Here is a 141,113-nt window from a genome sequence, read left to right on the forward strand (position 1 = left end):
CAACAGCAGCTGTGTAAAGACCTGGAAGGAGGACTCTAGGCTCAGAGATCCTACCTAGCTTAGAAGGGTGGGATACAAAGCCAGACCAGGCCTCAGAGACTGGAAAGCACAACCCCCAGTCAGAGAAAGAGGCCATTTGCAAACAAGCAACTCTCAGAATATGCTAGGATGTATAGGTGTGTCCCCTCTGTGACAGAGAATGTAACAATGAGTTCAAGGTTGGGGCCGAGGCACTTGGGGGAAGGGACAGAGGGAGATTTTCACTGTATAACCTTCAAAATCTTTTGGATTCTGAGCCAGGTGAATATGTCACTTCTGAAAAACAAGTCTCTCAACTCTTTCTGAACTCTTTTGGGGTATCAACCATCTTCTAGGAACTGGGCAAACACTTTGATTTGTTCCAGTAGGGGTAGGCTGCAACTCAGCTAGCCCCTGGTGTCGTACCATGGCTAACCTCAGGCAGTCTGGCTCCTCTCCTGCTGATACACATCCTGGCTCTGTGCCTGCTGCTGGCCTCATGCTCCCAATGCAGGATGACACTGCAGCAGTGGCTCAGGTCCTGTCTGTAGATGCTGACTCCTGTGATCTCTCCACAGCCCATACCTACACTGTCATCCCTGGAAAGACTGATACTGGGCAAGCATAAGGGGGCGCATGCATCTGGAGTTTGTTTGCAGTGGCTGGAGGCCCTGGTGAGCCCATTCTCTCGCTCTCAAATAAATAAATATATTTTAAAAAATATATGTCAGATCATGCCAAACTTCTGCTTAAATCTTCCTGCACCTGGCAGTGTCATTGGAAGTCCAGAGTCTCCTGGAACCTTTTCCCATTTTTGGAACTGATGTATGTTTATGCCGCGGTTACCTGTCACGAGGCCTGCCTTGGCCTCCTGAAGCTGCTTTGCTCTGGGTGGCAGTGCAGTCAGTCACACAGCACGAAAGGTAACCGAATGGGTGATACCATCAGTTCTGCAGAAAGCAATTACTATTCCAAGAGGAAGGACGTGTGCCTGCATCATTGTCGTCAGCTGTGCCTCTGCCCCTCCTTGGAATCAGGCAGTCTCTTCCCCCCTAATTCCAGGAAGTTGGACATCAAGGAATCTGCCTGTGTCGACAGAGCTCAGCCCAAGTAAAGGCAGCAAGTATCCCTGAAGAGATGGTGGAATAAACAGGTGCAAGCAGGTGAGACTGGGTCCTTTGGTCTGTGAAGGAACCCACAGCTCCTCAGCTGAGCATGGGTAAGAGGCCTCGCAACAGAAAGCACAGCAGGTCTAGGACAGGGGCCTTACTCTAGGTTCAGAGCCCTTTGAGAATGTACACATTTTATAATCTTTGCACTTTTCTATCAAGTATCGATTACTTTTATTGAGTACAGAATCAGCAATCAAAACACACTGAAGGGGAAACGAAACCTTTATTGGCTTCTATTCAGTTACTTTTTCTTTTTTTTAATACTGAGGCACAAATTAAAACGTAGGGACAGGGAAAATCAAGGCACAAAGAGGATCTATCAGGGCTTCTAGAACTTACCACAGATGCCCAACAGTGGCCCTCTCTTTACATCAAGGCCTTGTGTAGGTGAGAAAGACTATTACATTCAGACAGGCCCAACCACCCAGGCCTGAATGGGAAGAGTATGTAGTAGAATTGGGATACGGGGTCAGGTTAGAATTTGCTGGTGTAGAGGGTCATAATCCACTTGGGCATGCGGAGGAAGCTGGGCAAGTAGGAGGCCAACCATCTCAGGCTGGAGACTTGAGAAAGAACAGAACTTATAGAAAGATAGTCTTGGACAGGGCGGCCTGGGAAAAAGAGAAGAACAGTTAGCCCTCACTTCTCATCTCATTCCTTAGACACCCAATGCTCAAAAAATGGAGGGAGCAGTACAAAATGTCAGCTAAGGACATTTCTTTGCAGGTAGAAGACCCTGGTGCACATCCACACCATACACATACACATACACACATAAAACCAAACCAAACCAAACCCTGCTTAGTCAGAACACTTACCATCTATATCCCGAAGGCCATACCGTCGAGCGAGGTCACAGGATGGCAGCACCTTTCCACTCAAGGTCAGGATATTGGGGTCTGTGGGTAAGCATGCGGTTGGAGATGGTGGACATGGGAGTAGTGCAGAGTGTTAAGCAAGGTCTGATAGCGTGGGCTCTGGGGCCCTGGAGACGTTTATTTTCTTCATCTTTTTCTTTCTTTTTTTTCTTTTGAGGTAGGGTCTCACTCTAGCCCAGACTGACCTGGACCTCACTCTGTAGCTCCAGGCTGACCTGGAACATCCTCTCCTACCTCAGCCTCCCAAGTGCTGGGATTAAAGGCATGCACCACCATGCCAGGCCAGAAAGGCTTTTTTAGATTCATATGAAGACTCTTGTCCACACCTCTCAGGAGCCAGTTTATGGGGCTCACAAACCTCAAACTAGGAATACTGATCCTTTGAGCTCCCAAGAGACACAGAAAAGACAAGCGCATTCTTCCTTCACCTCCCAAACCCAAACAAGGAGCTGGTTGCCAATACCCTGCAGATTTCCATGCCCTTACTTATTACCAGCTGCCCCAGTGTCTTCACCTGTTGCCAAAGCCACCACGCATTTGCCACTCATTTCTGTGGTTTCTGCTGATGAGAAAATTGACCTGAACTGGAAAATGGGTTGAGAAGTAAAGGATTAATTTCCAAGAACACTGCCCAAGCCTTCCCCACATTTAGCTTCTGCTACAGGAGAAGGCCTCAGACCTAATGCAGGACCATGTCTTAAAAGGCACCAGAGTTAACCTTCTTCATCTCAGGTGAACTCGTGCCCTAACCCCCAGGACTTGCTGTCTTTCCTAAGTGGAAGGGTCTGATAGAACTAGCTAGTGTCTGGATGGTCAAGACTAGTATCTGGGATTTGGAACTACATAGCCTTCTCAGTTATGACATGTAATATGCAACTAGTTTCTTTCCTTCCTTCCTTTTTTTCCATTTTTGGAGATCAAGCCCAAGGCCTGTAAATGCTGAGCACATGCTCTGTCCTTGAACTACAACTTTAGCCTAGATCAAGTTCTCACCTTCTTTGGGTTTCCGTTTTTCATTTTTTTTTTTTTTTTTCCAAGGTAGGGTTTTGTGCTAGCCCAGGCTGACCTGGAATTTACTATGTAGTCTCAGAATGGCCTTGAACTCACACAGATGCTCCTACCTCTGCCTCCCGAGTGCTGGGGTTAAAGGCAAGTGCCATCATGCTCGGCAGTTTTTCTATGTGTAAAGGAGCTAGTATCAGATGATTTACAAGATTAAAAGAAAAATGTGTATGCCTGTGCCTGCTCCAGTAAGCACCTGATATGTGGTAATGTTAACTCATGGTCTTGTCAGAGAATGGAGTGGCTGATTCCCATATTCTCCACTTCCCTCTCCCTTCCCTTGCCCACCCGCTTCAACACAGGGTCCTCAGGTTGCTCGTGCTTTGCCATGTACTCCTTCAGCAGTTCTGTCTGCACCATCCCTGGCCACAGAGATACATAGCTGACTCCGTGGTGCCGTAGCTGGTGGGCACAGTCAGCAGCCAGTCTGTCACACTGTGAAGGGACAGAAAGCAGAATGAGAGACAGAGGGCCTGACTATGTCACCTTCCTCTTCTGCCCTCCCCGAGTCCAATGAGGACATCCAGGCCCCTGACCTTCTCAGGAACCCTGAGGTCTCTGTGGCCCAGCTTTCTCCATTCATGCCTACTCTGGCAAATGGAGGGGAGCTCAAGAAAAGGAGCTGCCTGTGCATGGGGCAGAGGGAGAGGGAGGATCAGCCAGTCTGAACAGTGGGGACTGTACCTCCCAAATTATATCATCACTGACTTATACCTCCCCAAACTCTATGCTACTGGTCCTTACCGCAGCTTTGCCCACGCCATAGGGGACATTGAACATGTACTGCAGCCCCCCAAGGGAAGAGATGACCACGATGAGCCCCCGGCCAGCTGGTACCATCAGACGTGCTCCATACACAGAACATAAGTAGTGGCCTCTAGAAGGTAGGGTAGGGAAGTGGGAGGAATGAATGTGTTAATGCTGGTCCATGCTGCTTGCTCCATGTGCCCTCAGTGGCTGCTATCAGCAGAGGAAAGGCCTCAGTGGGGCAGCTGCAGACCTGGAGAATCAGGCAGGGTCCACATTCTGAGAGGAAAACTAGAAATGGAGCCAGTATGAATGTTCAATTGCTCCATGAGTGGCTAACAAGACAGGGCAATTTTAGATGACATAATGGAAGAAAGGCACTCTGTCATCTAAGTGATTGCAAACATAAAGTAGTTGAGGGGGAAGAAATTAAGAAATGCGTAAAGATCAGTTGGGCCTGGTGGCACATGCCTATATACAGCATGAAGGAGGTGGAAGCAGGAGGATCAGGAGTTTCAAGACTGTTTTTGGCTACAGTAAGAGTGAGGCCAGCCTGGGCTATATGAGACCTTGTCTCAAGAAGCCAAAGAAATGAAAGAAAAATGGTCTAAAGAACTGTAAAAATCAGCTGGTGTGGTGGTGCACTCCATTAATCCCAGCATTTGGGAGGCAGAGGTAGGAGGATTGCCATGAGTTCAAAGCCACCCTGAAACTACATAGTGAATTCCAGGTCAGCCTGGGCTAGAACAAGAACCTACCTCAAAAAAAAAAAAAATAAATAAATAAATAAATAAAATAAAAAAAAATAAAAAGAACTGTAGGCTGGAGGGATGGCTTAGTGGTTAAGGCATTTGCCTGGAAAGCCAAAGAACCCTGGTTTGATTCCCCAGGATCCACATAAGCCAGATGCTCAAGGTGGCGCATGCATCTGGAGTTCGTTTGCAGTGGCTGGAGGCCCTGGTGTGCCCATTTTTTCTGTCTCTGTCTTTCTCTCTCTCTGACTGTCTCAAATTAAAAAAAAAAAAAAAAAAAAAAAAAAGCCAGGCTTTAATTCCAGCACTTGGAAGGCAGAAGTAGGTGGATCACCATGAATTCAAGGCCACCCTAAATATACAAATATACATAGTGAATTCCAGGTCATCCTGAGCTACACTGAAACCCTACCTTGAAAAACTAAAACAAACAAACAAACAAAAACCCCAAAACAAAAACCAAAACAAAACCCTGCAAAAATCCAACCCTCACACTCTATGGGTATAGACCAATAAACTGAATGGAGAGATCTCAAAAGAAGAAATACAAGGCTGAACAGACGGCTTAGTGATTCAGGCACTTGCCTGCAAAGCCTAACAACCCAAGTTTGATTCTCCAGTGCCCATGTAAAGCCAGATGCACAAAACGGCATATGCATCTGGAGTATGCTTACAGTAGCTGGAGGTCCTGACATACCCATTCTGTCTGTCTCTCTTCTATCTCCCTGTGGTTGCAAATAAATAAATAAACAACCTTTTTTTTTTTAAAGAAAGAAAAAATACAAATACCAATAAATACTTGAAAAAAATGCTCAATATCTTTAGCCATAGAGAAAATGCAAATTAATACTGCTTTGAAGCCGGGCGTGGGGCGCACGCCTTTAATTCCAGCACTCGGGGAAGCAGAGGTAGGAGGATTGCCTTGAGTTCAAGGCCACCCTGAGACTCCATAGTGAATTCCAGGTCAGCCTGGGCTAGAGTGAGACCCTACCTCAAAAACAAACAAACAAACAAACAAACAAACAAACAAACAAACAAAAAACTGCTTTGAGATTCTATCTCATCCTAGTAAGAATGGCTATTGTCAAGAAAACAAATTACAACAAGTGGTGGCAAGGACGGAAGAGAAAGAGGAACCCTTAGATCCTACTAGTTGGACTGTTCCTGGCACAGCCACTATGGAAATCAGCAAGAAGGGTCTTCAAACAACGAAAACAGAACTAGCATAGGCCCCAACAAGAACACTATATCCAAAGGACTCACTGGGCATGTTGGCGCATGCCTTATTTGTTTATTTTTAAATTAAAAAAAAAAGTATTTATTTATTTGAGAGCCACAGAGAGAGAGAGAGAGAATGGGCACACCAGGGCCTCCAGCCACTGCAAATGAACTCCAGATGCATGTGCCACCTTGTGCATCTGACTTATGTGGGTCCTGGGGAATTGAGCCTTGAACTGGAGTCCTTAGGTTTCACAGGCAAGCGCTTAACTGCTAAGCCATCTCTCCAGTCCTGGTACGTGCCTTTTAATCTTAGCATTGTAAAGGCTGAGATAGGAGGATTTTTTTTTTTTTTTTGAAGTAAAGTTTCACTCCAGCCCAGGCTGACCTAGGTAGCCTTGAACTATGGCAATCCTCCTACCTCTGCCTCCCAAGTAATGGGATCAAAGGTGTGTACCACACCATGCCAGGCTAGGAGGATTGATTTGAGTTTCAGGCCAGACAGGGGCCACAAAGTGAGTTCCAGGTCAGCCTGGGCTAGAGTGGGACCCTGCTTCAGAAAGAAAGAAAGAGAAAGAAGAAATCAAAACAAACAAAAATCACACCCACCCATACCCACCCACCCCAAAGGACCATAAGTTAACACACTGTAGATAGAGATCCTTGCACATCCATATTTATTGCTGCACTAATCACAATAGCCTGGACATGAACCATCCTAGATGCCCATTAACTGATGAATGAATAATGAAAATGTACACAATAGTGCTGGTTCTATGGTGTAATGGTTAGCACTCTGGACTCTGAAAATGTACACAATGGAAGCTGGTGGCATAAACCTTTAATTCCAACACTTGGGAGTCAGAAGTATGAGGATCGCCATGAGTTGGAGGCCACTCTGAGACTACATAATGAATTCTAGGTCAGCGTGGGCTAGAGTGAGACCCTATCTTGACAAACTAAAAAAAAAGGTACACAATGGAATTTTATGCAGTCACAAAGAAAAAGTTAAATCATGACATTTTCAGGGAAATGGAAGAAAATAGAAATCATAATGTTAAAATAAGCCAGATTCAGAAAGACAAATATGGAGCCTGGTATGGTGATATGCACCTTTAGTCTCAGCACTAGTAAGATTGAGGTAAGAGGGTACATATAAATTCATGTCCAGCCTGGGCTAGAGTGAGATCCTGCCTCAAAAAATAATTTCTCAGCCAGGAATGGTGGCACACACCTTTAGTCCCAGCTCTTAGGGGGCACAGGTAGGAGGATCACTGTGAGTTTGAGGTCACCCTGAGACTACACAGTGAATTTCAGGTCAGCCTGGTAACAGTGGGACCCTATCTTGAAAAGCCAAAAAACAAAACAAAGACAAATAAACAACAAAAAAAGCCAAACCAAACCAAACAAAATCCAAAAACTTTTCTATCTCTCTCTGCTTACAAACAAATAAATAAAAATTAGAAAAAATATTGGTTATATACTTTCTCCCATATGTAGAACCTAGATTTAAAATTATACATGTATGTGTGCTTGTAGGTATGAAACTAGAAAACAGATCATGAGGGGAAGAAAAGATGTTAAGGGAGACAGGAAATTAGGTAATGCAATGCATGTAATAGGAAAGCAGAGGAGGAACTGAATGGGGAAAGAAAGGTAACCAGCTGAAGATATGAGGAGGTACTGGGAGGGCTGTGGGGAGTGGATGGGTGAAAACAAAGTACAACGATATGTACATATGTCACAATTAAACCCACTAGTTTGTACGCTAACCTAAATAATTAGCAAAAGTCAAAATATTAGGGCTGGAGAGATGGCTTAGCAGTTAAGGTGTTGAATGTAAAGCCAAAGGACCCAGGTTCAAGTCCCCAGGACCCACATAAGCCAGATGTACAACGTGGCACATGCATCTGAGAATGTCTGTGGTGGCAGGATGCACTGGTGCACCCATTCTCTCTCTCTACCTCTGTCTGCCTCTTTCTCTCTCAAACAAATAAAATAAATTTCTTCTTTAAAAATTAAAAACTGTGTAAACATGGAAAAACTAAAACCTAAAAGAACAAGTTCAGACAAAAGTGTTCAAAGACAAAAAGAACTGACATAAAAACATACAACCAGGGTCTCTCCCCTCTCCTGTCCTCTCATGGGAAGGAACTCTTGGTACTGTCTACTCTTTCCTTCTCTTAATCTAATAAACTATCTCTAAACCTTAGGGAAAAAAAAATCCATTCTATGTGAATTAATCCATAATTTGGGTTAATTTGAGCTGTATTTCAGTAAGACTTTTTGGAGGAATTGACAAAATAATGTAAAGATCAATGAAAAGAATAAACATATGAAGACAGCCTGGAAAATTCTGGAAAAAATATCTTGTAAATAAAAGGGATTTGCTGTCGCTACCCCACCATTACCTGAATTAAAATGTACAATAACATTAGGTAAGAGGTACAGTACTGATAACAGTACACAAATAAGTCAATGAAACAAAATAGCTAATAATAATAGTATAGAAGAGACATTTCAAATTAGCTGAGAAAATCTGATCATTCAGTAAGTGGACTTGGGGTAAATTACTAGTTATTTGGGTTTAAAAGGATGGATATTCTACCTCATTTATTATTTCTTTAATTCTTTGATAATTAACAAATTAAATATAAAGGGCTGGAGAGATGGCTTAGTGTTTAAGGCACTTACCTGGGAAACCTAAAAACCCATGTTTGACTCTCCAGCCACACAAAAGGTGAGGCAAGTGTAAGGTCGCACATGCCCACTAAGTGGCGTGAGCGTCTGGAGTTTGCAGTACCTGAGGCCCTGGGCTATTTTTTCCCTCTCTCTCTCTCTCTAAAAATAAAATAATTTTAAAAGTTAAAAAAAATTAGCTGGGTGTAGTGCCGCATGCCTTTAATCCCAGCACTCAGAAGGCAGAGGTAGGAGGATCACTGTGAGTTTGAGGCCACCCTGATACTCCATAGTAAATTCCAGATCAGCCTGGGCAAAAGTGAAACACTATCTTGAAAAACCAAAAAACAAACAAACAAAAAATTAAATTTAAAAATTTAATCATTTCTTTAATTTCTTTTTTTTTTTGTTTGTTTTATCTATTAGAGAAAGAGAGAGAGAGAGAATAGGCACATTAGGGCCTCTAGCCACTGCAAACGAACTCCAGATGCATGCACCACCATGTGCATCTGGCTTATGTGGATACTATGGAATTGAACCTGAGTCCTTAGGCTTCTCAAGTGTCTTAACTGCTAAGTCATCTCTCCAGCCCAGGACTTTTAATTCTTGTAATATGAATCCCTTGAAGCCTGTCTGGATACACACATGCCAATTTTTTTTTTTTTTTTTCGAGGTAGGGTCTCCCTTTAGCCCAGGCTGACCTGGAATTCATTACGTAATCTCAGGGTGGCCTCGAACTCATGGCGATCCTCCTACCTCTGCCTACCCATGTGCTGGGATAAGAGGGGTGCGCCACCATACCCAGCTCACACATGCCAATTTTTAAAATTAATTAATTACTTGTAAGCAGAGAGAGAGAGAGAATGGGCACACCAGCGCCTCTAGCCACTGCAAACAAACTCCAGACACACATGCCCCTTGTGAATTTGGCTTAGGTGGGTCCTGGGGACCCTGGGTCCTTTGGCTTCACAAGCAAATGCCTTAACCACTAAGCCATCTCTCTAGCCCACACATGCAAATTTTTGTATTTTCCTAATCTTGGTATAAAGGTAAACAATTCTATCACCAGGGGTTCGGGACAGCCTAGTTTTGTTAAAGGATGTATTACAGGAAAACCTAAGAGAATATGCCAAATGTTGGAGCATTCTGTGCACCTCTAAGCACCATCCTCCCAAGAGGAAAGAGCACCAAATGGTTTCTAAAGCTCAATGTAGTGGAGCATAACTGTAATCTTAGTGCTTGGGAGGCTAAGACAGCATGCTGGCTGTGAGTTCAAGGCCAACTTGGGGCTACAAAGTGAAAGAATAAATCAGGGAAAATATTTGTAAAACCAGATGCACAAAGTGGTGCGTGCATCTGGAGTTCATCTGCAGTGGCTAGAGGCCCAGGTGCACCCATTTATTCTCTCTCCTTGCAAATAAATAAATATAAAATATTTAAAACAATCCTGGGGGTCTTTTGGGGGAGAGAGAAAAAATAAATGAATATGGGCACGATAGCTCTCCTGTTGCTGCAAATAAACCTGCCATGTGCCAATTTGTGCATCTGGCTTTATATGGGTACAATGAGGAATTGAACCAGGACTGACAGCCTTTACAAGTAAGCACCTTTAGCCACTGAGCCATCTCCCCAGCCCTCTTTCTTTTAAGGCAAGGACTCACTTTCGCCAAGGCTGGTTGGCTTTGAACTCATTGTCATCCTTTTCCCTCAGATGGGATTAAAGGCATGGGTCATCATGCTGGGCTGGAGGAGTTGTATCCCCCCCTCCCCCAGGTAGGTTCTCGCTCTAGCCTAGGCTGACCTGGAATTCACTATGTAGTCTCAGAGTGGCCTTGAACTCACAGTGATCCTCCTACCTCTGCTTCCTGAGTGCTGGGATTAAAGGCATGGGCCACCATGCCTGGCTGGAGGAGAGTTTTATATCATTCATTAAATCTTTAAGAACCACATATTCTTTGAGTTACTAATTTTATTGCTATCCTTGAGTACTCTCCATTCAAGTGGTCCAGTGCCCCTTTGGCATGTTCAAATCTTTACTATTGATCTGCTCTTAATAAAATGTCTTGCTGCTTAATTGGGGAAAAACAAAACAAACAAACAAACAAAACAGAGCCAATTGTGGTGGTGCACTCCTTTAATCCCAGCACTCCAGAAGCTAATGTAGGAGGGTCACTATGTGTTTGAGGCCAGACTGGGTCTGCAGAGTGAGTTTCAGGTTAGCCTCTGCATTAGAGTGAGACTCTGCTTTGAAAGAGAGAGAGAAGGAAAAGAGGAAGGAAGGAAGGAAGGAAAAAAGGAAGGAAGGAAGGCGGCCCTAGTTGAGGGGAGCCTAGGCTCTCACAATGAAGTAAGAGAGACACACCTGAGCCCAACATTGTTGATATCATCCCAAATGGAGGCAGGGATTTCCCAGAATGATTTATTGATGGTGTTCAGGATCGCCTAGAAGATGTGGGAGGGTGAATGATTAGGTGATTTGATGGCAGGAAGGTGTGAAGGGCTGGATAATGAGACAACAAATAGGGATAAAGACTCAGGGGTTGATGAAGGGTCAGGAAGGTGCTGTTGGATCAAACTGAAAAGGGTACCTGGACCCCGGCATAGGCATTGTTAACCAACACATCCAGCCGCCCTTGCTGTTCCCGATCTACTTGCTCAAACAGGCTTCGAACTTCACTCTCCTGGCTTGAATCACACACCACTGGTACACACCGGCCCCCAAGGGATTGTGCCTGGAAAATAAAAGGAGGTGTGACTTCACAGTTGCACACTAATGGGATATAATTTGATTTCTCCTACTAAAATGAGCTTGGGAACTCCGAAGAAAATAGAGAACTCAAAGCCAGCAGCAGGGGCAACATGGCAGACAATACCCCCCTCTGGTGTTTGTTCTACGAATTCCAGGAACAGTAGGTTCTCACACCACCAAAGCAAGGTGGATTGGGATCTCAGGTTTGATAAGGTCTTACATATATAAGACAGTGTACTCTGAAAGTTCAGGGTAAAAGAAAAGGTATGGCATTTACTCTTAGAAACATGTAACTCTCATTTTCCTTGTCAGTAGTCATTTCCAAGTCACATGCTTTTTACCACTTACCTGAAACCCTTCTTCAGTCCTAGCCCACTTTCCCTCACTCTAATAACACTTTTGCTTGATAACTGAACAAACAAACAAACAAAAAATCAAAGCTATTAGCCTGTTGTGCCTCAAAAGCTACAAATGTGTCTCTATCCACCAACTTTTATTTATTTACTATTTTATATTATTTTTTCTTTTAAGTTTCCCCACCACTGGCTGCGTTTGTACAGAACCACATGTGCAACCAAGGGCCTCATTTTTGTATTTTCTGGTTTTTTATTTTTATTTTAAAGAAAGAGCAAGAGAAAGAGAGAGGGAAAGAGAATTGGCATGCCAGGGCCTCAGCCTCTGGAATTGAACGCTTGTGCCACCTAGTGGGCATGTATGACCTTGCGCTTGCCTCACCTTTATGCCTCTGGCTAATGTGGGAACTGGAGAGTAGAACCTGGGTCCTTAGGCTTCACAGGCAAGCACCTTAAACACTACGCCAGATCTCCAGCCCCTATTTTTATTTTATTTTGTTTTTCTGGTGTTTCAAGAGGTAGGGTTTCACTCTAACTTAGGCTGACCTGGAACTCATGGCGATCCTCCTACCTCTGCCTCCCAAGTGCTGGGATTAAAGTCATGCGCCACCACGCCCGGCTTCCAACTTTTATTTTTATTTGTTTACTAGAGACAAAAAAGAGACAGTGATAGACCATGAGTGAGAATGGGCGTGCCAGGGCCTCTAGCCACTGCAAACGAACTCCAGATGCATGCGCCACCATGTGCATTTGGCTTACGTGGGACCTGGAGAATGGAGCCTGTGTCCTTAGGCTTTTCAGGCAAGCGCCTTAACGGCTAAGCCATCTCTCCAGCCCTCCATACACCAACTTTAAAGGAAGAAGAGTACCTTATTACATGTGGAGAGCCCCTCGGGCCAACCCTAAAGATGGCGCCTGACGGAAAGTTCTATGCTTGGGACAAACAAGTCCATATTTGGAGGAGCTCGCCCTCACCGCTGCTCATTGGCTTTTGATGCTTGCCTGGAGAGATTGTTGACTGGAGAGGTTGCGTTGCCTGGGGTGATTGGGCAGAGTGAGTGCGGAGGAGATGAAGCTTGAAGTTGCCTGAATAAACTGCTGTAAGAACAACTGGTGGTTGTGTCTTCCTTGCTGGTCGAGGCGGACGCGACAATTACAGAATAATTCTCAGCGATTAAAGGCACTTGCTTGCAAAGCCTGATGGACTAGGTTCGATTTCCCAGTACCCACAAAAATACAGACACACAAAGTGGCACATGCTTATGAAGTTCATTTGCAGTGAGAGGCCTTGAAATGACCATTCTTATTCTTTCTCCTTGCAAAAAGATGGGGGTGGGAGTGCATTATGTTGATTCTCAGCTTCTCTAAGAAGACAACTGGATCTGTTTCTGTCCCTTCTAACATGTAGCCACCATGAGAGAGTACATTTCCACTTATGTTGACGAGGCTTATGTCTAGGTTAGCAACTCTTGCTAGGAGCTATACTTGTCTAGACAGATGGCCAGACAAGACCACAGGGGCTCCTACAGCATCTTTGTGAGACCAGCTCTGGCAGGCAAGTGCTCAGGACAGTGTTTGTAGACCTAGAACCCATTGCCATTGATGAAATCTAAACTGAAGCCTACCACCAGCTCTTTCTCTGAGCAGCTCATTACAGGCAAGGAAGGTGCTGCCAGGAACATTACACCATTGGAAAGGAGACCACTGACCATGTCTCAGATGGAATTCACAAGCTGTGTGACCAGTGCTCAGGTCTTTAGAGCTTCTTGGTTTTCTGAAGCTTCGGTGGAAGAACTGGCTCTGGGTTTACCTCCCTGCTGATGAAATGTCTTTCTGTTGATTATGGCAAGAAGCGCAAGTGGGAATTCTGTTTACCCACCCCCCCATCAGGTTTCTACAGTTCTGATTGAGCCCTGTAACTCCATGCTTACTTTCCACAGAACCCTGGAGCATGCTGTGCCTTCATGGTACACACTAAGACTGTCTATGACATATGTTGTTGAGATCTACACGAACCTTGACCACTCTATTAGCCAGGCTGTGTCCTCCATCACTGCCTCCCTCAGATGTGATGGAGCTCTATTTATTTGACAGAGCTCCAGAGCAACCTGGTGCGTGACCCCCTGTCTCCACTTCCCTCTGGCCATAAGCAGCTTTCTGTAGCAGCCATTCAGATGGTGAAATGGTACCTTTGCTGTGGTAAACACATGGCCTGCTGCCTGTTGTACTGTGGTGATGTAGTTCCCAAAGATGTCAACACTGCCATTTCCTCCATTAGTCCAAGTACAGCATTTAGTCTGTGGACTGGTATTCCACTGGCTTCAAGGTTGGCATTAATTACCATCTTCCCACTGTGGCTCCTGGTGGAGACTGGCCCTGTTATAGTAAGCAGTATGTCTGCTAAGTAACATGTCAGCCAATGCCAAGGCCTCATACCACAAGTTTGGCCTGATGTTTGCCAACTGTATCTTTGTTTACTGGCAGGTGGGTGAAGGAAGAGAGGAAGCAGAGCTTTTTGAGGCCCATGAAGACATGGCTGTGCTAGAGAACTATGAGGTTGGTATGTATTCTATTGAAGAGGCTGAGGAAGAGGATGAATACTAATTATGCATTCCTTTCATCCCAGCAGCATGTCATATTCTCAAAATTTGAATTTTAACATTAGCTGCCAGGCATTAAAGTTTTCTGATTGGATTATCTTCATCCAATCATGATCACACCCTTTCTGTGTATAACCACAAGATTTTAATATGATTTCTCAAAATCAAGGCTGAAAGGGGGATAAAACCCCACACAATTGTCTATTCACTATTTTAAGCTCTGAGTCCCACCCTACTACTCATTTGCCTGAACTACAGAATGTGTCCTAACTGTTCATTTGACCTCAGTCTTTTTGTCTTCATTCTTCATAACTCAGCCAGTATGAATTATCTAAAATACAACTTACAGGCTGGAGAGATGGCTCAGTGGTTAAGGTGTTTGCCTGCAAAGCCTAATCCAGGGTTCGAGTCCCTACTACCCACATAAGACCAGATGCACAAGGTAGTGCATATGTCTGGAATTTATTTGCAGTTGCTAGAGGCACTGGAACACCCACTCTCTTTCTCTCTCTCTTGTCTCTATTTGCCTCTTATTCTCTCAAATGTAAATAAATAAAGTATTTTAAAATACAATTTGCAAATGGACCAGAGGCATAAAAAAGTCCAAGGGGCTATTAAGTCCAAGTCGTGCTTCCAGAGTCACGTGTAACCCATCCTGAGTAACTGGCCTTTGAGGATTGACACAGGACAAGGTTGTCCTTAAGATGCCTACTGATCTGCCCAGAGTAAAGCTTAATGGAAAGAGCTTAAAGTGGCTCTGTTAGCAGTAATATGTTTGCTCAAAGATCCAGTGTCTTGACTGTGTTCAACTCCAGCTTGATTTAAGCGAGGTCTGAGGTGAGAACAATATGCATATGGATGGTTCAGTATCTTAAACTTAGTACTTGAGTGTAACCAAGGTGATTAGAAAGGAGCCAAGTCTTCCAAAACATGAAGACAGGAATTTTGAGATCCTGCAACCTAAGATACAATGTCATCTTTATTTTCCCAATAAAACAATTCCTCTTAAAAAAATACAACTTAGCCAGGCATGGTGGTGCACACCTTTAATCCCAGCACTCAGGAGGCAGAGATAGGAGAATCACAGTCAGTTTGAGGCCACCCTGAGACTACAGTGAATTCCAGAGTGAGACCCTACCTAGAAAAACCAAAATAATAAATAAAATACAATTTGTTTGAAGTCTTCTAACAGGATCACCTCTTAGAAAATAAAGTCTAAAGCAATTTAAATTATTTGTGTGTGTATATGTGTATGGGCAAACCAGGGCAGGCTTCCTGAGTGTTGGGATTATAGGCATTACAAGTCTGAACTCTGTATTTATTTATTTATTTAAGTCTGAACTCTTTACCAGGGTCATTTGGTGTTTTGTTTCAGTGCCATGATCAAACCCAGGACCTTGCTCATGATAAAGAAATGCTCTTCCACTAAGCAACATGCCCAACCCCTTACAATCAAAGTTCCACTCCTCTCTCTGGCTTCTTATTCACTACTCCTCCCTTGCATTATCTCACAAAGTTCATACTCTTTCACCATCTTCCCATTGTTTTCTCTATTTCTTGAAACTTCCTTTACTTAATTTCTTTAAAAATTTTTTTTTCTTTTTCTTTATATTTATTTATTTGAGAGAAAGAAAGAAGCAGAGAGAGGGAGAGAGAACGGGCATGATGCCAGAGCCTCCAGTCACTGCAAATGAACTCCAGAGGCATATACCCCCTTGTGCTCACGTGAACGCCTTAACTGCTAAGCCATCCCTCCAGCCCCCTTTTTTTCTTTTGAGGCTCTAGCCCAGGCTGGCCTCAAACTCACGACTTTCCTATTTCTGCCTCCCTGAGTGCTGGGATTAAAGGTGTGGGCCAGCATGAAGGCCTAATTCCTGTTTTTCAATGCAGTTCAAGAATCACTTTAGGCCCGCGTGGTAGTGCACGCCTTTAATCCCAGCACTCGGAAGGCAGAGGTAGGAGGATTGCCAAATGTAGTGGCGCACACTGTTAATCCCAGCACTGCGGAGACAAGAGGTAGGAGGTAAGTTCAAGGCCGCCCTGAGACTACATAGTGAATTCCAGGTCAGCCTCAGCTAGAGTGAGACCAACCAAAAACCAACCAACCAACCAAACAAAAGGAATCACCTCCTCCAGATTACTTTCCCCAACAACATTTTATTCATCTAGATGAACAACCCCCATTGTGCCTAGAGCATCTGTGCATATCTACATTGAAATGACTGGTTTCTAGATCTGATTTCCTGTTGGACTTTATCTTCTAAGAGCAGAGATTATATTTTATTACTATTGGTAACTCCAGTGGTTTGTCCAGTGCCTACCAAATCATAGGAACCAAATATCTATCTATATTTTTTCGTCGTAGGGTCTCACTGTGGCCCAGGCTGACCTGGAATTCACTATGTAGTCTCAGGTTGGCCTCGAACTCATGGTGATCCTCCTACCTCTGCCTCCCAAGTGCTGGGATTAAAGGCGTGCGCAGCCACGACCGGCTTCCAAATATTTTATTGAAATCTACTAGAGCTGTGAGTATGTAATGTTTGTTCAGTAACTCTTGCCTAAAACACTGGTAGTCGTAGGTTCAAAATTACTTCGTTGTAATTCCAAAGTGCTTGAAACTCTCGAAGTGACCCCCCCCCTCCGTAAAACTCTCTCGGTAGTGAGATTTATTTATTCTAAGTTTGTTTTGTTGGGGAATATTATGGTGTCAGCTGAGGGATCAAGTTAATTGGAAGGGCTGCTGGTCACTCACCTCCTGAGCTGTGGACCGAAGGGTGTCCAGGTGGCGGCCAGTAATGTAAACTGTGGCACCTGCTTGGCAGAGCTGCAAGGCAATTCCACGGCCAATCCCTCTGGAAGCGCCAGTCACCACACACACTTGGCCCTTCATGGAGGCTACCATGACTCACAGGAGAAAAGGAGCTATCTGTGGAGGCAAAGAGAGGCTTTGCGGGAATCTGCAGATTCTGTGGAGGCGAGGCCCCGGCACGGGTCAGGAGGAGGGCAGGCGGGAATCCTTCGAGGGGAGCGGTTTCACGAGAGGACGAGCAGCGCAGAAGCGCGGAGGGGCTCTCCGGCCCGCTTCCTCCGTCCGAGTGGAGCTAGCGGGGGGGGCGGGCGGCCACTGCCCGGGGCGCGTGCTCGCGACGTCCCGGACTCTGCGGAGCTCTGGTTCTGGTACGGCTCCCAGCGGAGCAGCGCCCGGGCCGGCCCCGCGCGGCGAGCTGGCGCGCTCTCCTGCGCCGACGCGCCTCCGCCCTCCCGCGACGCCGTGGGGCGACGGCAGGCGAGGCTCCGCGGCGCCCGCGCTCCCGAGCGCCGGGCGAGGACCCGGGGGCGGGCCCGGCCCGGAGAAGCCCCGCCTTGGAGGTGGGGGCTCGGGCCCCGCGGCGCCGGGTCGCGGGACTGTGACGTGTCCGCGCGTCGGAGCTCCTCGGGCCTGAGTCCCGCCGCCCGGCTCCGGGAGGCTCGGAGGCACGCATGGGGCTGGGCGCGCGCTCTCCTCGGCGGGCCGGGCGCCACGTCCGGGCCGGCGGCAGGCGGGGGCGCGCGGGCCGGGGCTCGGGGCGCCCGCCGCCGCCCCCGCGCCAGCCTCGCGAGCGGCCTGCCGACGCTCCCGCGCGCCTGAGCCCCGAGGCGCTGGGCTATTTCCGACGCGCGCTGTCCGCGCTGAGGGAGGCGCCGGAGGCTGGGGAAGAACGAGGTAGGGAGCGACTGAAGGGTGGCGCGAGCCGCGGAAACCCAGGCCAGGAAACTTTCCGGAGTCCTCAGGGGGTGGGGACTTAGTTTTATTATTTTGTCCCTCGGCTCCTTGGTTAAGTGATGGGACATAACCGTGTTCTTTTCTCGGTCGCATTAGACATTTCTTTCCTCGTTTTTCCAGAGTTGATGGTGCACAATATTTTGAAGGAAGTGGAGTCTCAAGCTCTAGCTTTGGCCACCAACAGGACTGGCAGTGAAATGCTACAGGAGTTGTTGGAGTTCAGTCCTTCGAAATCGCTATGCCGAGTATGGGCTGCTCTGCGCTCCGACTTGCGCTCCGTGGCCTGTCATCGATGTGGGGTGCATGTATTGCAAAGTGCTTTGCTGCAGTTGCCTCGATTGCTGGGAAGTCCTGCAGAGGAGGAGGAGGAAGAAGAAGATGGGAAGGATGGTCCCTCCGAGACCGTGGAGGAGCTAGTCCTGGGACTAGCTTCTGAACTGTGTGGTGATTTTCTTTTCTACTGTGGAAACACACATGGTAGCTTCGTGGTCAGAACTCTGTTGCAGGTGTTAGGAGGGACACTTCTGGAGTCTGAGAAAGCCAGGCCTCGTGGCTCCCAATCATTTGGTAAGTATTTCAAGAAGGATGTGGCTCTACTGAAGGAGAGTTTACGACGTTCAGAAGAGTAAATCATTTTATTTATTGGGGGGGGGGCGGCGGGAAGATGGAGAATGGATGCTCCAGTGCCTCCAGCCACTGCAAACGAACTCCAGATGCATGCGCCAGCCACCTTGCGCATCTAGCTTATGTGGATACCGGGGAGTCGGACCTGGGTCCTTAGGCTTCGAAGGCAAGCACCTTAACCATTAAGTCATCTCTCCAGCCCCAAAAGAATAAATTTTCATGGTGTAGTTTGGCCTTCAGGAATTAATTTTAAAAAGTGGTGCAGGGCTTAGAAGGCCAAAGATTAATGTTTGCAGACATCCAGAGGTAAGGATGCACATGTGTTTAGGAGACAGCTCTTAGCTTGTGGCGCAGGAAGGGTCCAGAAGGAGGAGGGGGAAAGAAGGTGGGAGAAGAAATATTTACTTAAACCAATGAATTTCAAACTTTTGCACTTGATTTAAACCAAAAGGCTGAGAAACAATGAACTTAATTTCCATCCCTCCCCCAAGGTAGTGTCTCACTGTAGCTCAGGCTGACCTGGAATTCACTATGTTGTCTCAGGGTGGCCTCAAACTCACGGCCATCTTCCAAACTCTGCCTCCTAAGTGCTGGGCCTAAAGGCCCCAGCATGCCCGGCTCAAACTTTGTAATTTTAATGTAGGGGAAGCTGGCCTCCAACCTCATTGCCTGTCAGAGCCTGGCCTTGGATGCTTTATCCTTCTGCCTCTGCCTCCAAAGTAGATGTGCGCTTGTGTCACCATGCCTGGTTATTTATTTAGTATTTAATTTTGAGACACCGTCTTATGTAGCCCCAGCTGGCCTGGGACTAATTTAACTCATGCTGGCCTCAAACTCACTACATATCTTTCTGCTTCAGTTTTTCAAATGCTGTAAGGTGTGTGTCATGTCACCGGACAAAGTCTCACTCAGTCTGTTTATGTATTCATATACACATGTTGGACTCAAGCAAAAGTTCAGGAAATAACATCTTTACTATATGCAGCCCACTTAGACATTTTCTTTTGTTTTTAATTCTCTATTTCTCTAAAAATATGCTAATTGAGACCACTAACTTAATTTCATGATGTAGTTACAGGATGTGACCTGTATTTTGAAAAGCACTGGAAAATAAGGCTAGAGAGTATAATGAACTCTGATTTTGGAATACCTTAAATACTTGACTGAAGAATTTGAAGTATCTTCTGTGAACCATAGGAGAGCTTGTTGAAGTAGAAAAATTGAGACAAGTGGCCGGGTGTGGTGGTGCATGTTTTTAATCCCAGCACTTGGGAGCCAGAGGTAGGAGGATTACCGAGAGTTTGAGGCCACCTTGAGACTACATAGTGAATTCCAGATCACCCTGAGCTAGAGTGAAAGAGACCCTACCTTGATAAATTTAAAAAAAAAAAAAAAAAAGGTAAATGTCATCTTGGGTTAGTCATCCATAAGAGACATTCAGTTGTATCCTATCCCTTCTGTATCTCTGAGCTGAACGCTTATTCATATAGTGAGTTTTCCTTTCTAGTGGTAGTTTGTAATTTCACTGCTGCTCATATTCTTGATCTTCCTTTAGAAGCACAAAGAGCCACAGCTCGGGAATGTAAGCCAACTGATTTTGAGGTCCCTGAATCCTTCTTGAATTGTATTCAGGACTTGAGCTCCTGTTTTCTAAAGAACATTGCTGGTAAGGAGGAGAAGTAGAAGGAGGGTGTAGGATATACTTTTCTGGAGATTTCCACTAACTAGGGCCCTTACATTAAGTCTTAGCCCTTTTCTCACTTCTGTCTGGATCATTGTCAAAGCATTGTATATGGCTTAAAAAAAATTGTATGACTGTGTGTGTAGGGTATGCATGGTGTGGTGTGGTATATGAATTTGTGTATGTGTGTAGGGTGTGTGTGTGTGTGTGTGTGTGTGTGTGTGGAGGCCAGAAGAGAATGCTTGGTATCCTCTGTTGCTCATCCATTTACTTCCTTAAGATAGGTTCTCTTCTCCTTAACCTGGCACTGCTGATTCCTGCCCCTCCTCCCTGAGTGAGCCCTGGTGATTCTCTGGTCTCCACCCCTGTGGACTGGGGTTACAGATGTGTGTGATCACATCCAGCTTTTTATGTGGGTTCTTGGGAGTCAAACTCAGATGATTTCACGACCCCATGCTTAAGCATCAAGTGCTTTTTTTTTTTTTTTAAATTTATTTATTTGCGAGCAGAGAGAGAGATAGAGAGAAGAGAGACAGACAGAGAGAGAATGGGCACGACAGGGCCTCTAGCCACTGCAAACGAACTCCAGACGCATGTGCCCCTTGTGCATCTGGCTTACGTGGGTCGTGGGGAATTGAACCTGGTTCCTTTGGCTTCACAGGCAAATGCCTTAACCTCTAAGCCCTCTCCAGCCCAAGTGCTTTTTTTTTAAAAAAATTATTTATTTGAGAGCAACAGACAGAGAAAGAGGCAGAAAAAGAGAGAGAGAGAAAGAGAGAGAATGGTGCACCAGGACCTCCAGTCACTGCAAACAAACTGCAGATGCACGAGCCTCGACCCAGGGTCCTTAGGCTTCATAGGCAAGCACTTAATGCTAAGCCATCTCTCCAGCCCCAGCGAGTGCTCTTACCTGTGCAGTCATCTCCGATGTTTGCATAACTTTGTGCATCTGGCTTTATGTGGATACTGGGGAATCGGACCTGGGTCACTAGGCTTTGCAGGCAAGTGCCTTAATCGCTGAGCCATCTTTCCAGCCCCTATATGGATATTTTTGTATACATAGTTCTCCTTTTTACTTAAGATTTGAGGTTGTGCCAGGTGTGGTGGCACATGCCTTTAATCCCAGCACTGAGGAGGCAGAGGTAGGAGGATTATGGTGAGTTTAAGGCCACCCTGAGACTACATAGTAAATTCCAGGTTAGCCTAGACCAGAGTGAGACCCTACTCGAAAAAACAAAAACAAAATTTGAGATTGTGCAGGTTTTCAGGTTTAGGACGAGCTGTTATTTCTGACTTCTCTCCACAGTGTTTATCACTGACAAGATCTCCAGCTTCTGTCTTCAAGTGGCCTTACAGGTGTTACACCACAAACTGCCTCAATTTTGTGCGCATCTCTGTAGTGCTGTGATTGGTTACCTGAGTACTTGCAATTCGTCAGCAGATGGCAGGTATGATCAGGGCTTTGAATCTGACCGTAGTTGGTGGGGCTGTGTGAAATGAGATGATTTACTACAACTGTGTTTTGGATGAAGTTCAGTTAGAATTTGCTGATCTCATTCTTCTCATCTCCAGTCCTCTACTACTATTTCTGCGGGATCAGACGAGCTCCAGACTCTTGGAACAAGTGCTGCTGGTATTGGAGCCCCCAAGGCTCCAATGCCTGTTTGAGGATCACTTCCAGGGTCAGCTGCAGACCTTGGCTGCACATCCCATTGCTAATTTCCCTTTGCAGCGCTTATTGAATGCAATCACTACCCCTGAGCTGGTGAGTTGGCAACCTGGCCTGGGTCTCCTTCTGCTATTTTGTTCATTGGGCCTTACTTTATTGTGTGCCTGTCTCCATATATCTGACAGTGTGCTGCCCATTGCTCCCCTTGTAAAGCTATTCCTTAGAGTTTTCTAGAGCTTAGGGTGAAGGTGCCCTTCTCCCAGAGATCTATTTTGGCTTTTCAGGAGTGACTGCCAGCAGGAGACTGGCTTAATTTGTTTGCAGCTTGAAGTTCGATGGCTCACCCAGATTCTGGACGCTTGCTCTAAATTCGTGTGAACACTAAAGTCATTGCCATAGCTTCTGTTTCCTTTGGCTGCTTAATACTGAGGTTGCCTTGACTGTAGTCTCTTGGATTGAGATTTTGAGTGGAAGGATAGGTTTAGTTAATTACAATTTTCCATCTTCTACAGAAGGGCTACTTAATCTCCTCTTTCTGTGGGGTGAGACCTCTACCACTTTTCTCTTGTTCTGGAGCTTCCCAGCCCAATCAAGTCCTGCTATCAGCACTGTTATTTATTTAGCTAAAAAAAAGAAAAAAAAGAAAAAAATATATTTGCAAGCAGAGAAAGGTAACAAAGAGACAGAGAGAATGGGTGTGCTAGGGCCTCCAGTTGCTGCAAACACACTCCAAGTGTATATATGCCACCTTTTTGGGCATCTGGCTCTATGTAGGTACTAGGGAATCAAACTTAGGACCTTAGGCTTTGTAGGCAAGTACCTCAACTGCTAAGCCATCTCTCCAGCCTTAGCAATGCTATTTTATTTTTCATTTGGGAGGGGGTGTGGACAGAGAAGACAGAGAGATAGAGAATTGGTGTGCCAGGGCCTCAGCCACTGAAATTAAATTCCAGACGCTTACAACACCTAGTGGGCATTGCTCTTGCCTCACTTTTGTGCATCTGGCTTACTTGGGATCTGGAGAATCAAACATGGGTTTGCAGGCAATTGCCTTAACCACTAAACCATCTCTCCAGCATTTTTTCTTTTCTTTTTTTTTTTTTTTTTTTTTGAGGTAGGGTTTTACTGTAGTCCAGGCTGACCTGGAATTCACTATGTAGTCTCAGGGTGGCCTCAAACTCATGGTGATCCTTCTACCTCTGCCTCCTGAGTGCTGGAATTAAAGGCATGCAACGTCATGCCCAGCAAGCCTTTTTTTTTTTTTTTTTTTTTAATCTTTCCAGGTAGGGTCTCGCTACAGCCTGGGCTGACCTGCAATTCACTATGTAGTCTCAGGATGGCCTTGAACTCCTGGAGATTGTCCTACCTCTGCAACCTGAGTGCTGGGATTAAAGGCATGCATTACGATGCCTGGCCAGCAATGTTTTTTTTTTTTTTTTTAAATCTAGCATGTATTGTTTTTCAATAAGAAGATTTTTCTGAGTAAGTTAACAAATAACCATGAATGGAATGCCAAAGATTCTTCAACCCTTGTTTCCCTTTAGCTTTCCCCTGTGTTTGAGGAGCTGAGCCCTGCCCTGGAAGCTATACTGGCTCAGGGCCACACAGGAGTCGTCGTTGCCCTCGTGGAGGCCTGCCGCAGAGTTGGGGTTCATCAAGCCCAGGTCTTACAGCTGTTGTTGGAGGTTAGTGGGCAGTACTTGCAACTTGTTCATGCCGCCAGTCCAATTCTATTTGTTATGATTTATCTAATATAAAGTCAGGTGCCTTTTCCATTAGGCAACCTAGTCCCATGTCTGATCTGGACCCAAGAGGTTTAATGTCAAAAAAGTTCATAGATATAGGTGTAGAGCTGTGGCAGTCTTCCATAATTCTAATATGCTTATGGCAAGGAGGGCGGCAGAGGCAGGAGTTTTTCATGGAAGCTTACAAAGGGAGTGGTGGAACACAGGGTTCATAGATACAGGGAAAAATGAGTCTAAGAACATCCCTGGAATGAAAAGTGTCTCCCAGAACTGAGAGGACTTTAAGTGATAAATCTATATTCACTCCCTGTTGTATGTCTAGAGGCTGGGGATATAACAAGCCAGGTCAGATCCTGCCCTCATGGAGCTTATTTATTTATTTATTTTTTTGAGGTAGAGTTTCACTCTAGTCCAAGCTGACATGGAATTCACTATGTAGTCTCAGGGTGGCCTTGAATTCACAGCGATCTTCCTACTTCTGCCTCCTGGGTGCTGGGATGCACTATCACACCTGGCTGGAGTTTGCTTACTTAGAGAGTTAGGCTTTTAACTTTTCTTGACTGTTTCCTTGTATAGAAAGTCAGTGTTAAGGATGTCATAACTCTCAGAATGAGCATGTTTTGTCTCCTCCCCACCCTCTCCAGGCATTCCATTGTGCAGAGCCCTCATCCCGACAAGTAGCCTGTGTGCCTCTCTTTGCCACTTTGATGGCTTATGAGGTGTACTATGAACTACTGGAGGAGGACGGCGCAGTGCCTGCGGAGCACCAGGTGAGGTAGGGGAGCCAAGCCAGTGACTAATTGGGGGTTAGGCCTCTTAGGGTTTCAGAAGCCCCTTGAATTAAGATGGTGAGATTTCTGATCTCATTCAAATCAAGGTAGCAGTACTTTGGGGGAAAAGTACATCTATCTGGTTGAGTCACCACTTCCTAATTTCCTGTCTCTGCTCCCAGGTGGAAACGGCCTCAGCCAGAGCTCTCGGGGAAGTAACAGTACTTGGGTCTCTACTGCTCCAGCATCTGCTATACTTCTCCAACCCAGGTCTTGTGCTTCGAAGTATGAGTGCCTTGTCAGGACCACAACTTGTAGCTCTGGCCCAGAGCCCTGCTGGCTCTCATGTACTTGATGCCATCCTGACTAGTCCCTCTGTGACACACAAGCAGCGTCGCCGTGTACTGAGGACCCTAAAGGTTAGGCTTCTGCTCCAGTCCCTCCATAGAGATAATGGGCTTCCTCAAGGACTGAACCTCAGAACTGAAGGCACAATATCTATAGTTCCTACATGGCTTTGACTATGCCTCTAATGTCTCCTGGAACTTTATTTCCAGTTTTTTTGTCTTTTTTAAAAAAAATTATTTATTTGAGAGTGACAGACAGAGAAACAGGCAGATAGAGAATGGGTACACCAGGGCCTCCAGCCACTACAAATGAACTCCAGATGCATGCATCACCTTGTGCATCTGGCTTACATGGGTCCCAGGGAGTTGAGCCTTGAACCAGGGTCCTTAGGCTTCACAGGCAAGCGTTTAACCGCTAAGCCATCTCTCCAGCCCTCAGTTTGTTTTTATGTACTTTACTATGATTTACCTTGCTTGTCTCAATGCAGGGACAATATGTGGCTCTGGCCTGTAGCCGCCATGGCAGCCGTGTACTAGATGCCATCTGGAGTGGAGCAGCTTTGGGGGCCCGGAAGGAAATTGCTGCTGAGTTGGGTAAGTATCAGTGACTCTTGTTACTATTTTCCAAACTTTCCCTTCCCCTATCCTAAATACTAGATGGCTGAGCAGATTATGGATGGGTCCTTAATCTATGTAGAATCTATCTTTGATCATGGGTGGCACTAAATATGAGTGGTTCTCTTTGCAGGGGAGCAGAGCCAGGAGCTGATAAAAGATCCTTTTGGCCACCATGTAGCTCGGAATGTGGCCCTGACTACCTTCCTGAAACGACGAGAGGCTTGGGAACAGCAGCAGAGTGCAGTGGCGAAGCGGAGGCGGGCACTGAACTCAATACTTGAAGCCTGAGGCTTTGGGACCTGGGAATGGATGCTGATGGGGAGGGTGAAAGGAAGTACCTGTACCACCCCTTCCTTGTGTGAAATGGAGACAAGAAATCTTACTGGATCAGATGTGACACACACCTGTAATCTCAGCACTCAAGAGGCTGAGGCAGGACTCAAGAATTCAGGGCCATGCTGGCCTATATAGCCTGACGCTCCATTTGTGACCCCCACCAAAGTCAAATTGTAAACATTTCTATTTTTTTTTTTTTTATTGGAAACATTTCTGGTTTTTTCTTTCTTTTTTTTTTTAGAAAGGTCTGAAGCAACAGAGATCTCAAGGTGGGATGAGAGAGGGTTGATCTTGGGGGTAGGAGGAGTTGGTAAGGATGTAGGTGTGGCAGCCATCAAGTAGACTCGGGATGGTGGAGGGCAGGTCTGTAAGTGGAAGGCAGGAAATGTGCTGCATTCTTCAGGAGGAGACCGGCTAGAGGAGAAAGGCAGGTGAGTGTGTAGGTTGCATTGTATGCAGGTTCCAAATCGTGGTGCTTTGGTCACAGCCCTCACATGTCTCTTGGAGCGAGTCTGGCACAGAAGCTTGGAGCTCTTTCTCAGTAGGAATGGAGGCCACTCTGCTGCTGCTGCCATTGCTCAGTCCCAACTACTATGTGGCGAAGAGTAGAGGAAATTCCTAGCAACATGTGACCCAGACCTTGCAGCAGTGAGGAGGTCCAGCGAAGGACCTCCCTGAAAGGCAGAACAAGGGGAAATCAGATGATTAGGGTACCCCAAGAGGACGCCCTGAGTTAGATTCAGGGGAGGGGTTAACAAGGGAGCACATTGAAATAATTGGGTATGGGAGATGGAATTTGGGAGACGATCCAACTTTTAAGGATGGGGTTGATGACATGTCATTTCTGACCTGAGGACTTTCTTGGGGCCAACTCCTTGGAAGTCACAACTCATGGAGTAGAGCCCGTAGAATGTGGCCTTGATGTTCAAGCTGCCAAAGAGGTCTCGAGGGTTTTGCTTATACACGTCAAAGGTGATGCGGGCGATGTCCTTGCTGTGCTTTGGCTTCTTTCGGCCCAGGCCATATGACAGCATCCCACTCTGTAGGGCACCTCCATCATTGCAGTGGCCCCTGACACCACTGACCCGATGAGGTCGGATCAGCCCCTCCTCCCTTGTATTTGATGTTCTTGAAGATTCCACAGATCTCCCAGTGCCTCTGCTCCCAAGATCATATAGAAGCTTGCAGAAACTAGAAAGGACTGTTACCTTAGGCAGCCTCTACACAGGCCTTACCCTGGGGTTCCAGCTCTGTCCCTGCTCCAGCACCATCAAGCATGTGTCGTCCTCCAACAGCTGGAAGAAGTCCTCAGTCTCCACAGCAGTCCCGTCCTCCTCCAGGACCAGCGTTAGCACTCCACTCAGCAGCAAGGTCTCCAGTGCCTGCCCAGCAGCAAGAAGCAGGAGGGAAGGGGCAGGTCTAACCTATGCCCACCTGCCCTTTAGTTTCACAGTATCACCTATGTGCCTTAGACACTGGTTGATATTCCCAGTTCTATTTCTTGCTCCTGTGCCATTCTTCTATTTTGGAGACACAATCTCACTTTGTAGCTCAGGCTAAACTAGTGATTGCTACATATCCAAGCTGGTTTCAAACTCCCATTAGGGTTGCTGTGAGTTTGAGGCTAGCCTGGTACTAACTAGAGTGAGTTCCAGGTGAACCAGGGCTAGTGAGACCCTACCTTAAAAAAAAAAAGCCCCCAAAGGCAGAAACTCATCCATTTCTACTGCTCTCCCTAGTACCCAGTACTTGAAAAACAACCAGATTTACCTAAATGCAGCAGACCTCACTGAGCTTACTTCCCCACCCCAACCCCCTCTCCTTGACCTCACCTGTTTCAGTTCTATCACACCTAGCTGTCAATATCCTTGTGTCCCTTGGCTGCTCTTGCTTTAGGAACCCAGGAACTGAGCTCGCTCACCTTATCTAGCAGTTCCTGGCGGGTGGCAGCTGTCAAACCCTTCCTGATTGTCCGCTTGTGATCACAGACTCGGAAAGGTCGCTGAGGTGGTGGGGCTGAGTTCCAGATCCTACGGCCAAACTCGGAGCTCGCAGTGGATACTGATCTGGGAGTTGGTTTGGAAGAAAAGGGCACAAGGGTTGGGAGGGTTGGGAAGGGCGTATAGTGGAGGTAGGAGGGTTAGGGTGGGAGGATTCTAGGTTTACAGATTAGCCAATGGAAGACCACGAAAGTGGGAAGGGGGAAGTGAAGGGAGCAGGAAAGGAAGCCAGTCTTAGGGGCTTAATGGTTTTTGCCTTGCCTGCCCATAACCCTCGAGTTGCAGTATAGAAAGGAGAGTTAGTAGTCACCTGAGTAGGCCACCGGGGCTCAAGGCAGAGAGGTACTCCATGGTAGAGGGTAATAGCGATACTTTGCTGATCCGGCTGTGCAATTGGTGTTCTGCAGCAGGAAGGTTATTTTCTGTGACAATGCTGGGATCTTAGCCCTGATGAGGTGGGAGATGAGTCAAGTCTGGACTCTGCCCCTTACCTCCCCCAGGAAAACAGGACAAAGTCCAAGGGGAGCGAAGGAGGAGGGGACTTGTGCTGTGTGGAAATTGGATCTCAGTGAAAGCCATGGGAGCTCCCTTGTGTGTGTCCCTGGAAAGACAATTTGTTGTGAGATTAAAGAGGAAATATTCATGAAAACAAATGATCATAAATGTTGGCGGGGATGTGGAAAAACAGGAACCCTTCTACACTGCTGGTGGGAATGCAATCTGGTCCAGCCATTGTGGAAAACAGTTTGGAGGTTCCTAAAACAGCTAAAGATTGATCTACCATATGACCCAGCTATAGCACTCCTAGGCATATATCCAAAGGACTCATCTCATTTCCTTAGAAGTACGTGCTCAACCATGTTTATTGCTGCTCAATTTATAATAGCTGGGAAATGGAACCAGCCTAGATGTCCCTCAACGGATGAGTGGATAATGAAGATGTGGCACATTTATACAATGGAGTTCTACTCAGCGGTAAAGAAAAATGAAGTTATGAAATTTGCAGAAAAATGGATGGACTTGGAAAGGATTATACTAAGTGAGGTAACCCAGGCCCAGAAAGCCAAGTGCCACATGTTCTCTCTCATATGTGGATCCTAGCTACAGATGATTGGGCTTCTGTGTGAGAAGGAAAATACTTGGTAGCAGAGGCCAGTAAGTTAAAAAGGAGACATAAAGGGAAGAGAAAGGGAGGATGATACTTAATAGGTTGATATTGTATATATGTAAGTACAATGATTGTAATGGGGAGGTAATATGATGGAGAATGTAATTTCAAAGGGGAAAGTGTGGGGATGGGGAGGGAGGGAATTACCATGGGATATTTTTTTATAATCATGGAAAATGTTAATAAAAATTTAAAAATTTAAAAATAAGTTTTATTTTTTAAAAAAGAGGAAATATACAATGGGTGTGGTGCACATCTTTAATCCTGGCACTCAGGGGGCAGAGGTAGAAGGATCTCTGTGAGGCCATCCTGGAACTACTTAGTGAATTCCAGGTTGGCCTGGACTAGAGTGAAGCCCTGCCTGGGGAGGTGGGGGAGTACCTATAGAGACTATGTGAAAGTATGGAGTGCCATGAGGCCGTGTGTAGTATCTTTCCACAGTCTCATGGCTGCATGTCAACAGATTTAGGCTTGGAGATGATGGAAGGATGGACCCTACTTTGTTCCCCTGATAAATATTTTATACATACATACATACATACATACATACATATATATATGTAATTTTCTTTTCATTATTTTTGTGGTAGGGTCTCATTCTCGCCCCAGGCTGACCTGGAATTCATTATTTAGTCTCAGGGTGGTCTTGAACTCACAGCACTCCTCCTACCTCTGCCTCCTGAGTGCTGAGATTAAAGGCAGCGTGTGCCACCATGCCTGGCCCCTGATAACATAACATTTGCCTCCACCTCCCAAATGCTGGTATTACAGGTCTGTACTGCACACCTAGCTACTGATGTTTTATCTGTGGAGAGAAATTTCTGGTTCCCAGTCTCAGAGAAGCTGCATTACATGTGACCTACACTGTTGTGTTGTCTCCTCTTGGAAAAGATATAATCAGCAGCTTTTGAGAAAGGTTGAATGGCAGGTGCCAATTTAGGATGGCAGGGGAGAGTTGGAGCTTGGGCCAGGCTTGAAGAAAATGAGAAGTGGGCCAAAGGATCTTGGGAACAGTGTGAGAAGAGGATGGATCCTGTCTGGGATCCTGGCCTTCCTGTGGAAAGGAGTTGGCTTAATATTTTTCTGGTTTCATTCCCCAGAATCACTGGCTTCTGTGACCATGGAGTTGTCATTCACCTTGATTACCTCTTTCAGTTTGTTAGTTAATGGACATGAAGGATATGTGACTCCAGCTCTGAGTTTACTCCATTGAATGATGGGAAGAACTGTCCTTTGTATCCAGACTTTAGGGTGTTTTATTTTGTTGCTGTTGTTTTTTGGTTTTTCAAGGTAGGGTCTCACTTTAGCTCTGGCTGACCTGGAATTAACTCTGTATTCTCAGTTTTGTTTTTTTTTCTTTTCTTTTTTAAGCTAGGTCTTATTGTAGCTCACTTTGTACTTCCAGGCTGGCCTCAAGCTCACAGCGATACTCCTACTTCTGCCTCCCAAGTGTTGGTATGTAAAGGAGAGCACCACCATACTTGGCAGTACTTCAGTGTTTTTTTCTTTTTTAAAAAATACTTTAGGGCTGGAGAGATGACTTAGCAGTTAAGTGCTTGCCTGTGAAGCCTAAGAACCCCGGTTCAAGGCTCCATTCCTCTGGACCCACGTTAGCCAGATGCACAAGAGGGCGCTCGCGTCTGGAGTTTGTTTGCAGTGGCTGGAGGCCCTGGCGCGCCCATTCTCTCTCTCTATCTGCCTCTTTCTCTCTCTGTCACTCTCAACTAAATAAAAATGATTAAAAAATTATAAAAAATACTTTATTTATTTGAAAGAGAAAGAGGGAAAATGGGCCTGCTAGGGTCTTTAGCCACTGCAAATGAACCCCAGACGTATGTTGCACCCTGTGCATCTGGCTTTACGTGGGTACTGGGGAATTGAAGCTGGGTCCTTAGGCTTTGCTGGCAAATACCTTAACTGCTAAGCTGTCTCTCCAGCTCTAGTACTTAATTTTTTGTTTGTTTGTTTGTTTTGTTTTGTTTTTTGGTTTTTTGAGGTAGGGTTTTGCTCTAGTCCAGGCTGACTTGGATATCACTATGTGGTCTCAGGGTGGCCTTGAACTCCTACCTCTGTTTCCCAAGTGCAGGGATTGAAGGCGTGTGCCACCACGCCCAGCTCTAGTTTTTAATACATTTATTTATTTGTGTGCGTGTATGGGCTTGTGTGCAGAGGTTAGAGTTGTCTGTGCCCCCCCTTCTTTTTTTTGAAAAATATTTATTTGGCAAAGAGAGAGAGAGAATGGGCATGCCAGGGCCTCTAGCCACTGCAAACAAACTGCACACACGTGTGCCCCCTTGTGCATCTGCTAACGTGGCTCTTGGGGACTTGAACCTGGTTCCTTTGGCTTTGCAGACAAACACCTTAAGCACTAAGCCATCTCTCCAGCCCAGCTTCCCCTTCTTTGAGACAGGGTCTCTTGTCATAGTAAATGAGTTTACTCTTAAACAGCTTTACATGAGTGCTAGGGAATTGAATCCTGGATGGCAGGCTATACAAGCAAGCACCTTTGACTATTGAACCATCTCTCCAGCCCAGACTTAGTTTTTTTTTTTTTTTTTTTTTTTGAGGTAGGGTCTCACTCTAGCCCAGGCTGACCTGGAATTCACTCTGTAGTCTCAGGGTGGCCTTAAATTCACAACAATCCTCCTGCCTCTGCCTCCTGAGTGCTGGGATTAAAGGGATGTGCCACCACACCCAAGAAGTTCATGGAATGGGCATGCCAGGGCCTCTAGCCACTGCAAATGAACTCCAGACACATGCGTCACCATGTGCATCTGGGACCTGGAGAATCGAACCAGGGTCCTTAGGCTTTGTAGGCATGCGCCTTAACTGCTAAGCCATCTCTCCATCCCATTTTTCTTTCTTTTTATTTAAAGTTTTGTTTATTTGCAACACAGAGAGAAAGACAGTGAGTATATATGGATGCACCTGGGTGGGCCTCTTGATGCATCTGGCTTTACTTGGATACTATGGCACTGAACTCAGCTGGTAGTGAAGGAGAGATAGAAGAAAGCTAGTTCTTTTTAAGGCAGTTTCAGTTGGAAGAGAGGCCAAGAGAGAACCGATGGCGTCCTTGGCATGAATGTCTGATTGAGACTCATTTATAGCAGTTGCAGGCCTTCCCACCCCAGCATGCTACCTAAATAGGTGGCTTTCACTACTCAGGTGGGCTGGCCCTGGAGCCCGCCCCTTTGAATCTACAATCCAATCAGGTCTTCCCCTGTATATACCTGAATACATTTTCAATACACTGTGTTAGGCTGTTCTCAGCTTTCCTTCGATGTCTGCTTGGATACATGTGAGTGGCTTCTCCTCTCACCCAGCCTGGCTGGGGTGGGGGTTGGCGAGCAGAATACTGCTTCTTGGTCTGGGTAGTTTTTTGGCTTGCTTCTGCTTTATACTATGGGGTAACTTCTCATTTCAATTACAATTATTCAATTCATGTATGATTTTCCTCTGATCTCTGAATCTACCACATGTGTATTACCCTTACACTCTAGATCTAGCATGTGGGTGCTTTCTTGAACTCTAGGCCTGTTACCTGTGTAATTTCTCCAAACTTGGGGCAATTATGGGTGCAACTCTCTTTACCACCCATTTCTGACTGCCTGGTACTCTCTCCTATTCTCAAATCACCACTGCTTTTAACTTTCTTCCATGGGGAAGCTCAAAATGGATGCTGTACCTTCCACACATTATTCTTCTAAATCTCTACACAGGTCTTATCTCCCACATGCTCATGGCTCTGGTCTCCCTTCTTCCCTAAAGACCTCCACTTCTCATGGGCCACTGCTGTGCCTTCCACAGGAATGTGTGTCTCTTACCTTCTGAGTGCTCGTGACTGCTCTAGGCCTTCCTCCTAGATCCCAATTTCCCTTAATAAACCCTGTGATTCCTTCCTACATAAACTTAAGAATTCATAATTTATCCTTCTTGAGCCTATTTTTATGAATTCTTTGTTGAAAGTAGGACAGGACCCAAAATTGGGATTCATAAATTGAACCCCAAATCCTGCATCAACAGGCTTTGCAAACAAGCAAGCACCTTTAACCACTGAGTCCTCTCCCCAGCCCTCAACTCTTTGTTGATATTTTCAAGATAGAAATTCTTCAAGATAGAATCTTACTCTAGTCCAGGTTGACCTGGCACTCACTCTGTAGTCCAGGCTGGCCTCAAATTCACAGCAATCCTATCCCTGCTGGAATGGGTCTGGGGTCACTCAGAGATTCACCAGTCCGACACAAATATGACAATAAACAGAGGCATTTATTTCTGGCCAGGACTACACTTTGAGCCAGGAACTCGACAGTGCAGCCCCCAATTACATCTGGTCAGGGTTTATGAGGACAAATTGATAAACAAGTCTATGAGATAACAGTCACAAGCCTAGTTACAAAGGCAAAGAAAAAAAAAGTTAGCTGTTATCTCATTCAAGCAGATGGCCTGGTATGATAACATTTGCAAGGTACCACATCCTGCATACCACAGGTAGCATTTCTTTATAACATTTCCTTATCCATCACATCTGCCTCCTGAGTGAGTTGTGAGCTGTGAGTTGGAGGCCAGCCTGGGATTACAGGGTGAGTTCCAGGATAGCCAGGCTACAGTGAGACCCTCCCTCAAAAAAAGAAGGGGAGGGCTGGAGAGATGGCTTAGCGGTTAAGTGCTTGCCTGTGAAGCCTAAGGACCCCGGTTCGAGGCTCGGTTCCCCAGGTCCCATGTTAGCCAGATGCACAAGGGGGCACACGCGTCTGGAGTTTGTTTGCAGAGGCTGGAAGCCCTGGCACGCCCATTCTCTCTCTCCCTCCATCTGTCTTTCTCTCTGTGTCTGTCGCTCTCAAATAAATAAATAAAAAATTTTTAAAAAAAAAGAAGGGGAAAAAAACCCACAACAGATATCTATACACTTATGTAGGTTATGGAATGGCTACAAAGGGTTAAAGAGTAAAAGACCAGAGAGGCCGGAAAACTAATAGAGATGCAGATAGTCTCCTTGGGGATGGAGTAGCATAAGGTACCCTGATGGGGGGGGGTACAGCTGGTGGTGCTGCTGCCTCCTGGCTGTTGCCCTGTCAGAGGTTCCACTCGGAGCTGCAGAAATACTAGACGTGGAGGCTGCAGCTGCAAAGGAAAGGACCAGGTCTGGGAAGATGGACTGTAGGTCGTGAAGGGCAGACAGACAAATGGCTATTCAAGTAGGCTACTTCAACAGCAAGAATACAGCTGAGCTCAACCACCTGGGACAGTTGGGAGTTCTTTACCAGTTGGTCCTTGAAACATACACACACACACTGCCATCACAGTGTTAGATGTCTACCTCTTTATGGAGCCCAAGTGAGGGAGTTTCATTCTTTCCTTACTCTAGCGTAGCCAGTAAGTACTTGGGCCTGGTTTTCCTGATTTGATTTTAATATACCCATGTGCTCCTAGTTCCAATGCATCTGATAAATGTATAGGGTGATACCTTTTCTATTCCCAGGAATAAGTCATTAGTCTGTGTAGCGTGGGTGGAGCTAGATAGATGGTATTATCATGTACCCATTCAAGGGCAGCCATCCTCCATCAAAATAGTCACATTTGCCAGGTAAGGTGGTGCAGAGGTAGGATCGCCATAAGTTTGAGGCCAGCCTGAGACTACAGACTGAATTCCAGGTTAGCCTGGGCTAGAGTGAGACCCTGCCTTGGAAAAACAAGACAAAACAAATAGTCAAATACTATTTGTAAAGTGTAATCTTTGGGCAATAGCCTGTACAACCTGATCTCAACAGTCCCTCACTTCCCCAGCTTTCTTTCTGTGCCTTCACAGCTCTGCCCCAGCCAGCTAGCTGTGTTTCCCTAGCAGCCTGAGCACAAAATACAGCCGTGAACATCATCAGCACTGTTAAAGTTCTTGCCCCAAACACTTAAACTATGGGCCTTGAACTCACAGCAATCTCCCTGTCTCAGCCTCCAGAGTACTGGGAGTTACATGTGTGTGTCACTATGTGTGTCTAGTACTTTTTTCTTTTCTTTTTTTCTTAAGGTAGGGTCTCATACCTCTGCCTTCCAAGTGCTGGGATTAAAGGTATGTACCACCACAGCCAACTAGTGCTTTTTTTTTGAATCCTAGCTGATTCCATTTTGGGTGATTTGGGGCATACCCTTGCAAGAACTCTTTTGCCATTCCACTGCTTTGAGGGTGACTTCAACTGTGAGCTTGGCCCACATAATCAGAAGAGTCAGAAGTCATGATAGCTCATACAAACAAGCATCAGGACATTAATGCCTTTAGTACAATCCTCAAACACAGGGTGTCCCTTAGTGTTCTGTCTCAAAGATTCTCATGCTCCCAGAGGAGTGCTATGACATGTTCGGAATGGTTCTCCTCTACCCTATCTGTGATGGTCTGATTCAGGTGGGCCCCATAAACTTCCAATGCTAGGTTCCCAGACAATGAAGACTGGGAATTAATGCTCCTGGAGGTGGTGTATTGTTGGGGGCGGGCTTATGGGTGTTATAGCCAGTCTCCCCTTGCCAGTGTTTGGCACACTCTCCTGTTGCTGTTGGCCACCTGATGTTGGCCAGGAGGTGATGTCCACCCTCTGCCCATTCCACCGTTTTTCCCTGCCATTATGGAACTTCCCTTTGAGTCTGTAGGCCAAGATGAACCTTTTTTTTTTTTTTTTCCACCAGCTGCTCTTGTTGGGGTGTTTTCTGATAGCAATGTGAATCTGACTGCAACGGTGAAGTTGGTACTCAGAGTGGCATTGCTGCCAGACACCTGACTGTGTGGCTTTGGCCTTTTGGAGCTGATTTTCAAGGGGAATGTAGAAGGATTTGAATCCTTGGCCTAAGAGATGTCTTGCAGTGCTATAAGTACAGCTTGATGGACTACTCTGGTCAGAGTTGAAAGACCTGGATGTAGTAAGAACTATGGACTGTGAGGTTTGGCTTATGAGGGTGATAAAGAGCTTTGCCTGGACTGGGCTAGAGGCAGTTTGTGAGGCTTGCTGTAATGCCCGTGTCCTGAGAATTTGTGCAGGGTTGCATTGCATAGAAATGGACTGGTGTGAGCAGAGGTTATATGGCATAGAAAAAAAAACAAAAACGAAATCTTTGGGTGAAACTGCCCATTCAGCTGCAATTGAGAGATTACAACCATTGAGATTGGGCCAGCTAACCTGCATTGGAATGATGGGAAGAATGCAATCTTTGAAGAGGTCTGAATGCTGAAGGAGTGCCCTGTTCTTCAGTCTGCTTTATTCCTCCCTGGATTTCAAGTTGGCACCCCACCTGGTATTCTGGAGTATAAGAAATGCAGGAAAGAGAGGGTCATTGATTTTGCAACATGGTCTTGTGTTTTGGAAATAGCCATGAGCAGCGTGAGGCAGGTTTGCTGGATGCCTGTATGGAGACCTCATGGGGCCATGAGGATGAACCGTGGCTTGCAGTGGAGACCCAATGGAGATGCTGGGACCATGGGATGGCTGCTAAGGAAACTGCCGGCCCCAGATGAAGGTTTTCAGGACTGTGAGTAGCCTAGCTGGTGGGGCAGAATTGGAACTCCAGAGACTTGCTGCTAATCAGAATTATTGGACTTGGAGACTTTCCTGTTGTTGTTGTCCACCCTCTGCTCATGCCGCTGTTTTCCCTGCCATCATAGAGCTTCCCCTCAAGTCTGTAAGCCAAAATATACTTTTTTTTCCCTGCCAGCTGCTCTTGTTGGTGTTTTCTGCCAGAAGTGTGAACTTTATTGTAACACTATCTTACCCTTATACCTATATGCATCATTGACGACAACACAGTGATACTGGAAGGGTGGAGGGCCTCAGGAAGGACCCAAAGCAAGAGAGAAAAGCTGAGAGAACAGGAAAAGTCAGAGTTGCAGGAAGCCGAAAACAGATGTGCTAGGAGACCCAGTTGAGTCACCCCTGTTGAGTGCAGGCCAGGGAGGCTAGAGAACACAATTCTTGCAGAAGGTGGGCTGGAAGGGTTGGGTCCAGAGGTGGGGGTTGAAATAAGAGCAGAACCTGGATCAGGCATCAGCCCAGTGCCCCTACTCCCCTCCACGGACAGGACACCTTCTCTGAACCCTTTCAGCTTCATCCTGTTTCCTAGGGAGGACAGCTCCCACATGCCTGGGCCTGTTAATGATGGGAAGGAGAAGGATGAGGGTGGGGCCCTTAAAAGGCCCAGGATGAGCACCATCTTGTCCCTCATTCTTGCTTCACCCTCAACAAATGTGACAGGCCCAGGACAGAAGGTACCTCATCCTCCGCTGCCTCACCTTTCAGCTTCCCCGGGCCTCTTGCAGGCCCTTCAGCCAGCTTCCTGCTGTGTAAGTAGATCTGTTCATTCAGTTTTATTCTCACCACCCTCCTTTGCCATAGGTAAAAGGAATGGGGTGGATGAAAACGGGATGGTGCCAGAGGGGTGGAAGTAGAGATAGTGACAACCTGCAGTGAGGACGGCTTTCACTAGTGCCTGGGTACCGCTGGGCTTTGTGAAGGAAGTGGAGGAGGTCAGCGGGCTGGGAGCTTTGTGTATCAGTTGGGGCCATGGCAGGCTGCAGAGAAGTCTGGGGAGGAACTTTCCCTTCTCACCTAGCATCAGAGGCGGTGCGGGCCTTTGTCCCACCCCTGAATGCCCTCCGTGGCCTCTTCCAGCCCTCCGTAGGAGGATGTCGGTGTGCTACCGTCCACCCGGGAACGAGACCCTGCTGAGCTGGAAGGCCTCGCGGGCCACGGGCACTGTCTTCCTACTGCTGGCTGCGCTGCTGGGATTGCCGGGCAACGGCTTCGTCGTGTGGAGCCTGGCGGGCTGGCGGTCCACCCGGGGCCGGCCGTTGGCGGCCACCCTGGTGCTGCACCTGGCGCTGGCCGACGGCGCGGTCCTGCTGCTCACGCCGTTCTTCGTGGCCTTCCTGGCCGGGCAGGCCTGGCCTCTGGGCCAGGCGGGCTGCAAGGCGGTGTACTACGTGTGCGCGCTCAGCATGTACGCCAGCGTGCTGCTCACCGGCCTGCTCAGCCTGCAGCGCTGCCTCGCCGTCGCGCGCCCCTTCCTGGCGCCCCGGCTGCGCAGCCCCGCGCTGGCCCGCCGCCTGCTGCTGGCCGTGTGGACCGCCGCGCTGCTGCTCGCCGCCCCGGCCGCCGTCTACCGCCACCTCTGGGGCGAGCGCGTGTGCCAGCTGTGCCACCCTTCGCCCGGGCACGCCGCCGCTCACCTGCTCCTGGAGACGCTCACCGCCTTCGTGCTTCCCTTCGGTCTGGTGCTCGGCTGCTACGGCGTGACGCTGGCGCGGCTGCAGGGCGCCCGCTGGGGCTCCGGGCGCCAGGGCACGCGCGTGGGGCGGCTGGTGGGCGCCATCGTGCTCGCCTTCGGCCTGCTCTGGGCGCCCTACCACGCGGTCAACGTCGTGCAGGCGCTGGCCGCCCTGGCTCCGCCCGAAGGGGCCTGGGCCCGGCTAGGCGGGGCGGGCCAGGCAGCAAGGGCTGGAACCACCGCCCTGGCCTTCTTCAGCTCCAGCGTCAACCCGGTGCTGTACGTCTTCACCGCCGGCGACCTGCTGCCTCAGGCGGGTCCCCGGTTCCTCTTGAGGCTCTTCGAGGGCTCTGGGGAGGCCCGAGGGGGCAGCCGCTCCAGGGAGGGCACCATGGAGCTGCGAACCACTCCGAGGCTAAAAGTAGTGGGGCAGGGCAAGGGCAACGGAGACCCTGGGGGAGGGATGGGAAAGGGCAGTCAGGAATGGGATCCTTGACACCAAACCCTACCTCCGCTCCTGTTCTTCCCTACCTTTCTCATTGTTCCTAGAACTCACATCTTGGGGTAATTGGGGACCCTTCTCTGTATAGTTAGATCTGGCTGGACAGGATTAATATACACCTAGTGCAAGCTGGGGTTTCATGACCATGACCTATGTTAAAAATGTGTCTGTACACGTTGGCATGGATTCTTGCTTACTTGTTGCCAGTAGCTACTGTTGTGAAATACACTGGGAGGCCACTAGCTGATGGCTGACGCGCTGATTTTGGCGCTCACCATGCCTGAGTTGTACTGAAGCCATCTCATTCTCCACTGGGCCAGGCTATGACTGGACAGTGCCAATCTTCAGTGGCATTCTGCCTTGCCTTCCACACTCTAGGTCTATCCCTAGAACTAATATGAAAATAAAGAGATATAGGGGAAGGAAAGGTTTTGGAGTTTGGACAAGATTTATTTTGGGGGGTCTATAAGACTGCCTGGAGGGAAAAATTAGATTTGCAAAGGGAAGGGGAGGGGGGAAGAAGAGGAGAGGATAGAGGCATGCACACGGAGAGTGGGTAGTGATGTAGGAGAGGAGAGACTGAGAGTCCAGGACTTACCTTCTCCTCTGACCCTCACCTCTCCCAAAACCTCCTGGCTTTCTAAGAAGCTCAGCCAGAAGTTTGCTATATTCTCTCTTTACAGGGTGCTTGCTATTCCGATCCCTCTCTAGTACTTTCCAGTCTCCTTCTGGGCCCCTCTTTTCTGCAAGATCTAAAACCTGATGCCATGGAATGAGAGTAGTTTGTGTGTTTGTTTTCAGGCAGAGTCTTACTCTAGCCCAGACCTTACTTTGTAGCCTAGGTTGGCATTGAACTCAGAGAAATCCTCTTACCTCGGCCTCCTGAGTGCTAGGATTACAGGTGTAAACCAACCTGGCTGGGGTTCTCTTTTTTAATGTGTGTATGCACCTGTGTGTGTTCACATAATTATGAGTACACATGTGTGTGTGGAGGCCAGAGAATAGCCTTGGATGCTGCTCCTTATGAACGCCATTCACCTTTTTTTTTTTTTTTTTGGCATGTGTGTTTATCTGTGTATTGGCACACATGTGCATACATGCAAAAGGAGGCCAGAGGTGGATGTTGGGTGTCTTTCTCAATTACTCTCCACTTTATTTTTCAAGGCAGGGTCTTCTGTAGCCCAGACTGACCTGGAATTCACTATGTAGTCTCAGGGTGGCCTCTAACTCACATAAGTCCTCCTGCCTCTGCCTCCTTGAGTGCTGGGGTTAAAAGTGTGTGCCACCACACCTGACTGAAACATGGTTTCTTGATGAATGTAAAATTCAGCAATTTTGCTAGCCAATGAAACACATAAATTCACTGTGTCTGACTCACCAGCACTAGGATTACAGTCATGTGCCACCACGCCCAGAATTTTTATGTTATTGCTGGGAGCTCTAAACTCAGGTCCACATGCTTTCATGGAAGCACTTTACCCACTGAGCCATTTCCCCAGCTCCACCCTCCACCTCTCTTTTTTTTTTTTTCCTGCCATTATGTATTCATCTAACATTTTCTTTTTGGTCTTTTTAAAAAATTTACTTTTTAAAAAAAAAATAAAAAAAAATTTACTTTTTATTGACAACTTCTATAATTATAGACAATAACCCCTATGAACATTATGACTACCCCAGCTGTAGATTTTCAGTATCAGGCATGTATTACCTCCCATGGAGTGGGCCTCCAGTCAAATTAGAGAGTGGTTGATTTCTTCCTTAACAGACATGTCACTATTGTACTCATTGGCTCATTTGGCCTGGTTGGCCAAATTTAAGGCTTGCAGTGCCCACTGTTGAGTATCTCCACAGGTGATTTCTCTCTCTCCCATTGAACTGCATGCAGTGTGGGTTTTTCCAGCTTTCTGTCAGCTGGTCTACATGGAGGGGTTTTCAGCTCAGTTCTAGCAAGATTTCTCAGTGACCTTGCAGCCCAAGTATATGGAGTCTTCAGCAATAGGTCTTACCATCTCTTCCTGGTGGGAAACCAATGGCCTCAGCAATTGCCTGTAATGTTCTTGGAACATAAGGGACCTCCCTGACCAACAACTTACTGGAAGGTATCCCATCCCTGGCACTGAAAATTTTCTAGTTAACAACTATGGCTTCTGGGTGTTCCATTATCCAAAAACGTAGGTTTCCATATGAATTATTCATACCCTCTTAGAGTTTGATTAGCCCTCCCTCCATCTTTCCTTTATACATTCTCTTCCCCTGACCTCACTCAGGCCCTTCTACCTCCATTAATACTTATATATATACAATACCATCCTCTTAAGTCCCTCCTCCCTCCCTTTCTATTCCTTTTATATACCCTTTCTAGCTTACCCTCTGTTACTGAGTTTTATTCCAACTCACATGGAAGTCCAATCATTTGTAGTGAGGATCCACATATGAGAGAGAACATGTGATGTTTGGGTTTCTGGGCCTGGGTTACCTCACTAGGAATAATCCTTTCCAGATCCATCCATTTCCCTGAAAATTTCATAATTTTATTTTTCTTCACCACTGGGTAGAACTCCATTGTATAAATGTGCCACATCTTAATTATCCACTCATTTGTGGATTGAGGGACATCTAGCCTGGTTCCATTTCCTAGCTATTGTGAATAGAGTGGCAATAAACATGGTTGAGCAAGTATCTTTAAGGTAGTGACATGAGTCCTTAGGATATATTCCTAGGAGTGGTATAGCTGGGTCATATGATAAGTCTATTTTTAGCTATTTTAACCTCCACACCGATTTCCACAATGGCTGGACCAGATTGCATTCTCAACAACAGTATAGAAAGGTTCCTCTTTTTTTGAATCCCCACCAGCATTTATTGTCATTTGTTTTAATGATGGTAGCCATTCTGACAGGGGTGAGGTGTAATCTCAAAGTAGTTTTAATTTGCATTTCCCTGATGGCTAGGGATGTAGAACATTGTTTTTAGATGGTTATATGCCATCTTTATTTCTTCTTTTAAGAACTCTCTATTTAGTTCCATAGCCCATTTAAATTTTTTTGTTTATTTTTATTTATTTATTTGAGAGTGACAGAGAGAGAGAGCAAGAGGCAGATAGAGAATGGGTATGCCAGGTCCTCCAGCCACTACTAACGAACTCCAGATGCATGTGCATCTGGCTTATATGGGTATTTGGGAATTGAGCCTTGAACCAAAGTCCTTAGGCTTCATTGGCAAGCACTTAACTGCTAAGCCATCTCTCCAGCCCCATAGCCCATTTTTTAATTGGGTTGTTTGATTTCTTATTATTTTGTTTCTTGAGGGTTTTTGTTTGTTTGTTTGTTTTTTTGAGGTAGGGTCTCACTCTAGCCCAGGCTTACCTGGAATTCACTATGGAGTCTCAGGGTGGCCTTGAACTCATGGTGATGCTCCTACCTCCGCCTCCTGAGTGCTGGGATTAAAGGTGTGGGCCATCACGCCTGGCTAGTTTCTTGTATATCCTGGATATTAATCATTTGTCAGATGGATAGCTGGCAAAGATTTTCTCCCATTCTGTAGGTTGGTTTTTTGCTTTATTCACAATGTCCTTTGCTGGACAAAAGCTTTGTAATTTCATGAGGTCCCAGTTATTGATCAGTGATTTTATTTCCTGAGCACCTGGGATAATATTCAGAAAGGGTTTCTTCTTCTTCTTCTTCTCTTCTTCCTCCCCTTCTTCCTCTTCTTCTTCTTCCTCCTCCTCCTCCTCCTCTTCTTCTTCTTCTTCTTCTTTTTTTTGAATTAAGGTCTCACTCTAGCTCAGGCTGACCTGAATTTCACTATGTAGTCTCAGGGTGGTCTTGAATGCATGGTGATCCTCCTACCTCTGCCTCCCGAGTGCTGGGATTAAAGGCATGTGCCACTATGCTGGGCTTCAGAAAGTTTTTTGCCTATACTATTGTGTTGAAGGGTTTCCCCTACTTTTTCCCCTAGTAGTTTCAGAGGTTTTGGGTCTGATATTAAGGTCTTTGATCCGTTTGGACTTAATTCTTGTGCACACAGAGAGATAAGGACCTATTTACATTCTTCTACAGATACATATCCAGTTTTCCCAGCGCCATTTGGTGAAGCAGCTGTCTTTTCTCCAGTTAATGGTTTTGGCATTTTTGTCCAGGATCAGGTAGATACCTGGACCAACATATTTGTTTTTGTGTCACTACCATGCTGTGTTTGTTACTATATCTCTATTAAAAAAAAACATATATATATATATATATATATATATATATATATATATATGGAGAGAGAAAGATTAAAATTAAAGGTTAAAATCAGGTATGGTGATACCACCAGCTTTATTTTTGTTGCTCAAAATTGTTTTAGATATTTGAGCTTTTTTATGCTTCCAAATGAATTTTTGGATTTTTTTTCTATTTCTGTGAAGAATGTCATTGGAATTTTGATGGGGATTGCATTAAACGTGTAGATTGCTTTTGGCAAGATTAACAGTATCACAATATCGATTCTTCCAATTCAAGAACAAGAGATGTATTTCCATTTCCTAGTGTCTTCTGCAATTTCTGTCTTGAGTGTTCTAAAGTTTTTATTGTAAAGATCCTTCACTTCCTTGGTTAGGTTTATTCCAAGGTACTTTATTTATTTATTTGTTTATTTATTTTGATGCAATTGTGAATGGGAGTGCTTCTCTGATTTCATCCTCTGTGTGTTTGTTGTTAACATATAGGAAGACTAATGACTTCTGTGTGTTTATTTTGTATCCTGCTACATTGCCATAAATGTTTATCAGCTCTAACAGTTTGCTGGTTGAATCTTTAGGGTCCTTTATGTATAGAATCATGTCATCAGAAAATAATGATAACTTGATCTCTTCCTTTCCAATTTGTATCCCTTTTATGTGTTTCTCTTGCCTTATTATTATGGCTAAAACTTCCAGTACTATATTAAATAAAAGTGGGGACAGTTGACTCCCTTGTCTTGTTTCTGATTTTGGTGGAAAATCTTCAAGTGTTTCTCCATTTAGTATTATGTTGGCTGTAGGTTTGTCATAAATAGCCTTAATTGTGTTGAGATATGGTCCTTATATTCCCAGTTTCTATAGGACTTTTATCATGAAGGAATGTTGGATTTTGTTGAATTATTTTTCTGTATCTAATTAGATGATCATATGATTTTTATCCTTCAGTCCATTTATATAGTGTATTACATTTATCGATTTGTGTATGTTGAACCATCCCTGTATCTCTGGGATAATGCCTACTTGGTCAGGGTGAATGATTTTTCTGACATATTCTTGTATTCTGTTTGCCAATAATTTGTTGGGAATTTTTGCATCTGTGTTTGAGGGAGATTGGTCTGTAATTTTTTTTTTGTTCTATCTTTCTCTGCTTTTGGTATCAGGCTGATGCTGGCTTTATAGAAGGAGTTTGGTAGGATTCCTTCCTTTTCTGTCTTATGGAAAAGTTTGAGTAGCATTGGTGTTAGTGCTTCCATGAAGTTCTGGTAAAATTCACCCGTGAATCCAACTGGGCCTGGGCTTTTTTTAGTTGGCAGATTTTTTTTTTTTTTTATAACTGCTTGGATCTTCATACTTGTTATAGGTTTATTTAAGTGGTTAAATCTCATCTGGATTTAATTTTGGTAGGTCATATAAATCAATCATCCATTGCTTTCAGATATTTTTGGGAGGGGGGATTTCCAAGGTAAGGTCTTACTCTGGCCTGGGCTGACCTAGATTTAACTATGTAGTTTCAGAGTGTCCTTGAACTCACAGTGATCTACCTACCTCTGTCTCCTGAGTGCTGTGATGAAAGGCGTGCACCAGCACACCTGGCTTCTTTCAGAATTTTTCAAAATTTAAAATTTTTTATTTTTCAAAACCTTTTTATTGACAACTTCTATAATTATAGACAATAAATTGTGATAATTTGCTTCCCACCCCCACTTTCCTCTTCACAAATCTACTCTCAATCATATACCTTCCCCCTCTCAATTAGTCTTATCTTTTATTTTATTTTATTTTATTTTTTTCTCAATTTTTATTGACATTTTCCATGATTATAAAAAATATCCCATGGTAATACCCTCCCTCCCCCCTTTCAGATTTTTAAACTTAGTGGAGGGCTAGGGAAATGGCTTAGTGGTTAAGACGTCTGCCTGTGAAGCCTAAGGACCATGGTTCAATTCCCCAGGACCCATGTAAGCCAGATGCACAAGGGAGCGCATGCATCTGGAGTTCATTTGCAGTGGTTGGAGGCCCTGGTGTGCCCTTTCTCTCTATCTCTTTCTCTCTCTCTTAAATAAATAAATAAGTAAATAATACATTTAAATTTAGTGGAGTATATGTTCTCATAGTATGTCCCTATGAGTTTTTGAATTTCTCTGGTATCTGTTGCGGTGGTGCCTTTTTCATTTCTAATTTATTTATTTATTTGAGAGTGACTGTTGCAGTCAGGTTCGCACTGCTGGTAGAAATCACCCAACCAAGAGCAGCTTCTGGGCAAAAGAGGTTTATTTTGGCTTATAGGCTTGAGGGGAAGCTCCACAATGGCAGGGGAAAACGATGGCATGAGTGGAGGGTGGACATCACCCCCTGGCCATCATAAAGTGGACAATAGCAACAGGAGACTGTGCCAAACACTGGCATGGGGAAACTGGCTATAACACCCTTAAGTCCATCCCCAACAATACACTAGCTCCAGGAGGTGTTAATTCTCAAATGTCCATCAGCTGGGGACTTAGCTTCAGAACACCTAAGTTTATGGGAGACACTTGAATCAAACACCACAGCAACAGACAGAAAGAGGCAGAGAGAGAGAATTAGAATGGGCACATCATGGCTTCTAGCCACTACAAACGAACTCCAGACTCATGTGCCCCCTTGTACATTTGGCTTATGTGGATACTGGGTAATTGAGCCTTGAACCGGGATCCTTAGGCTTCACAGACAAGTGCTTAACCACTAAGTCTTTTCTCCAGCCCTCATCCCTAATTTTATTAATTTGTGCCTCTTCTCTCTTTCTTTTGGTCAGATTTGCTAAGGGTTTATTAATCTTATTTATTGTTTCAAAGAACCAACTCTTTGTTTTATTGATTCTTTGGATTTTTTTGTTTCTATTTCCTTAATTTATGCCCTAATCTTTATTATATTTTTCCTTTCTACTGATTTGTGGTTTGCCTTGTACTTCTTTTTCCATAGCCTTAAGGTGAAGCATTAAGTTGTTTATTTGCAACCTTTCTAATTTCCTTTCCTTTTCTTTTCTTTTTGTTTTATTTTGAGGTAGGGTCTCACTGTAGCTCAGGCTGACCTGGAATTCACCATGTTGTCTCTGGTTGGCCTCGAACTCTTGGTGATCCTCCTACCTCAGCCTCCCGAGTGCTTGGATTAAAGACTTGTGCCACCACACTTGGCTTTTTAATTTCTTTTTTTCCCCCCACTTACTATAGTGTTTTATTGAGAAAAAAAAAAAAAGATTAGCACAAACTTGCTGTGTAAAATAAATGTTTTCCAAATACATTTCTATAGGTACATAATTCTTAGTAAAGAGCAATTATTTATTAGCAAAAGTGTCTGTTTAGGTTTGGGCAGCAAGACCTCCTGGTTCATGTTGCCATTTTCAGATGGCAGCTTGCCCTGAGTGACACAAAGGGATTAAACTAAGTGTGTAGAAATTTTTAAACAGCTTGCTCTAAGCAATGCCAGTGTCAAAATGACACAACCAACTGGCTGCATGGATGTATTCTACAGTCATGAACAATTTTGGGGGGAGAAACTTCACATAAAGAACCTCTGACCATTCACAATGTTGCAACAGTGAGGGAAAAGTGAGTAAAGTACACAATATTATTTTATGTTGTACATCTTTATAATAATTTATGAGTCTAATTTTATTACTAGTTTTTTTTCACATTAAAAAATTCCATCTCATCTTGAATCAAGCATTTTCTTCTGCTCAACTTCTGTTGCAGTAAAATGAAAATACCAAACTAGCATCTGCTCTTTCCATACCACTGTCTTCTTGTTCATTTCAGTGGTTATTTCTTAAACACTTAGGAGACTATGATGGCAGGAGGAAAGGCAACACAGGAGGAGTAAGCCAGAATATACACCAAATGTGCCTTCAACCATCTGCCTGCAGTGTAGATCTGAAATGCATTTCATTCGTTTAGGACTCATGAAGATATTTGTACTAGAAAATGAAGGAAATAATAATTGCTGAAAACAGATGAGATAGTCAACACATAAAAAGTGACCATTGATGGGCTGTCACTTCTAAATAAATAAATAAAAAAAAATAACAATAACAAAAAAAACATTGCTGTTTTCCTCTCAATAGAAAATGACTTAAAAAATGGAACAGTGCTGGGCGTGGTGGCGCACGCCTTTAATCCCAGCACTCGGGAGGCAGAGGTAGGAGGATCGCCATGAGTTCGAGGCTGCTCTGAGACGAGTGAATTCCAGGTCAGCCTGGGCTAGAGTGAGACCCTACCTTGAAAAACCAAAAAAAAGAAAAAAGAAAAAAGGAACAGTTTGAGGAGACCCTGGAAGACATTTGGGCTTCATGGGGATGAGATGTTGTGCAGGAGCACCACCTAATACCCAGTGACAAGTTCGGGTTCAGGGGCAAGCTACCCAAGGACTACAATTTCCTCTGCAGTTACAGAAAGTACATTGAAGTGCAGTATAAAATATAAAAGATTGGTTTCTTTAAAGGTTTCGTTTTAATTGTGTATAACCAGTTTGACTCTTATTACAATGTAAAGCTGGAGCTCATAGCTACTTTGACTTTTTCTACAGCACAGTATAACCATCATGGCATTAGAAAGTCCTTCTGGGGGCTGGAGAGATGGCTTAGTGGTTAAGCGCTTGCCTGTGAAGCCTAAGGACCCCGGTTCAAGGCTCGGTTCCCCAGGTCCCACGTTAGCCAGATGCACAAGGGGGTGCACGCATCTGGAGTTCGTTTGCAGTGGCTGGAAGCCCTGGCGCGCCCATTCTCTCTCTCTCCCTCTATCTGTCTTTCTCCCTGTGTCTGTCACTCTCTAATAAATAAATAAAAAATGAACAACAACAACAACAAAAAAAAATTTAAAAAAAAAAAAGAAAGTCCTTCTGGTGAGTTCTCTGCACAGAGTTTTGCAAAATGTCCTAGTACGAGGATCCATAAAGCTCTTAAAACTCAATCCCAAAACCCTGCTTAAAAAAGTTTCTTAAACCGGGCATGGTGACATATGCCTTTAATCCCAGCACTCAGGAGGCAGAGGTAGGAGGATCACCATGAATTCGAGGCTACCCTGAGACTACATAGTGACTGAGCTAGAGTAAGACTTTACCTCAAAAAAAAAAAAAAAGTTTCTTAAGGGGCTGGAGATGGCTAGCAGTTAAGACATTTGCCTTCAAAGCCAAAGGATCCTGGTTTGATTATCCAGGACCCACGTAAGCCGGGTGCTCAAGGGGGTGTATGCATCTGGAGCTCATTTGCAGTAGCTGGAGGCCCTGGTGTGCCCATTCTCTCCCTCTCTCTCCCCATGGCCTCTTTCTCAAAAATAAAAAAAGTTTCTTAAATATAAAAATGTATCTCATCCAATGAAGAAACAGTAATGAAGTAAAGCAGCACAACTGGTTTTAGGCACTTGCACAACTATAAAATTTAAGAAATGGGGCTGGAGAGATGCCATAGCGGTTGAGCACTTGCCTGTGAAGCCTAAGGACTCCATTTCGAGGCTTGATTCCCCAGGACCCACGTGAGCCAGATGCACAAGGGGGTGCACATGTCTGGAGTTTGTTTGCAGTGGGTGGAAGCCCTAGCGTGCCCCTTCTCTCTCTCGCTCTCTATTTGCCTCTTTCTGTCACCCTCAAATAAATAAATAAAAAATCTTTAAAAAAAATTTAAGAAATGTCTCCAACCAGTGTCTGAACAGCCTTCTCCATCACAGACACATGTTTAAAACACAGGATCATCCTCCATAAACATGAACGTTCTACATATAAATCAAACCTTCCAGTGAGTTGTTGGCCAGGGAGGTCTCTGATGCCCCCAAAGCATTATAGACCATTGCCAAGGCCCTTGGTTGCTTACGAGGAATCAATGGTAAGACCTTATTGCTGAAGACTCCACATACTTGAGCTACAAGGTCACTGAGAAATCCTGCTGGAACTGAGCTGAAGACTTCCATGTAGACCAGCTGACAGAAAGCTGGGGAAAGCCATTCTGCATGCAGTTCAATGAAAGAGAGAGAGAGAGAGAGAGAGAGAGAGAGAGAGAGAGAGAGAGAGAGATATCACCAGTGAAGATACTCAAAAGTGGACACTGCAAACCTTATATTTGGCCAGCCAGGCCAAATGAGCCAATGGGTGCAATAGTGGCATGTCTGTTATGGGGGAAACCAACTGCCCTCTAATTTGACTAGAGGACAGCTCCATGGGAGGGAATACATCCCTGATACTGAAAACCTACAACAGGGGTAGTCATGAGCCATAGGGGTGTAACGTCTGCTGCTGTCTGGCTAAATGTATATACTATGCTCACCAAACTGCCCAGTAAGCACTTCTCTTTTTCTTAATTAATTTATTTTCAAGCAGAGAGGGAGAGAAGAGAGACAGAGAGGATGAACATGCCAGGGCCTCTAGGCCCTGCAGATGATCTCCGGATACATGTGCATCTGGCTTTCCATGGGTACTGGGGACTTGAACCCAAGTTGTTAAGCATTGCAGGCAAGTAAGCACTTTTCTTAATGCTCATACCCATATATTAATGCTACTTTCACTTTTGGTAGAGAACCTTCTCTTTTCAGATGGAAGTGACATTAGGATGACTCAGAAGGTACCACAGTGCTGAGAAGAAGTGACAGAGGAGTGCTCAGCACTGCAATATCTCTATCACACCTTCCAAGGCTCAGGGTCCATTGCAGAAGAGGTGGCAGAAAGATTGTAAGAGCCAAAGGAAGGGTAGGATTCCTTACAATGTGCTCCTCCAGACACAAAATGGCCTGGCTATCCATGACCTCACAGTGCCTGACACTGTCTACACAAGACCTCATAATAGGAGGAAAAGATGATGACATTAAAATAAAAGAGAGACTGATTGAGAGGGGATATGATGGAGAGTGGAGTTTCAAAGGGGAAAGTGGGGGGAGGGAGGGAATTATTATGAGATATTGTTTGCAATCATGGAAGTTGTCAATAAAAAATAAATTAGTTTAAAAAAACAAAACATGGGCTGGAGAGATGGCTTAGCTGTTAAGCGCTTGCCTGTGAAGCCTAAGGACCCTGGTTCGAGGCTCGGTTCCCCAGGTCCCACGTTAGCCAGATGCACAAGGGGGCGCACGCATCTGGAGTTCGTTTGCAGAGGCTGGAAGCCCTGGCGCGCCCATTCTCTCTCTCTTCCTCTATCTGTCTTTCTCCCTGTGTCTGTCGCTCTCAAATAAATAAATAAAAAAAATTTAAAAAAAAGAAAAAAAAACAAAACAAAAGAAATAAATATAAATCAAGAGTGCTCACTAATGATTAGTCAGTTAAAGAAGCTAAATCAAAGAAATTTACTATCAACTATGCATGTGGAATAAGTCTTAGAAATAAATTCTAACATTAGTGGTTAAAGAGGAAGAAAATGAGTTTACCTCATAAAACATAAAGTGTAACATAGCAATGAAATACAAATGTTAAAAGTACTTCATACAAAAAAAAAATCAAAAATTTTAAAAAGTGAAATTCCCAAGCACTGTTACTCAAATTTAGAAGGGCACACTTCCAAGGACCTTAAGAAAACTTGAAGCTATAGCACTCATCTGGAATGTTTTGTTTTTATCCAAGTGTTTTCTTCCACAGATATGAAGATTCAAACATCACCTCACACATGATGCCCAAGGGTTCCACTGTCACTGTTGCCACCCTGTATTTGCATCTGCATCTGTGCCTACATCCTTGCCATCATCTCCTGCATGTGGTGGAGCTCAGCCCCCTTTTCCAATCAGATCTGATTGTTATTCATGTCCTCATTCTCAATTTCCCTGCCACCTCTCTTGAGTCTCTCAGAAGGGAAGTTTTCATAGTGAAGGTCCTGGGTCATTTCCTGGAGGTCCTGCATGTGAGTGATGAACATTGTTTTCAGCTTCAGAAAGTCATTGTCCTCTGGGTTCTCCACCTCCGCAAAACCCCATGGGTAGAGGTGACCTCTGGCCCTTTCCCCTTCAGCTTTAATCAACTGGTTGGATCCAACCACAGAGGATGGGATACTGGCCTTGAGTCTAGTCTCCTCTTTAAAATCTTCATCTTCATCTGATTCTGCATCAGGTAAATGATAGATTTTTATGTTTTGCTTTTCAATTTAATACAAAATCTTCCCCCCCCCCCCCGCCTCTTGGGTTCCTTGAGAGTAAGAGCATCAGCTTTCGCAATGACAGGCACAATATTCACCTTGTTGTGTATTGCTTTCATAAATGCAACATCGAAGGGCTTCAGTCCATGCCCCAAAGGCGAAATGCACCCTGTTATCAATGATGTGCCGCCTGTTCAATCCACTCTCATCGTGCAGGTATCATTCAAAATGCTTGTCAGTGTAGGAGATGATGGTCTTAAAACAATCCCTGCAGTTGATGGCATCCCCATAGCCAGGTGTGTCCACCACTGTAAGGCACAGCTTGACCCTCCCTCCCCTCTTCAGTCTCAACAGTTGAAGCCTCAATCTGGACAGTTCTTTTAGTTTTCCCTGTAGCTCCAAGTATAATTCTTTCTGGTTGGAGGTCAGTTAGGAATAGGCTGTTTATGAGAATTGATTTTCCTAGACCCTATTCACCAGCCACAATCACTTGTGAACTCAAAACCTTTTCTCAGATTTCCGGTGAACTTGATTGGGAAGGTTTGCAAATCCAACATACCCTGGAGTTTCTGGATTTATAAACTGAACTGCCTATTGCTCAAACATCTTCCTTGATTTTTCTTCTGTCTGCCAACCTGCCGCAGAATGGGAGTAGACCAACCACTATGCTGAGCTGCCCTCCCCACTTGCAGATTGACGTCATCATGCTGCCCACCCCATGCCAACTCTTTCCTGGCCTGCACAATTCTCTCCCCACTGCAGACTTGCAGTGTGCAGGTCCTAATTTCTTTTTCCTCAATTTTTATTAACATTTTCCATGATTATAAAAAATATCCCATAGGGGCTGGAGAGATGGCTTAGTGGTTAAGCGCTTGCCTGTGAAGCCTAAGGACTCCGGTTTGAGGCTTGATTCCCCAGGACCCACGTTAGCCAGATGCACAAGGGGGCGCACGCGTCTGGAGTTCATTTGCAGAGGCTGGAAGCCCTGGCGCGCCCATTCTCTCTCTCTATCTCCGCCTCTTTCTCTCTGCCTGTCGTTCTAAAATAAATAAAATAAAAACAAAAAAATATAAAAAATTTATTTAAAAAATCCCATGGTAATACCCTCCCCCCAACTTTCCCCTTTGAAATTCCATTCTCCATCATATCCCCTCCCCATCTCAATCATTCTACTTACATATATACAATACCAATCTATTAAGTACCCTCCTCCCTTTCTTTCTCTTCCCTTTATATCTCCTTTATAACTTACTGGCCTTTGCTACTGAGTTTTTTCCTTCTCATGCAGAAGCCCAATCACTAATTTCTTAATTAGGCACTTACAGCTGTAAATTTCCCACTTAGGACTGCCTTCATTATGTCCCAAAGGTTGTGCTATGTTGTGTTCTCATTATCATTTGAGTCTATGGAGTTTTGATTTTCTTCTTGATTTCTTCATTGACCCATTAATCATTTAGTAGTGTTTACTTTCCATGATTTTCTATATGCTCTATAGCTTTTCTTGCTATTGATTTGTAGTTTAATTCCATTGTGAGCAGAGAGAGTACAAGGAATTATTTCAATTTTCCTATATTTGTTAAGATTTGCTTTGTTTCCTAAAATATATGGTCTATTTTAGAGAATGTTTCTTGTGCTGCTGAAAAGAATGTGTATTCTGCAGCATTTGGTTGAAATGTTCTGTAGATATCTGTTACGTTCATTTGTTCTATGACCTCATTTAATCCAGAAGCATCTCTGTTTATTTTTTGCTGGGATGACTTGTCAGTTGATGAGAGTGGGGTGTTGAAGTCACCCACCTCAACTGTGTTGGGTGTTATTGGTGACCTTAGTTCTGATAGTGTTTGATGAAATTGGGCGCATATGTTTAGGATTATAATGTTCTCCTGTTAGAGTATTCCTTTAATCCATATAAAGTGACTTCCTTATCTTTCCTAACTAATGTTGGTCTGAAGTCTACCCTGTCAGATATTAGGATAGTGTCATCAGCTTGTTTTCTAGGCCAATTTGCTTGAAACACCATTTTCCAAACTTTTACCCTAAAAGAGTGTCCATCTTTTGTGGAAAGGTGAGTTTCTTGGAGGCAACAAGTTGAAGGATCCTGCTTTTTTTTTTTTAATTTTTTTTTGTTCATTGTTTATTTATTTATTTGAGAGCAACAGACACAGAGAGAAAGACAGATAGAGGGAGAGAGAGAGAATGGCATGCCAGGGCTTCCAGCCTCTGCAAACGAACTCCAGATGCATGTGCCCCCTCGTGCATCTGGCTAACGTGGGACCTGGGGAGCCGAGCCTCGAACCAGGGTCCTTAGGCTTCACAGGCAAGCGCTTAACCGCTAAGCCATCTCTCCAGCCCCTGCTTTTTTTTTTTTCTCACTCTACCTCACACTGACCTGGAGTTCACTATGTAGTTTTATGGTGGCCTTGAACTCATGGCGATCCTCCTATCTCTGCCTCCTGAGTGCTGGGATTAAAGGTGTGTGCCACCATGCCTGGCTAGGATCCTGCTTTTTAAAAAAATATTATTTATTTGCTGACAGAACGCTGGAAGAAGCCATTCTACAAGTAGTTCAATGGGAGAAAGCGATACTACCAGTGAAGATACTCAACAGTGGACACTGCAAGCCTTATAATTGGCCAGCCAGCCCAAATGAGCCAACGGGTGCAATAGTGGCAGGTCTGTTTTGGTGGAAACCAAATACCCTTCAATTGGACTGGAGGCCCACTCCATGGGGAGGAACACATCCCTGATACCGAAAGCTTAAAACAGGGGTAGTCATGAGCCCTAGGGGTGTAACATCTGCTGATGTCTGGAAAAATGTATATACTGCGCTTATCAAACTGCCCAGTAAGCACTTCTCTTAATATTTATACCCTTATATTAATGCTACTCTCACTTTGGGTAGAGGATCTTCCCTTTTTAAGATGGAAGTGACTTTGGGATGACTCAGAAGGTATCATAGTGCTGTAAAGAAGTGACTGGAGGGCTGGAGATATGGCTTGGCAGTTAAGCGCTTGCCTGTGAAGCCTAAGTACCCCGGTTCGAGGCTCGGTTCCCCAGGTCCCATGTTAGCCAGATGCACGAGGGGGCGCACGCATCTGGAGTTCGTTTGCAGAGGCTGGAAGCCCTGGCATGCCCATTCTCTCTCTCTCCCTCTATCTGTCTTTCTCTCTGTGTCTGTCGCTCTCAAATAAAAAATAAAATAAAATTAAAATTAAAAAAAAAAAGAAGAAGTAGTGACTGGAGTACTCGATCACACCTTCCAAGGCTCAGGGTCTAATGCGGAAGAGGTGGCAGAAAGAATGTAAGAGGCAAAGGAAGGGTAGGACTCCTTACAATATACTCCCTCCAGACATAAAATGGCCTGGATATCCATGACCTCATAGTGCCTGACACTACCTACACAAGACCATCATAAGAGGAAGAAAAGATCATGACATTAAAATAAAAGAGAGACTGAGATGGGGAGGGGATGTGATGGAGAATGGAATTTCAAAGGGAAAGTGGGGAGAGGGAGGGTATTACCATGGGATATTTTTTATAATCATGGAAAATGTTAATAAAAATTGAGAAAAAAATTATTCATTTGACAGAGAAAGAGGGTGACAGAGAGACAGAGAGAATGGGCATGCAAAGGCCTCCAGCCACTGCAAATGAACTCCAGATATGTGCGCCCCCTTGTGCATCTAGCTAACATGAGTCCTAGGGAATTGAACCTGGGTCCTTTGGCTTTGCAGGCAAATGCCTTAACCATTAAGCCATGCCTGCAGCCCAGATCCTGCTTTTTAACCCAGTCCGCAAACCTGTGTCTTTTGGTTGGGGCATTGAGCAGTTGATATTAAGAGTTATTATTGAAAGGTGTGTACTTATATTTTCCATTTTTTTTTTTTTGTTTTGTAGTTTCTCCAGTTTTACCTTTGCTCTCTTGTATTAACTAGTATTTGAGTATGGTTTGTTTTTTCCAGATTCCTTGTGTGTGCCGGCTTTTCTTTCTCTTCAGTATGGAGGATCCTTTCAATTATTTTCTGTGGCGCTTGTTTGGTTTTTGTATATTCCTTTAGTCTGCTTTTGTTGTGGAATGTCCTTATTACTTGGTTTATTTGAATGGATAGCTTTACAGGATAAAGTAATCCTGTTTGATAGTTGTTATCTTCCAGAATTTGGAATACATCATTCCAAGCCCTTCTGGCTTTTAAAGTTTGTGTTGAGTTATCTGCTGTAATCCTGATGGGCTTGCCTTTGTATGTGACTTGATTTTTCTCCCTGTAGCAGACAGCTTCAGGTTTGCTGAGATGAATTTCCAGACAGTTATGGAGGAAGGGATTTATTGAAGCTTACAGATCCAGGGGAAGTTCCATAATGGCAGAAGAAACTGGCCTGCTTTCATAGGACCAAACACACAGAGAGACACAAGCCTAAAAACCAAAAGCCACACAGCACAGCACACTTCAGGAACTCTAGCTATGCACACTTTACATATCTTTAGATTGAAATCACAAACCCATCACTACACCTTAAGATCCACCCAGTGACACCGCCTCCAGCCAGGTGGTTGCAGATGTAAACTACAAACTAATAAAACACTGAATATGTTGGGGGCCATCTATTCAAACTACCATACTCTCTAACTGCTTTCAGTATATTTTCTTTGATATTTGTGTTTTGTAGTTTAATTATAATATGATTGTATTAGTCAGGGTTCTCTAGAGGAACAGAACTGATAGAATGAATTGTACTAAAAGGGAATTTAGAAGCCAGCTGTGGTGGCACACGCCTTTAATCCTAGCACTCAGGAGGCAGAGGTAGGGGGATCATAGTGAGTTTGAGGCCACCCTGAGACTACATAGTGAATTCCAGGTCAGCCTGAGCTTGAGTGAGAACCTATCTCAAAAAACAACAAAAAAGGGAATTTATTGGATTATCTTACAGCAGTCCAACAATAGCAGGTTGCAGGCCTGAGAGTCAAGGAACCTGGTAGCTGCTCAGTCCAGGAGGCTGGATGCCTCAGCAGTCCCAATCTGGCACTGAAGGCCTGGAGGTATCCTGAAGAGATGCTGGTCTTCATTCTATGCTGGTCTTCATTCCATGCTGCTCTTCAGTTCACACTGGAAAGCACCAAGAAGCAAACAACAGGCAGCACCAGCAGCCAGGGAGAAGGGGATACTTTCCTCCCCAGAGCTTCTTTAGATACAGACCCTCCCCGCCCCCCCCCCTGCAAGAGGGACCACCCACTCTGAGGGAAGGGCTCACCCTGGGGGAAGGATTCATCCTTTATTTAATCCTTCCTAGAAGCAAACTCAGAGACTCACTTATGAAGAATGTCTGTGGATTCCTAAACAGATCAAGTTGACACAAACTTAACCATCACATGTCCTCCCCTTGTAAAACTTGAAACCAAACCATATCTCCTTACAGCATATTAAATTCCAAATGAAGACATTAACAAGGTCATAATTCTACTTAACGTCATATAACTATCCCTCATACAAATGTAAATACACACTGTCCCCCCACCCCCCGCCAAGACAAAGCGAAGTTCCTTGAGAAATGCTCAGTCTTTAATATAGTAAGTCAAATATAAATTCAACAGTGGTTAACTAGTGATATGATCTTAATCAGCATTAATTACCTAATAGAGAAATAGAGGAAAAACAAAAGCATCTTAATATTGGTGTGCATATGTACAAACACTCTTAACAAGGTAAGACAGAAACACTCATGGCCATTACAGTCCACATTTTTGTAACTGGTCACATGGCCTTATCTGGTATTTGTAACTGGCTTCTTCTACTACCCATTCTGTATTTCCTCCACCTTCAGCAATCACCTCAGCAGGTATTGGTTCTTTACCTGGAGGGGTGACCCATACCTTTATTCCTGAAGGATCTAGGTCATTTATTACATTGCCTTAATTGGGTTATTGTAGTTGTCCATTGACTTTGATAACCTGGCATGGTAACACTGAGAGACCGTAAAGGATCTCCTGTACTCCAGACATACACTTCCTTACCTCCATTGTGGAGGAGCAGTCCAATTTCTCCCTGGTAGTTTGGATCAGTCACCCCTGCTAACACTGTAACTCCTTTCTCAGCCTGTTCCCTCAAGGGCATCAGGATCCCAAAGTGGCCAGGGGGAAGTCTTAGCTTCCAGTTCAATGGTATGTGCTTAGTGTCTCCTGGCAAAAGTACTCCCCCCTCTGGCACCAAGACCTATAGGCCAATAGAGCATAAGGTTGTGGGAACAGGATGCAAAAATTTGGCTAATGGGTCACTTGGGGTGATAGTAAGTGGTACTATTCCCATTCCCACCCCTTGATTCCTGGACCCATGAATCTGGGCTATAGGAGAAACAGTACCATATATAGGACGCTGACTCAGATCATATACAGCTTGCTGGAGGACACTCCCCCAGCCCTTCAAGCTATTGCCACTTAGTTGGCACAGTAGATGTTTCTTTAAAAGGCCATTCCACTGTTCTATCAAGCCAGCTGCTTCAGGGTGGTGGGGTACATGGTAAGACCAGTGAATTCCATGACCATGAGCCCACTGCCATACTTCCTTGGCTTGAAGTGAGTTCCTTGGTCAGAAGCAATGCTGTGTAGAATACCATGATGGTGGATAAGGCATTCTGTAAGCCCACAGATGGTAGTTTTGGCAGAAGCATTACATACAAGAAAAGCAAATGCATACCCAGAATAAGTGTCTATTCCAGTGAGGATAAAACGCTGCTCTTTCCATGATGGAAAAGGCCCAATGTAGTCAACTTGCCACCAAGTTGCTGGCTGGTCACCCGAGGAATGCTACCATATTGGGGGCTCAGAGTTGGTCTCTGCTGCTGGCAGACTTGGCAGTTGGTAGCAGCCATAGCCAGGTCAGCCTTAGTTAGTGGAAATCCATGTTTTGGGGCCCATGCATAACCTGTATCCCTGCCAACATGGCCACTTTGTTCATGGGCTCATTGGGCAATAACAGGGGTGGCTGAGGAAAGAGGTTGAACACTGTCCACAGAATGGGCCAGCTTAGCTACTTGATTAATAAAGTCATCCTCTGATGAGGTCACCTTCTGATGAGAATTAACATGTATCTTTATATCTTTTGCCCATTCAGAGAGCTCTATCCACATACATGTTCCCCAAATGTCCTTCTCACCAATTTTCCAATTTGTGTTTCTGCCAAGTCCCAGACTATCCAGCCAAACCATTGGCCACAGCCCATGAGTCAGTGCATAACCACACATCTGGCCACTTTTTCTTCCAAGCAAAATGCACAACCACTGAGTGTGGTGGTGCATGCCTTTAATCCCAGCACTCAGGAGGCAGAGGTAGGAGGATTGCCGTGAGTTCGAGGCCACCCTGAGACTCCATAGTGAATTCCAGGTCAGCCTAGGCTAGAGTGAAACCCTACCTCAAAAAACCAAAAAAAGAAAAAAAGCACAACCATGTGTACTGCCCATAGTTCTGTAGATTGTGAAGATTTCCTTTCAGCACAGTCCTTCAAAGTTGTCCCAGAAAGAGGTTGTAGTGCAGCAGCTGTCTACTTCTGGGAGGTGCCCATATAACATGCTGAACCATCTGTAAACCATGCACTAGTCAGTCAATTGATCATAGGGCACACCCCATGATGCCATAGGTACATGCTTGGGAACAGAAGGCATTGTAATAAGAGTAGCAACCATAGGTATTTGGGCAATTTCCTCATGTAACTTACTTGTACCCACCAGGTCATAAAGTTGGACATGTACAGCAGCAGTCCATCATCAAGTGGAAGTGGTATATCCATGATCGGGCTCAAGCAGGACCTGGTGGGTCAGATAACACCCAGCTCATAATGGGCAGCTCAGGTTGCATAGTAACTTGATGGCCCATTGTCAAGCATTCACTTTCTACTAAGGCCCAATAGCAGGACATCATCAAAGGGAGATTGTCTACAGATGACAGAAGGATCTTGCTCCAGAATCTCAGGGGTCTCCACTGTGATTCACCTATGGGGCCTGCCAAAGGCTCCAAAATGGCATCCCTATGCACTAATTCATGGGCTGTGGCCAATGGTTTGGCCGGATGGTCCAGGACTTGGAAGGAACACAATTGGAAAATTGGTGAGAAGGATATTTGAGGAAGGAGTATGTGTATAGAGCTCTTTCAAGTACCACTGGATCCACTGAATCATATGGCCCAAGTGGCAGAGCAGCCTGCACAGCAGCCTGGACCTGTTGAAGAGCCTTCTCTTATTCTGGGCCCCACTGAAAACTAGTAGCTTTTTGAGTCACTTGGTATATGGGACGGAGTAAGATACCCAAATGAGGAATATGCTGTCTCTAAAATCCAAATAGGCCCACTAGACATTGTGCTTCTTGTTGGGAGCTATGAACCAAACTGCAGCCATGTTAACAGAAACTGCCATATAGCAAGTTAAGTTTCTACTTCCTCACCTAATATTCAACTACCAGAAACAATGGGATCATACACCTGGCTAAACACTCCCCCATCCTGCTGGTAGCTGATGAAGAAACAAAGGCATTGTGGTTTAGCCAGTAACTCTGTGATCTTTGCCCTAACTACGTCCCCTTCCCCCTACAACTCCTTGCCCTGACCACGTCCCCTTCCCCCTACAACCCTATATAAACCTACATGTAAAAATAAACTCTCGAGGCCATGACAAACACCTAGCATGGTCTCCTTCTTGTGTCTGTTTGCCTTTTTTCACCCAGGTTAGCTTCTCCTTGAGTTCTTGTTCAACTCCCCGCTGGCCGGGACAGCTTCTTTCTTAGTGGTAGGAGGAGCCAGGTTAAACAACTTATTCTTCATCTGAGAAGGACTATCTCTGCATGCCCCACACCACTGAACTCCTAGAAATTTCACTGAGGTGGAAGGTTCTTGAATTTTGGATGGATTTATTTCCTGTCCCCTGATGCACATATGCTGTACCAGCAACTCCAGAGTGGCTGCCACCTCCTGCTCATTTCATCCAATCAGCATAATGTCATTGATACAATAGGCCAACTTGATACCCTGTGGAAGGGACAGGTGATCAAGATCCCTGTGAACTAGGCTATGACACAGGACTGGAGAGTTAATATAACCTTGAGGTAAAACAATGAAAGTATACTGCTGACCTTGCCAGCTGAAGGCAAATTGCTTCTTGTGGTCCTTATGGACAGGTGTGGAGAAGAAGGCATTCACAAGTTTAGTAGCTGCATACCAGGTACCAGGAGACGTGTTAATCTGCTCAAGCAAAGAAATCATATCTGGTACAGCAGCTGCAGTTGGAGTCACCACCTGATTAAGTTTCCAATAATCCACTGTCATTTTCCAGAATCCATCTGTTTTCTGAACAGGCCAACAGGGGAGTTAGAGGGAAACGTGGTGGGAACCACCACCCCTGCATCCTTCAAGTCCTTTATAGTGGCATTAATTTCTGTATTTCCCCCAGGGATGTGATACTGTTTTTGGTTCACTATTTTTCCTGGTGAAGGGAGCCTCAATGGCTTCCATTTGGCTTTTCCAACCATAATAGCCCTCACTCCACAAGTCAGGGAACCAATGTGGGGGTTCTGCCAACTCCTAAGTATATCTATTCCAATTATGCATTCTTGGGACTGGGAAATAACCACAGGATGAGTTTGGGGACCCCCTAGATCCACTGTCAGTCTAATATTTGCAAAAACTCCATTGAATACCTGACCTCCATAAGCACCTATTATTTATTTATTTTGAGGTAGGGTCTCACTCTAGCTCAGGCTGACCTGGAATTCACTATGTAGTCTCAGGGTGGCCTCAAATTCATGCTGATCTTCCTCTACCTCTGCCTCCCAAGTGCTGGGATTAAAGGTGTGTGCCACCATGCCCAGCCATATGCACCTATTTTAACTGGAGGGCCATGGTACTGTTTGTGGTCTCCTGGAATCAATGTTAATTCAGAGCCAGTGTCTATTAGGTCCTGAAAGTCCTGATTATTTCATTTTCCCTAGTGTACCCTAGCAAAAGGCCACAGGTCCCTCTGAGAAAGGATAGGACTAAGCTTAATATTGAAACTTTTGGGGATTGTGGAAGGGTCCTTCCTCAAGGGTACCCAGCCACCCCTTCAATCAACGGGCTCAGGATCTGTAAACTGGCTCAAGTCTGGAAACTGGTTAAGAGGCCTTGATTCTCTGTTGCTATAACTCAAAGTGGCCTTTTGGCCCTTTGCTCTGGAACTTTTCTGCTTATACAGATAAAGCAGAAACTTAGCAGAATTTTTATCTATTTAACTTCTGGGAACACCATGATTAATTAGCCAGTAGCAAAGGTCTACCTGAGTCATACTGTTACAAGCAATGTTTTGCCTGTGCTGTCCATTACAGTAAACATGCTCCCCTTGCCTTTGGTGATTCAGTGCTGATACTTGGCCCTTGTTACCCTGAGATTCATTTAGACTCATTACATCTAAGTCACCTAATGCAAAACTGTGGCTCCCACTGTGATAGCTTCTTTATATATTATGACAACTGCTGGCAACTTGAAGTATGCTGGTGCTCCCCTTGCAAATGTGTTTCTTATAGTCTTAGTGATGGGCACATCTTCTGGATGTTCCCAATGTGGGAGCAAAGATGAGTTTACATGGCAAATCCATTCCAGCATCCCAAGTTCTCTGAGTCTTTTAATCCCTTCATCGACATTACACCAAGGGATATCATGTAGCTCGAGCTCACTCACAGTAGGCCATCTTTGGATCCATACTGCAGAAAACCAATCAAATAAACTCTTGATACCTCTTCCGACTGCGTGAGCTGCAGTGTTAAATCTAAAATCTCTGTTCAATAGGCCTATTTCAATAAATTCAGCCTAATCTTATGTTCCTTCTGCCATCAGCCCATACACTTAAAGTCCATTCCCACACATATTCCCCAAGCTTCTGCCTGTAGCCTGTACAATTTAGAAAGTTCCTGACATTCTTTAGGGGTGTACCTCACCTCCTCTTGAGTCACACTTTCTATCTCATGTTTAGGGGCATGCCTAGCCTTCTGCCTTTGTTATAGGCCTAGAGGCAAAGATGGGTGGGCACTAAGAAGCATCAGGACATTCTGCAAGGAGGGTCATTGCTGGTTCCTCAGACAAAGAGGGATTAACTCCCCCAGGTAGGAGTGGAGAGGGCGATACTTCAGGGTGTGGGGATGGGGATTCAACTGCTCCTAAAGGAGGGGAGGCCACATTCTCATGCAAAACCACTTCTTCAGAGCCTGAGAGTTCAATGTCCCCAGATTCTTCAGGGTCTTCCCACATATCCCCATCCCTAGTCATAGGATCCCAGTTTTTTCCAATCAGTGCCCTCACCTTAACTACTCATAGCCTGTGAGGCTGGGAATTGAGTTTATGTTGCAAATTAGTCAATCTTACAATGAGAGATTGGGTTTGGTTTTCTGCAATTTGAGCCCTGTTCTGGCTAGAGAGGAGACTCTCTTTCAGGGCACTCTTAGAAACCTTCAGATCATGTATGTGGGTCTTAAGCTTAGAAATTTCCTTTCTGAGCTTCTGCTTTTCTCCCAATAGTTTATCCAGAGATGCTTTAAGCAACCATCCAGCATCATCATCTGTCTTACTTTTCCACAAATACTCAAAAGTTCTAGATACAGACTCATTAAATTTCTTGTTGTTCATAAGATATGACTCATGATCACCAAATACATCTATCTCATGGAGTTTTTTAAGTAGTTCACACCATGTGCCCTCCTTATTACCAGTAAAAGTGCTCTCCTTGAGCAGGGCATGGTGGCGCATGCCTTTAATCCCACCACTCCAAGAGGCAGAGGTGGGAGGATCGCTATGAGTTCAAGGTCACCCTGAGACTACATAGTGAGTTCCAGATCAGCTTGGGCTAGAGCAGACCATATCTTGAAAAAACAAAAACAAAAAACAAACCAAACCAAACCAAACCAAACTAAAACAAAACAAAAAAACCTGAAAAAGAAGTGCTCTCCTTATTACCAGGAAAAGAGCTCTCCTTATTACCAATAGAGCCTTTAGTGGCACTGAAGTTGGGGAACCAACTCCAGAGAGCACCAAGCCCACTAGGGAAATCCTTCCTTACAATTCTGTTTCTTTAGAAGCATTCCTGGCACCACAATCTGTATTAGTCAGGGTTCTCTAGAGTAACAGAACCGATAGAATGAATTGTATTAAAAAGGAAGCCGGGCGTGGTGGCGCATGCCTTTAATCCCAGCACTCGGGAGGCAGAGGTAGGAGGATCGCTGTGAGTTCGAGGCCACCCTGAGACTCCATAGTGAATTCCAGGTCAGCCTGGGCTAGAATGAGACCCTACCTCGAAAAACCAAAAAAAAAAAAAAAAGGAATTTATTGGATTAGTTTACGGCAGTCCAACAATAGCAGTTTGCAGGCCTGACAGTCAAGGAACTGAGTAGCTGCTAGGTCCATGAGGCTGGATGCCTCAGCAGTCCCAATCCAGCACTGAAAGTCCTGGAGGCATCCAGGAGAGATTCTGCTCTTCAGTCCACGCTGGTTTTCAGTCCACACTGGAAAGTAGCAAGCAGTGAACAGCAAGCAGCACTGGCAGCTGGGGAAAGGGGGGGAGGGGGGAGAGGGGGAGGAGGGTAGGGGAAAGGAGGAAATACTTTCTTCACCAGAGCTTCTTTAGATAAAACCCCCTCCACCAGAGGTGTGGGTCCCTGAAGGTATCCAGGCAACCATGGAGAGCAAAGTCTTGATCAGCCATGAGTACAATGAAAGAACCATTTTCAGAGGCAGTCTTAGTGACCAGCTTATATATTTGTCAGGGAAATGGTTTTATAAGCAGTTAAGAGCAGGAGGAGGGTTCAAATGTTACTAGCCTATGCCTAGGGATGTTCATTCCAGCAATAGGGAGTCAGGTGATCTACATAGTGGTGGGAAGAGGTTCCCAGGGGGATGGGCTGTGTGAAGGCTGCTGGCTGATAAGCAGTTTCCTAGGCAACTGGCCAAAGGTCACAGGGCTATGAGTGAAGCCTAAATTTAGGTGTGCTGGGCTTGGAGAGGGAGTGGCCTCCTGTAGCCCAGGGGACCTTAGCTGTGCCTGGCAGCTCAGGTCCATCTCTTGAAGGCTCTAGCCTTTGTCTGGCTGTGCCCAACAGAGAGGGGATACTCACTCTGGGGGAAGGGCTCACCCTGGGGGAAGGATTCCTCCTTTAGTTAGTCCTTCCTAGAAGCAACCTCAGAGACCAACTTCTGAGGAATGTCTGTCTGTGGATTCCTAAGCAGATCAAGTTAACACAAACTTAACCATCACAATGATGGTGAGAGGTTCTTTCCTGACTTTGTCTGTTTGGTGTTGTATGGACTTTCTGTATATATATTTCCATCAATCTCTCTACTTAGGGACAATTTTCTTCTATGATTTTGCTGAAAATACCTGTTATGCCTCTGGAGTGAATTTCTTGTCCTTCTACTATGTCCTGAATTCTCTCTCTTTTGTCCAAGTAGGTTCTCAATCTAGCCCAGGCTGACCTGGAATTCACTATATAGTTTTGGGGTGGCCTTGAACTCATGGTGATCCTCCTACCTCAGCCTCCTGAGTGCTGGGATTAAAGGCATGAGCCACCACCACACATGGTCTTTATTTTTAAACTTTATTTTTTTTAAATTTTATTTCTTAGAGATAAAGAGAATGGGCATGTCAGGTCCCTCAGCCACTGCAAATGAACTCCAGACACATGTGCCACTTTATGCATCTGGCTAATGTGGATCCTGGGGAATCAAACCTGAGTCTTTTAGCTTTGCAGGCAAGTGCCTTAACTGCTAAGTCAACTCTCCAGCCTCCCTGAATTCTTTTTTTTTTTTTTAATTTTTTTGTTTATTTTTATTTATTTATTTGAGAGCAACAGACAGAGAGAGAAAGAGGCAGATAGAGAGAGAGAGGGCAGAGAATGGGCGCACCAGGGCCTCCAGCCACTGCAAACGAACTCCAGATGCGTGTGCCTCCTTGGGCATCTGGCTAACGTGGGACCTGGAGAATCGAGCCTTGAACCATGGTCCTTAGGCTTCACAGGCAAGTGCTTAACCACTAAGCCATCTCTCCAGCCCCAGCCTCCCTGAATTCTTATGTTTGATCTCTTCATAGTGTCCCGAATGCCTTGAAATTCTCATTCATGCCTTCCTATTAGTTTTTCCTTCTCGTTGTTGGATACTATTAGGTCTTCCAGCTGCTCTTCTAGTTTAGATATTATAACCTCTCCTTGATTCATTCTACTGGTGAGACTTTCTATAGAGATTTTTTTTTTTTTCTTATTGACAACTTCTATGATTGTAAACAATATCCCCCCCAACTTTCCCATTTGCAACACCACTCTCCATCATAGCCCCTCCCCCTCTCAATCAGTCTCTCTTTTATTTTGATGTCATTATCATTTCCTCCTATTATGATGGTCTTGTGTAGGTAGTGTCAGGCACTGTGAGTTCATGGATATTCAGGACATCTTGTGTCTGGAGGAGCAGATTGTAAGGAGGTCCTCTCACCCTTCCTTTGGCTCTTGCATTCTTTCTGCCACCTCTTCTGCAATGGACCCTGAGCCTTGGAATGTGTGATAGAGACATTTCAGTGCTGAGCACTCCTCTGTCACTTCTTCTCAGCACCATGGTGCCTTCTGAATCATCTCAAAGTCACAGCCATCTGAAAAGAGAAGGTTCTCTATCCAAAAGTGAGAGTAGTATTAATATATGGATATGAACATTAAGAGAAGTGGCTGGGTGTGGTGGCACATGCCTTTAGTCTCAGCACTTGGGAGGCAGAGGTAGGAGGATCACTGTGAATTCAAGGTCACCCTGAAAGTACATAGTTAGTTCCAGGTCAGCCTGGACCAGAGAGAAACCTTATCATGAAAAACAAAAACAAACAAATAAAAGTTCTTACTGGGCAGTTTGGTGAGCATAGTATATACATTTAGCCAGATAACAGCAGATGTTATACCCCTAGGCTCATGACTACCCTTGTTGTATGTTTTCACTATCAGGGATGTATTCCCTCTCAAGGAGCTGGCCTCCAGTCAAATTAGAGGGCGGTTGGTTTCCCCTGTAATGGACATGACACTATTGCACCTGTTGGCTCATTTGGCCTGGCTGGCCAGATATAAGGCTTGCAGTGTCCACTGTTGGGTATCTTCACTGGTGATTTCTCTCTCTCCCATTGAACTGCATGCAGTGTGGCTTTTTCCTGCTGTCAGCTGGTCTACATGGAGGAGGTTTTCAGCTCAGCTCCAGCTGGATTTCTTAGTGACTTTGCAGCCCAAGTATGTGGAGTCTTCAGCAATAGGGTCTTACCATCTATTCCTGGTGGGAAAACAAGGGCCTTGGTAATGGCCTATAATGTTTTGTCTATAGAGTTTTCTATTTGACTTACTCTGTTGTTTTTTTTTTAAGTTTTTTATTTATTTATTTGAGAGTGACAGAGAGAAAGAGGCAGATAGAGAGTGAGAGAGAATGGATGCGCCAGGGCTTCCAGCCACTGCAAACAAACTCCAGACGCATGCGCCCCCTTGTGCATCTGGCTAACGTGGGTCCTGGGGAATTGAGCCTCGAACCGGGGTCTTTAGGCTTCACAGGCAAGCGCTTAACCGCTACGCCATCTCTCCAGCCCGTCTGTTTTCCATTTCTAGTATTTCTGATAGTTTTTTTTTTATTATTTCTATTTCCTTACTCATGTTTTGTATTGACCTACAGATTTCATTAAGTTGGATTCCTGCATTTTCTTGGGATTCCTTCAGGAGTTGTTTTTCTTCTTTGATTCCTTTGAACATAGATATAATCATTTTGAAAAAATCTTTGTCAAGCATTTCATCTAAAGCAGTCTCTCTTGAAGTCATTTCTGATGGCTTTATAATTTTTGGTGGGATTGTGTCATCTTGATTTTTTGTGTTTCTTATATTATAATGTAGAGATTTTTGCATATTGAGTTAATTTGATAGTTGGTTTTCTTTTTTTATTAATTTTTTATTCAGTTTTATTTATTTATTTGAGGGGGGAGAGAGAGAGAGAGAGGGAGAGAGAGAGAGAGAGAGAGAGAGAGAAAGAGAGAGAGAGAGAGGGAGAGGGAGAGAACGGGCATGTCAGGGCCTCCAGCCACTGCAAACGAACTCCAGATGCATACGCCCCCTTGTGCATCTGGCTAATGTGGGTCCTGGGGAATCAAGCCTTGAACTGAGGTCTGTAGGTTTCACAGGCAAGTGCTTAACTGCTAAGTCATCTCTCCAGTCCTGATGATTGGTTTTATAATTACCTGCAGTGTTCTTAGCTGTATAAATCTGACTTTATATAGCTTCAGTATAGGAGTTTAAGGTGTCAGGTATAACTTTTTTTTAATCTTTATACAAGTCTATCTTTATTTGTAAAAAATAATATACAACTAAAGCTAATTTGATTTTTAAAATCAAAGTTCATTTAGTGATAGTGTCATTTTATAATAAAATTGTAGTAAAATACTGACATTTGGTAGTTTAAACAAAGTATTATTCATGTAAAAATCATGTTATAGCATGTAAAATTTAATTAGAAAATTCATGGTTCACAAAAGCACATATGTCATGTTGACAGCTTGAGAACGTCGTCAATCTGAAGACAGAAGAGACTTCAGCCGGGTTTGACAGTCAGGACCACGGCCTGTCCACACAGAGCCGCTCACACTTTCGTTAAGGTGCATCTGAAGCAGCAGCTCGGATGCCCATGAGTCAGTATCGCTGTGGAACCCAGTCTGCTGCCTTTACAGCATGCCATCCATCAGTTATCTCCCCAGAAATTTAAGACAGAGGCCGATGGAAACACCACCGACACTGACACACCCCTCACGGGACGGTTAAGAGTAGCTAGCAGCTTTCTTCTCCATTTTCACGGATTAAGATAAATCTGTACTTTACAGTTAAAATTTGTACAAAAGTCAAGCCCTGAAGTGTTTTTCCCCAAGAGAAAAGTTCTATATTAAAACTTTGTTAAAAAAAAAAAAGAGGTAGCGTGTAAAAGTACTTTTACTTACTAACACGTTGAGCCCCTGCGCCACCCCTAGTAGAAAGGAAAGGAGGCCTTGCACACCTGGCATTATCTTGCCTTTCAAGAGTCAAATATTGACGACTCTTGAGGGTAGAACTTGGAATGCCATTATCAGGTAGTGGTGCAGGAGGAAGAATGTGGAGACTGCAACAGGAGTACTGTGTCACGTGACACGCCCTCAGCTAGGTTTCGCGATCATGTGCTGGGCGGCAAGGTGCTCAGCACGGCAGAGGGCTGAGTCTAGTGGCGTTCACTCAACTGACGCTTCAATTCCGAGCCTACCATGTACAGAGAACGTCCTTCACGACGAGTCATTGGAATCTTCGTAGTTTTCATGGCACACGATGGTTACTAAAGGTATCCATGCCCTACCATAGGCTAATAAATAACTCTCCAAAAGCTCCCAGAGCCTGGGTCATGGGTCAGACTGCAGTGCTGTGGCCTCAGCAAGATGGAGGAAGCACTGTCCTTCCCTGACCCTCACTGGTGCACTGGAAAGCAGTAAACAGCCTCATAAGTGACCCTCCCAGCCGGAGGTGAGCAGTGCAGACGGGTCACCAAGTGTCAGCTGTGCTTCTAGAGATAATCATAAAGGACAACCCAGTAGTTCTAGTAAAAAGTGCACAAGTACATCCCGCATGTGCCTCTCTTAATCCAGGCATCTTTCCAGTCCACACGGCTCACACGAGCAACACAGGAATGATTTCCAGTGCATTGGACAAGAACAGGTTTTTTTTTTTTTTTGAGGTAGGGTTACACTCTGGCTCAGGCTGACCTGGGATTCACTATGTAGTCTCAGGGTGGCTTCAAACTCATGGTGATCCTTCTACCTCTGACTCCTGATTGCTGGGATTAAAGGCATGATGCACAATGGTGATCCACCATTCCTGGCCCAGGTGTAACTTTTATACTCCAAGAGAAACAGCAGAAGTGACCCTAGATGTTAGGTTTGCCTGCTATTTAAGTATTGTAATAGACTGGGTGAAATTGCTGGCAAATTCTAAAATTCAACTGAGAAATATAGACATTCAGTCTAAACCAGTACAGAGTATTTATACAAGTGTGGGGATTAAACTAAACAGATAATCTAGTAAAGCTAAAGTCCCTAAGGGTGTGTGTTGCCCCACACCCTTAATCCTGTCAACTAGGAGGTTAAGATTTCTAGTCTAAAACAGGTTCCAAGTTAGTCTGGGGCCAGTCAGTCTCTGCTCCCAGTTGTGATTTATGACAAAGACAAAGGCCCTAAAAATCAGGCAACATCAAAGGCAACAATAATCAAACCAAAATACAGCCTATTTGAGAAGAGTAAAGCCAACCAAGAATATATCATTCAAATGGACTATGCGACCTTTCTTGACATGGAAAGAGAGATTAGCACTTCCAGTGCAGGCCTATGTATCTGTCTTTGTTTAAGTAGGCCCTGTTACCTTTTGGGATGACTTCCAATTTCACCAACGCTGAGTGCCCACCTTGATCTCTCTCAGCGCTGGGTGGCTAGGGGTGAATGAGTTCTCTGGACGTTCATGGCCTGGCCAAGAAGGATGGGGGATGGGAGACTTTGCAGGGTGCCTGGAGTTGTACCAGAGCTGCTTGGCTAGTCCTGTTTATATTCTGCTTTAGCTGCTGCTCAGCTGGTCTTGGTTGTTTTCAGGGTTCTTGACTTCATGAGGAGGCTGATGTGAGTGGAATATCCCCTCACTTTGTTTTTGCTCCTGTTGCTCTGTGCCACTGGCCAGCAGATTTGAGGATTGGGGCTTTTGTCACCTTGGTGGGATTCTGGCTGGTTTCCTCCTTTCTGTGATACCTCGGTCTCTCCTACTTCTCTGCTGTGGTTGAAAATAACTTATACACCTTCACTTTTTAGTAGAAGAGTGTATTTTGCTGTGTTTCTGTTTATTTTCCTTCCTAAGCTGCTTTGGTGTGGATAGTATGCGCCATCTTATCTAGAAGTCCCACCCTCTACCTCTTTTGAGATAGGGTCTCTCTTTGATCTGGAGCTTGCCATTCAGGCTACACTGGCTAGTCACATGCCCCTGGGATCTGCCTGTGTCCACACCAGAACTGGGTTACAAGCAAATGCCATTGTGCCCAACGTTTTTCTATGGGTTCTGAGGATTGAACTCAGATTGTCATGCTTGCTTGCAATGATAGCACTTTTCCAGCTGAGCTATCTCCCCAGCCTTCAAATGGGAGTCTTCAGAGGACATCATATGTGCACACATGACCAGTTCATCCTGCTTGTCCCAGAATTTTCTGTTCTAGCCCTCCAAATTCTGTGTCCCAGCTCCATCAATTGATTCCTCAGCTAACTGAGGTGGTTGATCACTTGAGTGATTACCATGATTGGCACTCTGGGCTCTGCTTTAATGGCTTTTCACACTCTCTAGGCAGAGACCACCAAAGCACAGGAAATCCAGTCACTCTCAACTAAAGTCAGGGTGAGCTGTTAACGGGAATGGCACAAAGTGTGCTAGTGCTTGGTGGGGAAAGAAGGACTCTCCCTAGGGCTGGAGAGATGGCTCATTAAGGTGGTTGCCTGCAAAACTAATGACCAGAATTCACGTCCTCAGTACCCATGTAAAGTCAGATGCACAAAGTAGCACATGCATCTGGAATTTATTTGCAGTGGCTGGAAGCCCTGGAGTGCCATTCGGTCTGTCTGTCTCTCTTCTCTCTTTCTCTGCTTGAAAATAAATGAAAAGCGAGTTCCTGTTTTGACGAGACTCCTGGCTCGGTGGTTTTGTTCCTGGCCGTCGACACCCACCCTCCTCCTCAACCCCTTGGGAGGAACCAGCAGGCCTGTTCCTCCCCCAGAACTACCTGCCGGGGGGAACCCGCCATCAGGCGCCCAATGTGGGGCTACAGGAACCCGGCAGACTGGTGCCCTGTGTGAGGTATTCTCGTTGAGAAGGTCAATTGGTGTACATGTGCAGGCCTCATTTGTAACACAATGATGATAAAGACTCCACAGACATCATCTGTAACACAACAGTGATTAAGTATTCTCAGGCCTTGTCTATATAGAAATGATGATAATGTTACCCAGACCTCATCTGCAACATAATGATGATGAACTCAGCTCCACAGGTCTCATCCATTATGAAATGATGATCAAGGCTCCACAAGCCTCAACTGTAATGCAATGATGTTGATGTCTCCACTGGCCTCTTCTCTAAAACATTGATGATCATGATTCCTCAGGTCTCATCTATACTACAATGATGATCATGTCTCCCTAGGCCTCATCTGAAACACAAAGATGACAATGTCATCTCCCAAGTCCTCATCTATAAGACTGCTATGATCATGTATCCCCAGGACTCATATGTAACACAGTGATGATCATGTTCTCCAGACAACATCTGTAAATAATGATAATAAAGTCATCTCACAATACCATTTCTATAGCACAATGATGATCAAGTCTCACTAGGCCTCATCTCTAATACAGTGAAGATCAAGTCTCCTCAGCCTCATTTGTAAACTGATGGTCAAGAATTTCCAGGCCTCATCCATAACACAATGATGATCATGTCTCTGCAGGCCTCATTTGCAACCCAATGATGGTCATGTCTACCCAGTGCTAAACTGTAACACAGTGATGATCATGTCCTCCAGGTCACATCTATAAAATAATGATGATAAATTTGTGTCGCCATACCAGTTCTATAGCAAAATGATGGTCTGTAGCACAGTAATGATCATGCTACACAGGCCTCATCTGTATCAAAATGATGATCATGTCTTCTAGGCCTCATCTGTAACACATTGCTGTTCATGTCTCCACATGCCTTTTCTCTAAAATAATGATGACCACAGGGCATGGTTGCACACTCCTTTAATTCCAGTATTTGGGAGGCAGAGGTAGGAGGATTGCTGTGAGTTTGAGGCCAACCTGAGTTTATGTAGTTAATTCCAGGTCAGTCTGATGGAGACCCTGCCCCCAAAAAAAGAAAAAAGTGAAAAACAAAATAAAACACTGATGACCATGCCTCCCCAAGCCTTATCTATTACGCAGTCAAGATAATTACTATACAAGCCTTATCAGTAACAAAATGATGATCATGTCTCCCCAGTCCTCATTGGTAACCCAATGATGATGTCTCCCCAGGCCTCATCTTTAACACAGTGATGATCATGTCCCCCAGGCCACATCTGTAAAATAATGATGATAAAGTCATTTCACCCTACCACTTCTGTAGAAAAATGATGATCATGTCCTCCATCCCTCATTTCTTACATAATGAAGATCATGTCCCCCCAGACCTCATTTGTAACACAATTATGACCATGTTTCCCCAGGCCTCATCTGTCATACAATGAAGATAAAGTCTCCATAGACTTCATCTGTTACCCAACGGTGATCAAGTCTCCCTAGGCCTTGTATGTAGCATGATGATTATGGTACCATGCCTCATCTTCAACAAAATGATCATCAATTCATCCCCACAAGCCTCATCTGTAACACATTCATGTCTCCCCCAGCCTCTACTGTAAAACAGGTGTGCACACTCCTTTAATCCCAGCTCTCTGGAGGCAGAGGTAGGAGGATTGCTGTGAGTTCATGGACACCATGAGACTACTTAGTTAATTCCCTGTCAGCCTGTACCAGATTGAGACCAGACCATGGAAAAAATGGAAAGAAAAAGCAAACAAACAAACAAACAAACAAACAAAATAAAACACGTATGATCATGTCTCCCCAGGCCTCATCTGTAACACAGTCATGGCCATGACTTCTCAGGTTTTATCTCTAATACAATGAGGATGATGTCTCCCTAGACCTCATCTGTAACACAGTGATGCTCTTGTCTCCAAGGATACATCTATAGAACAATGATGATGTTGTTGTCTTACCATACCACTTCTGTAGCAAAATAATGATCAAGTCTCCCCAGGCCTCATCTGTAACAACATGATGGTCTTGTCCTCCAGGGCTCATCTCTAACCAAGTGAAGACCATGTCTCCTCAGCCTTATTTGTATAACCCAATGATGATGAAGTCTCCCCAGGCCTCATCTGTAACACAATGAAGACCATGGCTTCCCAGGCCTCATCTGTAACACAGTGGTGGTCCCTAGGCCACATCTGTAAAATAATGAGTATAAAGTTGACTAACTATACCACTTCTGTACCACAATGATAATCACGTCTCCCTAGGCCTCATCTGTAACAAAAAGATGATCAAGTCTTCCCGGTCCTCAACTATTAACACAATGATGATCGAGTCTCCCCAGACCTCAACACTTAACACATTGATGATCATGTCCCCCCAGGCCTCATCAGTAACAACATGATGGCCATGTATCCTTGGGCCTCCTCTGAAACACAAAGATGATCATGTCATCTCCTCAGGCCCTATCTGTACCCCAATGATGGCCATATCCACCCAGGCCTATTCTGTGACGAAATGATATTCATGTTTCCCCAGGACTCATCTGTAACACAGTGATGATCATGTCTCTTAGAGAACTGTCGTGATTTGATTCAGGTGTCCCCCATAAACTTAGGTATTCTGAATGCTAGGTTCCCCAGCTGATGGCAATTGGGAATGAAAGCATCTTGGAGGTGGTGTATTGGTGGAGGCAGACTTATGGTTGTTAAAGACAGCTCCCCCTAGCTAGTGTCTGGCACACTGTCCTGTCCCTGTTGTCCTCCTTATGTGGGCCAGGGAGCGATATCCACCCTCTGCACATGTCATCATTTCCCTGGCCATCGTGGAGCTTCTCCTCCAGTCTATAAGCCAAAATAAACCAATTTCCCCACAAAAAAGAAAATAAATGAGTAAAAAATATTAAAAAAGGACTCTCCCAAAGGAGATAGACTGGGGAGTCACTTGAGAGAGGGTGTAAGGACAACCCAGTTGTCTATCTGAAGAGATTCTAGATGACCCTGGAGCTCTGAGCTGGATTCTTTTCACAAATGTGGGCTTCTCCCTGTCCTAGTACCCTGAGGCAGTGGGTCCCCTAACTTCCTCTCACATATATTTGTCATCTTAACTCACTGTGTGTGGTTAGAAAGCCCTTCCTCAACTGCTTCAGTTCTTGCTGCGGTTCCAGCCCACTTTTCATCATATCCTTAGCTTGGCAGTTAATAGGTCAACTCGACTCTGTCTTTTCTCAACACAGAGCTGGTGGGGGCCTGAAAAGCACAAGGGACCTCCATTACCACCATTACTCTTTGCATCTTTCCTGAGAAGTGACATGGTTGAAAGGGATGCAGAAAAACTCACAGCAGATTAACAGAAGACAGTCTTATTCTCAGCTTCTACAGGGGATGTCAGAGAGAAGACACTATCTTTCTTTCTTTCACACAGGGAAGGGAGGGGGCACTTTTTGTTCACATGTTTTGTAATTTCTTTTAGCTTTTTACTGAAACTTCCATAAGTATACATAATGTACTATGATCATAATCTGCTCCCATCCTCATTTCCTCCTCCTAAATCCCCCTCCACAGAATCCCTTCTTTCCAGTTAGACTCTCTTCTATTTTGATGTCATCATTTTTTTCCCTCCTATGATAAAGGTCTTGTGTAGGTGGTGTATGCCACTGTGAGGTCACGTATATCAAGGCCACTTTGTGTCTGGAAGACAGCATTGAAAGCAGTCATCCCCTTACATTGGCTCTTACATTCTTTCTGCCCCCTCTTCTGCAGTGGTCCCTGAACCTAGGATGATGTGATAGAGACTTCTTAGTGCTGAACACTCCACTGTCACTTCTTCCCAGAACTATGGTGAATTTTGAGGAGAAGTGACACTTTGAAGGTTGTTACTTCTTTCACATTCCTGGAGGCAGGGCTGGCATGACTGCCTGTAGAATATTTCTACTCTTCATTTTCAACCCAACCTAGAAAGCCATTGTTTTCTCTTTCAAGGCTATAGAGACATAGGAAATAAGTGGTTCTAGTCTTCCTGTCCAGCACTCAGTTCGTAAATTCAAACTCAGTAAATACCATATGAGCAAGCACAAAGCAAGTAGGTAGGGGAAAGAATTGCTATTCTGTGATACTAAGGAGATCATGTAGACTTTGGCTTCTACTAAAAAGGATGGAGAGTTCATTTACTTGGGAGGGAGGAATGGAAGGTGCTGGAGATGGTCCTCTTCCTGTAACCATAACCAGGATCATGGCTTGACGTGAAGCTTATTAGTCTTGACCTTGGCTTTGTTATCTATATGCCATACTCTTTCTCCTTTTAAGAAATTTTGTTCCTGGTTCTCCAAGAAAACAGTATTCTTGCATGTTTACCCAATTATTCTTAGTTTCAGCTGGGGCCCTTTTGAAGTATGATGGGTGGTTCTCTCTTTAGGATCTGTGTCTATCTGAAAAAGAGAAGCAGATTCTCCAACAGAGAGTAAAGTTAGCACCAAGCAAATGTGATAATGATTGTCTTTTAGAGAGCGAGTTCATTTTTAGATATGGTTCTGACTTGTTCCCAACCCCAGCTATGGGTTCCATTCCACTGAGCAGATCAGTCAGCCAAACTGAGAGCAGGTGGTTTCCCACCATGGCTGTGTGCCACTATTGCACTTGTGTGAGCATCACATCAGGTTGTTTGCTGCTAAGTAAGTTAGACCATATGCTGCTTGGACAGCTATTGCTCTTTATCCCCCACTCGCTCATGTAGCACCTTCTGGCACTAGACGCACTGTCTGGGGACTGACTCTCTTCTAGCTTCCAGCCATGTTGCTCCATGATACATACCAACAGTGTATGGTGTCTTCAGCAGTACGGTCTTACCACTAACCTATGGTGGGTCCTCAAGCACTCTGACATAAATCTGTCTTCTTTTGGGAGACATTGTAGGTCTCTATGATCAAAAGTTCATTGTGTTCGAGGCCACCCTGAGACTCCTTAGTGAATTCCAGGTCAACCTGGGCTACAGTGAGACCCTACCTCAAAAACAAACAAACAAACAAACAAAGTTCATTGTGGATGATAACCACCTGCTGATGCCAGGAGTTCCACAATGGTGACGAGCACAACGGTGAAGGAGACAGAGAACAATCACCCCCACCAAACCAGATATCCAGAGACACAGAGGCCCCCAAGACCTCAGCACAAAAGCAGACCGAATATGAACCCAACATGGCTCAGGGAAATTTGCCGAAGAGGGGGCAGAAAGAATGTCAGAGCCACACGTTGGGTTATGACACGCAGAGATATTGCCTCCTACCCAGAACTAAAAGCTAACCCCACAATGCACGACCCATATACTCCAACAAGGAGGGTCTCTGTGGAGGGGGAAGGACAGGGAGGAGGCTAACAGTGGTACCATCTTGACTGTATTCACTGACTACGAAAAAAAAAAGAAAGAAATTTTGTTTGCATGCATGTATGCACACTTTTCTACATCAAGACCTCTTGCTGCTGCAAATGCTTGCATCACTTTTTGCATTTGGCTTATGTAGGTGGCATGGGAATTGAACCTAGGGCAGCAGGCTTTGCAAGCAAGTACCTTTAACTGCTGACCCATCTTCCCAGCTTGGTCTCTGTTCCTGAGACAGGGTTTTATATAACCTAGGCTGGCCTCGAATCCACTGTCCTCTTCACATCATGTTATTTAACCCACAACCAGGTCCAGAACATAGTCATAGCTTCAGTTTGCATTGCCCATTGATCTTGATATCTATATTATGTGCACAAACATTTTAATGTAAAATGCAGAGAAAAGATTTTTGGGCACCACCAGTCTCAAGCTGAGCCCATTTCCCTTCTCCTGTACATGTCCCTCCTTCTCCTATGACACAATCCATTACTTGGTTCAATTGTCAAGTCTAGTCCTGTAACTTGAAATTACACCCCAAACAACTGACTCCCTTCTCTCCTTGCCCCTTCCTGGGATCTTTTCATTTGGCTCTACCTCTAAGGAGACCTCCTCCTTTTTGGGCTGCTCTGGAACACAAAGGCTGACTGGGTGTGTGGAGTTTTCAGCCCCACCCTCAGGAAGATGCATCTTCTCCCTCCCCTGCTTTGTGGTACTTCCTCTCTGGCTGGTTTAGCTGACCGATCTAGACCTGGCTCCCAGCACTAGGGCAGATTCAAGAATTGACTACACCATCTTGCCCTGACCCTGGTCTTCCCATTGGTTTCCAATCGGTATCTGGAAAAACTTGTAAGTGCCCTAGGAATATGGATGATGATGATGATGTGTGTGGAGGGGGTATAGCTAGGAGAGAAGATTGAAAAGGATCTCCAAAGAAAGCCTGACCACTGGAAAAGGAGTTGGGGGGGGAGTATTCTCAAAGCCTGACTATTAACTTGGCCCCAGTTATTCCTGATGCATGCTGGTCATCTCTAGGGTGAGTGGACAGGTGACTGCAGGAAGTCAGTGGGGCTGAGAATGAATAAAGGCTTGGCAAAAGGCAGAGGAACTAGCCTTTCAAGTGGTGCAGCATTGGTGAGGAAAGTCTCCCTGTTTGGTTTTCATAAGGGAAGAAGGCTGCCACGGAGGTCTGGAAATGTACTTGCTGTATATTTTGCAACTGGGTCTATGGAGAGGAAAGGGGCCCCATGGCCCAGTTAGGAAACTACTCAAGCAGGTCCCCTTAAGAAAGTGCAGTTGGGGGCTGGAGAGATGGCTTAGTGGTTAAGCGCTTGCCTGTGAAGCCTAAGGACCCCGGTTCCAGGCTCAGTTCCCCAGGTCCCACGTTAGCCAGATGCACAAGGGGACGCACGCGTCTGGAGTTCGTTTGCAGTGGCTGGAAGCCCTGGCGCGCCCATTCTCTCTCTCTCCCTCTGTCTTTCTCTCTATGTCTGTCGCTCTCAAATAAATAAAATAAAAAATGAACAAAAAAAAATTAAAAAAAAAAAGAAAGTGCAGTTGGAAGTGATGGGGTGCCTCTGACACTTCTGATTTTGGGGACAGATCAGAGTACTCAGGCTAACTGTGCCCAGTATGCAGGGAATCCTTTGGCTCTGTACCCTCATGCATGTGTCCAATCTCACTCTCCAGGTTGTCTCGATGGCCACAAACACTACATCTCCTGCAGCATCTTCCTCTCGAGGTGGCATGTCCCTATCTCTGTTGCCTGTTGTCCTACTGTCTGTGGCGCTGGCAGTGGGGCTTCCTGGAAACAGCTTTGTGATCTGGAGCATCCTGAGAAGGCTGCAGAAGCGCTCGGTCACTGCCCTGCTGGTGCTGAACCTGGCGCTGGCGGACTTAGCTGTGCTGCTCACTGCTCCTTTTTTCCTACACTTTCTGGTCCAGGGCTCCTGGAGTTTTAAAGTGGCTGGCTGCCGCCTGTGCCACTATGTCTGTGGAGTCAGTATGTATGCCAGTGTCCTGCTTATCACTGTCATGAGTCTGGACCGCTCACTGGCAGTGGCTCGTCCCTTTGTGTCCCAGAAGGTGCGCACTAAGACGACTGCCCGATGGGTGCTCGTAGGCATCTGGGTGGTGGCCTTTCTGCTGGCCACACCGGTGCTCGTGTACCGCACAGTAAGGTTGCAAAGCGACAACAGGACTTTGGTCTGCTATTCGAAGTACCCCAGCGAAGGGCACAGGGCCTTCCATCTGCTTTTCGAAGCCATCACGGGCTTTCTGCTGCCCTTCCTGCTGGTGGTGGCCAGCTACTCCGACATCGGGCGCAGGCTGCAGGCCCGGCGCTTCCGCCGCAGTCGCCGCACCGGCCGCCTGGTGGCGCTCATCATCCTGGCCTTCGCGGCCTTCTGGCTGCCCTACCACGTGGTGAACCTGGTGGAGGCCGGCCGCGCGCTGGCGGGCTCCGCTCTAGAGGAGCCGGCCGGCCAGCGTCTGAAGCTGGCCCGTTTCGTGCTCATCGCGCTCGCCTTCCTGAGCAGCAGCGTGAACCCCGTGCTGTATGCGTGCGCCGGTGGCAGCCTGCTGCGCTCAGCCGGCCTGGGCTTCGTCGCCAAGCTGCTGGAGGCCACCGGCTCAGAAGCATCCAGCACTCGCCGCGGGGGCACCCTGGGGCACACTGCGAGGGACACCCCCGCTCCTCCCGAGCCTGGCCCCACCGAGAGCTTCATACCCTCCTCCAACCCTCTTGAGTGAAGTGAACTGCACCAGAACTGGTGAAAGGATGTTCTCTTGCCTCCTGCGCTGGCCTGACCTAATTCTGTACCCGGAATAGAATGAGCACTGGGGACTGCGCTGGGGCAGGAGGAGTGGGGGCTGGCCTGGGCAGAGAGGCAGCATGCTTTGACCTGGCTTCTGACTGTAGCTTTACAATTAAAACTAAACTCTGGGGGCTGAAAGATGGCTCAGCCATTAAAGGGTGCTTGTTTGCACTGGCCCTGATTCAAATCCCCAGCCATCCACATAAAGCCAGACCCACAAAGTGGCTCATGCATCTTGAATTTGTTTGCAGTGAGTAGCAAGAGACCCTAGTTCACTCATTCTCTCCCTGTCTCCCAAATAAATAAAATTATATTTTTTAAAAAACTGAACTCTGAAATCAAATGAGCCCTGTGAGGGAAATGTATACTGTGAGGAGAGATTGGGATGTTGATTACCATCCTGGTGGGGTTCCTCTCAATATTTCTTTAGTTCCTCATTACTTACAGTTTAAAAAAAATTTTTTTTGCTTATTTTTATTTATTTATTTGAGAGCAACAGACAGAGAGAGAAAGAGGGAGAGAGAGAGAGAGAGACGGGGGGGGGGGGGGGGGGAAAGAATGGGCGCGCCAGGGCCTCCAGCCACTGCAAAGAAACTCCAGACGCATGCGCCCCTTGTGCATCTAGCTAACATGGGTCCTGGGGAATCGAGCCTTGAACCAGGGTCCTTCACAGGCAAGCGTTTAACCACTAAGCCATCTCTCCAGCCCTACTTACAGTTTTGGAAGGGACACAAGGGTAGACATTTCCCTCCTGCCCAATTCTGAAATATGTGACCTACAGATTGCATTTAGACCCCTAAAAGAGATTCTTGATGAAGACCACCCGTGTGGGTTTATCACTCCACATGACTCAGGGGACCTTCTGAGACAACAGCATTCTTTTCTTTTTTTTTGAGGTAAGGTTTCACTCTAGCTCAGGCTGACCTAGAATTCACTATGTAGTCTCAGGGTGGCCTGGAACTCACAGCGATCCTCCTACTTTTGCCTCCCGAGTGCTGAGATTAAACGTGTGCACCACCACACCCGCCTTGAAAACAGCATTCTTGCGAAATGTTTTCCCAGAAGTCTATGATAAGTTTCCTCTTTTGGCATGACTACAGTTTCCTGCCAATGACTTTCATCCCTTTAGCAAAGTCCTAGGAGATTTCCTTCTTTCTCTCCATCCCCATAGGTTTCATTCAGGGAGACTCATATCATCAGATCTTATCTTCTAGAACTCTGCTTATTGATACCTACCATCCCTCAAAAGCCACCCGCAGGAAACAGAGTTTCCCAAAGTGAGAGGGATGAGCCATTACTGGTTAGGGGAACTGTTGTCTTAGAGAATCTTGGCCCCCACTTTGTTTGACAACATTTTAGGAAGATGGCCTGGGAAGAATTTTTTCCCTTGAGGGACGAGGAGAAGGTGATTCCCAGGTATATTTGCAGCTTCTGATACCAGTCAGCTTCAGACATCCCAGTCGCTTTATTGAGGATCTTAGAGGTTGAAGTGGGGTGGATTCTCAGCTTAGGGTGCTGAGGGAGGTCCAGTTCGTGTCAAATCTGTGTTTAGGAAGTAGGTGCAGAGTTGCCCTTTGCCTTTGACCTTGATGACTCCCCGGCTGTAGCATGTATAACCCAGGGACTGTAGGGCCCAGGCTGTTTCCTCTGTTACCTGCAATTTGAGAGGGCAAGGGAGAGTGGAACGGCCTTATTCTTTTCCTCTCCCTCATACCTCCAAAGCAGTTTCCTCACTTGGATCTTGCCAAGGACTCCTGTACTTTCCATGCGGCTGGCCACATTCACTGTATTACCCCAGATGTCATATTGTGGCTTCTGAGCCCCAATCACTCCAGCCACCACTGGTCCGTGGTTCAACCCTGACAAAGAAAGTGGTAAGAAGCCCTTATTGAGGGCACTTTGAAGAGGGAGAGAGGAAGAGGAAGCCAAAGAAATTGGGGAGATGGAAGAGTCAGAGGGACCTTGAAGAAAAGGGACTCTGGGGTTGCAGGAGTGTGGATTAAGGAAGAAAGGGGCAAGTCTCCTAGTTCCTGGCCCAGCGCCATCACACCCCATCTAAGGGAACAGTCTACAGAGGGGAATCTAGGGATTAGCTGGGGAGCGGCTAACAAAGGATATGGGGTGGGGAGAGGAAGTACCATCCTGTCACAACAAGAGATCCCTCACCCACACGCAGGCGGAAGTTGTTGAATGAGTGCTTGTTGATGACATCCAGCTTAGATCCCAGGGCCACTGCAAATTCTACCATGGTGCCAAGGTGGCTGCAGCTTCTTTCAGCATCCTGTTAATGGGGCCACCCACCAGGATGGACCATTGAGGGCATAAGAAAAAGTTCCAATTCTTTGCCCACCATTGAGAGCCCGCAGGAGGGCTGATAGGTAAGGGAGGGTTGTGGTACCTGTTGTGTGTCCTGTCCAGAGGTGGCATTTAAACCTGTGGCTGCCATGTAGGTGCTGCCAATAGTTTTGATCTTCTCCACCCCACTGAACTTGGGCTTGGAGAGAAGCTGTAGAGAGAAGAAGCTGTGTCCCTAGTTTCTCTTGTTCTCACCATCCTTTCTTCCAGAAGCCTTTTCCAGGCCTTTGAAAGTTAGAGGACCAGAGCATGAGATAAGAGATGGTGGCAGGAAGGAGAGGATTGACACTGGGCACTGCTGTTGAAAAGGGTAAAGCTGGCGCATCAGAGGAGAGGAAGTGCTAGAGGGGTTGAGGAGTAGGTTCAGCTTACTGGCTAGGAGAGTAAAGTTAAAGGAGGGTCTGCTAGGAAATTCAACAGTTCAGGATATAGGGTCTTAGCGACCCTTGGGGTTGTCACCTCATCAAAATCAGCAATGATCTCATTGAGTAGCCGTAGGCACTCTAGCCCCTCATGGTTGACATTGGATTCCGAGTAAAACTCCTTGAAGTCGGGGACCGAGGCGAAGAGGACACAAACACACTCATAAGACTGATGATAGAGGTCCTGTGGAGCAGTAAGAAGAGTGAGTTCTTAGTTCCTGACCCAGCAGCTTCATGCCCATCTAAGGGAGTGAGTCTCCAGAAGGGCCCAGGGTGAGCTGGGAAGCAGCTAATGAAGACCTTGGGAGTGGGAGAGGGCATATCACGTTGACCTTCCCCTTTTCTCCTTTTGCTGAGGACCTGGCTGGCCTGGAACCTGTGGTAATCCTGAGTGCTGGGATTCTGGGTAGCATGTATTACCACGCTTGACTTATTTCTTTTTCTTTGATTTTCTGAGGTAGGGTCTCATTCTAGACCAGGCTGACCTGGAATTTATTATGTAGTCTCAGGGTGGCCTCAAACTCTCGGTGATCCTTCTACCTTGCCTCCCAAGTGCTGGGATTAAAGGTGTGTGCCACCACACCCAGCATATTCCATATTTTCAAAGCTTTTTATTTCTTTCCTTTAAAAATTATTTATTTATTATGAGAGAAAGAGAGACAGAGACAAAGACAGGGAGAGAGAATAGGCACACCAGGGCCCACTGTAAATGAACTCCAGATGTGTGTGCCACCTTGTGCAACTGGCTTATGTGGGTACACAGGAATAGAACCTGAGTCCTTAGGCTTCACAGGTAAGCACCTTAACTGCTAAGCCTTCTCTCCAGCCCCTTCTTAGCTTAAAAAAATTTTTTTTTCATTTATTTTTATTTATTTATTTGAGAGCAACAGACAGAGAGAGAAAGAGGCAGATATAGAGAGAAAATGGGCATGTCAGGGCCTCCAGCCACTGCAAATGAACTCCAGATCTGTGTGCCCTCTTGTGCATCTGGCTAACGTGGGTCCTGGGGAATTGAGCCTCGAACTGGAGTCCTTAGGTTTCATAGGCAAGCGCTTAACCGCCAAGCCATTTCTCAAGCCCCGTTTTTAGCTTTTTGAGGCAGGGTTTCACTCTAGCCCATGCTGACCTGGAATTCACTATGTGGTTTTGGGGTGGCCTTGAACTCACAGTAGTCTTCCCAAGTGCTGGCATTACAGGTGTGTGCCACCATAACCAGCTCTTTTTTAAAAAGTATTTTATTATTTAACAGAGAGAGAGTGGGGGGGGGGGAGAGGAAGAGAGAGAGATATGGAGGGGGCATGCCAAGGCCTCTAGCTGCTGCAAACGAACTCCAAATGTGTGCAACCTCTTGTGCATCTGGCTAATGTGGGTCCTGGGGAATTGAACCTGGGTCCTTTGGCTTTGCAGGCAAACACCTTAACCCCTAAGCCATCCTTTCAGCGCCCCACCATTTTTTTAGACAAGGTTTCACTATGGTCTCACTGTCCACTCCCCTGCCACAGCCTCCTAAGTGCTGGGAGTACAAATTTAGGATAAATGAAAATGAAGGGACTCAGACAGTATTGGTACAAAAATATAGTGCAGATATGTGGGCAGTTTTCTGATGGTTTGACTACGGCAAGAGTCTTGAGGATCTAGAGCAGCAGTGTCCAACAGGAATTTCCGTGGTGCTGGAAGCACTACGTAGATACACTACTCGTGGTGGCGACTAGCCACATGAGTGCTTGAAATGTAGCTAGAGTTCAATTCTTATTTCAATTAAAATTTAAATTTGTGGCTGGAGTGATTAAGGCACTTGCCTACAAAGCCTAACAACCTTGGTTTGACTCCCCAGTACCCATGTAAAGCCAAATGCAAAATGCGGCGCATGCATCTGGAGTTCATTTGCTAGAGGCCCTGGCATACCTCTTCTCTCTCTCTCTCTTCTCTCTGTTTCTTTCTGCTTGCAAATAAATAAGTAAATAAATAATTTAAAAACTTAAGTTTCAATGTCCATATATGACTAATGGTATCACATTGAATAGTGCAGGGCTAGGTTGCCTTCAGACAACTCCTGTCAACATTTGACTAAACTTCTGAAAGGTATGGAGTATTCATGAATTGGAAAAGATGTTCCTTTTTATTTATTTATCTTGGTTGGAAAGGGAAACCTGACTTTCTACCTGATAGGCAAACTCTACCAATAAGCTGCATTCCCCAGTGCAAAAAAATGCTCTTCTAAATGAGAACTTGAAATGTAGAGATTCTGTGTGCACCAAAGACAAAGCCCATTATCTCATGAAAACAGTGGCTTCCCAGGGGCAAGGGTCTCCAGAGAGGATAGGATGGGCCAGGGTCCAAGACTTTCACCCAAAGTTAGTTTCAATGGTATCTGGGCCTCTGGGGTGGGGATTTGGGAGCCACCTCATTGCGCCGGTTCTGGCCAATGAACTGGGGGGCCACGTGTGCCGGGAGGACGTTCTCCAAGAGCAGCCGGGTCAGGTTTTCCATCATCTCCGTCTCCTCTCGCTCCTGCCTCAACTTCTTTTTCCACAGAAAGTCCAAGCGGCAGTAATACTCATTCTGGGGAGGATCAGGAGTGGACCATTTAGAGAAAGTGTGGGAGAACTCCCAACTTCACAATGCCAGAAAATAGCCCTACACCCAGCTTATGGCTAAGACTTGAGGTGCAACCTTAAGACTTGAAAACAGATTCAAGGTAGGGTACACAGAACTGTAATAGTTTTTCTTAACTATGGTTTTTCTCAGACTTGTGAGTAGGACAAAAAAAATATGACAAGGTCTTGAAGGACTTGGAGAGTTGAGAAGAAAAGGAGAAAGAGGCTCTTAGAAACTTCCAGTAGGCACACCATTTGAACTCAACCCTGGAGATGAGCAGGTCAAGTTACCGAGAAAGGTCCCTAGCCTCACTGTCCAGAGGGAGGCCCAAGCTACTTACTTGCCGAGCCAGGACCAGGAGAGTGAAGAAGAAGATGAAGAAGGAGATAGCTCCCATCAGTTTGGGCTCCTTCAGCACTCCTGGCCTGAAGACACAACCGCAGATGAGGGTTGTCTCTTACTCTGCCCCTTCCTGATGGCCTTCTCCCAGCCCCTGGTGCCCATGTTGTCTTCGTCCCCCTCTCCCTATGTCTTGTGGGTGGTTGACGTTGAGGTCAGCAAGGCAAAGGCAGCTGTACTGTGTCCTGTTTCATACACACCTGGAGTCCAAAGGGCCTCCATAAAGGCAGGCGATGAGGCAGTCCGAGAGCCAGGCGTGGGAGTGCAGGAAGAGGGAACAGGAGGCCACCAGCCACAGCAGGAGCAGCAGGAGCTTCAGTTCAAAGCTCATGTGCAGAAAGAGGGAGCAGGAAAGGAAACCCAGCACACAGCAGTGCATGGAGTACTGTGGGGCCAGGCAGGGTGGTTAGGAGTGGGCCCATCCCATGGAGAGCAGTAGGAGAACACTTAAGGGCTCCTTTTCTGTCCTCCAAGGGCCCGGGACCTAGCAGGGGATAGTAGAAACCATGCACACAGACACTAGATATGACTCATATCTGTTCCAGTCCACAGGATGGAATGTTCTTCAGCTTAAGAGGTGGGGAGGGGCAGTGAGGAAGGGTGTGTGGAAGGAGATGTAAGGCTGGGCAGTAATACTCACTGGGATGCTGATGAGAGGCAAGGACCCAGGCAGCTCCCAGGAGAGGTTGGAAGCCACAGAGGACACATTGGGAGCCAGAAAAGGGCAGTCTGGTGACACTGGTAAGAAAAACTGCAGAAAGAAATGAGTTGAGGAGGAGCTGGAGAGATGGCTTAGTGGTTAAGTCACTTACCTGTGAAGCCTAAGGAACCAGGTTCAATTTCCCAGTATCCACATAAGCCAGATTCACAAGGTGGCAAATGCGACTGGAATTTGTTTGCAGTGGCTAGAGGCCTTGGTGCACCACTCATTCTCTCTCTCTCTCTCTCTCTCTCTCTCTCTCTCTCTCTCTCTCTCTCTCTCTCTAGCTCTATATGCACCTTTCCCTCTCGCTCTCAAAAAAAAAAAAAAAAAAAAAGTTGAGGGACAGGCAGCTCTTTGGGCATAATGGAGGCTTCAGGTGGGGTTGAGCTGACCTAAGAATGAGCTACGGCCACACTCCTACAAGGGTAGTGTTTTGCTATTTCTAATTTGTAAGAGAGCCTCAGCTGGGTCCTCACTGGTAGGAAGGGTGGCAGGAGGGTGTCATAGGTACTAGGCTATCGTCAACCCAGAGGCAGCTCTTGCCAGCCTCTTAAACACTCTGGGATTTATCTTCCTCTGTGTTGCCTGGCTGGAGCTGATTCCTAGGTACTTTCCAGGATGGAATTCTAGGAGCAACCGTAAGTTCTGTAAAAATCAGCCACATAAGCTAAGTAATGTCTGTGTACAAAGAACAAAGCTGAGAAGAACACCCATCAAGGTGTTAACAATGACTGTGTCCAGATGGTAGGTTGGGGACAACTGTGTCTTTCTTTTTACACTTTACACTTCCAGCTTCCTATGCCCTAGTCCAGCTGTTATCTCAGATCCAAAGGCCCCCTTCAGTCCCTGGCAGGTTCAGCATGGTGATGGATAGGGTTCCCTTTGTCCTCACCAAAATGGCAATAGCCATGGTGAAGACCAGGAGGATGATGGCAGTGCCCAGGCCAACTCGCAGTCCTGGCCGTGTGGCCACCAGGCCAGACAATGCTGGCAGCCAGTGTAGCATCTTGGGACCTTTCTGGACACACTTCTGTGGAAGAAGTATAGGTGCCTTAGCTTTGGAGCTGGAGCCTGCTTCCGGTCATGTCATGGCCAGGGCTCCAGCTTGCCACTTCTTCCCTCCAGCCTTGCTTACCACCAGGCTCTCTGAGAAGCAGATGAAGAGGAGGAGAAGGAAGAGGAGGAAGGTGACACTGTAGGTGATAGCCAGAGCTGGGGGCCTAAGAGAAAACAAAAAGGAGGCTTTGAACTACTAGAATGAGCTCTGCTGTGAGGAGACTGCTGCTTAAGAGGCAGGGGTGCAGGTAGAGGAAGTGACGCTGGGGAACCAGCTCAACTGCTCATGACAACTGGGCTGATAACACAGGTTACGTTCTCATGTTCTGGGAAAGCTAAAGGGCTTAGAGCAATGTTTGGTGGCACAGGAAACAATGAGGGAGGACAACACTGAAGAAGGCAAAGTTCATAAAAATGGCTGAGGCTGAACTTGGTCAATCTCTAGACCAAAGCTTTTTAACCCACTGACTTAAGTTTTTTCCCTTTGACTTTTTATTTTTTTTTAAAAGTAGGGTCTCGCGCTAGCGCAGGCTGACCTGGATTTCACTATGTAGTCTCAGGCTGGTCTCAAACTCATGGTTATCCTCCTACCTGTTCCTCCTAAATGCTGGGACTAAAGGTGTGCCCCACCACGCCCGACCCCTTTATCTTTTAAACAAGACCTTACTCTTCCTACTAGGTCCTAGGAAAGAGAACCTACTTTTTTTTTTTTTTTTTTTGAGGTAGGGTCTCACTCTAGCCCAGGCCGAACTGGATGGAATTCACTAAAGAGTCTCAGGGTGGCCTCGAACTCACAGCGATCCTCCTACCTCTGCCTCCCGAGTGCTGGGATTAAAGGCGTGTGCCACCACACCCGGCTTTTTATTATTTTTAAGTAGAGTCTCACTGTAGCCTAGGCTGACTTGGAACTCACTCTATAGACCTGGGCTGGCCTCGGACACACAGAGATCCTCCTACCTCTGCCTCCCTAGTGCTAGATTAAAGGTGTGCACCATCACACCTTGCTGAAAACCCGTTTTCTAACTCATTCATTTGCTGTGAGATTTGGGCTTCTCAATAACAGTTTCTTCATGCAAATGTTGTTAGTGCCCAAAGATAGAGGTGAGTGACTGTGGTCAGAATGCATACTATTTTCTTCAACACTGAGGACTGAACCCAGGGCTTCATGAAAACTAGACAGCCTTTCTACCACTGAGATACATCCACAGCCCCAGGGTGTACAATATTAAGATAAAGGCTATAATGTGGGTCTCCAGATCACAAGGGCTTCTTCTGTGGGTAAGTGGCTACAGCCTGGGGGTGGGGGGGGGGAGGGTAAGAGGAAGAAAGTGTGGTCAGGGGTCAGGAAGGGCAAGCAAATAGATCTGCAAATGAATGCCCGAGCCACCTGCCTCTGTTTTCTCACCTGTTTGTCACAAGCATTTGGATGATGAAGTTGGACAGAAAAACCAGGAAGGTGCAGGCGGCATAGTATTTGAAGGCAGGGAGTGCAGACAGTCGGTACTGGAAACAAAGGGAAGGCGGATATAGGGTATTGGTGCTGATTACGTCCCCAGGTAAGGAGTAGGTTGCCCAGGCCTACTCTATACCCTCCAATTCAGTTCCATGTAGCCCCTAGCAGTTCTTCAAGGAGATGTCCTCCTTCCTCTTACTGTCACCCAATAAATCAATATACAGATGGCCTTTTCTTTTCTTTTTTTGGTTTTTCGAGGTAGGGTCTCACTCTAGCTCAGGATCACCTGAAATTTACTCTGTAGTCTCAGGGTGGCCTCAAACTCACAGAGATTCTCCTACCTCTGCCTCCCGAGTACTGGGATTAAAGGCGTGTGCCACCACACCTGGCTTGACTCTTTCTTTCTTCCTCTCTTTCTCTTTTTTTCTTTCTTTCATTTGCTTTTAGAGACAGGATCTCTTGTAGCTCAGGCTGGCCTTGAACACACTCTGTAGCCAAGGATGACCTCAAACTCTCGATCCTCCTGTCTTTACCTCCTGAGTGTTGGGATTATAGGTGTTCACCATGGTATCTGGCATGACACTCTAAGACTCCTCACTCCAGTAGACGTGGGGATATAAGTTCTAACCTTTCCCACAGACAAGGACCTGAAGTTGGGAAATCTTTTGGTGCCATTATCCCTAACCTACCTGTTTCTCCATCTCCTTGTCTCTGAAGTACAGTGTCAGCAGGTTGAAGTCCTTTGACTGTTTCCACTGTCTGGTGAGAGGTGGGGGGTGGGAGGTGGTGAGCACCAGAGGGGATCAGGCAAGGAGGAGCAGGACGAAGGCATGTGGGTCTTCCCTCTAGGACAGTGCCTCACTTCCCTCAGGCCTTCAGGACTTCGAGCCCTCCCAGCCCTCTGCTTTACATACTTCTGAGAGTTGAGCTGCTCGATGACCTGGAAGAACTTGGCATCACCAGTATCCAGTTCATCATCGAGTCCCCGAGGGGTGCGACTCCTGCACAGTGACAGCCAAGCCTGTTACCATAGAAACCCTCAAAAGTGCTTGGGCAAAGCAGAGCAGCTCTACCCTCCAGGAGGATGCACCCAGCCGGCCCTGCTGTCGAAGATGCTCAGGCCTCCTCACCGGTCCAGGCTCCACTGGGGGCCGAAAGAGGCCAGCGCCTTCTCCTGTGGGGAGAACACATGGTGGGAGATGGTGAGTATTCCTCTTAAAGTGAGGTGACTATGAACCTCACTGCATATTCTACATATGTCCTTGACTTTGGGTATTGGACCTGGCTGTTTCTTCTGTTTCTTATGGTCTTGCCCTCACCCCACCCCAAACAAAATCCCACCTGCCCACGAAGAAGCATTTCAGACCTCATTTCCTCCTTAAAGTTTTCTCCTGACCATGATCTCCCAGGGCCTTTGAACCCTTTATTTCTTTATGCTGTCCATCACTTAACTGGGCAACCTTTTATCTTTTCTGTGCTTGAGCGTCTATCAGCTCTCTATGTCACCTAAAGACTGTATAGTTTCTAAAGGCAGTGAATTTTCCATTACCCTTGGATAAAAAAAAAAGTTGGGCTGGAGAGATGGCTTAGCGGTTAAGCGCTTGCCTGTGAAGCCTAAGGACCCCGGTTCGAGGCTCGGTTCCCCAGGTCCCACGTTAGCCAGATGCACAAGAGGGCGCACGCGTCTGGAGTTCGTTTGCAGAGGCTGGAAGCCCTGGCGCGCCCATTCTCTCTCTCTCCCTCTATCTGTCTTTCTTTCTGTGTCTGTCGCTCTCAAATAAATAAAAAATAAAAAAAAATATTTAAAAAAAAACAAAAAAAAAGTTATTGGTTTAAGTTGAAGTGGTTATGCAGAAAATACTGACCCTTTGATTTTTTAAAATTTTTACTTATTTAGAGAAAGAAATAATGGATTCACCAGACCCTCCAGACACTACAAATGAACTCCAAACACATGTGCCACCCTGTGCATCTGGTTTACATGAGTCCTGGGGAATTGAATCTGGGTCCTTTGTCTTTGAGGGCAAGTGCCTTAACCACTAAGTCATCTCTCTAGCCCCCTTTGACTTTTTGTGAGGCCAGCCAGGCTGAGCTGAGAGGTGATAGAGGTGGATAACAAGGAGTGGAAAAGAAAGAAGAGGAGGGGAAATCAATCTGGTTACAGTCATTTTCTTCTTCACCAAAATGAATGCACAGTGTATGTGGAGTTGTGGAAATAAACAGGTGAAAGGAACAACTGCTGAGGGAGTGAAGTTCTGTGGGCCACAGGCCAGTACAAGAAGTAGTATATGGACGATTCTTTCTTACTCTGCTTGGCTCACTTGAAGAATAAAAAAGGTCATAAACGCACACCTTTGATCCCAGCACTTGGGAGGTAGAAGTAGGAGGATCACTGTGAGTTCAAAGCCACCCTGAGACTACATACAAGTTCCAGGTCAGCCTGGAGTAGAGTGAGTCCCTACCTGGAAAAAAAAAAAAGGTCATAGGCCAGGTGTGGTGGTGCACATAGTTAATCCCAGCACTCTGGAGGCTGAGGTAAGAGGATCACTGCGACTACATCATGAATTCCAGGTCAGCCTGTGAGACCCTACCTCAGAAAAAACAAACAAACAAACAGAGGTCATAAACCAAAACCTTGCATACAGGAGAAGGTGAAGAGGGAGAGAGTGAGATGCTGAGAATGGTCAACTGTAGGTCTGAGTCCTTCTGTGCATGTATGTTTAGGTCTGCCTTTTGTTAACCTTACCCCTAACACCTATAAGTTATATGAAGGTAGGGAATTATTTTATCCATTTTTATCTTCTCAAGAATTAGCCTAGTTGCTGAGTGTGGTGGCGCACATCTTTAATCCCAGCACTCGGGAGGTAGAGGTAGGAGGATCGCTGTGAGTTTGAAGCCACCCTGAGACTACATAGAATTCCAGGCTAGAGCAAGACCCTACCTCAGAAAACCAAAATAAATAAATAAATAAAATAAAATAAAGTAAATTAGCCTAGTGCCTGCTACAAGAAAGGTGTTTGGGAATGTGAGCAGGGTGTGGTGTCCTACAACCTAGTATTTAGGAGGCTGAGGCGAAAACATTGCTGGGAGTTTGAAGTCAGCCTTAGCTATACAGTGAGACATCTCCAAAAACTGGCAGGATCAGTGCATAAGTACTGATCTACCATTCCAAAGTTCTACACTGTTGAGAGTAAACACATGGCGATTCAGGATTGCTATTATTTCACTGAACTTCTGGGGCTGAGAAGTGGAATTTCTAGAGTAGTGAGGTCCTGCCTTACTCAGGAAATGCTCTTGAACAAACTGAGCTTGCTCCCCTAACTCTTATACTTCCTAGCCTTCATACCCGCAGAAAGTGGCAAGCTTTCCTGTAGGAAGCACACCCAAGGTTGTCTCATGGTCCCTGGCTTGTAGCACACCCCACACACCACTCCTCCCCCATCTTGGCAGCCTCGTCCTGCAACAGTCCAGGGACTCTTGGAGTCTTCCTTCCTTTCCCTCCTGCCAGCTTAACATTGTGACCTCTCCCTCCCCCAGACTGAGGCTTAGAATTAAGTCCTTCCCTAAACCATTGCTCCCAGTGGGTTTTCCCATCTCACTTCTCCACTGTCCCCTGATCTCTAGTCTTCTTCCCTGTTGGATGAGAGAGGAGTGGGGATATAACGCATAAGTATTCTAAAGACATCGCCCAAGTCCAACCAAATCTATTTGGTAGAAACTATTCTAGGAGATCTTCTGAAAGATAGCTGGAATGTGGAACAGATTTGCGAAAGACTGGGTAAATTGAGGGACATCAGGCTGAAAGCATGCATTTGGGAACATGCTCTGGTCCCTGCACTGAGCAGTAACCCAAGAAGCAGACAGTAGAGGAGACCTAGGCTCTTCCACTGACTGTGGGACACAGGTTACCTCAAGGTGCTACATTAAGAGTCAGCCAGTAACAGCTCTGCTCAAGCTTCACTTAAACACAGGGTAAGCCCTTTTCCTCCCCTCTTTTACCACGCTGTCTTCTCATGATGCTTTCCTACTAGAACACCATGTGTAATTTTCAGTCAACTCATTTCACCCATGTACGCAAAGACAACAACCACAGTGTTCCCACCTTCCTGAGTCTAGGAGGGATTGAAGAAGAGAACACGCAGCTGTAGGAATTGAGCACAAAAGGTTGCTCCCAGAGGGTGGGTGTGCAGTATTGGAATCTGAGTCAGAAGGAAGAAGGGGTGTCGGGGGAAGGGAAGTTGAGGAGAGATGGACATGGTGTCAACGGGGATCTCAGAGAGCTGTGAGCATTGCTCTTTCTCTGGAAGGGTGGGCAAGGAGAAGCTTGAACTGGTGAACCAGATGGACCAGGCTCTTGAGATGTTACAGTCATCAAGTGAATGGCTGCAGGATGAGGGGGTCTGAGAGTGGAGCTTCAGCGCAACGGAGGTGGGTTTTCCCTCAGAGTAAGGGTTTATAACCAAAGTATACATACCGGGAGTGGTGTGGAGGTGGATACAGGGCTGTCTACATGATTCAGGTGGGCAAAAGGCTTGGCTGCACCCCAGGACTCCAGGTAGCGAGTCATTAGTAGTGACGGGCGCATCTTGTGCCCTTCCAAAGAAGACAGTAACCCTCCTGCAGTGCCCTTCTCATCTTCCTCCTCAGCCTGGAGAATGTGAAGTCTGACAGTAAAGACCACAGACATTTCCTTATTCTCCCCAAACCCCTCACAGGCTTGTCTGCCCAATAGACTCATAGGCTCCAAGCTGGGCTTTTACCCGAGGATCGATAACCAGGTATGTGGGTTCGCCTAGTTCCCGAAGGTATGGGTCTCGGTGCTCCATGGCTGCATCCTCCACAGCGTATGCTCCTGCCAGCAGGGCTAGGGTAGCCCCTGTGATGTGTACTCGTCTGGGAAGAGGAAGCAGTAAAAGTCAGGAGGGCGGACCTCCAAACCCTCATTTCTGTCAAAGATCATTTCTGGAATTCTGACTTCAAGAAAGATTCTATACTATAGGAGATGCCTCCCAACTCCCCTTCCAGCATCCCAGAATCTCCTGAGCCTTACACAGAACTGTATTCATCTTAAGGAATTATGAAAAGGGTAGCAGCCTTTAGGAGGCCTGGCTAGCTTCTTATTGTGGCTGCCTGGGGCCCCAAGTATTACCCTGGTACACCGCCAGCCTCCATGTGGTTGGCCAATGTGACATCATGGGACCAGACATCATACTGCCACTTCTGTAGCCCAATGACTCCACAGAGCACACTGCCAGAGTGCACACCCACGCGCATGTTGATGTCCACACCAGTGGCTGCCCGCAGCTTCCTGAGCAGAGTGTGAGACAAGCTGAGACCTGCCACACCGCTCCTCTTCTGAAGAACTCCACCACCCTGCATATTTCCTCCCACTATTCCTCTGTATTCCTCCTTCCCACCCACTGGAGCTGACCTGATAGCCCGGCACATGTCCAGCCCCATGCGTACACAGTTGATGGCATGGTCTGGCAGTGAGAGTGGCAGCCCAGAGACGCAGTAGTAGCAGTCCCCCAGGATCTTGATCCGCATGCATTCGTGCTCCTGGGAGCATATATGTGGGTATGTAGAGGAACCTGGTTAGAGGCCAAAGGGGTGGGGGGTTGGGAAAAGTGGGGAGCATGAACTTCCTGAAGTACTTCTGAGGTTGGGTCCAGATCAGATCTAGGGGCTCTCTTCACTTGATATGGAGCTAACCAAGGTCTCCTCTGAAATGTCTTTCATTTCAACCAAGTGCTGGATTGCCTGTGGTTCTCTCCAGTTGCAGCATATGTGCAGGGTATACCCAAACGGGAGCACAAGGAAGTAGTCTCAGAATTGAGGGGTTTGAAGGCAGACCCCAAACTAGGCTATATCCCTGGGGTTTGATGAGGTGGTAAGCTGAGTTATAGAGGGAAGAACGTCTTTTAGAAGAGCCTCCCAAGAATAGAGCTCCTGAAAAATCTCTGAGCATATTGGTGTATGTGTGTGTGTGTGTGAGGGGGGGTGGTTGGGATTTCTGTAGTGTTGTGGGGATGGTCACTCTGGATTTGAAGCACATGGTGAGCAGCTTCCTGATTAGGAATACTTGAGAGCTTTTCCTATTTCCAGTGCAGTGTCTGGGAGCCTGACTGGGCTCTGGAGTAGAACTGGAACCTTAGAAGGTAGAAAATTTCTTTGCAAGGTGCTGCCCAACATGGGATGTTTGAGGACTTGTGGGTGGGGAGGAAAGCCCCCTCTGACCTTAGCAATCTGGTCGAACTTGCCAAAGAGCTCATTGAGCATGAGCACCAGCTCCTTTGGGGAGCACTCACTGGCCAGCCGTGTGAAGCCCACGATGTCAGCATACAGCACACTGCACAGGACAGACTGTCAGTAGGGCCTAGGGTCTTAGCCCAGCGCCCTCTGCGCCAGCTGTCCTCCCTCTTACCTGACTCCTTGGTGTCTCTTGACATAGAGGCTGTGGAAGTTGTTTGTGTTCTCTGGACGTGACCCCTGGCCAGCCTGTAGCCGTGCCATGATCTCTGCTTTCATCTCTCGGGCCAGGTAGGCAGGAAGTATTGACAAGAGAAGGTGTTCCTGAAGGAAGTTGCTATGAGCACCAACTCTTCTGCACACTATAGCCAGGAGCTTCAGCTCCCCAAAGTACTCAGGATCCCACATATGGCCTGGTCCCTACCAGTATCTCCCTCAGGTCTTTCCAGTCTGTCCAACAGTGTTCTCCCACCCCATTTGGTCCTGACCACTTTTAGGGACTGAACTCAGTACCAACACCTGAATTTGAGTTTTTCCTTTAATATCATAATGTTCTTAAGTGCTTTCACAAGCTTCAATTTGAGCCTAGCAACAGCCTTCCAAAGGCGGGCAAAGTCACATTTTGTGTAAAAAAGGAAATACTGTGTACAGGCAGTGAATTGCTTAAAGTCATTTAGTATGAAAAAGCTGAACTTTTCTCCGAGCCTGTGCTCTCCTTTGTCTCCTAGGCCCAAACTAACCTGGTGCTTTTTCTCCGTGTCCAGTCTCCGTCGCGAGTGCAGGGAGCTGAGTGCTTCTCTAAATGTGGCACGCAATGCTCGCTCCATCAGAGCCTTGTGGTATGCTCCCACCACATTTCCACACAGGAACAATACTGCATTCGCTGCCAACTGTGGGTGAGGGCCAGTCTCAGATGGCGTAGGACAGGCTGGGGGTGGGGGCGAGACGGGGACATCTATGTGTGTATCTGGATCCAAGAACGGTTGGAAGAGGACCAGGGCATACAGTTAGGGACCTAAGTATCTCGGGACAAGTGGCGTGCACTATGACCTCCATAGGGGAAGGGTCCCTTCCTTTCCCAGCTACTTTCTGTACTCTCAGCTGCTAGGCCAATCTGGCCTCTTAGGCCTAGAAATGTTTGCGTGCACATCATTTCCTCTTCTTGGAATACCATCATATCACCATGCTCACTTGACCCCAGCCCATTGCCCAAACTACTCAAGTTATGATTTTCAATCTCCATGAATGTAACATCTACTTTTATCACTGGGGGAGAACCACTGACTCACTTTCCTGTGGGCCCAGAGCCCTCTTCTGGTACAAGTAAGCATAGCACTGTACTGTTGTATCAGTTCCTGGAAGCGCATGTGTGTGTGTGTGTGTGTGTGTGTGTGTGTGTGTGTGTACTTGTATCCTGCACAATGCTGTGCCCTGCCCTGGAGTCTCGAAGGATCTAGTAGCAGGCAGCACAGCCTGTGCAACTTTCATTTTTACCTGAGGTAGCAGTGCTGACTGTGAATCAAGCTGCCGCCCAAGGTACAGCCCAAGGACCAGCAGGTGTGACAGAGACGAGGTGAGGCCTGCAGCGGCAGCATCCCGCATGCCCAGGGGCAGCATAGCATACACCGTGAAGATGATGAAGAGGAAAAAAGACACCTGGGACAAGGTGTAGGAAGATGAAGGCCTATTTGTGTGCATAGGACCTGGGTGCTGGGTTGAGGGCAGGACAGCTTGCATCCCTTGTCTGTGTTCCACTTACCTGATCCCAGGCGCTTACCACACCCCCAGTGAACAGGAAGCCATGGCCTAGAGCCAGCAGTGCAGCCCATATAAGGCCAGAAAGGGGACGAGTCCAGCGCTGCAGCCGCTGCTCCTGGGAAGCTAGCCCCAGCAACAGAGAGAAGCCACCCAAAGCACAGAGCACAGTGGTCAGGAAACTTACATCTGAGGTCAGCTCCTATGAGGAAAAAACGCATGAGCAAGACTGTGAGGGGACCTAGTGACTGTCTCAAGGAGAGGAGGATCAAACTAGATGGAAGATGAGCCAACAGCTGCTCAGGTTAGCCTTGAAATGTGTCTTAAACTCAAATACAGAAAACAAGTGTTTCTGCTTACAAGTCACTATTAGGTTGAACCATAAGAAATCGCCAATATCTTGCTGTTTTTATTGTCGAAAGTAAGCAATCTCACATAGTCCAAGTTAGTAATTCTCTCCCATGTTGTATTGGAGCCTGGAACACCTATACAGAAGACCTGATTTCAACACTTTATTGGCTACTTCATGATCCATGATCTTTCTGTCTGTCTTTTTTTTTTTTTAATGATTTTTCGAGGTAGGGTCTCTCTCTCTCTTTCTCTCTCTCTCTCTTTTTCTTCAATAGGGTCTCACTCTAGCCCAGGCTAACCTGGAACTCACTCTGTAGTCTCAGGCTGGCCTTGAATTCACAGTGACCCTCCTAGCTTTGCCTCCTAAGTGGGACTAAAGGCCACGGCTTATATTCTTTCATTATGGTCCTGACTGGCCTGGCATTTGCCATGCAGCCCAGGCTGCCTTCCAACTTGTGACAATCCTGCTGCCTCAGCCTCCCAAGTTCTGAGAGTGTGTACTCCTACATCTGGCTGTTTCCCCTCCCTTTGGGCTGGAGATGGCTTGGCAGTTAAAGGCTTACTTCTTTTCTTTTTTTTTTTTAAATACTTTTATTTATATTTATTTATTTGAGAGAAAGACACACACACACACACACACACACACACACACACACACAGACAGAGAGAGAGAATGGGTGGACCAGGGCCTTCAGCCACTGCAAATGAACTCCAGATGCACGCACCATCTTGTGCATATCTGGCCTATGTGGGTACTGGGAAACTGAACCTGGGTCCTTTGGCCTTGTAGGCAAGTGCCTTAACTGCTAAGCCATCTCTCCAGTCCCCCTTACTTATTTTCTTGAGGCAGGCTGGCTCACAACTTGCTATGTAGCTGAGGATGACTTTGAACTCCTGATCTCCTGCCTCAAGTCATCTCCCAAGTGCTAGAATTATAGGTGTGTCCCACAGCCCCCACTGCACCTGCTATTCTTATCTGTCGAATGGAAACTATAGCATCTGCTGGCATCCAAAAACAAGTCAACCATCTTTAATCACAAGAAGGCAGTAAGGAATGAATGCTACCAAGACATGCTAAGGAGAATCCCCTTGCTGGACCACTATCTCCAAGCCTTGGGGATAGCTCCTTGGACTACTTGGGTTTCCACAATTTTCTAGCTGCCAAAGGCTGGTGTTTCACCACCTACCCAAGCTTTGGTGTGGAAGTCTCAACCCTGTTCATACCCTTTGTTCATCCCTGTTCATACGTCTTTCTGCACTTTGAGCCAGGTCTGCCAGGATGGGCTGCACCTAGTGATTTTCCCACCTTGCCTCCAAGGAGTGAAAAGAAAACCTGGAGCTGGATATATCCAGCTATGGAATAGAAAAACTTTCTTTCTGCCCAAAGAGAAACTGAAATTGAGGGTTTTTTTGGGGGGAGGTGGGGTGGGTAAATGAGTGCAGAATAATAGCTGTCTTTTGGATGTCAGTGGGCAAAGCTAACTGCGCAACATTCCTATAGAGGGAGAGAAAATCAGGAAATGAATTCCCTAGGGGCACGAGTAGAATTTCCCCTCTGGAAAGTAGGAAAATCCGGTGTTGGATTTATGCTAGTAACGAGAAGCATCCAGGACCCATAGATAAAGCCCAGAGAATAGAGGGACGGTGCCCAAAGTTACCACGATTCATAGCAAGGTTCAAAGCGTTTCTAGTTGCCGGCCAAGAAAACATTGAACAGACGATTCCACAAATCCCGACACCCGCCCCCCCGTGGTCCCCAGTCCGAGTCCGAGGCATGGCCCTGAGCCCATCTCACCCTGCCGCTGGCCCAGGCGACCAGGAGCAGCGCGGCGAGCGCGCAGAGCACGATCAGCAGCAGCAGCAGCAGCAGCGGGTACTGTTGGCTCAGGCTGTAGTAGGTCTCGTAGAAGAGGTCTTCGCTGGGGGGCGGCCGCGGACTGAAGAGGCGGGCCATGGTCTCGCTCGGTGCAGACGAACCTTGGGGCCTGGGGAGGGCCGGGCTCCGGGTTAATAACCCCCTCCCAGGGCTCCACCGCGCCTTTCTCCTATCCCTCCTCTATGCCCAACCTTGCAGCAGTCGGTTTTCCTTCCAGGCACTCCCTGTGGCCTCTCGGCCAGCCACAATTTCCCTCAAACCCACACTGTGCAAAAGCCCCATCCGAGGGACTGGAGTCAGAGTTGCCGAGAAGGGGCCTCCAGCCCCCCCCCCCCCAAGTTCACTGCGCCCGAAGCTCCCGCAGCCGTGCAGCCCGAGCCTGGGTGCGGGAGGCCGAGTCACCCCCGCCGATACACTAGGCTCGGAGCCCCGGGCGACAGGCGCTTCCCTTTCGGCGCCAGGGCCCCCTCCCACTTCCCCGACGGCACAGCCCGGCCCCTTCCCGTGCCAGAGCCGGACTCCACTGGCCTCCTCCCCCGATCTTGGGTTGTGTTTCCTAGACATCGCCTTCCCCCTTCAGCCCCCCAATGGAGGGAGTTCTAACCGTGGGAGAAGCACGGCGCGGGGCGGGGGGGCGGCGGGCCTAAAGCGCTGTGTCAAGCCAGGGACAGAAAAATTGGAAGCGGTAACACTGAGCGTGGGGGGGGGGGGGGGAGGCAATGCAGGAAAGGGAGGGCGCGGGTCTTGGTGGCAGGTGGGGGCTGGGGTCTAGGTCAGAGCAGGCCCACTCATTCCTCTCAATGCCTGGCCTCTGGGCCAGCTACGAGGGCTGTCTGAATTGTCCATGCGCCTGCTAGCTTCAACTCCTGGCAATGGAACTTATGTTTACAGCTTTGTTGAGCTATTGCTGTTCGTTCCCACCCTGAAAATCAAAAGGGCTTTCCTGCTTAGGAAGCAAGGTGAGCCAGAGTGGTCGAGGGAGGTGACCTAGACAGCCTGGGGACACCCGGCAAGGCCAAAGCAGGACTAGGACCTTCAAATTCCCGCGGAGACACACCTTTCCCAGTGTCCCAAAGCCCAGTGTCCAAAATCCAGAAGGGAGGTTAAGAGACCACAGCCTCTGTCCCCTGAGCTTAAGCTTAGGGTGGGGTCAGTCAGTCCTGAGCTCTAGAGGAAGCACTCCACCCTCAGAATGGAGCACCAGGGAGCCAGATTCTTTCCTGCCACCAGCTGGGCTCTGACCTTGTGTGCCTATACTCAGCCCCCAGCACCCTCTTTCCTGCTTTGGCCAAGTTGTAACACTTCTTTCTCCTTAGTGCCAGCTCCAGACTCTCCATCTCCAACCACCCCTGCTCCTGACTGACATCTCAGATCCTCAGATTCCCTCATTCAGTTTTGACTTTCCATTCTATTGTTTCTTGAATCATGGGAGCAAGTTGGGGGAGGGTAGTTCACAAAGTCAATTTGTATGCAGGTCTAAGTGCCCTCAAAGAATGCTGAAGGCCATAGGAGGTGACTCTGGCTGGCTCAACTCCAAATTCCCATAATGATCATTTGGACTTTCCTCGAAGCTTCAGGCTTTTGCAGATCTTGTCTTGAAACTACTTGGGTGAGGGGTGGGAGTTGCTTCCAGCCCTATCCACGCTGGAGGGTCCCCAGGCCTGCTTGAGCAGGGCAGTTCTCAGTTGTGGTCAAGTAGTTGTAGTTTCTGATCTGTACTTGATGGTTATTGGTGATGTTAATAAGATGATGGCCCTTTAAAAAAACAGAGAAGTCTAAGGACCTAGGTGCAATCCCAGTACCCATGTAAGCCAGATGCACAAGGTAGTGCATATGTTGGGAGATTGAGCCCATTTCGTCTGCAGTGGGTAGAGGCCTTGGCATGCCTATTCTGTTTTTCTCTTTATCTGCTTCTTTCTCTCTCTCTCAAATAAACAAATAAATAAAATATTTTTTAAAAAACACAGAGAAGTGGAGGGAGGGTTCAGTGGTTGCAAGGGTGAGGCTAGCCAACACACTGGGGAGAGGAGCAGTGGCACCTTGTGTTCACACTACGGAATGCAAGTATGGGGCCTGACTGGCTGTGTCAGGAGTGCACTGTGCCTTCTCCTTCAGAATTAGCCCTGAAGATGGCTCAGCGGCTAAAGTTTGCAAGTAAAGCCTAACAACCAGAGTTTGATTCCCAGTACCCATGTAAACCCAGATGAACAAAGTGGGGCATGTGGAGATCACCACCCAAGTTGATCTTCCTGACAGATAAAGAAAATGTTTCAGGGCTGGAGAGATGGCTTAGCGGTTGAGCACTTGCCTATGAAGCCTAAGGACCCCGGTTCGAGGCTCGATTCCCCAGGACCCACTTTAGCCAGATGCACAAGGGGGCGCATGTGTCTGGAGTTCGTTTGCAGCGGCTAGAGGCCCTGGCGCACCCATTCTCTCTCTCTCTCTGCCTCTTTCTCTCTGACTGTCACTCTCAAATAAATAAATGAAAATAAACAACAAAAAAAATTAAAAAAAAAAAAGAAAGAAAATGTTTCAGGAATCCTGACCACAGGTCTTATTGCGAAATGCAGGTGTTTTCCTGTTATCTACTCCATAAGGAATGGAATGACCCCCTTGTTTTTAAAAAATATTTTATTTTTATTTATTTATGAAGTGGAGGGGGGGAGAGAATGTGCATGCCAGGGCCTCTAGCCACTGCAAACGAACTCTAGATTCATGCTCCACCTTGTGCCTCTGGCTCTACATGGGTACTGGAGAATTGAACCTGGGTCCTTGGGCTTCGCAGGCAAGCGCCTTAGACACTAAGCCATCTCTCTACCCCACCCCCCCTTGTTTAACAGTAACTTTATGGTTTAACTCCCATCCTATTTTTGTAATGAACATCTTGCAGTTTTATCCAATAAAAGCTGATTCTCCTAACAGTTTGGGGCCAAAAATTTGAGAGCAACAGACAGAGAGAAAGAGGGAGAGGGAGAGGGAGAGGGGGGGGGGAGGAGAGAAAGAGAGAGAGAGGGAGGGGCGGGGAATGAATGGGCATGCCAGGGCTTCCAGCCACTGCAAACGAACTCTAGACGCGTGTGCTCCCTTGTGCAGCTGGCTAACATGGGTCCTGGGGAATCGAGCCTCGAACTGGGGTCCTTAGGCTTCACAGGCAGGTGCTTAACTCTCCAGCCCTTAACATTTCTTTTGTAACTCAGTCTGCACCAGATATTAGAAAGAAGATTCAGAAAATAGAAGGCTTTGAGGATAAACTTTTTTTCAGAGTTAGTAGAGATTGCTGCCAGGGTATATAACAATAGAGATGCTTCAGAAGATACAGAGGCTAAAGGAATGGCTGAAGTTATGGTGACTACCTTCCAGAAGGCACAGGGTCCCACAAGGTAGCCCTTTCAGAACCAAAGAGGAAATGCTGGTGGGCTCTGGGAGGGCAGGACAAAATCCCCATTTAAGAAGGATCAATGTGCTTATTATAAAGAAATGGGCCATTGGAAAATGAATGTTCTAAACTGTGGGAAGCCGCGTTGGCTTCGTCAGGCTTTGCCACGTCAGCTTGTTTACTGCTTTTGTATCCTAATCGTCTGCGCATGAGCATATGACGTTATCCTAATATGGCTGCTCACCTATTCCGATTGGGTGATGCAAAGTCATCCGATGAGACTTAAGCCAATCAGATGATGCTGCACATCCACATGATTACGAGTATATAAGCTTGGCTCTCTGTAGGGTCGGGGTCCTTCTCTCTTTCAGCTTGGAGCTCCCAATAAAGTGTGCTTGAGAAGAATCCTGTTGTTGTCGTTCTTCCTGCTGGCGGGATGGGCGTGACACTAAACAAAGTCAAAAGACTACACTCATCTTGGAATTAACAGACTGAGGGGGTCAGGGCTTGATGTCCCCTCCTGAACCCAGGCTAACCCTACAAGTGGGAGGCAAACATGTCAGGTTCCTGGTTGATACTGGGGGTGCATTTTTTGGTTCTTCAAAAAGCCAACAGTTCCCTCTCAGGAGAACAGACTCTAGTCCAGGGTGCAACTGTATCAAAACTTTACCCCTGGAACCACCAAAAGACAAGTAGACCTCAGACATGGTACTATGACACATTCCTTCCTTGTTATCCCTGAGTGTCTGTACCCACTGTTGGGGAGAGACTTGTTACATAAACTAAAAGCTAAAATTCAGTTTGGGAGCTGGGACCCAAGTGTGTCTATTGACAAACCAGAACTTTTAGTGACTGTGCCACTGGGAGAAGAATATCTTTTATTGGAGAGTCTCATCACAGAGAAAAATCAGGACCTCCTGACTATCTTGTATGTGATAGTTTGAATAGATGGCCCCCAATATGTTCAGTGTTCTGTTAGCTTGTAGTTTGGATCTGTAACCACCTGGCTGTAGGCAGTGTCACTGGGCAGATCTTAAGGTGTGGTGGTAGGTTTGAGATTTCAATCTAAAGATATGTAAAGTGTGCCTAATTGAGCTGGGCTTGGTGGCACATGCCTTTAGTCCCAGCACTTGGGAGGCAGAGGTAGGAGGATCGTCATGAGTTCAAGGCACCCTGAGACTCCATAGTGAATTTCAGGTCAGCCTGGGCTAGAGTGAGACTCTATCTCCACAAACCAAGCCAAAAAAAAAAAAAAAAGTGTGTCTAGTTGGAGTTCCTGAAATGCGCTGTGCTGTGTGGTTTTTGGCTTGTGTTTTCCCTCTGTGTTTGGTCCTGTGAAAGCAGGCCAACTTCTGCCATTATGGAACTTCCCCTGGATCTGTGAGCTTCAACAAATCCCTTCCTCCATAACTGTGCCTGTTCTGGAAGTTCATCTCAGAAAACCTGAATCTGTCTGCTACATTGCAAGACAAGTTTCCAAGTGTGTGGGCTGAGAACAATAGCCCCAGACTGGCAGCCCACCAGGTACCAGTCATCATAGATCTAAAAAGTAGGATGACTCCACTATGAGTCAAACAATATCCTATGGCTCTAGAAGCAAAATCGGGCATAAAGAAACACAAAGATTACTGAAGGCTGACATTTTATGCCTTGCCAGTCACCCTGGAACACCCCTCTTGCCAGTAAAAAAAAGCCAGGAACTGGAGAATATTGGCCAGTCCAAGATCTGAGAGAAGTAAATAAATGGGTGCCCAGTACTTATACTTAGCTCAGTATGATTCTGCCAGAAAGGCAAATTTATACAGTGCTGGACTTAAAGGATGCTTTCATTAATATCCCATTGGCAAAGGGAACTCCACTCATTTTTGCCTTTGAATGGACAAATGTGGAGTGAGGCACCAGTGGGCAATTAACCTGGACTGGGCTTCCATAGGGATTTAAAAATTCCCCCATCCTCCTTGATGAGGCTCTCCATAAGGACTTGCAGGCTTTCCACAATGAGACACCTGAGGCAACTCTCTTGCAGTGCGTGTACAACCTCCTCCTAGCTGCAGAAACAGAAGAGGAATGCCTCTCAGTCACAAAGCATCTCCTGGACATCTTACAACATCTGGGCTATCATGTATCAGCCAGGAATGCTCAACTCTGTTACAAACTCCAAGAAGATAAGAGGATGCTATTGCCTCTAGAATTCAGGCCATCACCCAGATCCCCATGCCTCGGACTAAGAGTCAAATCTGAGAATTCCTTGTAACTGTGGGGTATTGAAGAATTTGGATCCCAAGGTTTGCTGAATTAGCCAAGCCTCTATATGAGGCCACAAGAGGGCAAGAAAAATATTTTAATTGGACTGAAAATGAGGAGCAGGAATTCTAAGAACTAAAATCAGCTCTAACATCAGCCCTTGCCCTGGTGCTCCTAGACTAACCAAACCCTTCCACTTGAATGCAGATGAGAAGAGGGAGACAGCCAGGAGCATCCTAACCCAGAGACTGGGGCCATGGCATCACCCACTGGCCTATTTGTCTAAGAAGTTAGACCCAGTAGCTGATCATTGGTCTTCTTGTCTCTGGGTTATTGCAGCCGCTGCTATTCTGACAAAGGACACAGACAAACTCACCTTTGGACAGACTTTATCGATTACAGTCCTGCATGTGATAGAGACTCACCTAAAAAGTCCTCCCGACTCTCTGACTCCTGCATAACTCACTATTAGGCTTTACTCTTGGATCAACCAAGGATACAATTTTCCCAGACCGAGATTTTGAACCCAGCCTCCTGTTTCCAGAAACTAATGAAGCTTCAGCTCCTCTGTATGACTGCCAGAGATCACCTCCACCTTCCAAGGACCTGACAAATGTGGCCTGGCCAGACCCTGATCTGGTGATGTATTCTGATGGGCAGCAGCTTTGTCCTGGATGGAATCAGGTATTCAGAGGCAGCTGTGATGACTATGGAAGAAACCCTGTGGGCTGAAGCCCTTCCTAGGGGTTCACTGGCTCAGAAGGCTGAACTGTTAGCACTGACCAAGGCTCTGATATTGAGAAAAGACAAGACAGTGAGTGTCTACACAGACAGCTGTTATGCCTTTTCTGTGGCATATGTACATGGGGCCATCTACTGGGAATGAGGGCTATTAACAGTAGAAGGTAAAGACCTTAAAAATAAAAATGAAATTCTGGACTTATTGGCTGACATCTGGGTACCTACAAAAGAGGCTATAATTTATTGCCTGGGCCATCAGAAAGGGGAGACCTAGACCTAGCAGCAAAGAGTGTTGCCTCTCAGCATTTGTCAGATTGTCTGGTCACCCTCCTGGTACCTACTCTTCTTGAGTGACCAACATACATGGAACAGGACCCACAGCTCACCTCTCAGCTGATAAAGGAACAGACCCCACAAAGGTGGTATCAATTGGACAATGGATGACTGTTGCTGCCCCAGGCCCTAGGGTGGAGACTGGCTAAACAACTACATGAAGGGACTCACTTAGAAAGCAACAAGCTATCCAACCTAATAAGGCAAGAGTTTTTCTTCCCAGGCATGGACTTAATCATCAAGAACACCACCATCCGCCGTCAGGCCTACCAACAGACAAATGCCTCCTCTGGTAAGGTACCACCAATGGGGCGAGACAGTGGGGAACAGAGCCAGGTAGGTATTGGAAAGTTGATTTCACAGTAAAGCCAGGTCAGTATGGATCTAAATATCCAGTTGTTTATGTTAATTCCTTTTCAGGATGGGTAGAAGCTTTTCCAACAAAGTCTGAGACAGCCTAAATAGTGACTAAGAAGTTGTTAATGTGACCTCAGTGGGGTCTTTTTCTAGTGAATGTTATTTTTTTCACATATGAAATGAAAATGTTGGGTTAAATGATCTCTAATTCTTTATTCCCACATTCAAAATACCTTGGATCTATGTATAAGTATTGAGGAAGAAAATGGAGGGAAAAATGAGAAGGGGACTGAGAAATGGGTACCTGTTAATGGATTCAATTTTGGAACCCAGAAGAAGCAATTGGTGCCATGTCTGTCAGCCCTCTGCAAACAATGGAGTTCTCAGGCTTCCTATACTGAAGCCTAGTTCCCCAACTACACACATCCCTTACCCCTAAGTTTTCCTTGGGAAGGGAACATACCCTAATCTCACAAATGTCTCCCCTGATTCTTTTGGGGGCCATGGCCTGGAGTCCCAATTAAGCTTTAACAGGATATCTGGATTCTGAATGTGAAGTATAGGGAGTTTGGGGAGTTCATATTATTGTACCAGAAGATGTTTCTGTTGTTTTGGCATGCTAAGCCTGTTCTTGTCCTCTATGCCTCTCAGAAAGGTGTGTTGCATTTTTCCAGAGTTGGGCTGGGGGATCCCTCCAGATTCAGGTTATTCAGCATCTTGGAAACCATGGATCCAGTACAAGAGCATTGGTCTGTTGTTTCCGCAAGGCCATCTTCTTCTGCCCATCTTTGGCTTGACTCTGGAGCAGACAACCTTTCATCACTGCACTTGTGCTAAGACAGAAATTTCTTTACCTGCTGGGACACAGGAGCTTTTAGGGCATGAGTTGGGACAGCCTGGGTAAACCTGAGGGGATTGTTTCTTGGCTCATAATCTGTGGCTTGGGAACTCAGGGGTAGGGTGAGGATGTGGAGATGAGGGTCAAGGTATAAAGAACACTTAGTCAGTGGGTATTCATTGGATGGTCAAGGGAGCCATGTGTACTACCCTGGTTAGTTCCTGGGTGGTAGGTGGTTGTGGCAGACAGATTCAGGTTCACTGAGATGAACTTCCAGACCAGGCACAGTTATGGAGGAAGGGATATTTATTGAAGCTTATAGATCCAGGGGAAGTTCCATAATGGCAGAAGAAGCTGGCCTGCCTTCACAGGACCAAGCAGAGAGAAGGAAGTACAAGCCTAAAGGTCAAAAGCCACACAGCTCACTTTAGGAACTCCAGCTAGGCACACTTTGCATATCTTTAGATTGAAATCTGAAACCCACCACCACACCTTAAGATCACCCAATGACATTGCCTCCAGCCAGGTAGCTAGAAGATGCAAACTACAAGCAATAAAGAAGTAGTATTGGACACTCACCATGGAGACAGCAGCATACATTTTGTCCTACACCAAAATCTAGGCTTTATTGGTTGTTGGCTGGAAATCTGAAAGACAACAGAGTGAGTTGTAGATAAGAAGAACTCCTTTCCCTGGGAAAAGTCTCCTGCTGAAGACATGAGCCTACCCTAGCTGCCAGAGAAGCGGCCAGCTCACCCTGGAAGGATGGCTGTCCTTGGGCTCACAGTTCACAGTGCTGCATTACCTCCTTCAGTCCTTCCAAGCTAGTGAGGGCTGGTTCTGCCTCTCACTCACTGCTCCACAAACTGTGATGTCTGCTGCACCACTGAGGTGGGGTGCTGATAAGAAAAGGTGTGCCAGGTATGAAGAGATGCCTATTCTATCACAGACAGGAGCAGAGAGTGTTGTCCAGGGGGAGGGCAGGGAAGGATGGAAAACAGCAGTCTATTCTATGTAAGTAGTCAGGAAAGGGGGCTCAGAATTTCAGGGTTTGGGTGCTTTCAGGATCCCAAACTCTGTGTAAAGTCTTACACTCTGTTTCTCCTACAGCTAGGACTGCCCACATGAGGATCCTGAAGCTGCAGGAAACACAAGGCAGAGAGGCTCGGCCAACTACTGGCAAGATTCTTCTCCCATAGAAGTGTACAGAGAGGTATAGAAATCTGGGGTGTGTTTTGGGTGGAACCTTACCTATAGACATCACTGGCCATGGAAGCCTTCCTGTTTTCATTAGCAAGCAATTCTGGGACCAAGTAGGCTAGGGTACCCCCTGGCTCTCTGGACCCTGCCCCTGACTGTGATCCTCCCTGGAATATAGACAGACCAAAATATGCCAGCTGCATGGGAAATGAAGAATAGGTATTGGATGAAGGGGTCTAGACTGCCTCCAGAATTCTCCCTTCCTCTCCCCTAGAACGTATAGGTCTAGCTTTGTGAAGTGAGTATGGAGGGGCAGAGGAAACAGAACCAGTGAGGCCTGTGGGGAGATGTAGGTTGCTTAGGGGGTGAGTCTGTGTCTAGATCTGTCTGAGTTTCTAAGGATAGGTCATCCAGCACTCTTTGGAGGATCTATTGGGATAGGCCTGCAGAACAGATCCAGGTTGCTCGTAAGGGCTTCCATCACTTGGGGTGGCTGGAGGTAAAGCTCTGGGTTGGTCTTAATACCTGGGTGGTCTTGTGTTCAGAGGGACAGCCTTAAGTATTTAAAAATGCTATCTCAAGTTCTGTTTAGTGGGTGAAGCTGGAGCAGCACTAGGGTGGAATCTTGTTCCAAGAGCTGGAGTGTGGATGAGCTAACCTTGGCTTGTAACTGTGGGTCCAACAGAACATTGGAGAGGGCTTGAGGTCTCGCTGAAGAACTGGGATAAGGCTGTTCAGGTAACATATCCTCAGCACCACTTCTCGCAACAGTCTTCAGAGGAGTGGCCAGGGCCTAGGAAACTCAGGCTGCAGCAGCCCTGCCAGAGATCTGTTCTCCATAAAGCCTGTCACCAGAGCAGGCCCTGGAGTCCCACTCCAGGTTCTCAGCGCACCTAGCAGGAGCCACATGTACTGGTCACGAAGACTTACCATGGCCTTCACCTCCTTGATTATGAACTCCCTGCACTGGAGAAGATGGCCTTAGGAGGGGTAAGCTCTAGGGCTAAGCTCTCCTAAGATCATAAGTGGAAAATGGAATGTGAAAGGAATGGGATGATCTCTCTATGCAATGTACCATGACCTCTCTGTATCTCTTTGTTTCTAAATATCTTTGTGATTACATAGCATAGAATGTTTCTTGCCTCAGTTCCACCTATGTGACCTATGTAACCTTCTTATGATGTGACTTCTTGTAATGCCCTTCCCCCCTCCCGTTTAACAGTATGCAATTTTGTGGTTTAACTCCTGAACCTGTTTTTACTACAAACATTATAAAATTATTTCCAATAAAAACTGACTCTCCGAACAGATCAGGACTGCATCTTGAGATCCTGAACTCTGGGATTTAGACCTTATGCACTAGCTTTCCTCTTTTACTCTCTTGTTACCCAATAAAACTTTGCCTCACATTCCATGAGTCAATGGTCTTACTTGTGCGACACCAGACCCCATAATAATAAGTAACAAAGCTTGTCATGTTCCAGGTACATATAGTAGCTTATTAATCTTACATCAACTTTAAAGGGGCAGATACTGTTTTTTTTTAATTCACATCTTTTATTTACACATATAATTAATGTTTGGGAAAAGCAGTTTACAAAGAAAGTACAAATGGCTTAACTTTTTCAGTCAAGTCTGATAGTAATAAAAGAAACAGAAAAATGATAGAGCACCTTTTGGCTACTGCCCTGGGCAGTATTAAAAACACCAGCATTTTCAAGGCTATATGAAGCATAGTGTAAGTTGAAATAGTATTTGCCTACAATTGTCTTCTCTGTCTTTCCAGTCCAGTTAGCTTGCTTCTTGGAAGATTTTAGTATTGTGTACCTTAGTAGCACAAATGAGTGGTGTATTTATTTTAAATCATTTACTAATTAGTTCTATAAACTTTTACACCTCAGTTTTTTTTTTATGACACATATACATAATTAAGAAACTTTTAAGGTATTGTTTACAGACACTGGGCACATTAACACATGCCTGTAATCCCAGCACTTGGGTAAGGAGGCATGGAGATCAGAAGTTCAAGGTCATCGTGGGTTACAAAGCAAGTTTCAGGCCAGCTGGGCTACATGAAACCCTATCTCAAAAAACAAGTCTACAGCAACAAAAGAATTTTTATTGAAAGGAGCTACTTTAAAGAGGGAAAAATATCTATATACACATGGGGGAGGGTTTCTAGGGGTCATGTATAAATCTCAAGAAGTGACTCTCACTACTTTCTTGACATTTCCCAAAGGTGCCCCTATAGTGCTCTCAGACAGTGAAGAAGAAGAAATGATCATTTTGGAACCAGATAAGAACCCAAAGAAAATAAGGTAACAGGTTTCTGGTTTCTTTTAAACATATACATGTGTTTACATACATATACTTAGGTGTTTGGAAATCTGCCCTTTGGTTTTGCTCTGATCTTAATCCTGTTATTATCACATTAGCTATCTATTCTTTCTTTACCCTGTCCTCAGTGATCCAAAGTTCAGCAAGCATGTACTGAGCTACTAACTTCACTTTATCCACAGAACTCAGACTACCAATGCAAAACCAGAAAAAGCACCAAGTAAAAGTCTAGTGAAAAAGAAGACAAAGAGGAGGACTGTTAATTAAAGCCAAAAGTTGTATGTTCGTATATAACTATTAAAGTATATTTATTCAGTATCAACAACTCTGGGTATTTTTTATTCAAAAGTCAGTTATAATAATGGTTGAGTTTTTGAATAAGATGCCTGTTTTTTTTTTTTTTTAGATTTGTTGCTTTCCATTTGCTCTGTAATCTGTTAAATTTGTAAAGGTTGATGAGGAATGAAAGATTTCCATAAAAATTACTTCCATAAGCTCCTGCCACATGTGTAAAAGGCTAATCGTCCCAGCAGCTTGCTCCACTGCACTAAAAACTAGCATGTTTCAGTCTTTGCTTACTTTATGACCAAGTCAACAAGTTGGTCTAGTTGTTTCCCTGAACTATTTTAACGTTAGAGGAAGGTTTCCTACTCCCCACTGAATAATACAATGAAGTCACAATTTTATCTCAAATTAACTTTGACTTAAAGATTTCCAGTCAGTTTATTCTTAATTATTCTGACAGCTGGTATCATTAATACCTTAACAAAGACACTTAAAATTAGCCAATATCTAAGATACAGGTACAAAAGATATACAAATTTAAAACCACTAAAAGTAATAGATTACCATAATTTGAGTGTGGCTGTAACATTGACATTCAGAAATAATTGTGAAATCAAAACCCAAGATAAGAACTATACAACATTCGCTTTGGATAATTTTCATTTTAGCAGTCTTTCACTCTTACACATTTAGGTTGAGGAGAGAAACACCATGATACCTATAAGTAGAAAAAGAACATATTTTTAGTAAGCATTCTATAAGTTATAGAATAATAAATGTATAAGGAACTCAAATACTATTCTTATAATTAGATTGATGATTTTAAGATACATTGATCCTCAAGACATGTTTATCAGCTCCTCTACCCCTCTTCACCCAGATACAAAGGCAAAAAAGCATTGTTAAGCATTGTTTTGTGACACATGACTTAAGTAGGCTGGCAGATGACATCCTTTAATGAAAACTGAGTCAGCATCCATTACTTGGTTCTTACTTTGAGTTCTTGTACTTTTCTCTTATTGACTGTTGGGCATGCTGTGGTGCTTTGAGGTAGGTCTGGTGAAGGTCCTTGAGGCAAGGCTTAAGACTTTCCAGGGTATATCCAGTCTTTTGTACTAGTGATTCAGGCCAGCTTTGTCCTGTGACTGTGTAGAGTGCTAGGTGAAAGGCAGCTCCGGCAATAAGTGATGGCAAATACTTCAGGTATGGGTCAGCATCTATCAAACTTAATTCTCCCAAAAAGAAGCCAGCAGCATAGCAGCAGTGCCAGATACTGTTTTTTGTTTTTTAATTATTAACAACTTCCATGATTGGAGACAATATCCCATGGTAATGCCCTCCCATCCCCCCACTTTCCCCTTTGAAACTCCATTCTCCATCATATCCCCTCCTTCTCTCAATCAGTCTCTCTTTTATTTTGATGTGATGATCTTTTCCTCTCAATATGATAGCAGATACTGTTTTTTTAAAAATATTCGATTTATTTATCTATCTATTTATCATCTATCTATCCATCCATCCATCCATCCATCCATCCATCCATCCATCCATCCATCTATTTATGAGAGAGGGAGAAAGGGCATGCCAGGGCTTCTAGCCACTGCAACAAACTCCAGTTGCATGTGCCACCTTGTACATCTGGCCTATGCGTGGGTCCTGGGGAATTGAACCCAGGGTCATTTGGCCTTGCAGGCAAGTGCCTTAACTACTAAGCCATCTCACCAGCCCAAGATACTTTTTTTTTTTGTTTTTTGAGGTAGGGTCTCAGGGTGGCCTCAAACTCACGGCAATCCTCCTACCTCTGCCTCCCAAGTGCTGGGATTAAAGGTGTGCGCCACCATGCCTGGCCCTTTTTTTTTTTTTTTTTTTTTGGTAGGGTTTCACTGTAGTCCAGGCTGATCTGGAATTCACTATGCAGTCTCAGGGTGGCTTTGAACTCTCAATGATCCTCCTACCTCTGCCTCCTGAGAACTGGGATTAAAGCCATGTACCACAGGGCTGGAGAGATGGCTTAGCAGTTAAGCGCTTGCCTGTGAAGCCTAAGGATCCCGGTTCGAGGCTTGGTTCCCCAGGTCCCACGTTAGCCAGATGCACAGGGGGGTGCACGCGTCTGGAATTCATTTGCAGAGGCTGGAAGCCCTGGTGCGCCCATTCTTTCTCTCTCTCCCTCTATCTGTCTTTCTCTCTGTGTCTGTCATTCTCAAATAAATAAAAAAAAATTAAAAATAAAGAGAGAAGAGATGTACCACAACACATGGCTTTTTTTTTTTAAAAAAATATTTTATTTATTTGGGATAGAAAAAGAGGGAGAGAAAGAGAGAGACAGAGAGAGAGAGAGAGAGAGAGAGAGAATGGGCACGCCAGGTTCCTCTAGCCACTGCAAACAAACACCAGATGCATGTGCCCCCTTGTACATCTGACTTATGTGGGTCCTGGGATCCTTTGGCTTGGTAGGCAAATGCCTTAAACTGCTAAGCCATCTCTCCAGCCCTATTTTTTTTTTCAGGTTGTCTTTAAATTTTTATGTATTTTTTTCTGATTTTTATTAATGTTTTTAAATTTTTTATTAGCATTTTCCATGATTATAAAAAAAATCCCACGGTAATCCCCCCCCACTTTCCCCTTTAAAATTCCATTCTCCATCATATTACCTCCCCATCTCAATCATTGTACTTACATATATACAATATCAACCTATTAAGTACCCTCCTCCCTTCCTTTCTCTTCCCTTTATGTCTCCTTTTTTAACTTACTGGCCTTTGCTACTAAGTATTTTCATTCTCACACAGAAGGCCAATCATCTGTAGCTAGGATCCACATATGAAAGAGAACATGTGGCGCTTGGCTTTCTGGGCCTGGGTTACCTCACTTAGTATAATCCTTTCCAGGTCCATCCATTTTTCTGCAAATTTCATAACTTCATTTTTCTTTACCGCCAAGTAGAACTCCGTTGTATAAATGTGCCACATCTTCATTATCCACTCATCAGTTGAGGGACATCTAGGCTGGTTCCATTTCCCAGCTATTATAAACTGAGCAGCAATAAACATGGTTGAGCATGTGCTTCTAAGGAAATGAGATGAGTCCTTTGGATATATGCCTAGGAGTGCTATAGCTGGGTCATATGGTAGATCAATCTCTAGCTGTTTTAGGAACCTCCACACTGATTTCCACAATGGCTAGACCAGATTGCATTCCCACCAACATTGTAGAAGGGTTCCTGTTTTTCCACATCCCCGCCAACATTTATGATCATTTGTTTTCATGATGGTAGTCAATCTGACAGGAGTGAGATGGAATCTTAATGTAGTTTTAATCTGCATTTCCCTGATGACTAGTGACGTAGAACTTTTTTTTAGATGCTTATATGCCATTCGTATTTCTTCCTTTGAGAATGCTCAATTCAGCTCCATAGCCCATTTTTTGATTGGCTTCTTTGATTCCTTATTATTTAACTTTTTGAGTTCTTTGTATATCCTAAATATTAATCCTCTATCAGTTGTATAGCTGACGAAGATTTTTTCCCATTCTGTAGGTTGCCTATTTGCTTTTTTCACTGTGTCCTTTGCAGTGCAAAATCTTTGTAATTTCATGAAGTCCCAGTGATTAATCTATGGTTTTATTGCCTGAGCAACTGGGGTTGTATTCAGAAAATCTTTGCCAAGACCAATACGTTGAAGGGTTTCCTCTACTTTTTCCTCTAGCAGTTTCAAAGTTTCAGGTCAGATGTTAAGGTCTTTAATCCATTTGGACTTAATTCTTGTGCATGGAGAGAGAGAAGAATCTATTTTCATCCTTCTCAGATATTTATCCAGTTTTCAAAACACCATTTGCTGAAGAGGCTGTCTCTTCTCCAATGAGTATTTTTGGCATTTTTATCGAATATCAGGTGGCTATAGCTACTTGGGCTTACATCTGGGTCCTCTATTCTGTTCCACTGATCTACATGTCTGTTTTTGTGCCAGCACCACGCTGTTTTTGTTACTATGGCTCTGTAGTATAGGTTAAAATCATGTATGGTGATACCACTAGCCTTATTTTTGTTGCTCAGTATTATTTTAGATATTTGAGGTTTATTGTGATTCCAAATGAATTTTTGGATTGTTTTTTCTATTTCCATGAAGAATGCTTTTGGAAATTTGATGGCGATTGCATTACATGTGTAGATTGCTTTTGGTAAGATTGCCATTTTCACAATATTGATTCTTCCAATCCAGGAACAAGGGATGTTTCTCCACTTTCTAGTGTCTTCTGCAATTTCTCACTTGAGTGTTTTAAAGGTCTCGTTGTAGAGATTCTTTACTTCCTTTGTTAGGCTTATTCCAAGGTACTTTATTTATTATTTTTTTTTGATGCAATTGTGAATGGGAGTGATTCTCTGATTTCATCCTCTGTGTGTTTGTTGTTAGCATATATGAAGGTTACTGATTTCTGTGTTTTTGTTTTGTATCCTGCTACATGGCTGTAGGTTTTGATCAGCTCTAACAGTTTGCTAGTAGAGTCTTTAGGGTCCTTTATGTATAGAATCATGTAATCTGAAAATAATGATAATTTGATCCCTTCCTTTCCAATTTGTATCCCTTTTATGTGTGTCTTTTGCCTTATTGCTATGGCTAAGACTTCCAGTACTATATTAAATAACAGTGGGGTCAGTGGACACCTTGTCTTGTTCCTGATTTTAGTGGAAAAGCTTCCAGTTTTTTCCCATTTAGTAATATGTTGGCTGTAGGCTTGTCATAAATAGCTTTTATTATATTGAGATATGTTCCTTCTATTCCCAGTCTCTGTAGGACTTTTATAATAAAGGGATGTTGGAATTTGTCAAATGCTTTCTCTGCGTCTAATGAGATGATCATGTGAGTTTTGTCCTTCCACTTGTTTATATAATGTATTACATTTATATATTTGTGTATGTTGAACATGGTGGCACATGCATCTGGAGTTTGTTTGTTGTGGCTAGAAGCCCTGGCATATCCATTCTCACTCTCTCTCCCTCTCTGTCTCTAATAAATAAATAAATAAATAAAAATTTAAAAATCTTTAAAAAAATAAAGGAGGAATCCTTCCTCCATGGGTGGGTGGGCCCTTCTCGGGGAAGGCTTTATCTAAGGAAGCACTGTGAAGGAAAGTATTTCCTCCTCCCAACTAGCTGCAAGTGCTGTTTGCTGCTTTTCAATGTGGACTGAAGAACAGCAGCTCTCCAGGATGCTTCCAGGCCTTCAGTGCTGGATTGGAACAGTTGAGGAATCCAGCCTCATGGACCGAGCAGCTCTTGGGTTTCTTCACTCTCAGGCCTGCAACCTGATATTGTTGGACTGCCATAAACTAATCCAATAAATTCCCTTTTAGTACAATTCATTCTATTGGTTCTGTTCCTCCAGAGAACCCTGACTAATACAGACTGCCTTCATTATGTTCCAAAGGTTTTGATACATTGGGTTGTCATTTGATTCTATGAATTTTTTGATTTTCTTCTTGAGTTCATTGACCCAGTCATGATTTAGTAGTGTATTCTTTAGTTTCCATGATTTTCTGTATGCTCTATAGCTTTTCTTGCTGTTGATTTATAGTTTAATCCCACTGTGATCAGATAGAGTGCAAGGGATTATTTTACTTTTCCTGTATTTGTTAAGATTTGTTCTGAGTTCTAATATATGGTCTGTTCCATGTGCTGCTGAGAAGAATGTGTATTCTGCAGCATTTGGATGAAATATCCTATATATATCTGTTAGGTCCATTTTTTTCTATGACCTCATTTAATCCAGTTTCATCTCTGTTTATTTTTTGCCAGGATGACCTGTCAATTGATGAGAGTGGGGTGTTGAAATCACCCACTGCAACTATGTTTGGTGTTATTTGTGACCTTAGTTCCAATAGTGACAAGCAATTTTTAAGTTCATTAGTGAGCTCTCAAGAAAATAGTGGTAATCCCCAAAGGTACCAAAACAACAAAATTTTAAAAATACAACCCAAGAGGCAAACAAAACTGGAAACCCAGAAATTTAGTAGAGGGTGTAAGGGTTGAGGAAGAGCTAGAGACTAAATCCTGGGATAAGAAGATTGAATAGCTAAATATGGAATCCCTTACTTCCTTATCTTTGACAAAGAAAAGAGTGTAATTTGGGCTTGGGGCTCTGGAGGCTGAGAAGTCCAACACTGGGCATCTGATAAGGGGTTCGTGCCATAGCAACTCATGTCAGAAATTAGAAGAACAGAGGCTAGAGAGATAACTTAGTAGTTAAGTTGGTTGTCTGCAAAGCCTAAGGACCCAGCCCGATTCCCCTGTACTCGGGTAAAGTTGGGTACACAAAGTGGCACATGCATCTGGAATTTGTTTTCAGTGGCTGGAAGCCCTGGTGTGCCTATTCTGTCTCTCTACTTGAAAATATATTTTAATTTTTTTATTGTTTATTTTTATTTATTTGAGAGAGAGAGAGAGAGAGAGAGAGAGAGAGAGAGAGAGAGAGAGAGAGAGAATGGGCACACCAGGGCCTCCAGCCATTGCAAATGAACTCCAGACACTTGCGCCCCCTTGTACATCTGGCCAACATGGGTCCTGGGGAATCAAGCCTCGAACCAGGATCCTTAGGCTTCACAGGCAAGCACTTAAACACTAAGCCATCTCTCCAGCCCATCCTTTCAAATATATTTTAAAAAATGTTTTTAAAAAGCAAGTAGAGGAACATGCAGGTACATACAGAGAGGCAAAATACGAGAGGCTGTCTTGCCCTGTGGTGTTCCATGTCATGGTAACAATCCCTTGACAGCTACATTGATCCCTCTTTATGGCCTAACCACATTATAAAGACTCTAGCATGTCTGAACGCTAGGTTTCCTCAATATGATGTTGGGTGGGGGACACAACATACTCAACCAATAGCATCCCCACAAAGGTGGGTCCCGAAAGATGCCCACATTCTTAGTTCAAAGGAAAAGGGCTATTTGTCTGCAGAAGGAACCCATTTGTGTATAGCTCTGGATATTAAAATGAGAAAAAAAAACACCCCAAAACAGTAGTTCCATATGAAGACTGTTCTCACATGCCTATGGTTAGATTTTTTTTCTACTTTTGCTGTACATGGGACATTGTGGTGGTTAGATTCAGGTGTCCCCCATAAAGTTAGGTGTTCTGAATGCTAGGTTCCCCTCAAGCCTGTAAGCCAAAATAAGCCTCTCTTTCCAACATGCTGCTCTTGGTTGGGTGATTTCTACCAGCAATGTGAGCCTGACTGCAAAAGATACCTATATCATCTCTTAAAGGCTCAGGGAACATTGCAGAAGAGGGGGCAAGTAAAATAAGATCCTGAGGATGGGGAGGAGTGCTATGATACATGTCTTTTGGACACAACAGGTTATCTTCATGAACTCACAGCAGCTGTGGTTTCCTGCTGAGCCCATTCACATTGCATCATGGATGAGGGAGGGGATCACAAGATCCTACACCTCCCAGAGAAGTTATTGCCAGTTGCAGGGGGAGTAATTTTCTTCATTGATATAGCCACTAGTAAGTTGCCATGCTATGATAAATAGCCCCCCACCCATGCTTATTCAAGCAAGCTTAAGTAAACTCAATGGGTCACAAAGAAGAAGGAGAAAAAGATGAAGACATCATGGTAGGAAGAGAAACTGATTTGGAAAAAGAAGAGGTTTAACAGGAGTGGGAGGGAGATAATAGAGGATAAGGAGGGGTGAATATGATTAAGGTACATTACATCCATGGATGAAATTGTAAAAAACAAAACAACAAAAATAAAACCCTGACCATGTTTAGGCCATTCCACCTGCAGTAATCTGTCCACCTACTTGCATGTGTACAGTACCATCCTCTTAAGTCCACCCCTCTCCTTCCTCCCTTATAGCCCTTTTATAGCTTACTGGCCTCTGCTGCCAATTTTTATTCCAACTCACACACAAGTGTGAACATTTGTAACTAGGGTCCACATATGAAAGAAAACATGTGACGTTTGTCTTTCTGGGCCTGGGTTACCTCAGTGTAATCCTTTCCAGATCCATCCATTTCCCTGCAAATTTCATTATTTAATTTTTCTTACTATTGAATGGAATTACATTGTATAAATGCACTACATCTTCATTGTCCATCAGCTGAGGGACATCTAGGCTGGTTCCATTTGCTAGCTACTGTGAATAGAGCAGCTATAAACATGTTTGTGTAAGTATCTCTAAGGTAGTGAGAAGAGTCCTTGGGATATATGCCAGGGAGTGGTATAGCTGGGTCATAGGGTAAGTCTATGTTTAGCTGTCCCAGGTTCCTCTACATGGCTTTCCACAATGGTTGTATCAGATTACATTCCCACCAACAGCATAGAAGGGCTCTTCTGGGAAAAAAAATTTAAAGAAGAAAAAACTATCTAGGTACACTCAGTGGAATTACAGCAGAATGAAGGCCAGCAAACAGTCTGAAAGGCTAGACACCTACAAAGGAGTTGCCGCAGAGCTGACAGTTCACTTCTCAACAGCCACAGTGGGAACCAGAAGACACTGAATAATTCAAAGCACTCAAAGCCTGGAAAACACTTGGTAAACATGGAATTGTGTATCTAGTGAAACAAACTATTTTTATCAAGAACATGACCTCCACCTCCATAGGCTTTTAGTACCAGGCATGTATTCCCTTCCATAGAGTGGGCCTCCAGTCCAATTAGAGAGCAGTTAGTTTCCCTCATAACAGATATGCCACTATTACACCCATTTGGTCATTTGGCCTACATGGCCAAACTTGAGGCTTGCAGTGTCCACTGTTTTCACCACTGATGACTTCTGTCTCCCATAGAGCTGCGTGTGTAGCTTTTTCCAGCTTTCTGTCAGCTGGTCTATAAGGAGGAGGTTTTCTGCTCAGCCCCAGTTTGATTTTTCCATGACCTTATAGCCTAGGCATGTGGAGTCTTCAGCAATAGGGTCTTATCATCTATTCCAAGGAACCTTTTCTTTAAATATTTTTTCTCAATTTTTAAAAACATTTTCCATGATTATAAAAAATATCTCATGGTAATGTCCTCCCTCCCCACTTTTCCCCTTTGAAATTCCATTCTCCATCATATTCCCTACCCATCTCAATAAGTCTCTCTTTTATTTTGATGTCGTTATCTTTCCCTCCTCTGATGATGGTCTTGTGTAGGTAGTATCAGTCACTATGAGGTCATGGATATCCAGACCATTTTGTGTCTGGAGGGAGCACGTTGTAACGAGTCCTACCCTTCCTTTGGCTCTTACATTCTTTCCACCACCTCTTCCGCATTAGACCCTGAGCCTTGGAAGGTGTGATTGAGATGTTTCTCAGTACTCTAGTCACTTCTTTCCAGCACCATGATACCTTCTGAGTCGTACCAAGGTCACTGACATCTGAAAAGAGAAGATTCTCTACCCAAAGTGAGAGTAGCATTAATATAAGGGTATAAATATTAAGAGAAGTGCTTACTGGGCAGTTTGATAAGTATAGTATATACACTTATCCAGACATCAGCAGATGTTACACCCCTAGGGCTCATGACTACCCCTGTTTTAAGTTTTCAGTATCAGGGATGTATTCCCTCCCTAGGAGTGGGCCTCCAGTCCAATTGGGGGGAATTGGGGTTTCCACCATGACATATGTGCCACTATTGCACCTGTTAGCTCATTTGGCTTGGCTGACCAATTATAAGTCTTGCAGTGTCCACTGTTGAGTATCTTCACTGCTGGTATCTCTTTCTCTCATTGAACTGCATGTAAAATGGCTTCTTCCAGCTTTCTGTCAGCTGGTCTACATGGAGGAGGTTAGCTCAGTTCCAGCAGGATTTCTCAGTAGCCTTGCAGCCCAAGTATGTGGAATCTTTAGCAATAGGGTTTTACCATTGATTCCTGGTGGGAAACCAAGGACCTGGGCAAGGGCCTATAATGTTTTGGGGGCATCAGGGACCTCCCTGGCCAACAACTCACTGGAAGGTATCCCAACACTGGCTATGGAAATTTACTGGCAGTGATCTATGGCTCCTGAGTATTCCATTGTCCAACATCGGAGGATTCCATATGATTTATTTATATCCTCTTAGATTTTGATTAGTCCTCCCTCCACCTTTCCTTTACTCTGTCTCCTCCCCTGACCTGACTTTGGGCCTTTGCACCCCTGTTAATCTATTCTTCTACTTACATATATACAATACCAACCTATTAAGTACCCTCCTCCCTTCCTTTCTCTTCCCTTTGTATTTCTTTTAGCTTACTGGCCGCTGCTACTGAGTATTTTCCTTCTCATACAGAAGCCCAATCATCTGAAGCTAGGATCCACATATGAGAGAGAACATGCAGTGCTTGGCTTTCTGGGCCTGGGTTAACTCACTTAGTATAATCCTTTCCAAGTCCATCCATTTTTCTGCAAATTTCATAACTTCATTTTTCTTTACCGCCGAGTAGAACTCCATTGTACAAATGTGCCATATCTTCATTATCCACTCATCAGTTGAGGGACATCTAGGCTGGTTCCATTTCCCAGCTATTATAAACTGAGCAGCAATAAACATGGTTGAGCCTGTGCTTCTAAGGAAATGAGATGAGTCCTTTGGATATATGCCTAGGAGTGTTATAGCTGGGTCATATGGTAGATCAATCTTTAGTTGTTTTAGGAATCTCCACACTGATTTTTACAATGGCTGGATCAGACTGCATTCCCACCAACAGTGTAGAAGGGTTCCTCTTTTTCCACATCCCCACCAACATTTATGATCATTTGTTTTCATGATGGTAGTCAATCTGACAGGAGTGAGATGGAATCTCAATGTAGTTTTAATCTGCATTTCCCTGATGACTAGTAACGTAAAACATTTTTTCAGATGCTTATATGCCATCTGTATTTCTTCCATTGAGAAGTCTCTATTTAGCTCCATAGCCCTTTTTTTTTTTTTCGTGGAACAAATCTTTAATCCCAACATTGGGGAAAAAGAGGTAGGAGGGTCACTATGAGTTCGAGGCCAGCTTGAGCTACATAGTGAATTAGGTCAGCCTGGGCTAGGGTAAGACCCTACCTGGAAAAAAAGTGGGGGCTAAAGAGAAGGTTCAGTAATTAAAGGTGCTTTCTTGCAAAACCAAATAGACTAGGTTCAGTTCTCCAGTACCCATGTAAAGCCAGATGCACAAAGTGGCACATGCCTCTGGAGTTTGTTTACAGTGGCAAAAGACCCTAGCACATGCTTGCTCTTCTCTTCTCTTCTCTTCTCTTCTCTTCTCTTCTCTTCTCTTCTCTTCTCTTCTCTTCTCTTCTCTTCTCTTCTCTTCTCTTTTCTCTTCTCTTTGTTTTCTTATCTTCTCTTCTCTCTTCCCTCTCTCTCCCTCTCTCTCTCTCTCTCTCTCTCTCTCTCTCTCTCTCTCTCTCTCTCTCCATCCTAGAAACAGAGTGCCTTTTGTCTCATGAAGTCCTGACCCACGACTCTTCAGGCCTGGGTTGTGTCCTTCAAGGATCAGGCAAATTTTCAGGCCAAGGTCAGTCTTGTGAAAATTTTGTTCCACCAAATAACGTTAAGGTGTCCCATTGTGAAGTCCTGTGTGAGAGATGCTAGAGAGAGTCCTGGGAAACCGAGATGTGGTTTCATCTATGCAGATTTTCAACAGTTCTTTTGTTGATCGAGGCTGCTAGTCCCTAAGTACTTCGGCAAGCCAGCAGCGGGGAGCGCGCGGGCCGGCGTGCGCGGGAGCGTCTTGAGCGCTGCCGCCGGAGCCCGCGGCCCGGGCTGTGCCGGGCTGTCAGCTTCCTCCCAGCTGGGATCGCGCCGCGCCAGCTTCCGGGCGGGTGCCCGCCAGCCCGGCCTCCCTCTGCCGCTGCGCCGGCCCCGCCAGGGCCTGGGCCGCTTTGTGTGGCCGCCGTGCAGGCCGAGCGGAGCGTCCCTGGCTCGGTGGGCGCGCGCGGCCTTCGGGGGTAGAGCGGGGCGCGGGTAAGCCCATAGCCCATTTTTTAATTGGCTTGTTTGACTTTTTATTATTTAACTTAAAAAAAAATTATTTATTTATTTGAGAGCGACAGACACAGAAAGACAGATAGAGGGAGAGAGAGAGAATGGGCGCGCCAGGGCTTCCAGCCTCTGCAAACGAACTCCAGATGCATGCGCCCCCTTGTGCATCTGGCTAACGTGGGACCTGAGGAACCAAGCCTCGAACCGGGGTCCTTAGGTTTCACAGGCAAGTGCTTAACCGCTAAGCCATCTCTCCAACCCTATTATTTAACTTTTTGAGTTCTTTGTATATTCTACATATTAATCCTCTAACACATGTATAGCTCACGAAGATTTTTTCCCATTCTGTAGGTTGCCTCTTTGCTTTACTCACAGTGTCCTTTGCAATGCAAAATCTTTGTAATTTCATGAGGTCCCAGTAGTTAATCTGTGGTTTTATTGCCTGAACAATTGGGGTTGTACTCAGAAAGTCTTTGCCAAGACCAATATGTTGAAGGGTTTCCTCTACTTTTTCCTCTAGCAGTTTTAGAATGTCAGGTCTGATGTTAAGGTCTTTAATCCATTTGGACTTAATTCTTGTGCATGGAGAGAGAGAAGGATCTATTTTCATCCTTCTACAGATACATATCCAGTTTTCCCAACACCATTTGCTGAAAAGGCTGTCTTTTCTCCAATGAGTATTTTTGGCATTTTTATCAAATATCAGGTGGCTATAGCTACTTGGGCTTACATCTGGGTCCTCTGTTCTGTTCCACTGATCTACATGTCTGTTTTTGTGCCACTGTTTTTGTTACTATGGCTCTGTAGTACAGGTTAAAATCATGTATTAGCCTTATTTTTGTTGCTCAGTATTATTTTAGATATTCGAGGTTTTTTTGTGCTTCCAAATGAATTTTAAGATTGTTTTTTCTATTTCTGTGAAGAATGCCTTTGGAATTTTGATGGGGATTGCATTAAATATGTAGATTGCTCTTGGTAAGATTGCCATTTTCACACTATTGATTTTGCCAATCCAGGAAAAATGGATGTTTTTCCACTCCCTAGTGCCTTCTGTAATTTTTCGCTTGAGTGTTTTAAAGTTTTCATTGTAGAGATCCTTCACTTCCTTGGTTAGGTTTATTCCAAGGTACTTTATTTTCTTTGATGCAATTGTGAATGGGAGAGCTTCTCTGATTTCATCCTCTGTATGTTTGTTGTTAGCATATAGGAAGGCTACTGATTTCTATGTATTTATTTTGTATCCTGCTACATGGCTGTAGGTATTTATCAGCTTTAACAGTTTGCTGGTAGAGTCTTTAGGGTCTTTTATGTATAGAATCATGTCATCTGCAAGTAATGATAACTTGATCTCTTCCTTTCCAATTTGTATCCCTTTTATATGTGTCTTTTGCCTTATTGCTATGGCTAAGACTTCCAGTACTATATTAAATAACAGTGGGGTCAGTGGACACCTTGTCTTGTTCCTGATTTTAGTGGAAAAGCTTCCAGGTTTTCCCCATTTAGTAATAGGTTGGCTGTAGGCTTGTCATAATTAGCCTTTATTATATTGAGATATGTTCCTTCTATTCCCAGTCTCTGTAGGACTTTTATCATGAAGGGATGTTGGATTTTTTCAAATGCTTTCTCTGTGTCTAATGAGATGATCATGTGATTTTTGTCTTTCAATCCATTTATTTAATGTATTAAATTTATCGATTTGCATATATTGAACCATCCCTGCATCTCTGGGATAAAGCCTACTTGGTCAGGGTGAATTATCTTTCTGATATTCTTGTATTCTGTTTGCCAATATTTTGTTGAGAATTTTTGCATCTATGTTCATGAGAGAGATTGGTCTGTAATTTTCTTTTTTTGTTCTATCTCTGCCTAGTATTGGTATCAGGGTGATGCTGGCTTCATAACAACAGTTTAGTAGAATTCCTTCTTTATCTATTTTATGGAAAAGCTTAAGAAGCAATGGTGTTAGCTCTTCCCTGAAGGTCTGGTAAAATTCAGCAGTGAATCCCTCTGGGCCTGGGCTTTCTTTAGTTGGGAGATTTTTGATAACTGTTCAGATCTCCATGCTTGTTATAGGCCTATTTAAGTGATTAATCTCATCTTGATTTAATTTAGGTAGGTCATATAAATCAAGGAAATCATCCATTTCTTTCAGATTTTCATACTTTATGGAGTATATGCTTTTATAGTATGTCCCTTTGAGTTTTTAATTTCTCTGGCATCTGTTGTGATGTTACCTTTTACATCTCTAATTTTATTAATTTGTGTCTCTTCTCTCTTTCTTTTGGTCAGATTTTCTAATAGTTTTTCAATCTTGTTTATCTTTTCAAAAAACCAACTCTCTGTTTCATTGATTCTTTGGATTTTTTTTTTTTTAGTTTCTATTTCATTAATTTCTGCCCTAATCTTTATTATTTCTTCCCATCTACTGGTTTTTGGTTTGCCTTGTTCTTCTTTTCCCAAGGCTTTAAGGTGAAGCATTAGGTTGTTTACTTGCGACCTTTCTAATTTAATATGGGCACTTAAAGCTATAAATTTACCTCTTTGGACTACTTTCATTGTGTCCCAGAGATTTTGGTATGTTGTGTTCTCATTATCATTTGACTCTATGAATTTTTTGATTTCCAAGGAACCTTTTTTAATGGCGGCATTGCAAGTTCCTCTACTTGGCCAGAGACTGTTTCAGGATTTCCTTATTTCTACCTTGAGCTGCTGGAATACGAACTGTCCTCATCAGAGGGGAAAAATGAATTACCACTTTTGGGGATTGGGCTATACTCAACTTGGAAAAGTCACTAAACAAACTCCAGAGTTTTATCAGAGAAAAGTCACAGAATATCAGAGAAAAGTCCCTGGGAAGGGACCCTGACCCTCTGGTCCCTATTTCTACCTTCCCTTGGACTTCTTTCTTTTGGGGTCTTCCAGTGTTCACGGCATGCTCTTTTCCTGCAGTATTCCATACAAAGTCCCCTTTGTGAAGGTTCCTTCACAAAGAACCACAGTTACTGGCTCAGGAGCTCACCTATGCTTACCTGTCTCAGCAAAATGGACCCCCTTTGTCTCATCTGTTTGCTCACAGAGGATGTCAGCGAGCTATGGCCCAGCATATCCCAAAGGCAGAACCTCAGTCACCCTGTACCCTCAAGGCAAGAGCAGTGAAGGGTTAATTACTCCTCCTGAAAAGGGAGGGAACTAAAGAGCTAATAACTGTTCTTAAGACTAAAAGGCCTTGAAGGCCTGACACCTCCCCTGATTGATGTACTCGGCTCAGCTCTGATGGCCTTGAAGGACCAGAAACCATCTGGGGATCCTCCCTTAGACAATCCTGGCTAAAGAAGTCTTCTGAACAAGTACACAAACAGCTATAATTTCCTTATCTACTGCAGTGGTACAGTTTGTTTCTTAGGATCCTCCTTACAAGTTTGAACCCCAGCCTGGCTCAGCGCTTCAGCCTTCATCCTGCAAGAAGACTGCTGCCCCTCTCTGTTTCTCTCAATAAACTGTCTGCCTGTAGAGATCAAATCCAGTGTTCTCTTTTGCTTTTTTCTTACACTTTCCTTACAAACAGCTAGGAAGGGGAACATGTTTTGATTTTGTTTTTTCTGTTTTTTGAGGTAGGGTCTCACTGTAGCCCAGGCTGGCCTATAATTCACTCTGTAGTCTCAGGGTGGCCTTGAACTCATGGTGATCCTCCTACCTCTGCCTCCCATGTGCTGGTATTAAAGGTGTGTGCCACCATGCCCGGCTTTGATTTTATATCAGCATGCAGCACTAAAAGGATTTTGAACATCCATAACTGATAAATGTCCCAATTCATACAACTACAATTCTCTTTCTTTTTTTTTTTTTTTTTTTTTTGTTTTTTTGAGGTAGGGTCTCACTCTGGTTCAGGCTGACCTGGAATTAACTCTGTCATCTCAGGGTGGCCTTGAACTCATGGCGATCCTCCTACCTCTGCCTCCCGAGTGCTGGGATTAAAGGCATGCGCCACCACGCCCGGCTACAATTCTCTTTCTAATAGCATGGAATCCTTCTCTGTTCACTTACTGTGATTACCTAATGTCGAAGACCACTCCTGAGAAGGGGGGAGGTCACTGCTTCTCATGGACTTCCAGCTTGGTGTGCCCCATCTTTTTTTTTTTTTTTTAGAGGTGATGGAGATTTTCCACTTTAATTGCCACAGCCAGATGAAATATTCCTTGGTCAAAATACATTCAGAACCCTGTTGTTTTAAGTCACCTAATGAGCCATTTAGTGAGCCCAAAATACTAGCAATTGTGCTCACAGTATAAATACTGTCTTGAACATTTTAGGAAGTGTTCACCACCCGACCCCCACATACAGCCCCACCACAGCCATGGCAGGTAAACAGTGAAAATAAATGGGGGGGGGGAGGGGAACGGGACGACAGGAGTATATAAACACATGAACGTTGCATCAGGGTCTTTGGGAAAAAATTTAAATATGATACCAATTTCTATGACCTAAGGAGACTGTACAGAAATTCTAAAACAGAATGTTAAAAAGCAAACAGGAACGTCTGTGTGAAATTGCATCACCTGAGCATGGAGCAGTGGCGTTTCCTGTGCAGGCTGTCCACTGCCTACCTACATCCACACTCAGGTCAGCACCAGTGACAACACAAAGGAGGCAGGGGGCAGGAAGCAGTGATGGCGATAAGACAGCTTGGTTCTGCCATGGGATCTTCACATAGCAAGCCAACCATGGATCCATTCACAAGGTTGGGGAGGGGTATTCCCAACACACTGGCTTTGCTGTGAGCCCCCACCACACCAGTGAGGTCTGTGGACAGCAGGGAGGCAGTTTCATAGGCCGTGGGGTAGTGCCCTGCCACTGAGAAGGGTGGGTAGGGAACAAGCCTTGCTACCTGCAGGAGTAAAAATGTTTGAGGGGAGAAAGAAAGGTAGAGCTGGGGTACTGCTACTCACCAATGACTATTCTCTGCCCATCATTATTTGGAAAGATAACATGGGACAACATTGAGAAAAGAAAAAAAAAAAGAGAGAGGGAGAAGCAATCAACTTAGACATCCCTGATGTGCTGTAGTTTGGATGTCCATCAATCCTAATTTGAGGTGTTGGTGTGCAAGGATTAGTCAGCAGTGAATTTGCCCCCGCTTCCTGCCCTGAAGCCTATTAGCTCCACAGAGGAGCCTCATCTCATGCAAGACAGGGTGGGACAGGTCAAAGAAAAAGAACTTCTGAGCATAGATCTCACTGACCCTGGAATTCCATCAACCCCTCCCCCAAAAGACAGAAGACAACATTCAGACTTTAGGCCCGTCATTCCCCATCTTCCTTTCCAGCTTTCCCACTCTAGGTGCCCAGATGTAGACGAGTGAGCTCCAGTCCTTCCAGTTCTCTGGGCTGTGGTTATATCCCGAATTTTCTTTTATTGTAATGTGCCTACAGCCACTTGAAGCGCTCGAGCCCAGTCAAAAGGAAGCTCTTCCCCTGTTCAGATAGGTGGCACTCAGGGGTTCTCAATCATTAGCTCTGGAAAGCTGATTTGTGGAGCTGCTGCAAAACTGGAGGAATGGCGAGACCTTCACCTGAAAGCATGAAACTCCCCACTCAACAACCTAAGGTGTGCTGGGGCCTGCTCTAACTGGCTAATCTATTTGTGACTCAATTTCCCACCAGAGGCAGAGGTAGAAGGCCAGCCTGAGACTACACAGTGAATTCCAGGTCAGCCTGGGATAAAGCGAGACCCTACCTGAAGGGAAGGAAACACTATCAAGAGATCATAAGTGAAAATTCACTTGAAAATATACAAGAGATCAGGTGTGCTCTGCAGAGCATAGGGTTAAGAAACAAGGAAGAATCCAAGCTGTGTGATATAATGTGGGGTTTCAAAAAGCTATCTGAACTATTGTCATCCCAGTGATTTGAAATCTGAAAGTCTAAACACTTGGGAGCCAGGAAGCCACTATCCTTGTGACATTAGGCCACAATTCTTACCTCTTTGACAAGAACATTGCCCTAAAAGTAAAGAGCACCATTAAGTTGGTTAAGCAGCAGTAAATGGCCTTCAAAATTGTGTTTATGTGGGTGTGTAGTATGGGGGAGCAAACAGTCTACCTGTCCTGTCAAAAAATATTCTAGCCCCTGAAAGATCACACTTCAGTCATCAGATACATGTAGTGATGCCCGAAGCATACAAAAGCAGTGATGACTTCATGTGCACACTGTGGGTAATGTGGAAAACTCTTCCCATTTTAATGCAGGGCTATGACAAAACTGATGTCTGCACCGTGATGAGTCTGGAGCATGACCAGTGAACTGATGCAATCCCATTTTGTTGGGGGCAATGCAAATACTTACCAGGCCCTGCAAGATTAACTGCCCTGCCAAGGCCAGACACTCAAGCAGGAAGGCTTGCATTGCTCTTTAGGAAAGACCCAGGCGGAGAAATTCTACAGACTAGGGAGGAACAATGGGCTCCAGAGGCATCCTGGCATTTGCTTCTGGCTGGCGGTGAGATGCTGCCTACCATCAGCATTAAAACACGCCGGACTCCAATCCTGGACAACCCCAGGCAGCCATCCAGAGGTGGTGGGAGAGGCCCGGGAGGCCAGCTCCTGGGCGATACGTACATTTACACAACAGTGTGGGCGAGAGTGCAGAGGGCTTCTCAGGTTGCTCCGGCTTCACAGCATTGTAGTTGTGGTCACTTGCCCAGGATGGTGTGGTGCTCTCACAGGTCACCTCCTTCCCTAAGGTTTCGCTCCTAGGAGCCACCACCACCTTCTTCAATGGATTTTCTTTTTTCTCTGGAACTAGTCTCTTGTGCACAGAAGAGATTTTAATCCCTGCCTGAACACTGCATTTGGGAAGACTGAGCTTTTCTGGCTTCATCTTGACCTTTTCCTTAGGTTTTGGTTTTTGTTCTTTACCTGAACTTAGAAATCTCATAGTGGCTGCTGCATGTTTGAGAATGCAGTACACCGAGTCAGGCTGGGCTACACTGGAGCACCCAGGGCCAATGCACCTAGCAGCACCAGGAGCCTCTATGACAGGCTGGAATATCTTGAGTTTTTTCTTGCCGCTGGGGTTTGCTGCTTTCTCAATTCTACCTTTTATCCCCTGGTCTTCACCAGACTTCTGCTCTACCATCCCTATACTTGTACAGTCTGTGCCATCAGCACTTCCAGGTCCACACCCAGCATCCTGCTCATCAGTGATGCCAGGAGTTGTCTCGTCCTGTACTTGCAGAATGGTGCAGTTTGGACAGATATAGTCTTCTCCATTCCTTTCCAGGAGCCGCCCTCGGGCCTCAGAAATGCCCACACAATCCCCATGAAACCACTCCTCACATCGGTCACAGCAGATCATAAACCTGTTGTTGTGAGGCTGGCGGCAAATGCAGTACAGGGCATTGGGGTCATACACCTCACACTCAGGCTTTGGTTTGCTGGTGTCTCTGGGACCTTCCTCTTTAGTTCCCTGAGCCACTTTGCTCTCCGACTGACTTTCTCTGTCATCTTTTGCTGACTGTGTCACCACTCCCTCATCTCCTTCGGGCTCCTGCTTGTAGGGAGATGTGTCCCCATCAGCACCACCCGCCTGGACACCCACAGTTTCAGTAGGAGGGTCCTCTTCACGACACTTCTTTCGCAGGCGATTCTGACCGCCTCTCAGGGACCTCTCCACTGGTTCCTGTTCACGCTTTTTTCGAAGGAGGTTCTGAAGCTCCTTCAAGGTAAGGCCATCACTGTCACTGTCAGAAGTGTCCTCCTCATCACCATCCTTGTTCTTTTTGGAAGAGGGAGGGCATTCCTTTTTTAAGGAGCCAGGCGTTGGGCCACTTCTGATCTCAGAAGAACTCTCCACTTCCACTCTGAAGTGCTTTCCACATCGGTGACTGTACAGGAAGTCGGCTCACTGGAATCCTCTAGGGAGACAGGCACACTCTTTCTTCCTCGGCGCCGAACTGTAGTGAGGAATTCTTCTACCCGCTCTGTGCGCTTTGGCTGCCGCCCGCTCCGGCGCAAGGACAGGTTGTGCTGCTGTGGTGGCTGCTCACCAGGGTCTGCTTCAGTATCTCCTGCACCCTCACGTTTGGCAATTGTGGTTCTTCGGAACCCCCATGTTTTCCTGAACTCTTTACTGGTTGGATTGATAGCCTTAGGTGCTTCCTCATTGCGTGGGTCCCTTTATCATCCATACCTGACAATGCTGAAAGCTTGGAAAGTTCTTGCTGAAATCCTACAAATAACACCCAACCTAGTGAACAGGTCTTGTAGATTGCCAGGCCTCACCACGCTGCTGCCAGTCACCACAGCTCACCAGTGAGATTCTCCAGCTTCCAACAATCAATGGGAAGGTGAGATTGTTCTGTGAGTGAGTCCGGTGACTCAGCGGAGACCGGGCTCAGGCCGCCCGACCGCGGCTCCCCCGCCGACCCTGCCGCCGGACGCTGAGGGCCGCGTCGCCGCCATTTTCTCCGTGCCCCATCTTTTTAAGCAGAAAATTGAGTATTGCCTAATGGTCAAAGGTCCAAGCTCTGGAATCGGGCACGAGAATGGAATCGTTCACTGTTAATTACCAGCTATTTGGTCACTAGCAAACTATTTAATCTGTCAGAGTTTTTACTAATTATAGTACCTACTGAATTGAATCATTGTAAAGAAAGAATGGAATAAAGCACGAAAGAACCACATATTTCCAGGCACATAATCCATGCTGATTAAGTAGTAAGCATGATTACAATAAGCATTTCCAACTTGAGGAAGATCTCTAGTTCACAATTTTTTTTTTTTATAACAGAGAGAACAGATTTAAGGACTATTAGTCAAGTAGGTAGTTCTTCCTTCTGCTAAATTACCAGCCCCACCCTTTCCTCTTAGGGCCTCTTTAATGACTCACCCTTCAGCTGCTCTCTCCTTTCTTCCAGACACCTGTTCTGAGGGAGCTACTGCGGAAGTCAGTGGGTTCCTGTCTGTGGTCTTAAGGAGGGGGTCACTACACTTGATGTTTGTTTGCCTGAAACAAAGGTACTCATCAGCATGCTGGCCACGCTGGGTGCCGTGGCACACGCCTTTAATCCCAGCACTTGGGAAGCAGAGGTAGGAGAATCACTGTGAGTTTGAGGCCACCCTGAGACTACATAGTGAATTCCAGGTCAGCCTGGGCTAGAGCGAGACCCTCCCTGAAAAACAAAAAGCAAACAAACAAAACAGAATGGAGAGTGAAACCCTATGTCCAAAAACAAAATAAAAGGTGTGTGTGTGAGGGTGGAGGTATGGCTTAGTGGTGGGAAAACAAACAAACCAGAATGCTTACCAAGCATGCATGGGCCCTGGGTCTGAGATAGCCACTTAGAATGCCTTGTGTCATATGGCCTCTTTGAGCTGCAGGTGTGGTGGGCCATCTGATTCTGCTGGGCCCCATGCTAGAGTTCTGTTTCTGTATTCCACCACGTGACAGAGATGTGGATACATGAGAGGAGATATAATGCTTTGAGGGCAATTTAGTCATGAAGAACTCATGTCAGTGGCCAGCTTCCTGTCCCTTCTGAGCTGTGTGCTGCAGTACTTCAGAGGGTCTCTGCTAGGATTAAGTCCTGCATCAGTATCTAATTTAACACATTTTGGCATTCTCTCCTTCCTGGATGCAGTTTCTCCTCCCTTCCTTCTGATCTCTAAGACACACCCTTCATAGTTCCAAGCTAGGTCTCAGGCCCTGTTTTCAGAGGAACTCAATCAAAGATCTGCCCTCTGCTCTGTTTCCTTTTCATAGTTTTTCTGTGAATGTCTTTGTGACCAGGACCTCTATCTTCAGGGAAAGAGGAGAGGAAATAAAGTAACCAGAACTGAACCCAACCATTTTAGAGCTGGAGCCTGATGTGCTCTGGTGCATAGGATGTGCTAGGCACTCATATGTCACTTCATTTAAAATTTAGCATGGATGTGTGTCCCATTTTATGGGTGAAGTATGTAAGAAAGCTTGGGTGTATTGGTACACACCTGTAATCCCAGTGTTCAAGAGTCTGAGACAGGAGGATCACTGTGAGCTCAAGGTCAGCCTGAGCCATACAGTGAATTCCAGTTTAGCTTGTTCTACTTAACAACACGGGGCCTTAAAAAATAACAAGGGAGCTGGGCATGGTGGCACAGGCCTTTAATCCCAGCACTCGGGGGCAGAGGTAGGAGGATTGCCCTGAGTTTGAGGCTACCCTGAGACTATATAGTGAATTCCAGGTCAGCCTGAGCTAGAGAGCTACCTCGAAACAAACAAAAAAACAAACAAACATAAATAAAAACAAAAATGGTAAGGATGGCTGGAGTGTTGGCTCTGTGGTTAAAGGCGCTTGCCTACAAAGCCAAAGGAACCAGGTTTGATTCTTCAGTGCCCACATAAGCTAGATGCATAAGGTGGTGCATGTGTCTGGGGTTCATTTGGAGGGGCTTGAGGCCCTGGTGTGCCCATAGTTTCTGTATCTGTTCCTCTCTCCCTCTCTCAAATAAACAAGTAAATGAATAAATAATTAAATATTTTTAAAAAGGTAAGGAGTTGGGAAGATTAAGTAGCTACCCCATGTTTATTTATACAAAGACTTTGTGACAGATAGGAGTTTTAAACCAAGATCTACCCTCTGTCACCAACATTCCTTTGATAGAATTCTAGCAGGACTTTTCATCCAATGGGTACTAGTTTTACTTTAAATAAGTTAGTTCAGCTTTATTGAGGTAGAGTTGACACCCAGTCAACTGCTCATATATAACAGGATCAGTTTTTTTTTTTTTTTTTTTTTTTTTGAGGTAGGGTCTAACTCTAGTCCAGGCTGACCTGGAATTCACTGTGTAGTCTCAGGCTGGCTTGGAACTCACGGCGATCCTCCTACCTCTGCCTCCCAAGTGTTGGGATTAAAGGTGTGTGCCACCATGCCCAGCTTCTAGATCAGTTTTGATATTTTTATATACCCATGAAATCATCAGAGTTAGTGAACATATTAATCATTCTCAAAAGGTTTTCTCATGTTCATTTCCAGCCCTTCCATTCTGTTCTTCAATATCATTTAGCAACTACAATTTGCTTTCTGTCATTTAGATTGATTTGAGTTTACATAAATGGAGTCACATAGAATGTACTTTTTTGTCTTGATATCTTCCACTGAATGTGATCGTTCTGAGATTCAGCAATATTGTTATGTAAATCAGTAGGACATTCTTTTTCATTGCTTAATAGTATTCAGTATTATTAATATTCAGGACTATTAGTATTCAGTAGTATTATACAGATAAAAAAGAAATTGAAGCACATTCTAATAAATATTATTTTTTATATTTTGGCTTTTTTGTAGTCTTACTGTAGCCCAGACTGACCTGGAACTCAAGTTGTAGAGTTCCAGGCTGGCCTCAAACTCAAAGCAATTCCCCTATCTCCCAAGTGCTGGGTTTATTTCTATTTCCTTATTTATGTCTTGTATTGACCTCTTTATTTCATTAAATTGGTGTCCTGTGTCTTCTGATTCCTTTGATTTCCTCTTTGACTTCTTTGAACATATTTATAATCATTCTTTTGAAATTTTTCTCAGGCATTTCCTCTAACTTGTTCTCACTGGTGGTCATTTCTGATGCATTAATACTTTTTGGTGGATTTATATGGTCTTAATTTTTGGTGTTTCTTGTGTTATAATGTATATAGTTTTGCATCTTGGATTAATTTAATGCTTGGATTTTCTAGTTAGCTGCACTATTATCCCAAAAGGTAACTGGGATTACACCAGGTCAGTACCTGCCTAATAAACTTGGTATATATGCCTCAACCAGAAGTGCTCATTGCACGTTCCATATCAGGATAAATTATATGTTAAATCTGATGAATGGTCAGATTTGCCATTCTTTTTTTTTTAATTATTTATTTATTTATTTGAGAGCGACAGACACAGAGAGACAGATAGAGGGAGAGAGAGAATGGGTGCGCCAGGGTTTCCAGCCACTGCAAACAAACTCCAGATGTGTGTGCCCCCTTGTGCATCTGGCTAACGTGGGACCTGGGGAGCCGAGCCTCGAACCGGGGTCCTTAGGCTTCACAGGCAAGCGCTTAACTGCTAAGCCATCTCTCCAGCCCAGATTTGCCATTCTTAAATAATCTGTTTTGGGCTTGTCATTTGTTGCTTCTTGAAAAAAAGCAGAGTATTTATGCAAGAGTAGGTATTATGACAACCAGATCCTCTAACTGTCCCTTAGTGTGTGTGGTACCCTACCCACACCCTTAATCCTGACAACAAGGAGGTTAAGATTTCTGGTCTGTTGAGGGTTCCAAGTCAGCTCGTGACGAAGTGAGACCCTTCTCTAATGTACAACAGAAGAGGAAACAAAGCCACTATAAGTCAAGAAGCTTTTTTTCATTGAAAGTATACATTGTTTAGTTAAATTTTAGAATCTGCCTGTCTTTTGGGATGATTTTGGTCTCAGTTATGCTGTGCTCCTGCTTGGGTCGTCTTTGGCACACTGTGGGTTCAAGTAGGCTGGCTGGGTTGTTGGATTGCTGCTCTTTTCATTGATGCTGGGTGCTGTGAGCTCCCTTCTGCTGGTCTCTGGTGCTTGCAGATGCTTACACTGGCGGTGGGGGAGGGGAGGCTGTCGATGATGGCTCTAGTTCTCCAGCTGTCCCATGTGATCCTCTACCTCTTGATCTGCTCCTCCATTGTTCGCTGCCTTCTCCCTTCATGTTTCTTGAGTTTGGGAAGAGCTCTGGTGTGAGTGGAAAATCCCCTCACCTGGCTTTTCCTGTGGCTCAAGCCGAGCCAGACAGGGATGCTGTTTGGAGCCTTTGGCAGGCCCCCATAGGTGAATCACAGTGAAGGCCCTTGGGGTTTTTGAGCAAGGCCCTGCCATCATCTGCAGACAACTATTCTCCCTTTGAGAGACAGCTCTTGGGCCTTAGTGGAAACTGAACGTTTGACAATGGGCCATCAAGTTACTATGCGACCCGAGCTGACCTTGCCAGCTGAAGGCAAATTGCTTCTGGTGGTCCCTATGGACAGGTATGGAGAAGAAAGCATTTGCAAGATCAATAGCTGCATACCAGGTACCAGGAGACGTGTTAATCTGCTCAAGTAAAGAAACCACATCTGGTACAGCAGCTGCAATTGGAGTCACCACCTGATTAAATTTCCGATAATCCACTGTCATTCTCCAGGATCCATCTGTCTTCTGAACAGGCCAAATAGGAGTTAAAGGGAGATGTGGTGGGAACCACCACCCCTGCATCCCTCAAGTCCTTTATAGTGGCACTAATTTCTGAAATCCCTCCAGGGATGCGATATTGTTTTTGATTCACTATTTTCCCTGGTGGTGGGAGCCTCAATGGCTTCCATTTGGCCTTTCCAACCATAATAGCCCTTACTCCACAAGTCAGGGAACCAATGTGGGGGTTCTGCCAACTGCTAAGTATATCTATCTCAATTATGCATTCTGGGACTGGGGAAATAACCACAGGATGCGTTCGGGGACCCAGTGGACCCACTGTCAGTCTAACATTCGCCAAAACTCCATTGATCACCTGACCTCCATAAGCACCTACTTTAACTGAAGGGCCATGGTGCTTTTTGGGGTCTCCTGGAATCAATGTCAATTCAGAGCCAGTGTCCAATAGGCCCCGAAAGGTCTGATTATTTCCTTTCCCCCAGTGTACAGTTACCCTAGCAAAAGGCCGCAGGTCCCTCTGAGGAAGGATAGGTGTAAGTTTAATATTGAAACTTTTGGCAATTGTAGGGGGGTTCTTCCCCGAGGGAACCCGGCCAACCCTTCAGTCAAGGGGCTCAGAATCTGTAAACTGGCTCAAGTCTGGAAACTGATTAAGAGGTCTTGATTCTCTGTTGCTATAATTCAAAGTGGCTTTATGTCCCCTTGCTGTGGAACTTTTCTGCTTATACAGATCAAGAAGAAACTCAGTAGGCTTCTTATCTATTTGACTTCTGGGAACACCATGATTAATCAGCCAGCGCCAAAGGTCCATACGAGTCATACCTTTATGTGCATAATTTTGCCTCACTGTCTATTATGAAAAACACGTTCACCCCGCCTTTGGCGATTTAGCACTGCCACTTGGCCCTTGTTACCCCGAGATCCAGTTATGCCCATTGCATCTAAATCACCTAATGCAGCAACTGCAGCTCCCACTGTGAGGTCTTCTTTACATAAAAGAGCAATGATAGAGGACTTTAAGTATGCTGGTGCTCCCCTCACAAATCTGTTTCTTATGGTCTTAGTGAAGGGCACATCTTCTGGTCGCTCCCATTGTGGGGGCAAAGATGAGTTTACATGGCAAATCCACTCCAGCATTCCAAGTTCTCTGAGCTTTTTAATCCCTTCATCGACATTAAGCCAAGGGATGTCAGGCAGCTCAAGCTCATTCACAGTAGGCCATGTTTGGAGCCATACTTCAGTCAACCAATCAAATAAACTCTTGGCACCCCTTCCAACTGCACAAGCTGCATTGTTAAATCTAAAATCTCTGCTCAATGGGCCCATTTCAGTAAATTCAGCCTGATCTAATCTTATGTTCCTTCCTCCATCATCCCATACCCTTAAAATCCATTCCCACACATATTCCCCATGCTTCTGCCTGTACAAGTTAGAAAACTCCTGAAGTTCTTTAGGAGTGTACCTCACCTCCTCCTGTGTCACACTTTCTATCTCACCTTTAGGAGCCTGCCTAGCCTTTCGTCTGGTTATAGGCCTAGAGGCAAAGATGGTGGGAGCTGAGAATCACCAGCATTTTCTGCTGATTCCTCAGACAAAGAGGGATGAATTCCCTCAGGCAAGGGTGGGGAGGATAATCCTTCAGGATGTGGGGGTGGGGATACAACTGGTGCTAAGGGAGGGCAGGTCATATTTTCATCCAAAACATCTTCTTCAGAATCTAACACTTCAATGTCCCCAGGTTCCTCAGGGTCTTCCCACACATCACCATCCCAAGTCACAGGATCCCACTCTTTTGCAATCAGTGCCCTCACTTTAACTTCTGATAGTTGGTGAGGCTGGGATTTAAGCTTATGTTGCAAGTTAGCCAATCTCACAATGAGAGTTTGGGTTTGGTTTTCTGCAATCTGAGCCCTGTTCTGGCTAGAGAGGAGACTCTCCTCCAGGGCACCTTTAGAAACCTTGAGATCTTGTATGTGGGTCTTAAGCTTGGAATTTTCCTTTTTGAGCTTCTGCTGTTCCCTCAGTAGTTTGTCCAGAGATGCTAAAAGCAACCAACCAGCCTCATCATTGGTCTTACTCTTCCACAAATATTCAAATGTTTTAAATACAGAGTCACTAAATTCTTTGCTCTTCACAAGACATGAGTCAGGGTCACCAAATACATCTATCTCATGGAGTTCTTTAAATAGTTCACACCATGGATTATTAGTGTGCCCTCCTTATCACCAGTAGGGCCTTTAGTAGCACTGAAATTGGAGAGCCAACCCCAGATAGCACTAAGCCCACTAGAGAAATCCATCCTTATAATTCTGTTTCTCTTGAACCACTCCTGGTACCAAAATCTGTATTAGTCAGGGTTCTCTAGAGGAACAGAATTGCTAGAATGAATTATTTTAAAAAGGGAATTTATTGGATTAGCTTACAGTAGTCCAATAGCAGTTGCAGGCCCGAGAATCACCGAACCTGGTAGCTGCTCAGTCCACGTGGCCAGATGCCTCAGCAGTCCTGACCTGGCACTGCAGATGGTGCTGGAAAGCCTGGAGGCTTCCTGAGGAGCCGCTGGGTTTCGATCCACGTGGGTCTTCAGTTGATGTTGGTCTTTAGTCCGCCCTGGTCTTCAATCCATGCTAGAAGGTAGGGAGCAGCTCCGGCAGCCAAGTGGAAGGAAGGAAGGAAAAGGGAACTCTTCTACCCAGAGCTTCCTTATATCAAGTCCCGCCCCCCCCCAGCGGGGCCGCCCACTCTGGGGGAAGGGCTCACCTGAGGGAAAGACCTCCTCCTTTAGTTGATCCTTCCTAGAAGCAGCCTGTGGATTAATAACAGATCAAGTTGACAATACCTTAACTATCACAACCATCATGCCCGGATCATTTTTATTTTTATTTTTTGGGTTTTGGAGGTAGGGTCTTACTGAAGTCCAGGCTGACCTGGAATTAACTGTGTTGTCTCAGGGTGGCCTCAAACTTACAGCAATTCTCTGCCTCCCAAGTGCTGGGATTGAAGGCATGTGCCACCACACCTGACTAATTTTTATATTATTTTATTATTATTTTTATGAGAGAGAGAGAGAGAGAGGGAGAGAGAACATGCCAGAGCCTTCAGCAGCTGCAAATGAACTCCAGACCCATGCACCCGTTTGTGGGCATGTGTGACCTTGCATGCTGTGTCACTGTGAGTCTGACTTATGTGGGACCTGGAGATTTGAACATGAGTTTTTAGGCTTTGCAGACAAGTGCCTTAACCACTAAGCCATCTCTCCAGCTCTCATTTTTAAATTTATTTATTTGACAGAGAAAGAGTGAAAGACAGAGTGGGCCTGCAAGGGCCTTCAGGCACTGCAAACAAATTCTAGATGCATGCGCCCCCTTGTGCATCTGGCTAACATGGGTCCTGGGGAATTGAACCTGGGACCTTTGGCTTTGCAGGCAAACACCCTAACCACTAAGCCATTCCTCCAGCCCTCACTTTTTTTAAAAAAATATTTTTTATTTATTTACAAGCAGAGAAATAGATTAGGCAGCCGGGCATGGTGATGCACACCTTTAATCCCAGCACTTAGGAGGCAGAGGCAGGAGGATCGCCTTGAGTTCAAGGCCACCCTGAGACTACATAGTTCAGGTCAGCCTGAGCTAGAGTGAGACCCTATCTCAAAAAAAAGAAATAGACTAGGCACACTAGAACCCATTGCTACTACAATGAATTCCAGATGCATGTATAATTTTGTGCCTCTGTCTTTATATGTTTACTGGGGAATTAAACCTGGGTCCAGAATATTATTTTTTACTGTAGCATAGTATTCTATTTTATAGATATAGATATACATATAACTTTTGGCCATTTAAAATTAAGCCACCTGGAATGGGGATGTAGCTCAGTTGGTAGAGTGTCTAGCATGCACAAGGTTCTGGGCTTGATCGTAAGCACTGAATAGACTGTAGTGGCACATTCCTATAATTCCAATACTTAGGTGGTAGAATCAGGAGGATCAGAAGTTCAAAGTCATCCATGGCTACATGTAGCACGGAGGATAGCCTGAGTTACATAAGTCTCAGTTTCAAAAACCAAAAAACCTAACTCCCACCAAACACCAAACCAAGTCCCTATATGCATATGCTCCTCCCCCACAAATATTGGGGATCAAAGCCAGGGTGTTTGTGCCTGCTAAGTAAGTGCTATACCACTGAGTCATATCCTTAACATGGCATATACTTTTATAAAAATACTTATTTAGGGCTGTGTATGGTGGCACACACCTTTAATCCCAGCACTTGGGAGGCAGAAATAGGAGGATTGCCAAGAGTTTGAGGCCACCCTGAGACTGATAGTTCAGGTCAACCTGAGCTAGAGTGAAACCCTACCTTGAAAAACTGGAAAAAAATTAAACAAAACCAAACCTATTTATTTAATTTTAGCCAGGTGTAGTGGTGCACATGCCCTTTAATCCCAGCCCTTGGGAGGCAGAGGTAGGAGGATCTCTATGAGTGTGAGGCCACCCTGAGACTGCATTGTGAGTTCCAGGTCAGCCTGGGCTAGAGTGAGACCCTACCTCGAAAAACAAAAACAAAAAATAAAAATAAAAAACTATTAATTTAATTTATTTTGTTCTGTTTTGTTTTGGGTTTGGAGGCAGGGTTTAACTATATTCCAGGATGACCTGGAATTCACTATGTAGTCTCAGGGTGGCCTCGAACTCATGAGATCTTCCTACCTGTGCTTCTGGGATTAAAGGGGTGCACTACTATGCCCAACTATTTTTAATTTTATATGTCTCAGAGAGCACCAGAAAGATAGGGACAGAGAATGAGAGAATGGGCACACCAGATCCTCTAGCCACTGCAAATGAACTCCAAATGCATGTGCCACCTTGTCCAGCTGGCTTACGTGGGTCCTGGGGAACCAAACCTGAGTCCTTTGGCTTTGTAGGCAAACATCTTAACTGTTTAGCCATCCTATTTTATTTTATTTTTTGAGGTAGGGTCTTGTTCTAGACCAGGCAGACCTGGAATTCACTATGTAGTAAGGCTGGCCTTGAACTCAGTGATCATCCTAGCTCTGTCTTCTGAGTGCTGGGATTAAAGGCATGTGCCACCGTGCCTGGCTAATAACTTATTTTTGACAATGTATGTAATGTATTTTTGAAGATTAATTATTTAATTAATGTATGTGCGTGTGTATGTGCACATGTGTGCACCAAGGCCTTTTGCCAATGAGCACCAGTCACTTGTTCCACTTTTTCTGTCTGCTTACATGGTTGGTTGGGGAATTGAATCAAGGCCAGCAGTCTTTGCAAGCAAGTGCCTTTAACTGCAGAGCTCTCTCTCCAGCCCCTATGAGTTTTGATTATATTTACCACAGTTACATTCTCTTGTCTTTTCCCCACTAAACTCTGTAACCCTTCATCTCTCCAGCCACTCTCTCTCCTTTCATGCTTTTTTTTTTTTAATTTTTTTTTTTTTTTTTTTTTGAGAGTGACAGACACAGAGAGAAAGACAGATAGAAGGAGAGAGAGAATGGGCGTGCCAGGGCTTCCAGCCTCTGCAAACGAACTCCAGACGCGTGCGCCCCCTTGTGCATCTGGCTAATGTGGGACCTGGGGAACCGAGCCTCGAACCGGGGTCCTTAGGCTTCACAGGCAAGCGCTTAACCACTAAGCCATCTCTCCAGCCCTCCTTTCATGCTTTTATAAACTTTCATTTTGACAATTTCATAGATGTATATATTTGACCATATTTACCCTTCATTACCATATCCAACCCTCATTATGCTATCATATTTCCTTCCCACTACTTTAAAACTTCCTCTTCTTTTTTCCCACTAATCCATTCCTACTTCTTGTCTTTGGGTGGGGTGGGGGGAGCACTGAGTTAAGTTAGAGTTGCTTGCATAGGGGCCTACTTACTGTAACATGTAACTGGAACATGGGAGGGGCTATACCATGAAGAACTTTACTCCCCCTGCCCCAGTAATGGCATAGCTCTTCTGGGAGAAGTGGAGTGTCATGAGCCCCTTCTTT

General features: G+C 45.4%; 7 protein-coding genes and 2 pseudogenes across 8 annotated transcripts; 3 read left to right on the plus strand and 6 right to left on the minus strand.

Moving 5' to 3' along the window:
- Positions 1–1,394: 1,394 nt before the first annotated feature.
- Dhrs1 (dehydrogenase/reductase 1) lies at positions 1,395–17,403 on the minus strand. The gene is made up of 8 exons (XM_004661833.2): positions 16,981–17,403; positions 11,115–11,258; positions 10,889–10,968; positions 3,875–4,007; positions 3,419–3,565; positions 2,583–2,652; positions 2,009–2,089; positions 1,395–1,801 (listed from the first exon to the last, which is right to left on the minus strand). Exons 1-8 carry the CDS (start codon positions 17,128–17,130, stop codon positions 1,665–1,667), a joined length of 942 nt encoding a protein of 313 aa, XP_004661890.1. The 5' UTR covers positions 17,131–17,403; the 3' UTR covers positions 1,395–1,664.
- Positions 17,404–17,708: 305 nt separating this feature from the next.
- Positions 17,709–27,493, plus strand: Nop9 (NOP9 nucleolar protein). Its single transcript, XM_045154644.1, has 10 exons — positions 17,709–17,931; positions 18,112–18,558; positions 20,171–20,281; positions 21,603–21,744; positions 21,869–22,061; positions 23,510–23,650; positions 24,355–24,480; positions 24,663–24,899; positions 25,316–25,421; positions 25,576–27,493. Exons 1-10 carry the CDS (start codon positions 17,709–17,711, stop codon positions 25,731–25,733), a joined length of 1,884 nt encoding a protein of 627 aa, XP_045010579.1. The 3' UTR covers positions 25,734–27,493.
- Cideb (cell death inducing DFFA like effector b) lies at positions 25,989–28,263 on the minus strand. The gene is made up of 6 exons (XM_004661834.2): positions 28,092–28,263; positions 27,703–27,847; positions 27,017–27,163; positions 26,631–26,821; positions 26,276–26,455; positions 25,989–26,195 (listed from the first exon to the last, which is right to left on the minus strand). Exons 1-5 carry the CDS (start codon positions 28,130–28,132, stop codon positions 26,320–26,322), a joined length of 660 nt encoding a protein of 219 aa, XP_004661891.1. The 5' UTR covers positions 28,133–28,263; the 3' UTR covers positions 25,989–26,195; positions 26,276–26,319.
- A 9,345-nt stretch (positions 28,264–37,608) lies between these two features.
- Ltb4r2 (leukotriene B4 receptor 2) lies at positions 37,609–38,685 on the plus strand. Its single transcript, XM_004661835.2, has one exon. The coding sequence runs from the start codon at positions 37,609–37,611 to the stop codon at positions 38,683–38,685; it is 1,077 nt and encodes a 358-aa protein (XP_004661892.2).
- Positions 38,686–50,519: 11,834 nt separating this feature from the next.
- On the minus strand, positions 50,520–58,762 carry LOC101593814 (annotated as a pseudogene).
- An 18,220-nt stretch (positions 58,763–76,982) lies between these two features.
- On the plus strand, positions 76,983–79,193 carry Ltb4r (leukotriene B4 receptor). Its single transcript, XM_004673180.3, has 2 exons — positions 76,983–77,095; positions 77,936–79,193. The coding sequence occupies exon 2, from the start codon at positions 77,945–77,947 to the stop codon at positions 78,995–78,997; it is 1,053 nt and encodes a 350-aa protein (XP_004673237.2). The 5' UTR covers positions 76,983–77,095; positions 77,936–77,944; the 3' UTR covers positions 78,998–79,193.
- A 1,315-nt stretch (positions 79,194–80,508) lies between these two features.
- On the minus strand, positions 80,509–98,705 carry Adcy4 (adenylate cyclase 4). 2 transcript variants are annotated; one of them, XM_045154871.1, is made up of 26 exons: positions 98,544–98,705; positions 98,199–98,388; positions 96,057–96,254; positions 95,792–95,953; positions 95,038–95,187; positions 94,473–94,621; positions 94,286–94,397; positions 93,480–93,607; positions 93,198–93,356; positions 92,809–92,941; positions 92,523–92,696; positions 89,179–89,222; positions 88,963–89,049; positions 88,738–88,807; positions 88,001–88,098; positions 86,675–86,759; positions 86,432–86,569; positions 85,477–85,587; positions 85,037–85,221; positions 84,778–84,862; positions 84,243–84,401; positions 81,877–82,023; positions 81,461–81,568; positions 81,229–81,343; positions 80,797–80,921; positions 80,509–80,716 (listed from the first exon to the last, which is right to left on the minus strand). In XM_045154871.1, the coding sequence occupies exons 2-26, from the start codon at positions 98,355–98,357 to the stop codon at positions 80,570–80,572; spliced, it is 3,228 nt and encodes a 1,075-aa protein (XP_045010806.1). In that variant the 5' UTR covers positions 98,358–98,388; positions 98,544–98,705; the 3' UTR covers positions 80,509–80,569. The 2 variants fall into 2 exon arrangements, with proteins under 2 accessions (XP_045010806.1, XP_045010805.1); XM_045154870.1 differs by having other exon boundaries at positions 98,471–98,703.
- A 7,272-nt stretch (positions 98,706–105,977) lies between these two features.
- Ripk3 (receptor interacting serine/threonine kinase 3) lies at positions 105,978–108,301 on the minus strand. Its single transcript, XM_012949500.2, is given in 5 exon segments — positions 105,978–106,163; positions 107,277–107,307; positions 107,420–107,565; positions 108,027–108,062; positions 108,065–108,301. Coding segments are annotated over 5 exon segments (636 nt in total).
- Positions 108,302–128,138: 19,837 nt separating this feature from the next.
- LOC123462153 lies at positions 128,139–130,291 on the minus strand (annotated as a pseudogene).
- Positions 130,292–141,113: the final 10,822 nt, after the last annotated feature.

Source organism: Jaculus jaculus, chromosome 7, assembly GCF_020740685.1.
Source record: "Jaculus jaculus isolate mJacJac1 chromosome 7, mJacJac1.mat.Y.cur, whole genome shotgun sequence".
NCBI lineage: Eukaryota > Metazoa > Chordata > Mammalia > Rodentia > Dipodidae > Jaculus > Jaculus jaculus.

Excerpts from the sequence above, each read along its gene's own strand:
- Cideb (XM_004661834.2), bottom strand. The coding sequence starts at position 28,132 with ATGGAGTACCTCTCTGCCTTGAGCCCCGGTGGCCTACTCAG. Across the intron at positions 27,848-28,091 it reads AGCCCCGGTGGCCTACTCAG|ATCAGTATCCACTGCGAGCT; the intron begins GTGACTACTAAC and ends ACCAACTCCCAG. Across the intron at positions 26,456-26,630 it reads GGCCCCAAGAAAGTCCTCAG|GGAGGTCCTTCGCTGGACCT; the intron begins GTCAGAAATGAC and ends TCTGCCTTTCAG.
- Ltb4r2 (XM_004661835.2), top strand. The coding sequence starts at position 37,609 with ATGTCGGTGTGCTACCGTCCACCCGGGAACGAGACCCTGCTGAGCTGG.
- Nop9 (XM_045154644.1), top strand. The coding sequence starts at position 17,709 with ATGGGGCTGGGCGCGCGCTCTCCTCGGCGGGCCGGGCGCCACGTCCGG. Across the intron at positions 24,481-24,662 it reads CAGTGCCTGCGGAGCACCAG|GTGGAAACGGCCTCAGCCAG; the intron begins GTGAGGTAGGGG and ends CTCTGCTCCCAG. Across the intron at positions 25,422-25,575 it reads GGAAATTGCTGCTGAGTTGG|GGGAGCAGAGCCAGGAGCTG; the intron begins GTAAGTATCAGT and ends TTCTCTTTGCAG.
- Adcy4 (XM_045154871.1), bottom strand. The coding sequence starts at position 98,357 with ATGGCCCGCCTCTTCAGTCCGCGGCCGCCCCCCAGCGAAGACCTCTTC. Across the intron at positions 92,697-92,808 it reads ACCTGGTTATCGATCCTCGG|GCTGAGGAGGAAGATGAGAA; the intron begins GTAAAAGCCCAG and ends CACATTCTCCAG. Across the intron at positions 80,922-81,228 it reads CAACTTCCGCCTGCGTGTGG|GGTTGAACCACGGACCAGTG; the intron begins GTGAGGGATCTC and ends TTTCTTTGTCAG.
- Ltb4r (XM_004673180.3), top strand. The coding sequence starts at position 77,945 with ATGGCCACAAACACTACATCTCCTGCAGCATCTTCCTCTCGAGGTGGC.
- Dhrs1 (XM_004661833.2), bottom strand. The coding sequence starts at position 17,130 with ATGGTAGCCTCCATGAAGGGCCAAGTGTGTGTGGTGACTGGCGCTTCC. Across the intron at positions 10,969-11,114 it reads ATGCCTATGCCGGGGTCCAG|GCGATCCTGAACACCATCAA; the intron begins GTACCCTTTTCA and ends CACATCTTCTAG. Across the intron at positions 4,008-10,888 it reads ATCAACAATGTTGGGCTCAG|AGGCCACTACTTATGTTCTG; the intron begins GTGTGTCTCTCT and ends CCTACCTTCTAG.